This window comes from Arachis hypogaea, chromosome 17 (assembly GCF_003086295.3).
Source record: "Arachis hypogaea cultivar Tifrunner chromosome 17, arahy.Tifrunner.gnm2.J5K5, whole genome shotgun sequence".
Lineage (NCBI taxonomy): Eukaryota > Viridiplantae > Streptophyta > Magnoliopsida > Fabales > Fabaceae > Arachis > Arachis hypogaea.
Genome location: NC_092052.1, coordinates 130,673,886 through 130,817,034, shown reverse-complemented (window position 1 = coordinate 130,817,034; position 143,149 = coordinate 130,673,886). Strand labels below are relative to the sequence as shown.

Sequence of the window (143,149 nt, the reverse complement as noted above, 5' to 3'; positions counted from 1 at the left end):
ATTTTAAAAGTCGGATGTACTTAGCCGACGCTTCTGATGTTACTCGCTGCAAGGCTTTTTCGACAAGTCTGACTAAAGCAGCAATGAAGTGGTTCGATAGTCTCCCCCCCAAGGTCGGTCAGCAGTTTCGACGACCTCTCACGGAAGTTCCTCATGCGATTCTCAATCCAAAAGGATAAAGTAAAGAACGCATCGAGCCTCTTGGGAATAAAACAAGAGGTCGGAGAACCTTTAAGGGACTACATGGAAAGATTCAACAAAGCGTGCTTAGAGATTCAAGATCTGCCCACGGAGGCAGTAATTATGGGCCTAGTAAATGGACTTCGAGAAGGTCTTTTCTCCTTGTCCATCTCAAAAAGGCACCACACCTCCCTGAGTGATGTATAGGAAAGAGTGGAGAAGTACATCAACATGGAGGAAAACGCCAGGCTTCGAGAGCGAAGTTGGCGATTGGGACACTCTCACTCATCTAAAGAAAGAGAAAAAGAGCCTAAAAAGAAAGAGAAAGCTGGCCCTGAAAGGCCTAGGAGATATCACTCCTACGCTCCTCTACGAGTTTTCTTAGTAGATGTGTACAGAAAAATCTGCCACACTGAACAACTACCTCCCCCTAGGCCCATCAAAAATAAAGGGGGGGGGGGAATCGTGGCGACTACTGCGAGTACCATAAGCTATATGGTCACTCAACAAATGATTGCTACGACCTTAAAAATGTGATAAAAAAGTTGGCCAGAGAAGGTCGGTTGGATAGATATCTCATGGAAAGGTCGGACCATCATGGCAAGAGAAAGCGAGACGAAGAAGGCCGAAGAGACCCGCCACCACAGACCCCGAAAAAACACATACACATGATCCATTTGTGATAACTATGATTCTTGCCAATGCCCATCTTCACAGAACTCAGGTAGATCAGGGAAGCTTAGCCGACATCCTGTTCAAACCAGCATTTGATAAGTTGGGGTTGGATGAAAAAGAGTTAAGGGCTTACCCTGACACCCTTTATGGGCTGGGGGATACGCCAATAAAACCACTAGGATTCATACCCCTTCACACAATGTTTGAAAAAAAGGGCGAAATCCAAAATTTTGAGTATCGACTTCATAGTCGTCGATGTGGGTTCAGCCTACAACGCCCTAATAGGCAGAACCACCCTAAATCGGCTCGGAGCAGTGGTTTTCACCCCCACCTTTGCATGAAATTCCCAACATAAGAGGGAATCGCAACCATTAAGGGAGACCAGAAGTTAGTGAGAAAGTGTTACAACGAAAGTCTGAACCTGAGAGGAAAGGGTAAGGAGGTACACACCGTTGAGCTCGAAGGAATCATAGTTAAAGAAGAGTTGCGACCACAACCCGGAGGAAAAACTGAGGAAGTACAGGTGGGAGAGGAGGAAGGAAAAAGTACCAATATAGGAGCCAAACTGAAAGATGATTTGAAACAGAAGCTTATAAGGCTCCTACGAGAGAACTCCGACCTCTTCGCCTAGAAAGCCTCCGACATGCCAGGGATAAATCCCGAACTCATGTCACATAAACTGTCAGTATACCCCGGATCGCGACATGTTGAGCAAAGAATACGGAAGCTCGGACAAGAACGAGCTCAAGTGGTGGAGGATCAAGTACAAGCCCTCTTAGAAGCCGGCTTCATCAAAGAGGTTAAGTATCCGGCGTGGCTGGCAAACGTGGTGCTGGTCAAAAAGCAAAACGGCAAGTGGAGGATGTGCGTCGATTACACTGACCTGAATAAGGCATGTCCTAAAGACCCATACCCACTTCCAAACATTGATAACTTAGTAGACTCCAGCTCGGAGTATCAATACTTGTCGTTTATGGATGCGTACTCGGGATATAATCAAATTCCGATGTACAAGCCGGATCAAGAAAAGACATCTTTCATCACGCCAAGAGCAAACTATTGCTATGTGGTCATGCCTTTCGGATTGAAAAATGCAGGAGCCACATATCAAAGGCTGATGAATAAGGTGTTTTTCCCTCACCTTGGGAGCTTAATGGAAGTCTATGTAGACGATATGCTCGTAAAAACCAAGGATGAGGGTGACCTCTTGACCGATCTCAAGCAAGTCTTCGACACCATCAGGATGCATGGGATGAGATTGAATCCCACAAAATGCACCTTCGTGGTAGAGGTAGGAAAATTTCTAGGATTTATGCTTACACAAAGGGGATTGAAGCCAACCCCGACAAATGTAGAGCAGTCCTAGAAATGAAAAGCCCGACTTGCTTAAGGGAGGTCCAACAGCTGAATGGCCGACTTGCAGGTCTCTTTAGGTTCTTGGCAGGATCAGCATTAAGATCCTTACATCTCTTCTCTCTACTAAGAAAAGGATGCCAGTTCGAATGGACTCCTGAATGCGAAAAAGCATTCTAGGAATTCAAAAGGTTTTTAAGCCAACCTCCCATTCTGACCCAACCTAAGGTTGGGGAAGAACTCGTCCTATATTTATCCATAGTCGACAAAGCTGTAGCATCAGCTCTAATACGGGATGACGAGGTCGGACAGCATCCTGTATACTTCACCAGAAAAGTTCTACAAGTCCCTGAATTAAGGTATAAAAAAATTGAGAAATTTGCATATGCCTTAATAGTAGCCTCTCAAAGGCTACGTTCTTACTTTCAAGCTCACACGATAAGAGTCCGAACGAACCAACCCATGAAGCAAATCCTTCAGAAAATGGATATTGCGGGTAGGATGGTTCAATGGGCTATAGAGCTATCCGAGTTTGACCTTAAGTATGAAACTCGGATGGCAATCAAAGCCCAATGCGTCACCGACTTCATGGCAGAATATGCAGGGGATCAAGAGAAAACTTCCACTACATGGGAATTATACATGGATGGATCCTCCAACAAAGTCAGAAGCGGTGCAGGCATAATACTAGTCAACCAAGAGGAAACACAAGTAGAAGTCTCCCTCAAATTTGAATTTCCAGCTTCTAACAATCAGGCAGAATATGAAGCCTTGATTGCAGGATTAAAGCTGGCAGAAGAAGTCGGTGTGACCAAAGTAGTCGTGTTCAGTGACTCTCAGGTGGTGACTTTCTAAATAAATGGAGAATATCAGACTAAAGACCCCAACATGAAGAGGTACTTAGACAAAACCCTGGAGTATCTTAGGCGTTTTGCAGAAACTGAGGTCAAACACATAATTCGAGATCTCAATAGCAGAGCAGACACACTCTCCAAACTAGCAAGTACCAAGCCAGGAGGGAATAATAACAGCCTGATCCAAGAAACTCTCCAAGAACCCTCAGTTACAAAAACAGAGGACAGACAAGACGTCCTTGAAGTATCCGGATTGGACATCGAATGGATGAACCCACTAATCGAATATATGAAATTCGACATCCTACCCAAAGAGGAAAAAGAGGCCAAGAAAATACGGAGGGAGGCGCAGAACTACACCTTGGTGAAAAATATCCTTTATAAAAGAGGGATATCAACACCACTATTGTAGTGTGTCCCGACCTCAAGGACGACAGAAGTCTTAGAAGAGGTCCACAATGGTATCTGCGGAAATCATCTCGGAGCAAGGTCTTTGGCCAGGAAAGTCATACGAGCCGGGTTCTACTGGCCGACCTTACAAAAAGATGCCACCGAGTTCGTAAAGAAGTGTCAACCATGCCAAATGCATGCAAACTTCCACGTCACTCCCCCCGGAGAGCTCATTAGCATAACTTCTCTATGGCCTTTTGCAAAATGGGGATTGGACCTATTGGGACCCTTTTTCCAAGCGTCTGGACAAGTAATGTACCTAATAGTGGGGGTAGACTACTTCACAAAATGGATCCAAGCAGAACCATTGGCCACCATCACCGCCCAGAGAAGTTGGAGGTTCCTCTACAAGAACATTATCATAAGATATGGAGTCACCACTCAATCACCACTAATAATGGCACTCAACCTTCATAAACCTGGTAGCCAGTATGAACATCAAACATCAGTTCACCTCGGTAGAACACCCACAAGCAAATGGGCAAGTCAAGGCAGCCAACAAAGTCGTACTGGCAGGGTTAAAGAAAAGGTTGCAAGATGCAAAGGGAGCATGGGCTAAGGAACTCCCTCAAGTACTATGGGCCTATCGGATTACACCTCAGTCTGCTACAGGAGAAACACGCTTCCGACTTGCTTATGGCATAGAAGCCATGATACCAGTTGAAATTAATGAGCAAAGTCCAAGGGTGAGCTTCTATGACGAGGTTGGAAACATATAGGGGCAAAAAGAAGAGCTCGAGCTACTTCCCGAAGTCCGAGAACAAGCCCATATAAGAGAAGCAGCGCTCAAAGGATGACAAATCGATACAACAAAAAAGTTATTCGAAGAAGCTTTGCCCCAGACGACTTGATCCTGATTAGAAATGACATCAAAGTCAACAAATCGAGGGAAGGGAAGCTTGCTGCTAATTGGAAAGGACCATACAAGATAAGTGAGGTCTTAGGAAATGGATACTACAAGGTAACCGACTTAGGCGGTACCGAACTACCTAGGTCGTGGCATGCTTGTAATATGAAAAGGTACTATAGTTAGAAGCGAACTCCACTCCCTGATGTACTCTTTTTCTCGACTTCATGGTTTTTTTCCCAAAAAAAAAGAGTTTTCTTGAAGGGGGTTTTAACGAGGCATCAAAGTGTAGGCTAAGGGGCAACAATTTTCAACCCCTTAGTAGCAAAAAGTTCCTTCATCAATAAATAAAGATCTTTTTCTACATCTCTTTGTATATTCCATTAAGTTACTATCATTTTTTCTACGAAACGCGCCGACTTAAGCTCGACAAAACATGAAAATTCCATGCCCGACCTACATGATCGGCCGGATAAAACGACGAGGTACAAGTCGGTGTAAAGAGATTTTAAAAGCAGATCATGATAACTCGGAAGTGTTACGACTAACAAGTTAGAAAGACCGAGAAAACTTGAAATGCATCGCGAAAATAACCTATGTTATGAACAATTCAGATAGAGAAATTTGAACTCATAAAGAATGCAAAAAGAGAAAAAAAGAAAATCATCAAAAAGCAAAAGCAGGGGCTAGCTCAAGTCTTTGGAAAACCTAAAGACAATTCAAACAAAGCCCAGCCTACCCAGATAAAAGGTTTTTTTCCAAAAAACAAAAAGGTAAAAAGGGTTTTTCATAAAAAACCTAACAAAGGAAAAATCGTAGAAAGCATGTACACGAAAATTAGTCTTAAAACCCTTTATCCAAAAAAGGGGGCAGGAATTAAAACATTTTTGTTTACAGCTATAAAAGGCCAGAAAGTGTCAAGAACCAACCATCACAATAACAAATAAATAAAATTGTTCAAAGAAGGGGCCCACAGGCCGGGCCCCAGAATAGCCAGAAATTAGTTAAACAACAGGAAGGTCAACATCACCAGAAGGCAAAGAGGTCGGGTCAGCCGCTGGGGAGGACAGAGTAGTCTCTTCAGCAGCAGGAGTCAGAACGCTTGAAGACGTCGGCTGAGATCTCTCTCGTTGATCCTCACAAGGAGGAGATTCTACAATCCTCTGACCATGGGTCTTTAGCTCGGAATCCGTCTCAGGACGGGGAGGAGAGATAATAGCACCATTCGCCACAATCTTATCAGGATCCAGAGGAGAAAGGTCCAGGCCAAGAGCAATAACTCCGATCTGTTCCTTAAAGATCCTTCAGGCTTCCTCCGAGCTCTCCGCCACAGAGTCCTCCAGATCCTGATAAGCCTCCCGACCTTTCTCCAACTCCCGCTGAAGATCGATGTTGTCGGTAAAGACCCTGACATAGTTCTACTCGGCCTTCTCTTTCAGACCTTCCGCCATGGCACACTGGGCCATCAAATTCTTCTCCCTCTCCTGAAGTCGGGACTTCTCTTCCTTCAAGCCAGCGACTTCCTCCAAAAGCCTCTTCTCTTTCTCCTGATAAAGGAAAATCCTTCCCTCCAGCTCTTCAACTTTTTGGGTAGAACCCAAAGAACTAAGGGGAGTATTCTAAAAAATATCAAGAAGTTTGGTGCATTACCCCAGCCGCTCGAACACCACCCTGGACCAGGATATTAAGATGGTTTCAAACGGAAGCATCATCCATATTAATATGAGTATGGGAAAAGATTTGATTCCGAACGAATTGGAAGAAGCACCCAACCCTGAAGTCTTGCGCTTCTTCCTCTCAGGTTCAGGGGAAGCACGGGCGGGAGGGGTAGGAGAAGGAAGAGAAGAGGCAGAATTAGAAGTTACCGTAGTGGGACGAGAAGAGGTCCTCAAATCACGAGGGGGAGGAGGAGGAGGAGGGGGAAGAGTGCCAGCAGCCCTCGCGGCGTCAACCTGTGCCCGCGACTTCCTTTTAGCATCCTGAACTTTCTGGTAGGAAGCACTAGAACCCTTCTTCACCTTTTCTGAAAAGAAGAAAACAAAAAAGAGTTAAGACTACTACAAGTCAGAAACAGCTAGTTGTAAGTCAAAAACAGCTAGTTATAAATCGAAAACTATCAAAAGCTACAATAAAGGTACCTAGTTGGGTCCGCACAAAATCGAAGACCCCTGAAGAAACTTTTTTGTATCCAAATAAGGGGCTCTTCCCCAAACTTCTCGGAAGAACCCTACAACCGCCTCCTCAACCTCGTTACCAAATCATTCAGGCCGTATTTCTTGACAGGAGAGGCCTCTAACCAGTATAAAGGAAAGCGGGGAGAAGAATTTTCATCAAGGAAGAAGGGATGGTGACCCTCAACTGCTAGGACTTTAAAAAAGTTCTTAAAATCGTGAAAGGACTCATCAAAGATGGAAAAAATCTTCCGACCTTGAATGGCCCAAAAAGAGATCCACTGTTGCTTATTATTTTGCCCACTGAAGGGGTTGGTCATATGAAAGAGATAGAAAAAGATCCTCAAAGACGTCCGAAAATCCAACTCTTGGCTAACAAGCTGGTAAATCTTCATAAAAATCCTAAGAATTGGGGTGGAGCTGGGTAGGAGCAACTCAGCAGTGGTTCAGAACTTCTATCTCAAAGTCAGAAAAAGGCAAAAGAAACCCTAGACGGGTAAAAAGACTTTCATACATAAAAAAGAAATGAGGGTCAGCATTGGCAGCCTTCCCAAAACAAACCCGGTCTTCAGGACCCGGGACAATCAACTCGTACTTAGGTTCATCCTCATCAAGAACACAAATCCTATGATGGGTGCGAAGGTCAGTGATGTAGTCTGTATTTACTAGGGGTTCCTCCCCAAGAACAGTAACGTCTACCCAGTCAAAAATCTGAGAAGTCATCTTTTCCAGTAAAAGAAATGGAAGAAAAAGTGACGAAGACCTACAAAGGAAAGCAGAAGAAGATCATACACAGAACCTCTAAAAAACTAAACAGCCCGACTCAAAGGCAAGAAAATAAAAAGGCTAGTTTAACATACTCGCTAACAGCATGATCTCCTCTAAATACATAAAAAGTAAATGACAAAGAGGAGAAGAATGTGGAACTAACCTTTGTTGATTAGTGTGAAGAGAAGCAGAGGCAACAACAGTCACATCAATGAAGGCTAAAAAGCTTTTTCTTTGAGAAAATAAGATTCGAAGTAAAAAATTTCAGAAAACGAAAGAAACAGAAGAACGAGAGGGAAAAGTATTTATAAATACACCAGGGGCAAAACAGTAAAACGAAGCTATCATTAAAGATACGCGCCGTTACCAATGTAACCACTCCATACGTGTAAATATGAATCTCCTAAACGGACGTGACGTTTGATTAGACGCGACTGTTGGAAATTTTTAAATCACGTCAGTTCCTACATCACGTCGGCTACAAGCCCAAGTTCAAATACTCAAATCCAACTCATAATTAAAAAAGGGATTGGACTCGAGTAGGGGCACTGTTCATACCCTGGTCCAACACTAAGGCACATGTTTAAATAAAAGGCCCAATCTAAAGATTAGCCTTCACTCGACACCGACCTTCTCGCAAGAAGTCGGATCCTACACCGACTTGCTCTAAGAAAGTCGGATCAAAGATTAGCTGGCAGATAACCCTTAAGTAACTGCCCCTAAAATCTTCAACCCACTTCCAGGAGCCATATCTCAACTTCCCTACGATAAAGGGACGGTTATCCACCTAAAAAGGTAAAACTACTCCAACGGTGGTTATTGGTTCACCACTATAAATACACTGACACCCCTCAGGTATCTCTTAAGTTCTAATATTCTTAAAACCTGCTAAAATCCTTTGCTGACTTAGGCATCGGAGTTTCTTTGCAGGTACCACCCCCACTCTTTCACACACACAAGTCGGAGAGCAGCTCCCAAATGCTAGTCTAGGCGGAGACTATCTTCACTCAACGCGTGGGCCAGTTTCACAAGCCCAATCCTCTAACTTCAGGTTACCTACGTAACATATATATATATATATATATATATATATATATATAATTATAAAAAATATATATAATATGTATTAATTGAAATTAACGGTTAAAATAATTGGAACACCAGTGTTCTAGGTACACTTGAAATTTTTTCATATATATATATATATATATATATATATATATATATATATGATCCAATAATTATAACTCAACCCAAATTTATTTATTGATCCGTTAGTTATAGTTTGGCTCAAATTCACCTATTGATCTGTTAGCTATAGCTCGACCCAATTATACCTATACATCGGAATCCAAGTGAAATAATAGAGGTGACTTATCTTAAGTTAGAGAGCATATCGACTATAACAGAACTATATAAATACGTTCAGGAGGAGTTACCACAAAATCAGGCTAACATATCCTCAACAACTCTGCAATACTAGGTCCACTGAGTAACTGCCTATAGCATAACAACTCTATAAATACAAAATCTTAACTTCGTGAAAGGTACATTGTTCATTCTAAACAATATTATACTCATCTCTTATCCTTACTTATTTGAGCGTGGAGTACCTTGGCAAGTGTTCTTGCTTGCAGTGTTCTAGCCAAGTCGACGTATAACTCTTCCGACGAAGCAACACTGTTCTAAGGAGTCACTATAACTCGGTTGGATCTTTATGGACAGAACATTTGGCACCCACTGTGAGATCGAGTTGACTTAACCCACCATTATCTCTTCTGCTTACTTTTACCCTCTTTTGCAAGTTATAATCAATGCGCGAAAGAACAAAACAATCCACTTCCTCCTCTTCTCTGACCGAGGCCGAGCTTTTAGTTATCAATGAGTCGTTGCGAGCAGAAATCCAACGTGTGGCCGAGCTATTAAACTAGAAACAAAATGACCGACGTGACGAGGAAGAGCAAAAAAATTCTGGTAATGGCACAGATGACGACGACCGCACCTCGAAAGTCACGCCCGCGGTGTTAGTCACTTCGAAGTTTTTAGTTTTATTTCTACTTTTCAGGAGGTGGCCGACTTCTTCACCAACAAGTTTGTAGCATACAAATCTATGTCCATGATTCTGACTTTAACGTTATCCCATATTTTCTTTTTCCACTTGTTATTCCTCTTTTTTGTAGAACCTCAATCATGGCTGGTGAACAAATTTTACCTCATCCTCCACCAACTCAGCCGAGTTATAACTTATGGACGTTGCACGATAATTTGAGGTCCAGATGATGGCCGATCCATTAGCTCAACGACAAAAAAAATCAATGAAAGGCAAATGACTTCAACAAATTAAATTACTAAGTCATTTCTACCTCGGTAAAACTATGTATATGCATAATTTAGTTTGCTTATATAAAATATTTTATGTCAAATTTCAATACATTATAGCTTCTTATGAAGTATATACTACTCTATATACTCGAATCGCTTCACATTATTTATATATCTTATCATTTCATATATCAAAATCAATCAATTAATCCATCCGAGAACAAAATCGGCTATTAATCAATTCGGAAAAAAATTAACTGCATTGAGTAAGAAATTCATCAATAAATTATTTTGGGTCGGAAAAATTTCCAAAGACAATTGATCATTATATCCTCGAGTCATACAATCGATTCCATCAACGAATGCATATTTCTGAACTTTTCAATTCGCATCAATCAAATGCTATATGCATGCTGTGAAAAATTATTCTCAAGCGGAAAAGTATCCTCCACACAATTGTATTGATCGAATAACTCTTACTATTCAATTATTTTTTGAATAAGTGTCGACATAATAATCTGGCCAAGTTTGGGGGCTACCACTCATTGCATAACCGATTTATAGATGGACATAACTCTCTCACTTTTTAATCTTTCTATCCATCTTTATTTATTTATTTAATTATTTATTTGTTTATCTATTTTATCTATTTGATCATTCATAATCTTTCAATATAACTTTCTCACTACTAATGTTTCTCTTGTTTCTTTCTGATCTGTTCGTATAAGTCGGCCACGTGCAAATTCAAAATAGAACAGTTTGTGATCCGTTCGTATAAGTCAGCCGTGTGTGCCATAACTCGGCCACGTGCAGCAAATTCAACAAAAAACAAAACAGTTACTTGCTGATAATCCTTAGAGGTCCTCTTCAAAGAAGCCACCAAACGATTCCCTGCGAGATTCTCGAACAGTATTCATGCCTCATAACTCAGAATGAGGAGAACATGCCACAATCAAGTTAGATACAAATCTTATATAAACAGAACCAAGTCCCAACCCCTTTCGGTGTTTTTTGAGGACTGAAGTATAGCTCGGTGTCTGTACTCATAGGACAGAAAACTCCATATAAACGGAAGATGGAGTTATACCTCGGCACTAGAAGGAGGTATACCTTGGGTCAGATTACTGTGCAGAAACACTTTTTTTCCCATCCAACAAGTTGAGCTTGAGGGCTACTACTATTACTACAATTCTGATTTATAAGTCCAAAAGTCGAAAGCTCAACATGTTTTATTGAAAAATATCACAGGTCAAGCATGGGAGCTGTGATCCAGTAGCTATAGCTCGACCTAAATTTACCTATTGATCCGTTAGTTATAGCTCGACCCAACTATACCTATTGATCTGTTAGCTATAGCTTGGTCCAATTATACCTATAAATCAGAATCTAAGTGAAATAATAGAGGTGACTTATCTCCAGTTAGAGAGAATCTCGGCTATAACAGAACTATATGAATACATTCAGGAGCAGTTACCACAAAATCAGGCTAACATATCCTCAACAGTTCCGCAATACTAGGTCTACTAGGTAACCGCTTATAGCACAACAACTCTAGAAATACAAAATCTTAACTATGTGAAAGGTACGTTGTTCATTTTAAATAATATTATACTCATCTCTTACCCTTATTTATGTGTCAGAATATCTTTGTAGATGTTTCTGCTCACGATGTTCTAACCAAGCCAACGTATAGCTCTTCCGACGAAGCAGCACAATGTTCTAAAGAGTCGCTCGGCTGGATCTTCACGGACAGAACAATATATATATATATATATATATATATATATATATATATATATATTTCAATCCCGAGTTTAGTGTATGCACTTAGGGCTGGCAATTCATACCCTACCCGCGGGTATCCAACCTGGTCCAATCCGTTCGGGTAGGGTAGGCTACCTGACCCGCTGCGGGTAGGGTAGGGTACGGGTTTAGGGTGTACCCTACCCTACCCATACCTCATATATAACACATATTTTATAAAAATTAGGAATATAGTGAAGGAAGTGAAAGTTAAACCCATAACCTCCCTTGTGTAATGACTTACCATAAATGAACAACCACTAAAACTAGTTAGTTAATTTAGTAATTTAGAGCATTAGTTTTTTATTTTTTATGTTATTAATATGTATAAAATTTAAAATGATTGAATTTTATATTTACTTTGAAAAAATTTGATATTTCTGCAGGTAGAGTAGGGTAGAGTAGGGTTTAGAATTTTAAGGTGGAGGTAGGGTTAGGGTTGAGAGATTCTCAACCCACAGGTAGGATAGGGTAGAGTTTTAATAAAATTTTCAATCCGCAGGTAGGATTAGGGTAGAGTTTGGACCCTATCCTACACTACCCATTGCCAGCCCTATATGCACTACACATAGGGTCTAGGAAATGTGATAATAATTTTGTCAATAAATGATTCAGTAGCCTTGCATACTAGAGCATTTTCAGTTATGATTGGTATGACTCCAACCTTCTTAATTGCTTCATTGTATAAGCGAGCATATATAATCTTTGTTTTGTCCATGACTTCCATCAACTTTTAAGAAAATATGGTCTCCCTTACCTATTGTCATAAAATTAACCAAATGTCTTTATAAATCCGTCCACCTCTCAGCAAAAAAATAACACTTTTTGAGTTTTATATACTTTCTATTGGTTAAAGTATTCTTTCAATATTTTCTTTCTCTTTTTGTAACAATGTTTTTAAAGCATTGAATTTAGGAGGTAGATAGCCAAATATTACATGACTTGCAGTCAAAATGTAAGAATTCATATAGAATGAATTTCTCACAAGAGAAAAAGAAAAGTCAGAAGAATAAAGCATTCAAGCAATAAGCTTAGTAAATTGAGTCCCTCTTCTTTATTAAAGGGAGCACTTTCTTTTTTCCTTTTCTATTAAGCTGAAGGTATTGTTTGCACTATAGCCAAAAGTAACTTGGCTATTCTCAGAGCTCTTATAGTTTATTTATTATTAATTTTTTTTTACAGTTTCATTAGATAAACAACAAAAAATTTGAAAAACGTGAATAATAGGTCATTTTTTAGCCCACCGAAGATAAAAAAAAAAATCACCCTAACTAAGTAACAAAAATTTTTTTTACATTACCTTTTTAAATTTTTAACCATCCATTGCTGCTGTTTCTCTTAGAAACTCTATCAGCGCCATTGTTGCCCCATAAGCCTCCCACTCGATTTGCAACAAGAACAATCTTCCATTTTGTATTTAAAATAAACATCCGTCCCTTTTATATGTAAAATAAAATATAATAATAGATTTGTAACAAGAATAACAATCCCTTTTATATGTAAAATGAATATTCGCATGCAAATAAAACTTTCAATAAATACTTTGTCAAAAATTTGCGCCTCCACAATAATGCCATCTGAGAACTCCGTCGGTAATAGCGCGCGTGACGGTGACGAGAGAATCAGCAAAGTGCTGAGAGAAATCTGCTTCAAACGGTTGGAAAGTTGGTCGAAATTAGATTGCAAGAAGTCCTTGAGGTCTCCGGAGACCACCTCAACAGTTTTTGCAGATTTGAAAATGACTTCCACAACGGAAAGTAGCGTGCCAAGAAGCTTGGAAACTCTCATCCTCTTACGCATTAAAATGGGCGCGTGATAAAGCCTATAAGTGCCGTCAGCAGTGAAGCTGATGGCACCCAGGTTAAAAAACCACTTCATCTTACGGCCATAATTAAAACCCTTCTCCGACACTTGCAGCTCCATTAACCTCCAAATTACCAATAACACCTTATAGTTCAATATCTATACGCAAAGTCGTGGATCGGAGATCGACGATGACGAGTTTTGGGTGTGGACCGGAGATTATGGTAAAATTGGAAGTAACTGTACGTAGTGTGAATGTGTTTTCTTGGTGACTTAAAGAAACTAAAAAAAAAAAAGAAAAACAAAAAAACTGCTTAAATAGAGAAACAGTCCCATTTAAGACTAATCTTAAACTCCTCCCAAGGAGAAAGAAGCTCCATATGATAAAGTTGTAACCTTATCGCCATTTTTGTCATCGTGTCTGCCACTGTGTTTGCATCTCTCATAATCAAATAAAAGTCAACACGCCAATTCCAATGCATGATATCCCTCATTTTGAGTATCAACGTATCAATAAACTCAAAATCATCTTGGTGATTAGTAACAAGATTAAACGCTTCCACACAATCTGTCTCACAAATAACATCTCGTTAATCCACATCTCAGGTTAAGAGATATTCTCTCCAAATAGCAAACAATTCTTCTTGAAGAATATTATTACTCCCAATCATTTCCAAACACCCCCTTTGCAAACTCTCATTACAATCTTTAATAACACAAGCAAAACCAACACTATCACCCAAACCAGGATAACTAGCATCACAATTAATCTTGAAAGTACTAATGGATAGGAGATTCCAAAAATCATTTAGAAAAGAGGGAAGGGACATAGTTGTAATTTAAAAATATTCCTAAACTTCGTTTCTGAAGTTAATGCGAGACAAATCACTTTTTTTCGGAGGCCAAGTCTCATGAGGATTAAAAATGTCATTATTCCTTACTCGCCATATTCACCAAAGTCTCGAAAAGAACCTGAACAGATGCTCTCTGCTATGATACAAGAACCAGTTTTTCAAATCTAGAGGATGATAAGAAATATCCAACCTATGCCATATAAGCTGAGCTTTTGGACAATTCCGAATACAATGTAAAACCGATTCCTGACTAGAAAGACATCTTGAGCACCTATCCGATGGTGACATCCCTCTTTTGAAGTGAAAACTTGCAGTAGGAAGAGCCTCCTTAAGACACAACCAAGCCAAAAACTTGTGCTTTTTCGGAGCAAGCTGGCGCCAAAACCAAAGCTAAAGCCAATTCTCCCGCTCTTCCCAACCAAACAGCTGCTTACACAACCACAAGTAATCATTGCGTGAGTCATAGACTTTAACAGACTAGACCAATACCAACCCCACTTCTAAACCTACTTGCACATCTGGATTATTATAAGAAAAAAATATTACCTTTTTTTTAGTGTGAAGGTGTTTAATTACTAATTCTAATTTTTTAAATTTTAAAATCTGAAATTAAATAATTAATTACGAATTTAATCTTTAATTTTTAATTTATCTTTTTTTAAAATTTATTATTCACATTGTTTACGATCATCATTTTTTTTTATTTCGATTAGATACGGTATATTCATTATTCACATTCTTACATGCATCAATTCCACCTCTTTTTATTTTCAATAAGTGTGATTTAACCCTTAAATACAAACTCATACACACCCTATCACAAAAATTACAATGTCAATTTTTGTATGCAACATTGCAACGTCAGTATTAGGATTTGTTTTTCAAAATCTTGACATAAGCCCAAAGAGAAATTTTTGAGTCATGATTGTCAACAATTACATGTTTGTTTGTGATCATAGAATCGAAAGAAACACTAGGTTCTAAAATTTTTGTTACTAAAAACTTTAACATCTGTCTTGGAAGGATTAAAAATTTAAAATTTGAAAGAAAAGATGGACCCTGAATTTAGCCCATAACTTGGTAAAACTGAACTCCCTGACCAAGTGACCAGACTTGCCTTGGACTTGTGTTGCAGCGGAAGTTCCACAAAATAAATCGAGTAATCGACAACCTCACCTACTTCATCCAACGTTTCTTCTGCATATTCGTGTCGTATTTGGGTTCGTCGCCGATACGTCGGCGCCGTCAAGCGAGTCGGTGCTTCATTGATACCTACCTTGTCCTGTGATTAGGGATGTTATTGGGGCAGGGCAGGGGCGGGGATGCCTCCCTGCTCCCCATCCCCGCCCTCAGATTTGCTTCTCATCCCCGTCCCCATTCCTTGCTGTGGGGGAATATTGCTTCCCATCCCCATTTTCCACGGAGCCCCATTTATCGCAGAGACTCCATTCTCCATCTACATAATAGTTCTAACTAATTATTAATTTTCATATAAATAGAGGTGTAAGTATCTATCTTATACAAAAACTGCAAGATTTTATACAAAAAGTCTAAATGACACGATAGTGACTTCTTTTGAAATAACGCAATGAGGGGATGCAATGATGAGCCAAAGGACAAAGCAGTGAACGAGGTGAGAAACACGGCAACAAAGAGGAGAATGGACACGGCGGCAGAGTTACGAAAATGAACGCCGCAAATAGAAATTACAATGCGGTAAGGGTGATGGCACGGTGAGGTGTGACGATGATGCAGTGAGAAGGGTGGCGAGGAGGTGGGTTATGCAAATAAAGATTAGGAGTTTTGGATTTCTATATGTGTGTATGTGAGAAATGACTAAAAAACATATATGAGAAATAAATTATAAAGGATAATTCAGGAAATTCATAAATTTCGGGAAATAGCGGAGACGGGGCGGGGATCCCCGCTCGGGTCTCCGCGCCTGTTTCGGGGGAATTTTGTCCCTCATCCCCATCCCCGCAGGAAAAATTCCCCACAATTGGATCTCCATTCGGATCCCCGTGTCTCGGGGAGTTTTGCCATCCCTACCCGTGATATTTTAATTGTGAAAATTTAAGTGCAGTTAACTTCACGTGAAATTGATAGTTGAGAATAGTTAAATAATTTAATTGATTTAACTAAATTTTTATTTAACGGCTCTAAATTATCAACTATATAAAAGTAACAAAACTTTGTTAGAGGTCTTAATACTCCATCAATCTTAAATCCTAAACAATAACGTTTTTTAAAGCCTTAATTTGAGTTAGAGGATTTACTGATCTACAAAGTCTTCTCTTTTCAAGTGTATGCATAACTGCTAGAAATACTATTGCATTCTGTGTCAAAGGGAAACATGCACCAAAACCAAAACACATTAAAGCAGACAGCGAAGACAGGCATTTTTTTTCTGGGTCGGATTGGGACACAAGCTAGCGACAAGTTTTCTTCAGAGTACAATGTTGGGCTGAATTTTTGGGATCCATGTTTTTCATCATGTGATTGTATAATTTAACCTACTGAGTTTTTCAAGACATAATAACATAGATAAAAAAAAAAAAAGGAGACAGATAGCATAATCAAAATCTAATTTTTTTTTCTAAAAAAAAAATCTAATTTATTTAACTAAATTGAGTTAGTCTTAAACTCTTATAGATAGTTCACTAATCTGCTTAATCAAGTGTTGGAAATTCGAATTTCGTTTTGTATATATAGCAAATTTTTAAATGAAGCTTCGATTTACGATAGATTAATTCTTAGTCGAGACTAAAAGATACTATAGAAAAAAAAATCTAATTAATTTTGTTTTCTTCTATGGATTGCTCTTATTAATTTATATTAAGATCACAAAAACACGACTGAGTATGAATTTGTTTTTGTGTACTTGCTTCATGATTCATGGACTCTTGATAACGAATTACCCTCAAGGAAGAGTTTGAATATGAAAATTAGTTATGACATCAAAATGAATTATAAGAAATTTTTGGGGTTAGTAATCTTTAGTGATTTTAATTATTATTTCACTAGTATAAGTATTAAATTGTTTTTAATAATATATTTTATTAATTTATATATGTAAAATTATAGTCACAAAAAAAATGTGTAAAACTATAGAGAATGTGAATGCAAATTGTGTTAACTCATGTGCAAACTCTGATAAACATAAGTATAAACTATAAAGTGTAAATTATATATTTTTTGTATGTAAATAATGACTAAATACTTGCTCAAAATGATAATATTTACTGGTTATGTAATATTACTGATTAATTATTTGTAAAGATAAAATATAAAAAATATTATCTGTACAAAAAAATTTAATTATCAAATTAGTCATAATATATTTATGTATAAATATATGTGTTATTTAATTTATTTTTAATATATATTTTATATTTTAATATATATTTTATCTAGATGATTGATTTAGTAATTAATTTTTAATTTTTAATATGCACATAATATAATTGATAAAATATATGTAAAAATAAAATTATATATTATACTTTCTTCCATTTTCGATAAGTATACGCTTATATTACATAAATAAAGCAATAAATTAGTTTTAATTTAAGTTCGAAATGGTGTGTTTAATTCTTATTTCTCTCTCTTGGTTGTTTTCCGGTTTGAATCTGTTTTTTTTTTCTTTTTATAATTGTGATTACTTAACTCCATTCATATCAATTATTTATTTATTTTTTTCAGTCAACTATGAGTGATGAAATCTATGAATAAGTGAACATATATAGAAAATTTTTAATACATCACTAATATTGTTGAAAAAAAAAAAACAATTATACCATCGTCTAATACACTAACTATTATTGCAGTCAATTATTTCATAAACATTTTAAGAATTCATTTAAGCTTTTAAATGATTGGTTTATAATACAAAATAAATTTATAGGATAATTTAAATTTAGAGAGTTTAAATTTAATATACCTACAGTATAAAATATTTTTGTTCATTCTTTTAAATGATGACTTAGGACGACAACACAAAGAATAGTTAATCTTTTTTATAATGCATTAATATTAAAATTTAAAGAGTAAATTATCATTTTTATCTCCAACGTTTGGAGTAAATCTTATTTGTGTCCCTAACGTTTAAATCGTCTTATTTGTATCCTAACGTTTATAAAAGTGATTCAATGTTATTCTGCCGTCAATTATACATCATGAACGCTTTAGTTTGAGTTTTAAAAATCTCTTCTTGAAGTTAGAATACAAATGTCTGGGATAGAATCGATGATCTACTCCAAAAAATAGCTTATCCTAAATATTGAAACTAATTCCTACAATATTTACATAATTCAAACACAAATAGTGGGTATAATATTAAAATCGAACACATCCAAGTGAGACCTAATTGAGAATGAATATATCAAAGTGAAAATAATTGAAAAATATAATCTGATTTATTAGTATAATTGATAGTAGGATAATATTGAATCACTTTTATAAATATTAAAGATACAAATAAGACGATTTAAACGTTAGAAACACAAATATGACTTACCCAAACGTTGGAGACAAAAACAATACTTTACTCAAATTTAAATTTAAATACGTAAAAAAAAATCTGACACATAATATATTCACTCAGCTTGAAAAGGGGTATAATGGTAATCAACAATAATCATGGTTTCTGTTTAATTTATCCCCGTTTCCCAAGCAGTGCAATCGCAATCGCAATCGCATGCTTCATAGCTTGCTACCAAAAAGTGCCAGCTGGCACACTCTGAATTCCGCTGTTCGCAATTTATATATAAACCCGAACAATAGGGGCGCGTGAGCTCCACCTCCTCAACGGTCTCACTCTGACACACTCTCCCTCCCTTCGCTTCCTTCTGCAACCTCTCTCTGCGGTTCTTCCCTCACCACACCACTACTCTCTCCTCTTTTTTCTTCTTCTTTTTTCTGTTTCTGTTTCACAGTAATAGGGTTTTAGGGTTCATCTTCTTCCCGCACATTTCAATGCCGGAGAAGTCCAGGAAGGTACCTTTCACGGAACAAGACTCAGCAAAGCTCCTAGAAAGGTATTATTATTTATTTCTTTATTTTGATTATTTTATTTTATGTTGTTATTTTAGTGATTTTTGCGGTGAAGTTTGAGCATGATTGCGGATTTTCTTCATCTGTTTTTATCTAGCAGGTATGATGCAACGACGGTGTTAACTTTGCTTCAGGAACTTGCGCACTATCCTCACGCGAAGATCGATTGGAATGAGTTGGTGAAGAATACATCAACTGGCATTTCCACCGCCAGAGAGTATCAGATGGTGTGGCGCCACTTGGCCTACCGTCATGCCCTTGCTGAAAATCTTGAAGATGGTGCTCAACCTCTGGTTTGTGATTTTAGTTATATTATTTAATTATAAAAAGAAAAAAATTTCTTGGGGTCATAAGATGAAATAATTAAGTACATTCACTAACAGGGATCAAGCTGTAACTATGGCAGTGGTTATAGTTGAATTTGTCAGGGACATGAATCTATAGTTACCACTTGCAGGAAATAAAAACTTGTCAATGCTTGTGCACATCATGCTAGTTCAGGCCTTCAGTTTCTCATTGATATGTTGTTACTAGCAATGGGTTAGTTGACTACCTCTGTTACTTACAGGATGATGATAGTGACCTAGAGTGCGAGCTGGAAGTATCGCCTCCAGTAAGTGCTGAAGCTGTGTCAGAGGCTGCAGCATGTATGAAGGTGAATATGCTGGCTCTTTACCACCCCCAGTTGTTAAATTCTATCCATCCAAGTGTCCTATGATTTTGCTCCAGCACATGGGTACACCTAGATGAATGATGTACCTGTACTAGGAACTTGGTATTGTTACATGTTTGGAACTCATGGATACTCATTGGTACAGAAATACAATTTGATTTATCTTTAAATGAAACAAACAGCTAATATCCATCCAAATTTTGTCTTATATTTTACCTCGAGTCTTATAAAAGTTCCATTTACTATTTCTTTAAATATAACCTGTGTGTTTCCACGAATTGTTTACCAATTAGGTAATGATTGCTTCTCGTACGCTGAGTGAATCAACCCCTAGTAGCTCAACGATTGAGGCTCCATTGACTATAACTGTTCCGGTTTGCCGTGGATCTGGAACTCCTAGTGGAAGTTCACAATCATCTAAATTGATGCAAGGGATGAATGTTATTTTTCCGGTTACTGTTCAGAGACAAACACTGCCAACTGCACCATCAACAGATGGTGTTGAGACCAAGGGATTAGGTGGTGGCAACATGGCTTCCAAAAGGAAGAGAAAAGCATGGTCAGAGGAAGAGGACATCCAGTTACGAGCAGCTGTTCAGAGATTTGGTGAAGGAAATTGGGCTAACATGGCCAAAGGAGATAACTTTCCTATTAAGAGAAGTCCTACTCAATTGGCTCAGGTGGTTTTTCAACCCTCAATATTTATGATTTATGGGACCTTTATCAACTCCTATCGTTTTTTTTAGTTTTTATTTTTTTGATAAGAAAAGGAAATTCATTAGTGGGGGAGAGATTATTTTCTTATGATTATGCATGGGACTATATCATTGATCCATGAATGGCAACTTGTTCAGCATTAGCCCCTGTAGTCAATAGCGTTGCAAATTGTCAATTTGTCCATCAGGGTGGTAAAGATAACGTTAAAAGAAAGATAAAAGAAGTCACCAGGGGTTATGTCATCCAAAACCATGTTCTCCAACTTTTCAGAACCATTTTCCCCCTCGTTTGTTATTGTTTTGTTTTCTACTTTGGGTAATGGTATTGTTGCTTGGTTGTCATGGAACAGCCTGCTTAGCAAATTTCGCAAATGGTGGAATTTAGTTTTTAATCCCTTTTTGATCCCGGAATTCTTCGTCGTTCACTCAATAATTTGTCTTTGACCTCACATATCACCAGGAATAATTGTTTGTATGTTCTTTATTATATTTGGATGGCATAGCCAGCCAGTTTCTCGAAATTCAAAACTTGAAGTTAAAATTATTCTGTGATCCCCGAGGTTTAAGTCCTGTGCATGTTCCTTGTTGTTAGTTAATTAAGAGCTACTCTCTTGTAGGTTGCTACTTCTAAGCATTCAATACTCTAATTATGAACATTATCAAAAATTCTTTTTTTTTATATGTAACAGCATTGCTTAATAAGCTAGAAACTTGCTTTAGGAATTATTTAAGGTAAATTTTGCAAGCTGATCTTATTCCTTGGCTATTGACAAATTGACCACTTGGTTTTTATTCAAAAAATGTTTTACATTTTACTAAAGTATGATTTCCTGATTTAGCAGCAAATATATATTGGCCAGCTCTATTATTGGGAGTGGGTTCTTTAGATTATTTCTGCAGCAAGTAGTGTCATGCATGTTGAAACTAATAATGTTTTATGTATAAATGGAGGATTGCTTATACGAAAGAGAACGTGAATTGTTGCACACACATAGTGCTTGTCTTGTTGTGGATGATGTGTTTGATTGGAATACAGTGACTGATGGCACTGAATGTTTAATCCGTTGTCATCTAGTCAGGTCAGGATGTCTGGGTATAACCCAGTTTTCCCGGGTTCAAATCCCGGCAACGGAGTTACATATACAACTATTTATAGTTGGACAAGTATAATAAGTGTAATGAATCTTTGTTTTAGATCCAGAAAAAAATATTATATTGAATAGATTTTCCTGTGCCGATTGTCTTTGTGAATATTTAATGTGATCGTAACGCATTTTACCTGTATTGACTAATTGTTGTCCACTTGTGCTACGTATTGTCATTCGTTCCCTGAATGTTGCAGAGGTGGAGCATTTTAAGAAAGAAAGATGGAACTGCCAATTCGGGAACCATCGTGACCAGCACAACTTATACTACTGCCGAACAACTGGCAACTCGTCATTCATTATCTTTAGCCCTTGATATGCCATTCAAGAAGTTAACTGCTCCTGGAACTGCTGATCAAGGTGATTCTCTTTAAGGCTTAACTTTGAAATATAGGAAAATGGTAATTGGTAATCATGCTGAACAACTTTCTATTATTTGTTTCTTAATTTTTATCCTTTTTGTCTTTGCACCCCTTGTCTTTAAGTCCTAATGAGCATCAGTTTCATGATTCTCAATGATGTCAATGATTGTGGATTTATTTAGTGCCGTTTCTGAGAAATGGATGTTTGTCATCGAGCTTTCCTCGAAAAGCAATCATGATAGTGGAAAGGTGTAGTACCTTGTTTTGCAGTGTGGTTTGGGCTTGTGCTTCTTTCAACTGCTTGTGGCATGATGCCCATATGATTTACCAATGCTGATTTTTTCTCCTAAAAACTGTTAACTAAATGAATGTATTGATTTATCGTTTCTTTTCCTCTAAATTATGTATGTTTTAGATTGTTTAAACTCATGTCATCTAGTATATCTATGGAATCTATCTAATATGAAATTGCAAATGCGGTCTACTTTGAATGAGAAAATTGGCATTGCTATCATATAGGTTTAACTTTCGTTTTTGGCATGAGCAGAATAGCTAAATAGCTCAAGTTGTTGTGCTCCTATGTTCTTTGGTTGTAAGCAACTGCTGCAAAATTAGCAAAATTCTTGGATAGAGGTGTCCTGCTTTTTTAAATTCTCTTCTTACTTAGGGCTCCCTTAAGCAGGAACAAATTGTCTTGTTCTCTTAAGGTGGAATTAATCCGTGTCATGTGTTTTGCCCTAATAATCGGTATTAAATACTAATTTCAAACTACTTTAGCAGCTGTGCTGATATCACTACTAACAAATTATGTGTCCACTACAGAGTACAGGTTACAAATTGTATCTTTTAAGTTGCTATATTTATTTATTTATAATTTAATTTTCTTTTTCCATGTTATTAACTTATAGAATTGCATTTCTCATGGGGTGAATAATATCGGCGTAATTCTTCTGAGTAATGTGTTACTTGAATAACTTCTGTTTTTTATGATTGCAGCTAAGACATCCTTAACAAGTAAAACTCAAGTGCAGCATAACGCTACAGCAACAACAATACAAAGTAGTTTACCACCACATCAGCAATCAATGCTCAGAGGTAATCCAACTCCAAATCCTGCATTGAAAGCTACTGCAGTTGCTGTTGGTGCCAGAGTTGTTTCTCAGTCAAACATTGCATCACAAATAAAGGTTGCACAAGCAAGAAATGCTGTGCCTGGAACAAGTATTTCATTGGCAAAACCATCCACTTCTGCTGGTATGTCTTCCGAATCGGAGGTACAAGCTCGCACTAGTTCAAGTGTTGCACATGTTCCCCCTCAGTCTGTACGCATTCCATCTCAGTCTGCACCTGCACCCTCCCAGTCAACTGCTCCTATCACATCTCCGTCATCGTGCTCTAGTACCGTTAAAGCCGCCTCTTCTACGGTGCCTGTATTGCCTGAGAAGGACAAACCCGTTACCCCTGTGGTTAACAAAGTTCCAATAAAGCAAGAAGTTAATACTACAGATGAATTGCGAAATTCAAAGCCTAGCCCGGCACCAAAAGAGATGGTTCAAAATGATGAGAAATCAACTCAAGACAAGAGCATGAATATTCCCGTTAAAGAGAGGGTTACTTCTCTTGTGGGAAGTACAAGAAAGGAGGAAGTAGCAGAAGATAAAGCAGTGCCAAAAAATCAAGTCAAGTCTGAAGATGATGGAAACAAGGGGAGCCATGATTTAGATAAAGAAAAGAGCAAAATTTCAATTAATGGAAGATCTCAGGATCAAAAGATGGATGAGAAGCAAGAAAATTTGCAGAACTAGCAACAGTTGGTTCGGTGGTTGACTGATTTAGCTTGTGCAAAGAATAGGTTTTCTTTCTTCTTCTTGTTGCTGTTCTATAGTATGCTGAGCTCTAACTTTTTAAGGTCGAAGTCAGCCTTAGGAATTTGTGGAAGATCACCTAATCACCTACAGCAAAATCTTGTAATATCCATAAGTCTTGTTTGATGGTAAATATATTTTAATTTCTCCTTTGTTATTTAATAAGAGAAAGTGGTAGAAAAAAGTTAGAGAGAATAAATGATTGTTAAAAAAAAAAGGGCTAAAACGTTAGAATATCAGAAACTGAAAACATTAGAACATAAATTTTAGTTACTTTTAACAGAAAATTTCTATCTGATTATTTTGTTTTATTTCCATTGCCAAGCTACAATGCATGTTCCACCACACCACCACCAACATCCATCGACTCACAAAGGAGGAAAATTTGATACGCATAAATTTTGTATTCGTAAGATTATATCGAACAAGATTATTATCATGGTAGAAGTATTCTATAAACGAAATGCGTTCTTGATTCATTTTTGGAACCTCGAAATTCATAAAGTTTTCCTGCAATGCTAAGCAAACAGATTTTAGGAAACAGTTATACTACATATACAAGTTTTTTTGGTAAATAAATCCAATTAAATTGGTTCAAACTCAACAAAAATTAACTTTAAATTAGAGAGCGTGTAAACATGCATTCTTGTAACTATTCACTAGCGCGAACGTTAATATGAGAAACGCTTCTTCTCCCTCGATCAAAATTGAAATGATCAAATTTCAAATGACGCTCAAAATCTTTGCGAAAACTCAAGAAAATCTCAAAGCCATGTTTCAAATTTTCACAAAAAAAAAAAAAAAACACAGAAATAGAAGACGAAAGATTATTGAATGTACTGTTCACTAATCGTCCAGTTTTTTCACTTTTCTCTTTCGCATTTTTGATCGCGAAACACTAGATGGTCATATTTCTGTTTATTTAGTAGATTCATTTTGTGTTTTTTCATTAAAGTAGATATTATTGTTCTCATTATATTGTTCATTTGGTGATAACATTGTTAGGTCGGTGTAAAAATATTACGTAGTGTTTCTGGTATAGTTTAACCTATATCAGCACGTGTTTGAAGGATTTGAATATGTTTTTATGCATGTTTGAGTGTTTGCATGTTTTGAACTGAGTTCGTATGTAGTAATCAGTAACAATTTTCGGTGTATTTTGTCTGAATTGATGTGCACTTGGTGTTGTCCTGTTTTTGTTGTAATTAGGCAACAAAATGTTGTTGTAGTGCTTCTGATGATATTTTGTGCATGTTTGAGTGATTTGCATTTTTTTTTGAGAAATTTTGTTCATGAATTTGTTGTAACTAGCCCATCGAAATTTGTTGTAGTGCTTTTGGTGTCGTTTTGTGCATGTTTGATTGAGTTGCATGTCTTTTTGAACTGACATTGTGTGATGCAATCAAGAAATAATAGCAGTGTATTTAGTTTGTATTTCGGTGTATTTTGTCTAAATTGAGGGGTACTTGGTATTGTGTTCTCTTTTTGTTGTAACTAGGCAATAGAATATTGTTGTGCTGCTTCTGATGTTATTTTGTGCATATTTGAGTGATTTGCATGTTTTTTTTTCATTTCTGAGGAATTTTGTTCATGAATTTGTTGTAACTAGCCCATAGAAATTTGTTGTAGTGTTTTTGGTGTCGTTTTGTGCATATTTGATTGAGTTGCATTCTTTTTTAACTGACATTGTGTGATGCAATCAAGAAATAATGGCGGTATATTTAGTTTGTATTTCGGTGTATTTTGTATGAATTGAGGTGCACTTGATGTTGTTATCCTCCTTTTATTGTAACTAGACAACAGAATGTTATTGTAGTATTTTTGATGTTATTTTGTACATGTTTGAGTAATTTGCATGTGTTTTTGTCCCTTTTTTAGGGATCTTGTTCATGGATTTGTTGTAACTAGCACATAGAATTTTGTTGTAGTGCTTCTGGTGTCATTTTGTGTATGTTTGGTTAAGTTGCTTGTCTTTTTGAACTGATGTTGTGTGATACAATCAAGAAATAATAGCGGTATATTTGATTTGTATTTCAGTATATTTCATGTTGTTTGTATTTCATGTGAATTGAGGTGCACTTGATGTTGTTGTTACCTATTAACCTAATAGACTGTATTTTCTGTTACTGTCCTAGTTTAATGTGTTATTTCATTTTTGTCTTTAGCTGGGATTGTGCAATATATGTGATGAAATGGCTGGAAATAACTGATCTGAAAAAATATCAAAAAGAAAAAATATGCATGAAAGAATTGGAAACAGGTAATTATCGTTAAAAATAGATAACTCTCTATTACTAAATTAACAGAGTATAATAAATAAATTTCTTTAAACTGTAGTTGAACACTTCAGAGTCGATTATGCTTCACTCATTCTCTTTGAGGAAATAAATCAACTGAGAGATAAAGTCATTCAAGAATCTGAAGCCATCAGACTCTCCAAGCCATCTGCTGCATTATTAAGTCCTTACTGTAAATTTTTATCAGGAGATATTGATAGTAGATAGTTTGAATATTGTAAATTGTTAAGAATTTTTATACTGATTGTCTACTGAATTGTCTATGCAATGTATAATTAAAATAAACACATACTTTGTATCTTTTTAAATATTCAATCCAAACTTTTCATAAAATTTCTTTGCAAATTTAAACTTCTATGAACCTGTCTATACTATATTGAAATCCTATTAATTTGAATGAATCCAAGTTAAAAAAAATACAGAAAAAGAAGAATAATGTCTGTAATACACCAAATTGCTACACCAAATGTACCAAAACTATTTAAATAAACACCGAGAATGCTTATAATTTTTTCTATAAATTTTCATCAGGAGATATAAAAATTGTGTAGGTTGAATCTCTACATTGCTTAACTTTTGAATTATATGTGTACTGTTTATTTCAATAAACAAATCTCTTAAAAAATTGAAAAAAACTAATTTAAAAACAAATAGTAACATGGTAAAATAGAACAAAATAAGAAAATATAAAAAGTAGACCTCATTTTCATAAAAAAAATTACATAAATTACATTGAAACTGTGTTATAAAACACTGAAATGCCTTTATATAAATACTAAAAAGTCTATCTTATTCTCTTGAATATCTAAACTGATAATTCATAATATGTCCATGATAATGGTTAGAATTTGACTGCATCACTGATCCACCATCTAAAAGGTTCAACTGCAAAAAGTAAATCATATATTAGCAACGTTCTTCAATATATGTATATAAATTCTTGCAGAATAATTTAATCCAGTTGAGGGATTTGTCTTCTGAGTTGGATATATATTCGGTTTTCATTTTTTCTCTTTGTTACATGTAATTAATTGGTTCTTAATTTCATTTTTTTATTTGTGTTCCGAATTTTCATAAAAAACCAGCAAATTTAGAATAATTTTTGTGGAATTTTTTAACCTCTTCAAACGTGTTAAAAGTTATCCCAACTGTTCCAGGGTTTACCTGAAACCGGATGATTGGGCTCGAATGAAAGGCCCAAATATTGGAGGAGGGTGGTCTCCGATTTGTCCACGTTTGGGAGCTGCCGTCCGAGTTGTACAAATGCATTTGAATAGGTGGGGGTGGTACTTGCAAGACACTCCGATGCCTAAGTCAACAAGGGGTTAAGCAGGTTTAGAGTATTGGAACTTAAATGTACCTGGTATTTATAGGAGATGAGCCAATAACCATTGTTGAAGTAGTTCCACTTCTGAGGGTGGATAACCGTCCCTTTATCTTAGGGTTGTTAGGATCTCTCTTCTAGAAGTGGGTGAGAGATTCTGGGAGGCGGTTACTCACTAAGTTAAGTGTGAGCTGCCTATTTCAATCTATTCCGACCTCTTAGAAGAGGTCAGATACGTGGATGAGGCCATTCTTCTTGATTGGGCCTTTTAACTTTACTGGGCATGGCTTATATTTTGGGTCAGGGTATGAACAGTGCCCCTACTCGAGTCCGATCGCTTTACCATGAGTTGGATTCAAGTATTGATAGAACTCGGGGATACTTAGGTCGATATTTTCTTCCCAAGTCAGAAAACTGACGTGATTTAGATTTTAAAACCGATGTGATTTCAATTTATCAATTGTCGTGTCTTATCAACCGTCGCGTCTGTTTGGCTTTTCGCAATTATATGTGGAGAGCAGTTACATTGGTAACGGCGTATTCTTTTAATAAGTGAGCCATTTTACAATTATTCCCCTAGTATCTTTACATTTTCCTCTTTTCTCTTTCTTTTCTTTCGCCTTCTCTAAAACTGTCGTTCTTTGTTCTTTTGCGCTTCCTTGTTTAAACCCTTTGGCTTTCGTTTGTTGGTGCTTCACAACGTTCGCCTCTCTGTTGCTGGGACTCCCTCCTTCGTTACTTCTTTGGAAAGTTTAGTTTCTCCTGGCCTATATCCCTTCTTCGTTTTTCCAGTATTCTTTTGTTCGTTAAATATACTGTATGCTTGAGAGGGAGATTTGGGTAGGTCTCTGTGGTACCTTCATTGTAAGAAACTTTAAAACTTTGTGTTTTTGTTGTGACTATTGGCTGTTTTCTGCTTTGTTTGGAGAGGACTGTTTTTTTTCGAACTTGTTTTTTATGATTTCTTTTCTTTGTGTGATGTAGGTATATCCCCTTATATATCTTTTCTTATTTCTAAGAAAATGTCTTCCCGAGTTTCTGAAGTTCTATTGAGATGGGTAGACCCCTCTGTCCTTTCTGAACATCCTATAGTAGATAGCGTCTTTATAACCGAAGTCCGCAAACACCATAGGATTTGTAGTTCTGATGCCGACGAAGTCAGATACGAAATAGTGGGCCCCGACCCAGAGGACCGAGTTTGTTGTGGGAGGATTAACGATTCTGATTCGCATTTTTTCTTTATGTACAACTGTCTGTTTACCCGTTTGGGGGTTGCCTTTCCTTTCTCTGATTTTGAGATAAAGGTGTTGTCCCATTGTAGGATAGCTCCTTCCCAGCTTCATCTCAATTCCTGGGGTTTCCTTAAAATTTATCAACTCGTCAGCCATGAACTCGGATTTCGATTTCTTTAAAAATCTTTTTCTATCTTTTTCATTTAACAAAGCTTTCCAGTGCTAAAAATAAGCAACAGTGGGTTTCCTTTTGAGCTATTCAAGGCTGGAAAGTTTTTTCTATTTTTGACGAGTCGTTCTACGACTTCAAGAATTTTTTTTTTCAAAATCCAAGCTGTTGAAGGTCATCATCCCTTTTTCTTGAATGAGAACAATGAACCCCGCTTCCCCTTGTACTGGGTAGAGACAGCCCCGTAGAAAAATACAACCTAGTAGACTTGGAAGAGGTAGAGGAGGCTGTGGTTGAGTTTTTCCGAGAGGCTTGGGGGCGGGCTCCAAATCGATTTCTTCTTGGATCTCCGAGCTTTGTCCGGGCTGAGCTAGGTAGCTTTTTTTTATTTTATAGGTGTTTTCGTATTCCTCCGATTTGTTCACCCGACTTGTATGCTAATTGTTTCTCATTTTCTCTTTCAGAAAAAATGAAAAGTGGGTCAAAGACAGCTTATCTTAAAGTGCAGGAGGCAAAAAGGAATGCACGCATCTGAGCTGCTCAGGCGCAAGAGGGCGGGACGTCGACTACTTCTTCTCCTCACAAGTTAGAAGCAGGGATGGCCTCTAAGTCGGTAAATCTTCCCACTCCTCCTCCTCCTCCTCCTCCTTTTGTGCCTACTTCTCCCGTTCTTCCCTCCTCGGATCCTATTTCCAAGAAGCGCAAGACCTCGGAAGCTGGTGCCTCTAATGTGGGCGACACCGGCTTTGATGGCTGGGGTGAAGTTCAGTAAGAAGCACATCATTTCCTAATGTTCTTTTGGCATGGATGATGCTTCTATCTGAACTCACCTCCAGGTCTTGATCCGGGGGAGAATTCGGACTTGCGAGGGTTTGCACTTCTCTTCTCGAGGAGTTGGAGAAGACTCCTTTGAGTACGACTCAGCATTCTTTGGAAAATCTCTAGGGGAGAATTGCCATGTATCAAGAAGATGAGAAGAGACTGCAGGAGGAGAATGCTCGGTTGAAGGAAGAACTCTCCCGGTCCCGGGAAAGAGAGAAGCAGTTAATGGGCTCCTGTGCAATGGCTGAGAGTTTGAAGGAGAAGGCTGAGCAGAATTACGTCAGTGTCTTTTCGGCCAATATTGACTTGAAAAAAGAGGTGGAACAACTTCGGGAGGGTTATCAGGACTTGGAAGACTCCATTGTTGAGGGCACTGAAGAGGTGTTTAGGGTGCTGAAATAACAGGTCGGAGTTATTGCTCCCGACTTGGACCTGTCACCCCTTCATCCTGACAAGGTTGTTGTCAATGGAGAGATAGTTTTTCCTCCTCGTCCTGAAACAGACTCTGAGTTGAAGACGGCGGGGCAACATATGATTGAATCCTCCCTCGTGAAGTCGATTTGCTAAGTTCTTCGGCAGCTCCCGAGGTGGTTCCAACTTCTGATGCCGAAGAGATCCCGCCAATCCCTCCAACTCCTGCAGCTGTACCGGTCTCCTTTCCTACCAATGACCCAAATCCTCTCCTTGGTCCAAAATGATAATGTTACTAAGGCCTGACTTATGGGTCTCTTTATGAACACTTTATGTATTTTTATTGATGGTTCCTGACACTTGGTCATTTTTAATAGTATCGTTAACAACAACTTTATCGTTTTTTGGTCCTTTTTTAATAGGACCTTTAACAAAGTAGCCGTTTTTTGTTCATGCGATGAAGCTTTTGTTGAATTATCTTTAGTTTGCGAGGCTTTTTGAAAAACCTTTACTGTTTTGGGCTTTACTTTTGCAAAGCTTTTGAGAAAGCTTTTACCAGATGATCTCTAAGTTATATGATTTCGCTATTATTCAGTGTAAGGCTTTTTGAGAAAGCTTTTGCCAGATGATCTCTAATCCAGTGCAAAGTTTTTGAGAAAACTTTTTGCTAAGCAATCTCTATTTTGGTAAGGCTTTTATGAGAACACCTTTACCTCCGATCCTCTAAGGGACTTTTGTATTTTTTGCTTTCCATTACTTTGTTCGCATACGTTCAACTTCGCTTTGCTTATTGAATCGTTTTCATAAATTAAGTTATTTTTGCGATGCATTTTGCTCTGCTCAGGGGCTTTCCGACTTGTAAGTCATTTGCCTTTTATGACCGAGTTGTTATGCTCGTCTTTTTACAACCTCTTTACACCGACTTGTACCTCGTCACTTTATTCTGTTGACCACATAGGTCGGACAACAGATTTTTGCGCTTTTTCGAGCTTAAGTCAGTGCGTATCGTAGTAATGGTAATGGAAATTCTAAAAAAGAAAATAATAAAGGGAGAGATATTATTATTAATGAAATGTAACTTTACAAGGATGCTTTGGATACTAAGGGAATAAATTTCATGCCTCTAGCCCTTGCTTTGATGTCTCGTTAAAACTCCCTTAAGGAAAAACCCTTTTTGGGAAAAAACCATAAAATCAAGAAAAAGAGTACATCAGGGAGCGAGGTTCGCTTCTAGCTATAATACTTTTTCATATTGCAAGCATGCCATGACCTGGGGAGCTCGGTTCCGCTCAGGTCAGACACTTTATAGTAACCTTTTTCCAGGACTTCAGTTATCTTGAGAGGTCCCTTCAAATTTGCAGCGAGCTTTCCTTTGCCTGACTTGTTTATCCCGATGTCATTCCGATTGAGAACTAAGTCGTTTGTGGCGAAGCTTCTTCGAATGACTTTTTGGTTATACCTTGTTGTCATCCTTTGCTTTAAGGTTGCTTGTCTTATTTGCGCTTGCTCTCGGACCTCTGGAAGTAGTTCGAGCTCTTCTTTTTGGGCTTGGATGTTGTTAACCTCATCATAGAATCTTACCTTTGGACTCTGCTCATTGATTTCTATTGGGATCATGGCTTCTACCCCATATGCAAGTCGGAAAGGAGTTTCACCGGTGGTTGAGTGAGGTGTAGTTTTATAAGCCTATAGTACTTGAGGGAGCTCTTCAGCCCAAGCTCCATTTGCATCCTGCAGCCTCTTTTTTAATCCTGCTAGTATAACTTTATTGGCAGCTTCGGCCTGGCTATAGGCTTGAGGATGCTCCACTGAAGTGAATTGATGCTTGATCTTCATGATGACTACCAAGTTCCTAAATGTAGAATCTGTGAACTGGGTGCCATTATCTGTGGTGATAGAGTGGGGAACCCCGAACCGTGTAATTATATTCCTATAAAGGAACTTCCGACTTCTCTTTGCTGTTATAGTGGCCAGTGGCTCTGCTTTTATCCACTTGGTGAAGTAATCCACTCCTACAATCAGGTATTTGACCTAACCTGGCGCTTGGAGAAATGGTCCGAGTAGATCAAATCCCCATTTTGCAAATGGCCATGGAGAGGTTACACTAATAAGCTCTTCGAGGGGAGCGACGTAGAAGTTAGCATGTATTTGATAGGGCTGGCACTTTTTGACGAAGTCGGTAGCATCCTTTTGCAAAGTCGCCCGGATGATTGGGCTCGAATGAAAGGCCCAAATGTTGGAGGAGGGTGGTCTCCGATTTGTCCATGTCTGGGAGCTGCCGTCCGAGTTGTACAAATGCATTTGAATAGGTGGGGGGTGGTACCTGCAAGACACTCCGATGCCTAAGTCAGCAAGGAGTTAAGCAGGTTTAGAGTATTGTAACTTAAATGTACCTGAGTGTATCAGGGTATTTATAGGAGATGAGCCAATAACCACCATTGAAGTAGTTCCACTTCTGAGGGTGGATAACTATCCCTTTATCTTAGGGTTGTTAGGATCTCTCTTCTGGAAGTGGGTGATAGATTCTGAGAGGCGGTTACTCACTTAGTTAAGTGTGAGCTGCCTATTTCAATCTATTCCGACCTCTTAGAAGAGGTCGGATACATGGATGAGGCCATTCTTTCTGATTGGGCCTTTTAACTTTACTGGGTCTGACTTATATTTTGGGCCAAGGTATGAACACCAACCTTTGACACAAACTGCTCATGAACATCACACAAAAACTGAAAATACACCGAAAATATTTCCAAAATAAACCAATTTATAATTTCAAATGCACCGAATTTGGGAAGAAACATATTCATCAAAATAATAATTCAGATTCAAAACTTCTACATTACATTCAAATTCAAACCATCAACCATGAACATCAATTTTCACAAACAGAAACAAAATTATGCAACTACAGAATCATAAATTACTAACGAACTATACTAACTAGATTTGAACCAAACTTCAGCCACTTGATTCGATTCAAAATAATAATCTGATTCGCCTTAGTTCAACTGATAGTCTGAACTTAAAAATACATAAAAAAATATTTCCAAAATAAACCAATTTATAATTCCAAATGCATCGAAACTCAGAACGAAACAGATTCATCAAAATAATAATTCAAATTCAGAACTCCTAAATATATTCAAATTCAAACCATCAACCATGAACAATAATTTTTACAGACAAAAACAAAATTATTCAACTACAGAATTATAAACTACTAATGAACTACATTAACTAGATTCGAACCACACATCAGCCACTTGCTTCGATTCAAAATAATAATCCAATTCACTCTGGTTCAATTGACAGTTTGAACTTGCATCGTTCATTGTCTTCGAAAATAAAATACCTATTCAAAACTTCAAATTAGATAAAACAACATTGATCTTGAATGCAGAAAACGAAGAGAACACAGAGAAGGAATAGAACGCAGAAAACATTGAGAACATTCGAAAAAGAAAACAAAATCCACATGAAAAAGACAGCTATATATATTCGTGCATTAAGTCAAAAGTTTGTTAGAAGTACTGGCGCATGGAGGTGAATTAGGTTAAAGTTGCTTGATTGGACTTAGTTGATTAAATGACTTGGATGTAGAGATTAATTGTTTACGAAATAGTAATCAGTTAATAACATTCTTAGATTTAAACCCATAAATTTAAGGGTAATTCACACTAATAAATCATTTCAGCCTCAAAATTACACCAATGTTCTATTTTAATTTTCGTTACATGCATGTCCTAAATAATTTTACGCAAAATAATTAAACTCGATTTATACTTCTTCAATGTAAATCGAATCAATTGATGTCGATTTACCATGTATCACCTTAAATCGACATCAATTGATTCGATTTACATTGAGGAAGTGTAATCGAGTTCAATTGTTTTGATTTACATAGCATTATTCAACATGCATGTAACGAAAATCAAAACAGGACATTGATGTAATTTTGAAGCTGAAATGATTTATTAGTGTGAATTACCCTAAATTTAACTTTCAGATCTTGAAGAAATTAATGGTGGCAATGGGACGGGTTTTCTCCCTACCCGACTCCGTCCCGCTCTACAATAACTCGCATAGAATTCACCTCACTCTTATTTGTAGGTAGTAAAAAATTGAACTCTAATTCGCTCCGGTGGGTACCCGCTCCTATTTGCCTCTATCATTATTAAAATCCAACAAATAAAATTAAATTTCAAAATTTATATAACCATAATCACATACATAACATAGATTAAAACAAAAATTTAAATATGATACAATATTATTAATCATTTTACTAATTATTTTATATATATTACATATTAAAATTATATATATACCAGGTATTACCTAAACCCGACCTCGCTCCCACCCTGCCTAAGACCCTATCATGCACTGGAATGGGTAATTACCCGTTTTGAGTAAGTAGGGACAGAGTAGATACCGACAGATTCGAGTAGTGTTACCATATGTAAAAGAAATTACCATCCTAATTATTATAAAAAAATTACAAATTAAAAATTACTGTGTATAAAAATGAAAAATATATATAATGGCAATTCAATAATATTCATTTTGTAATATATAAATTTTTAAGATTTTACTTAATTTATATCTAAAATGTAATTAATAATCCATTAGATCTCCAAGAAAAAATAATCAATCGAATCTTATATTTTTAAGTTTTTAACAATCCATATTATTAAGAATAAATAATTAAATTAGTCTCCAAAATTTTATTCATTTTTGTCACTTTCATTAATGACGTTGAAATTAGTTTTTTTTATCAAAGATAGGGAGACTTGAATCCACACCTCTTAATTAAGTATGGAAAAACTATGTCATTTGAGTTATAACTCATTAGCATCAAAATTAGTTTATGTAATATGTTAAGTGACATTATATCATATACTTAGTAGTCCTAATTGAAGGCTAACATGATAAGTTTATAAAATTAGATCAAATCAATCTCAAATTATAGAATTCCAATGTCCCTCAATCATATTTTGATTTCATCTAATTTCATAAATGATCATGTATGTATGTGTTGTAGTATCACTTAATGTGTTACATTAACATATTTTGACGTCATCAATAAAAAAAATAACAAAAAAATTAATACGATTAATTTAAAAATTTTAAAAGACAAATTTGATTAAAAAAAATTTTAAAAACTAATTTAAAAAAAGAATAATGTTTCAAAAACAAATTTAACTATTTACCCATATTATTTGAGTTATATAATGGCAATTCCTGTTATATTCCTTGATTCGAAAGGCACGCACGCCAAGAGAGAAAAGAGGGTGGCGTGTGCTATATTCTCTAACGGTCTCACTTCATTCTTCTTCTCTGCAATCTGAATTACACAGAATCTCTCTGCTCTCTCATAGTAGCATTTAGGGTTCTTCCCGTTCCCAGGCATGACAATTCCAGAAAAGAAACCCAACAAATTAGTGCCTTTCACGGAACAAGACGCTGCTAGAATCGCACAAAGGTGTTCTTCACTTCTTCTTCTTGTTTTTCACTCTTTTCTCGAATTTCGTTGAGATTTTTTTATTGAGAACTTTTGTGGTGTTGCAAAGGTACGATGCAACGACGGTGTTAACCTTACTTCAGGAGGTGGCTCAGGCTCAGTGTCCGAACGCAAAAATTGATTGGAATGAATTGGTGAAGAGAACCTCAACTGGGATCTCTAATGCCAGGGAGTATCAGATGCTGTGGCGGCATTTAGCCTACGGTCATGCCCTTGTCGACAATCTCGAAAATGGCGCGGAACCTCTGGTATGTGTCACATTGATGTGTGGACTGGAGCTACATTATTTGAATTTTGCTTGTTTTGTGAAGATCTGAATCTGATTGTGATTGTGATGAAACTCTAGGATGATGATAGTGACCTAGAATATGAGGTTGAAGCATTACCCCCAATAAGTCCGGAAGTAGCATCAGAGACTGTGGCATGTGTGAAGGTGAAGGTCACTGGCCCTATACCTTCTCCAATTATACATTATATCTAGATTTCTTGCCTTAGCTGGTTACATAGTGCTTGTTTAATTGCATGTTCTCATGATTAAATTACATTTTATTGAATCTTATCCCTACCCTAATTTCCATATTTTACTTCTGATCGAAGTCCATAATATATTTTACAATGTTTTGCAAATCTGTTTCATACTGGACAAATATAAGACTAGCAATTGTGCTATTCTTTAACATTTCACTGGCATGTTTCTGTGAATTGTTCATTCCTTAGGTAATGATTGCTTCACTAAGTGAATCAACACCTAGTAGTTCAACAATTGAGGCTCCACTGACTATACATGCTCCAGTTTGCAATTCATCTAAAACTTCTAACAAGGGCTCACAATCCTCTAGTTTGATGCAAGGAACAGAGATTATTTTTCCGGTTACTATTAAGAGACAGACACTGCCAGCTGTATCATTGACAGATAATATTGAAAGCAAGGGATTAGATGGTAGCAACATGGCTTCCAAAAAGAGGAAAACAGCATGGTCAGAGGAAGAGGACAATCTGCTACGAGATGCTGTTCAAAGATTTGGTGAAGGGCATTGGGCTACCATTGCAAAAGGAGGCAACTTTCCTGTTAAGAGAACTGCTAAACAGATATATCAAGTAACTATTTCAACCTTAGCTTGCAAATTATGTGATCTTTATATCAACTGTTGTTATTTAGTTTCTCAGTATGCAAGTGAATGTTTAATTCAGTGTAAAGCAACATGTTCATCACTGGATAATCAATTTTTTTTTTCAGTAGGCAGTAAAGAAAATGAAACAGAAGTTAGTAGGGGCTTTAATATCACTTTTTCAGATGTGTATTTTGTTTGTTGTCAATTTGTCATAGCTCTAAAAGTAGAACAACTCACTCAAGGCAATTTTGAATGATGGACTATGTATTAAGATCCTGCCATCTTGTATCATATTTTAAATTGTTTGGTTTGTTTTGGACCTACCATATCACCAAGATTCATTATATGCATGCCATTATTTATTCTATATTTTATCCTGGGCTACCCAAATACTTGCAGAGGTGGAACTTTTTGCAAAAGAAAGATGACAGTACCAATTCAGGACCCATCTTGACCAGCACGCGTTATGATACTGCTGAACAACAAGCAACTCGTCACTCATTATCTTTAGCCCTTGATATGCCATTAAAAAAGTTAACTGCTCCCGGAATGACCAGTTACGGTGAATGTCTTTTCTATTTTGTATTAAATTATAATTATAAAAATACAGTAAAACTTTAATCATATTCCAGAATTTGCTATATTTCTTTGGTCCTTATCATCAAGAGTCTTGGGTTCAGTGATTGTTGACCTTATTTTATTGTGGCTCTAGCTGATGATTGGGGAGATGTATTTAGTGCCTTGTTTGAAGACCACCTGCTAGTTGCTAACTTTACTTTCATCAACTGCTATTTTTTCTGGGGATATGTGCTTATGCTTCTTTCAAATTCAAATTCAAATGGCAAGATAAACTTTGATTGTCAGATGTGTCAAGCTATAAGGTTCTCACAAACTATGCGTTATTTTGTTCGTACTAATTTAGTACTACTTTGGCAGCCTTGCTCATGTACTATGAAAATTACTGATATATCCTATGTGGGTTGTCATATTTATTTGCTTTAAAATTTATATATATATATATACTTTGTGACAATAATATTAGATGTAAACAATGTTGATGCATGATTTTTTTAGAAAATGTGTTAGTTTTAACTCATTGACTAACTTTTGGTTTGAATTGTTTCAGGTAGGAAAACCTTGAATATGTCAGGTAAAAATTTGTTGCAGCATGTTGCTACAGAGTCTTCACCGCTTCATGGTCATGTTGTACCACCTCAGCATCCTTCTCAAGGGTCTTTTGTGGGGTCTTGTAGTTCCTCACTGAAATCTACATTAGTTCCTGAAAAACCATTGCTGGAAGTTCATCCAACTCTTAACGGTACAGTAAAAGGTGCCACCATAGTTTCTGGTGCCCAAATAGTTTCAACGTCAGATTCTGGATCACAAGTAAAGGTTTCACATAGAAATGTGGTTGCTACAACAAGTAGTTGTTTGGCAAAGTCATCAACTCCTGCGTCATTGCCTCCGGAATCAAAGGTACAATTTCAAACAGATCCGAGTTCAGCACCTGTTTGCACCCAATCAACTGTTGTACTTGCATGTCCTGCATCATGCATTAAGCCAGCTAAAGCTTCCTCTTTGACAATGGAGAAGTCGCCTGAACAGGAAAAACATGATAACTCTGTCGTTTATAAAGCTCCAACAAAGCAAGAAGTTAGAGTTTCTAATCTTAGCCCTCTCAAAGAAGATAAGACCATAGTAATGGAAATTACAAGTAAGGAAGTAATAGAAGATAAAATGATAATAAAAAATCAAGTGGGAATAAATCAGGGAACTGCTAAGGATACAAATTTAAAATGAGGATCTTGAGAATCATCAAATGGCTTATGATAGCAATATGAGTATATGACAAGGGGAACCTGTGATTTAGATCAAGAGAAAAGCTGATCTTCAATCAATGGAAGATTTGGGGATCAAATCATGAATAAGAAACAGGAAAATTCTGTTGTATGGAGCTAAAGATGAAGGTAACAATGGTCTGGATTTGCTGAACAATCAACAAGTGGTACTGAATTTAGGTGACTAGGTTGTACATATGAAAATTTTCTTTATTGTTTCTTTCCCTCTTGAAATCTTAACCACAAAGCTGTGATTTGAATTCTTAGTCAGCTTAAAGAATAGGTAGAACCTTAGTTCCATTGGTAAATTAGTTTTAACATCCTGTTAATATATTTTCAAATGGGATAATAACATAACTCGTACCCAAATTTTTTTTGCGAAAACATTTGGTTATTATTTATAGGGTAAAATACTATTTTAGTTCGTTATGTCCTTTTTTGTTTATATTTTTGTTCTCCGGTGTCAAAATTAAAACTAAGAGAAATATAAAAGACTAATACAAATCTCTAACCATAAAGAAATCTATCTGTCTTATATTTTTTGCAAGTTGATACTCTTACTTTTTTGCAATTAGAGAATGACATCTCTTCTACTTATTCTATTTGCCACATAAGCTCTTTTGTCAACTTGTAATTTTTATAGAATTTTGAATTTTTTTTGTTATCCTTCCTCATCTAATGACATTTACTAGCATTATCTCCTAATTAATAATGAATTTAATACCATTATTAAATTATTTCTTAAGAAAAAAATTGTCATATTATTTATTTATCACTAATTAATTCGATTTATTAAAAAATTACTTTATTCTTATATATTTTGCATTATAGATCAAATAAATTATATATTATATTTTCATTATAGATTTTTTAATTTTTAATATGAAATAATAAGTTGTGAAGTTAATGAATATTCAAGATCAAATAGAAAAAAGATTGACTCTTGAAAAAAGATTGTCTCTTTTTTCTTATACTTAATCAAAAATTATACCTAAACAAATACTTATACTATAAATTGATAGAAGTAGATCTTATTATACTACCGAATTTATTATGATACAATTCTTTATTTTAAGAGTTAAAAATACTACTTAAATAAATACTTCAATATATATAAAATAGAGTGAACTACTATTTCTATCCAAGAAAGTTGAAAACGCTGACATATCTATCCATAGAAAATGAAAATTACTATTTGTATTTATGAAAGATTGATTTTTACAAGTAAAATTATCCAAATCCTAAATAATTAAATAAAAATTTCAAACTTTTCTTGGTGAGTCTCATTCTCTTCAATTCTTCATCTATAGCTCTCTCCTTGTGTCACAACTCACCCAAAATTAAAACCTTTTATCCCAATTTGTTTTCCAATCATTCACTCGGAGGAAGGAGAAAAATCGTAAAAAGAGAGGGAAGGAAGAGGCGAAGGCACAGAAAGCCACTGCCACCACTATCGCCGTCGTGGGTTGACGAGGAATTGAGGCAGAGGTGTTGAACCCGAGGAGAGAGAGAGAGATGGAAACAAAATGCGAAAGGGGGGATGAAGATCGCGAGGAGATAGCAATGACAGAGGTGCTCCTGCGGTAGTTTTCGTCACGGCTAAAGGAGGCCGCCGCCGAGCTGCTCCCCTCCCTACGTTGCTGCTGCTGCAACCACCTTCTCCATGCTCTGCTATGACTCTGTGGGCTAAATATCGCGAGAAAGTAGCAACGACAGAGATGCTCCCGCAGTGGTTTCCGTCGCTACTGAAGGAGGCCGCCGCCGAGTTGCTCCCCTCCTTACGTCGCTGCTGTTGCAACTACCTTCTCCATACTCTGCCATGACTCTTCCTTTGTTATGAAAGAGAACAAGAAGGATCATCGGGTCTAGCAATAGCAGCGTCTCTCAAGGAGACAACCTTCTCTGGCAATAGCAATGGCGAAGCATGGACTTTGCTGCCTCTACTTCTCTGTATATCTCGCTCAGCTCTTTATCTCTAAATTTGGTGAATGTTTTCATTCCTTTTGTTTTAAAAAAAAATTTGAATATTTTTTTGTTATTGTTGAATTTGAAGAATTTGATGTTATTGAATTTTTAAAAAAAAAATTATGAGGTGTTAGTGATGGCAATGGTGACTATGAAAAAGGAGGTAGTGGTGGTGAATGCAGGGTGAGCGCTAGTGTAGTGGTAGGATTAGAGGGTAATTTGAGAAATTTATTTAATTATTTAGTGTTTGGATATTTTTGCTTAAAAAAGTCAATCTTTTATGGGTACAAATGTTAATTTTCATTTTCTATGAGTAGATATGTCACTGTTTTCAACTTTCATGGATAGAAATAGTAGTTTACTCATTAAGATTTTATGGATATCTTTGTTTGATGTGAAATTTGACTACGCTTTGTAGGGTTCACGGATGTTGACGTGGAATCACTTACTGCCACTGGATCCGTGCAATCCTATTGTGGAGGGGCATATACGGGAGACTGATTTTTATCACATTTTCAAATTGGAGTAATTCAGTGTTTGGGAGCATTAGTTAACGCACTAATCGAAAGATGGCACCCTGATACGCATACATTTCACCTTTCGGTTGGTGAGTGTGCTCTCGTATTGGAAGATGTGGCTATAATTCTTAGTCTTCCGATTAATGGTCTTCTAGTGATAGGAGTGATTGTAAGTAGTTTCAATACCTTAGAGGCTGAATGTTTGAATCAGTTTGGAGTTGCACCTAGGAAGGCCGGTTGCAGAGGAAGTTTCATAAAGTTGATGTGGCTACAGAATCTGAAAGACCGTTTAGTATTGAATGATGAAATTGGAATTCAGAGGTATTTAAAGTGCTACATCATGTTATTATTCGGGACGATCCTGTTTGGAGACAAGTTTGGGACAGCGGTGCACTAGAAGTTTTTGTCTTTGCTGTGTGACTTTACCAGTATCGGTGAATTTAACTGGAAATCAACATGCCTAGCGCACTTGTACAGATCTCTTTGTAGGGCATCTCGTTTCGACTGTAAGAAGGTCGATTGTTTACTAACACTTTTACTGACTTGGGCCTGGATCCATCTATCGTTTCTTGCACCGATTCTTGGCAACCCCGACTTTTTCTGTTGCAAACAAGTAAAATGTTGTCTTTACAAGTGCAGTCACAGGGAGATTGTGTGCACCCTTTAAGACTGAATTGATGCACTCCACTAGATTCGTGGTCATATGACCCCATCGGTAACCACCATCCAATGCCAATGCATATTGTTCACGTGAAATTTGGTTTAACCAGTTAGTGTAAGCCTCGCTCCTTTCTCGTAAACGCTGATAACGCATCTCTTATTCGCGAACAGTCCTCGAATATCCTGCGATATAAATCAGACAAGTACAAAGACCACGTGTAAATGAGATTCAAAATAATGGTAACTCTAACAACAACAAACTTCAATATCATATGTACTTATGTTGACGATAAGCTTTTGCAAGTACAGTGCCTTGAACTTTCTCAAAAAGTCAACTCTATATGCCTAACGTAAAACATGTAAAAAACTCTAGGAGATGACCAAGCTCCGTTACTACGGGCGATAGTTGAACTGATAAAATTGTGTCGGTCAGAGATAAGTCCTACATCATCCCGAGTCACCACATGTTGTCACAAATTACTAAGAAAAAAGTGTCACGCATTAAAAGCCTCTCCCTCCATAATCGCAAATGCAATATGCACGATATTATTGTTATCATCCTATAAAACTGTAACCAATAGACAACCCTTATATGTTCTATACAAATGAGTCTTATCTACCTGGACAAGTGATTTGCAATGTCTGAATGCTCTAATACAAGAGTAATAACCCCAGAAGACTCGATGTAATACCCTGATATCAGTAATCAAGTCATCGCCTTGATATGCAGGCATAGTTTCAAAATGGACGGCAGTTGATGGCTCTTTGTGACACATGACTTCAAACCATATAGGCAAAGCTTCGCACGATGCTCTCCAACTTTCGAAAAATTTTTTCAGCTCCTTTTATTTTGCCAACCATGCTTTGCAATACTGATAGTGTAATTAAACTTCGACTGTACTTCTGCAATAACTGATTTCACCTTTATAGAGGGCTCAGCCTCTACCAACGGCTTTATTGCTTTTGTAATTGTGTTGGAATCCAGTTTCGAATAATCTTGAGAAATGGTGACTTTGGTATAAGTGTGATTATCATTATACCTCCTTATAACCCAACAGTACTTTCTGCAGATTATGCTAATCCTAATCAGCCAACGTACACTTGGCATAAAATGTCAACGGTTTCAACTCATACACCCGGTAGTCTACACCTCTGCGGATGGTATAGTCTTTCATCGCCATAATAGCAGCTTCCCTGAAACTGAATTCCATTCTAACGGCAAATTCACCATCCGCCACAACAACAAATTCCGCTACAACGACACCATGCGATAAATATTTAATAAATAAATATTAAATAAGTTAAATTAAAAGTGAAATCTATCTATAAATTATAAATCATAAATAAATCATTATGAATTTATATTAAATTTATACACATCAAAAATAAATATTCACTAAATTAATATAAATATATACATATATTTATTCCTAATCAAATAATTATCTCAATTTTAATCAAATAAATACAAAAATACATAAATAAATACTAATTAAATTTAACCAAATAAATAAATAAATACATAAGATTAATATCTTAAATTTAACTAAATAAATACATAAATAAGTACTAATTAATTATATTTTCATATATCACATAATTAATTAATCGATCAATGATATAAAAAGTAACAAAATTCTAATCTCTCGTATAAATATCCAAATTACGTACCTGCATTCATATATTTAGCAAATTCTCGTGCATGTATGGCCTTCAAATTCAATGCAGGCATGAAAATGGTTCCTTAAACGCATGTTGGTTTGCTAGTGTATTTGCTACTTTTGCCATATCTGCCTCCATAGTGCCGTCAGCTTAATCTTCGTTTTCATCTGGACCAACGATCTCGTAGTTGCTTTCAAACTCTTTCTCATTGTCGCTATTGTAATCTTCCCGGCCCATTCAATATTTTGGTCAGCCTCAGATTGTTCGAACTCAATATACAACTCAATGAACAACATTTGAGAGCGACTTTCAATATACATTGAAGACATCTCTTACATGCTCACTTCATTAGTTACATATTTGATTTGAAATTGAATAAATCCACCAAATACCAATATAGGATACCTATATAAAATACATGACATTCTTCTTGATAGTTGAGAATCGATTTTCTCACAAATTATACCTTTTAGTTCTTCAAGTGAGAGTGTGAATGGAATAACAATATCTAATAAATTTTCACATACAAATTTCACTCATTCGAAGGATGTTTGTAACAAAATTTTACTATAATAATATACTTTTAGTACAACTCTATCACCCATTTTTTTCTCACATAAAAAAATTTTGAAACACAAAAAAAAAATACGAGGATGAGAGTTCTCCAGAGCTGAAGAAAGAAGAAGACGAGAGATCTAACAATTGAGGTACAAATTGTAGATATATAGTTATACAAATCGATTGGTCTGATTTCTATTTAAGCAATAAAATAATTTTTGAAGACAAATCGGATGATCTGATTTGTTCTATCACAAGATAAAAAAAATAAAAAAAATACTAAAATCGGGCAGTCCAATAACTCCATATAATTTCAAAGTTTTTTCCTAACACAAATCGAACCGTTTGATTTGTATATCAATTTTCATTAACAAAAAAATTTAATGGTCTGGTTTCTTTTATATAAATTTTAAAACGCAGCCGTCACATCATGGTCTAACACATTCAAGCCCTATAACAAAGCACAACACACGTACAATCTTCATATTGAAAAAAACTGAGTCTCAATTCGAACCAACCGATTTCACGGTTAGAATTTTTTAAAATTTGTAAAACTAAAAAAGGAACAATTCAATTAGTGGAATGAAACTTTTGATTGCTAAAACTCGAATTAGAGAGTCCGATTTCATATTTAAAAGCTTTTAATTTTCAAAAATGTAAATAGGAAGATTCGATTTGGATTTTCTTAAAAAAAATTAAATACAAATATGCGGATATGATTTCTGCACATCATCGTTAGTCAACAAAAAATCAGAAGCTCCAATTTCCGCTTTTTAATTTACATATGGCTCCATCAATGGAGCTTGGCGTAGATATGGGAGAGGGGTGTGCTAAACATTTTTGTGGTGTCAGTGCCAAAGCTAATCGGACCCTGCGAGTTGGGTATGAGTAGGTAAACGGACCGTGCGAGTTGGCAAGCATTACCCAGTCAGACCCTGCGACATGCCATACCCAAACGGACCGTCCGATTTCGGTTGAACCAGACGCATGGTCCGATTTCTTCTATTCAATAGACACGCGTCGCGCATGATTGGATCCCAGTAGCGGTGCCCTGAAAAGCAAACGAATCCAACTTACCTACTCTCACCATCCGAACCCATTGTATCATTTCACTCTCAACATTACTCGCTCCCAGCTTCTTCTTCTTCCTCTCAAAAACGGCCTGAAAGCTACTGCTTGAAGAAGGAAGAACATGCCAAAGAAAAATAAATTTAAAGATGTTGATCGACCTGAGCTTCACATTATTCATTATCTTAGTCATTCTGATTATGTAAGTGTTATTTATAAGTTTTGTAAATTTTTTATATTTATAATTATTATTGTTAGAAATATAGTTATTATGATTATTGTTAGAAATGCAAGTTAAAAATATAAATAGAATGATTATTAAGATATCTCCATAATTGTTAGATTTTGTTAAAAATTTGTACGAGATTTTTTTGTAATTTTTTATTATAAATATTATTATTAAGAAATTTGTTATTACTATTATACTTGCTGGTTTGTTGTTATTAGAAAAATATAATAGTTAACGGCGGTAGTTAAATTTTAAGAGAGAATGTAAAATTTTTTGTAATAGTTGATTAAATTTTATTACTATCTGGCTGATTTATGTAGCGTATGTAAGTGTTATTTTTAGATTTTAGAAATTTTTTATATTTATAATTATTATTGTTAGAAATATAATTATTATGATTATTGTTAGGAACGCAAGTTATTAATATAAATAGAATGATTATTAGGATATCTCCGTATTTGTTAGATACTTATAAAAATTAGTCTGAAATATTTTTTCTAATTTTTTATTATGAATATTATTTTTAGGAAATTTGTTATTACTATTATGCTTGCTGGTTTGTTGATATTAGAAAAACGTAAACAGAACGGTGGTAGTTATATTTTTAAGAGAGAATGTAACATTTTTTGTAACTTTTTATTAAATTTTTATTAAATTTTATTATTATCTGATTTATGTAGGGTGTGTAAGTGTTATTTGTAGATTTTAGAAATTTTTTATATTTATAATTATTATTGTTAGAAATGTAATTATTATGATTATTGTTAGAAACGCAAGTTAGAAATATAAAATAGAATGATTATTAAGATATTTTCGTATTTGTTAGATATTTATAAATAGTAGTCTGAAATTTTGTTATTTTTTATTAAATTCTATTTTTGTTATAATTGGAAAAAACCGTGTAAATTTCTTAAGATTTTTTAAAAAAGTTTAAAATTTTGTTACTATAACTGGTATGGATGAAGTTAAATATTGTTGTTATTGTGAGAAATTGTCGGGGGTCATGAATGATAAGTGGAATTATTTTTATTAAAGCACGTTAGGTTTTAGCATGAGGATATTTAAATTTTGTTTGTTCTAATCATCATTATTAGCAAGTTAATTGTTCTTACCGTTGTTGACGAAATATGAAGGATACCGGCTAGTAATATTTTTTGATAGTTGAGGAAATAATGTTTGAATGATAGTAAATCAGTAATTACTATAAGATATTATGGTAGATGTTGTAACTTCAGAATTTTGGTTAGAAATTTTTGCATTGATAACTGTTTTCTTTAGTTGTGAGTTTTGAATAAAATTAAGGCTTAATAATTAATTTTAGAAGTACGAATAATTAGCGTTAAAAGGATTTAGTAAAATGATTCATGATAGTCATATATTAAATGTTAATGAGCTGACTATGAATTTGTTATCTTTTTTGTAGAAATTAAGAATGTTGACTTGTAATCACCCACTTCCTCCGGACCGGTACAACGATAGGGCGGAGGACCTTTTACGACTTACCGGTTTCTACCATGCATCGCAGATTGGGGTAGTTCAGTGTCAGAAAGCATTGGTGAATGCTCTGATTGAACGTTGGCATCCGGAAACACATACGTTTCACCTTCCCATTGGTGAATGTGCCGTGACTCTTGAAGATGTGGCTCTAATTCTTGGTCTTCCCACCGATGGTCTTCCAGTCACAGGGATGACAATGAGCAGTTTTGAAGCGTTGGAGGCGGAGTGTTTGATTCAATTTGGAGTTGCACCGCGTAAGTCGGATTGTAGAGGTAGTTGCATAAAACTTACCTGGCTACGAAATCTAAAAGAAAATTTAGAGTTGACCGATGATATCAGTATACAGAGGTACGTGAGGTGCCATATTATGTTGCTGATCGGGACTATCTTGTTTGGGGATAAGTCTGGGGCAGGTGTGCATTGGAAATTTCTACCCTTCCTGCGTGATTTTGTTAGTATTGGACAGTATAGTTGGGGAGCGGCATGCCTAGCACACCTCTACAGGGCATTATGTCGGGCATCTCGTTATAACTGCAAGGAAATAGATGGTCCACTAACACTTCTACTCTGTTGGGCTTGGATGAGGTTGCCATATCTATCGCCGCTACCTAGGGAACCACGAAGTTTTCCTCTAGCAAACAGGTAATAATTTGTCACAATAGCAACATATGTTGATATTTAAGATTCATTTAATGCCTGTTGAGCTAATTGAAAATATCATATTAGGTGGCGGAACTGGGAGCGTGGTGACCGACGATATAGATATCTGAAGTTAGATCACTTTAGGAAGGCATTTGACGAACTTCAGGAAGGACAGGTGTGTTTTAATTAAAGAAGTATTAGTTTCCGGATTAGGGTCTGAGACATAATTATAAAGCATTGTTATTGTAATTGGCATTGTGGATTGTGATCATGAGGTTCCTTTATTTTTTCCAGTTTGTTTGGGTTGCTTATGCTGTGGATCGCGTGGATCCGAACATCATTCCTCCTGAAATCTACATGCAGTCGGTTGTTTGGAGCGCTACAGTTCCGTTGGTATCATTTGAATGTATCGAGTGGCATGCTACCGATAGGTTTCGGCGACAGTTTGGTTTTGTTCAGGGACTACCTAGTCAGGAGCGGAATCTAGACAAGGCGCATGGAGAAACCCTGACTGGTCCCAAGAATCTAAATTGGGCCACGGAACGGAGTCATTCAATTTGGGTGATGCATTGGTCAAACAGGTATAACTACGTTCTATCTGAGCTTCCCATGCCTTCACATCATCTACTAGATAGTTACATCCATTGGTACCGAACAAAATATGGGAACCACTTGAACTTGTCAAATCTTGTGGGTCAAGATAATGATGATGGTGATCAGGAAATGGATGAGGGTGATCAGGATATGGATGAGGATAATCAGGAAACCGATGATGGTAGTCAGGATATTGACGATGACAATGAAGAACAAGAGCCACGTTCGCCGCATATGTTACCACCAAACCCGATTCCAGAAGAACAACCTCAGTCCTCAAGTCAGTATGTACCTCAGACATAATTCCCTCCATCAGTTCCAATAAGTCAACAATATTGGGGAACCTCACAGTTTGAAACAGGAGAAGGAGGTTCTTTTAGCCAGTTGCTTGGATTCATGTCTGTAGATCCTGGACTATCACATGATGGCCATCAGCCTGAGTTCATGGCAGGCAGGTATTCATTGGATGCGAGGTACCCGGGGCATACCTCATCGGTTGCTTCTGGGGGGTTTGTGTCGGTTGACTCTAGTAGGAGTGACGGTGGAAGCGGAGCTTTCTTTACTCAGAACCCTAACCGTGTTTTCATGGGACTCATTGAGGAAAATGCTAACACACTCGAGAAAGAGACCGATGCGTATCTCGTGGATGAGCCGGATGACGAGGGCGATCATGAGGATGATGAAATAGAGGAGTCCGATGAGGATGAAGAATCTCGTAATGATGGTATTATGTTGTGTATTTTACTTTACATGTTCGATTAGTTATTTATTTTTTGTTCATAGTTCGCATCTCTGTTTGATTTTTACTAAATGATATGTGGTATATGTGTTGCTTAGATTACCAGATGCACTTAATTTTACTTGTTTTTTACAACTTGTAAACAGGTCAGGCACGCACTCTGGATGAAACATCCAAAGGTTACAATCTGAGGATTGATCCACCACGTCGCAGTGCTAATCGCTACACTCCATCTGTGTTGAAAAAGGCGGCCAAGAAATGCAAGAATTTTGTCAAGGATGTGAAGTGAGCTATGAGAAAGTAATTGTAGTGTTAATTATTTACTTAAGTATTACTCAGGTGGACTATGTTTAGAGTAATTTGTCTCTTTTGGACATTATGAACAAATAACCCTATTGTGTGTTTAGAGTATTTATGCATTAATGACCTTATTCAGGTATTACTGGTCTGGACTATGTATCTTGGCTACATAAGATCTGAGAATGTTGCTATAGATATCATGTCAATGTACCTCAGTTGGAAAATTGAGATCATATTATAACAAGCAACAGGTATACTAGATGTAGTGTTGTAAAAATTGGACCGGACCGGCCGGTTCAATCAGAAAATCCGTGAACCGGAACGCGTGTTCAACAAGAATGCAAATTATAATATATTTATATGAAACGTATCAGTTTTAATTTTTAGTACGAACCTGTAGTATATATTAAAATAATAGATATAAACTACCAAATAACTTATAAAAACTCAAACATAAATACTACTTTAAAATAAAAACAAGGGTAAAGTATACTTTTTATCCTTGAAGTTTGGTAAAAGTTTCAAAAATACTCCTAAGTTTTATTTTATTTCAATTTTGTCCCAAAAGTTTTCGATTTGCATCAAATATACCCTCGACAACTAAATTTTCAAAAAAATTAAGACCAATCTAACAATAATGCATGAAAATTATGCTTGATTTGCTTGTGATGAAGGTTGTTCTTGTGAAATTGTTGTTGAATTGGTTTTAAATTTTTTGAAAAAATTAGCCGTCAGGGGTATATTTGATGCAAATCGAAAACTTTTGGTATAAAATTGAAACAAAATAAAACTTAGGGGTATTTTTGAAATTTTTGTCAAACTTCAGGGACAAAAAATATACTTTATCCTAAAAACAATTTAAACATGTTATACAACGTTACATAGTGGTCACATTTCGAGTTATTTAATACAATGTTACATATATGAGGTGAAGTTACCTCAAATGGACAACCCATGCCACACTAGTCCCGTGCTACACCCACCATACTGTGAACCTACTGAGCATCTCCGCCGGCATGTGTACTAGCTGACTGACGGCATCTGCTACGACTATGTCCCTCAGCTCCACAGAGCGTACATCGCCTAGGACGACGTAACATTCGCGTGTCCATCTCATTCAAGAAGCGCGTCATCCTGGGGCGACCTTTCGAGACGCGTCTCAGAAACGGATTCGGTACGAAGCGAGGACCGTTGTACGCAGGCCAAGTAGTCGGGTTACCTAGTGGCCTAAATCTTGCTCGGTACACCCGCCGAACTTGCTCCATCTTATACACATCATTCACATACAGTTTCCAATCCAGTCGCTGGTTGGCGCAACATGCGAACACATGTCTGCAGGGGATCCGGTCCACCTGGAACTCACCACAGTCACATCGAAGGCCACGTAGATCGACTGCAAACTCCAGTCCGCTTGGCATCTCACGTACCTCAAAGACCTCATTCTGCCGGTCAAAGCAACTGACCTGAATGTTTCCTGATGCAAGTTGGTTTGCATGCAATTTCGAGGTCACGACATCGGAGAACACATGGCCAGCATTAATCCGCGCTTCTGCCTCCGCTCTTTTTCTGGTGAACAGCTCGTTTAGCCTGTAGAATGTTGCCTTGACAAGAGCAGTAACGGGAAGATTGCGTGCACCCTTCAACATTGAATTGATGCATTCCACTAGATTCGTTGTCATGTGACCCCATCGGTATCCACCATCAAATGCCAATGCGTACTGTTCGCGAGGAATTCGGTCTAACCAGTTTGTGTACGCTTCCCCCCCGTTCCCGTAATCGCTGGTAACGCACTTCGTATTCCCGTACCGTCCTCGAATATCCTAGAGGAATGCAACAAAAAAAAAATAAATGTAGATGTCAAAACAAATATTGAAGGTTATGTCTGTAAATAGGTTAAAGAAAATTTAGTGAATGGTTACCAATGTTGACGACCAATTTTTGGAGGTACGGTGCCTTGAATTTTCGCAGAAAATTCAACTCTATATGCCTGATGCAGAACATATGAAAAGCTCTAGGAGGTGACCAAGCTCCGTTACTGCGCTCCACAGCTGCATTGATGGATTCATGTCGGTCAGATATTAGACCCACACCATCCCGAGTAACAACATGTTGACGAAGGTTACTAAGGAAGAAGTGCCATGCATCAGAAGTCTCTCCCTCCACAATAGCAAACGCAATTGGGACGATATTGTTATTGCCATCCTGTGAAACTACCACTAGTAGACAACCCTTATACTTTCCGTACAAGTGAGTCCCATCCACCTGGACAATTGGCTTACAATGTCTGAATGCCCTAATACAGGGGTAATAACTCCAAAATACTCGATGCAGTACTTGAATATCACGCACCAACTCATCGCCTTGATATGCAGGCATAGTCTCAAAATGGACAACAGCTGATGGCTCCTTATGACACATGGCCTGGAACCATATAGGCAACGCTTCAAACGATGCCTCCCAACCTCCAAATATTTTTTCCACTGCCCTTTGCTTAGCCAACCATGCTTTCCGGTAACTGACGGTGTAGTTGAACTTCGACTGCACTTCTGCTATAATCGACTTTACCTTCAACGAGGGGTCAGCCTCAACCAATGGCTTTATCACTTCCGCAATTGTGATAGAATCCAGTTTCGAATGATCTTGTTAAATGGTGGCTCTGGTACAGGTGTGACTACCATTATACCTCCTTATAACCCAACAGTACTTCCTGCTGATCATGCTAACCCTGATAAGCCAATCACACCCGGACCCATACTGCGTACATTTCGCATAAAATGTCAATGGCTCAGACTCATACACCCGGTAGTCAACGCTTCGTCATATGGTATAATCCTTTATCGCCTTAATAACAGCTTCCCTGGAACTGAACTCCATACCGACGGCAAATTCACCATCTGCGACAATAGGAGCCTCTGCAATTGAAAACCACCATAGGAAAAATCAAATAAAGACACTGAGATTTCAAAACCAATAATATGGGCAAATCTACAGTCACTGCCTCTAGTATGATTTAAATCCAAATCTTACAACATGTTATTATGTCACTCTAATTAAAAAACGAACAACAGCAGAAGATATTAAAAACGGACCGGACATGCCAACTCGACCGCCAAGCCAAATGAACCGGAACCTAACCGATCCGGTTCACTAGGTTTTAACCATTGAAGGGATCGATCAACTGCGAATGATAATTAGAAACTCACGTAATAGTTACTAATCATGTTCGAGAGAATATACTTATTACCTAATAAGTACTTATACTATACATATATAAGTGAAAAAAAATCATTGTTGTTATAAAAAACATACATTTCAACTTTGTGATTTATCATTGGTGCTATTTTTTATTTTGTTATTTACATAGAACCAGCGGTTGAACCAGTGACTCAGTCACCTGAACTGCTCGACCGCCGGTTCGATGCTGAGAAAGATGACATCAATGCATGATTATATAATGGCAAATAAATACTAATTTATTCATAACTATATCGATATCTGTCTAAAAAAAAAAATTCAAAAACGAGGTCTTACGTACCTGCAGTCATATATTCCGGAAACTCCGGTACATGCATGGCTTCCAAGTCCAAAACTCGCATGAATGATGGCTCCTCAAACGGTACTTCGTTTGCGAGTGCATTTGCCACCTCTGTCACATCTGGAGCCGTATTTCCATCAACTTGATCTTCATCTCCATCTGGACCAACAAACTCGTAATTGCTTTCGAACTCTTCTTCACTGTCGCTATTATAATCTTCCCTTACAATATTCTGGTCAGCCTCAGATTGTTCAAACTCAACATACAACTCGATGAACGTGATCTGAGTCCGGTTTTCAATATACATTGAAAACATCTCTTGCATGCTCGCCTCGTCCGTCACATATTTGGTTTGAAACTGGATGAATCCACCAAACACCTGTACGGGATATCGGTAGAGAATACAGGATATCTTTTTTGCCCTCTCAGAATCAACCTTTTCACATATCACACCTTTGAGCTCTTCAAATGAGATGATAAAAGGAATAACAACATCTAGCGGATTTTCACAAATAAATTTTATTCCTTCAGATGTTTGTAGTAAAATCTGACCAAAATAATATACTTTTAGTAACACTCTATCACTCATTTTTGTGGAAACCCCAAAAAAAACATAGAAATACCAACTAGATTTTCAACTTTAACAGATGAAATAAAAAAGAAAGGAGAAAGAAGAACACAAGGGGCAGCCGCTCAAGTTCGGGACGAAGAGTCGAGTAAGTTATGAGTTCACTTCTCACTTTTATATAGGCCACTTATTACAACTCGTACCCTTCGACTAGGTTAACATGATTAAAATAATCGTATAAAACGCACTCGGACCCTACGACTTGAGCTCCCACTTCACCAAAACATTTTCCATTTCCACTCAAAACGAAGGGTCCGAGTTCTTCTCAAAAATCTAGCCTTGAACTCGGACCATGCGTCTGCACCACACTGAGGGTCCGATTAGTTCACCCCAGATTTTGCTTCCCTAAACCATGCAAATCGGACCGTGAGATTTCCCATGCAAATATTCAATAACAACGAAAACCCACGGTCCGAGTGCTTCTTTGTGACACTGCCAAAAATCTGTCCCACATATACGTCTAGTACACCATGCTTCCATATCCAAGAAAAGCACACATTTGGTTTCCATTTCGATAAAATTGAGCCTCCAATTTCTTGTTTTCATAGCAATAAAGTAACACACCTCTATTTTAACATCTTGTGAGACAAAAAAATATTAAAAATAATAAGTGAATAAATATTCACATGTGAATAAAAATTAAAAATTATTTAACAAAAATACTAAAATATCTCTCATTTAATGATAATTAATACATACATATATAACAATTAAATAATATAAGAAATATTTTGAGAGTATCAAAGTTGCTCGAGACTATATTACTTCAAGCCACACAAAAATATTTTGATGAACCAAACATGGCAGGCATATAGAAATACGAATACGAATACAATGAGACTAAGCCAACTAGGAACACATCAACACCCCCACCCCACCCAAAAAAAACTGCCATGTGGAGGAAGTGTTTCTTTCTAAAAGTTTTAGCTCTTCAAAGGGTCTATTACATTATTACATTACAAACCTATCATTCATTGTAACCAAGTATTGTTTCCTCTGCAAAATTTGTCTCTCTTTTCCCAAAATTTCTTTTAATCATAGCTCCCCCTCCCCCCCCTCCTTTTTTGTTGGTTTTATGAATCTCCATCATCATCAAATCTAAGGTTGTTTTGTTTTTTTATGATGAGATGACAATGCATTTCATAATTAATTGATAATTAAGGGAAAAAAATGTTGCAAAGGGCAGCAACAAATGCATATACATGGTGGTGGGCCAGCCACGTGAGGACAAAACAATCCAAATGGCTGGAACAAAGCCTCCAAGGTAATTAGAATCTGAATCTTTTCTTCGCTTGATTTCTCCAAATTCTTAGATTTATTTTGTTTATCCAAAGATGGCAGACAACTAATAATCTATATGCATAAAACATGATCCAATTCCTTCAATGTGTATAATACTTGTTTTTAAACATATTACATGATCTTTTGATAATGCAAGGAAAAAAGAAATTCTTTCAACAAATATATGCATCACATTGACCTGAAAAACCACACAATTGTATAGACTATATAGCATTAACCCTTGCCAATGATATGCAAACAAAAAAATTGAACAGATGTGGAGGACAAGGCTGCAGAGGCCCTCCAGATCATTGATCATACCGGGGACTCGTTTGCGCAAAGGGCGGAAATGTACTACAAGAAGAAGCCAGAATTGTTAAATTTTGTGGAAGAAACCTTAAAAGCATATAGATCATTGGCACAGAGGTTTGATCATATTTCAAAGGAGCTCCAAACAGCGAACCGCCAACTTGCCACCGTGTTTCCAGAACAAGTCCAGTATAGAATGGATGATGATGATGAATTTGATGTAACTTTTCCTGCAAGCAATGCATCTTCGCAGGAAACACAAAAATCAGACATTTCTAAGGCTGCAAGTGTGAGAAAGCAGAACTTGAGGAGCTATTCCATGTTGCTGTCTAGAAAGGGACCATCTAGGAAGATTGCTGGCGGCTTTGAAATACCAATTTGTGGTTTCAGTAAGGCGGAGGCGCATGCTCAAGTTGACAAGCTTCAAAAGGAAATTTTAGCTCTTCAGACTGAGAAAGAGTTTGTGAGGAGTTTGTATGAAGGTTCCTATGATAAGTACTGGGAAATTGAAGACCGGATCGTAGGAATACAGAAAATTGTTGGTGACTTGCAAGATGAGTTTGGAATTTCTACTGTCATAGAAGATAATGATGCGCGAACTTTGATGGCAACCACGGCTCTGAATTCATGCAAAGTGAAATTGACTAAATTGCAAGAAGAACAATTGCAATCTTCTGAAGAAGCTAATGCAGCATTCCAAAAGGTTAAGGAATCTCATGAAAGGATTGAAACACTTAAGGAAGAATTTCTTTCTAAACATTCAATTCAACTAGACCAAGGCACCGAAACAGATCTGAGTAGCATAGACATAGAGGAAGAGTTGGCTGCCTTAGAAGATGAGCCACATGAGGACGCAGAGCTTCTGAAAGAAAACATGGAAAATCTTGAAGAAGATTCAGATATGTCCCACACTATGACAGAAATCGTAGAGTTGATTGATAAGCTTGTTAATAAGGTTGTTTTCTTGGAAACCGCAGTCTCTTCTCAGAATGTCTCGGTAAAAAGGCTAATGTCAGAAGCAGAAAAACTTGAGACAAATATAAAAAGCTTGGAAGAGGACAAGGAAATGCTGTTAGATGATTCAGAAAAAACCAAGAAGCTGCTGAAGGAATTGGAGGAGGAAATGAAGAGAGTTAAGCTTCTTAACAGGAATGTCAGAATGCAAGAAAATAGTATCCAATCAAACTTCACTGAAGCTAGCTATAATCTTGAGAATCTTTCAGAAAAATTGAAGGATGTGAAGCCAGAGGAACACTATACACCTTACAAGAAGAGAAGTGGTGATAACTTAGCTATCATGAAAGATGTTGAGACAACAAAGGAAGAAAAGGAAGATTATCCCACAGATCTAAGCAATATGACAGGGGAAGATAACAAAAAGGAAGATTATGCCACAGACCTAAGCAATTCGACATGTGAAGATAACAAGTCCAAGTCAGAAGAAAATACTGATCCTCTGACTGAAAGCATTCCTGAAGTAATAGAGCAGGAAAAGGATGATTTGCCTCAGACAGTTGATAGTGTGGATATCAAGACGCCGGAATCGGTTGCTGGTGAGGAAGAAGATCAGCCTAACATCAGGCAGATATTTGTCAGTGGACTGGATGACAGAGAAAAGATTCTGTTGGAGGAATACACATCAGTTCTAAAGGACTACAAGCTTGTCAAGGTCAAGCTCCATGAGATGGAGAAGAAAAATTCTGAGAGCATTAACGAGCTGGAACTTCAGGTAAGCAGTAATCAATCTAAAAGTTTCACCATAGTAACTCTTTTATTCAGTAAACTATCAAAGTATAAGATATTCCTTAGTCATCAAACTAACTCTAAGCTTCAAAATTATGTAATATCAAAGTAATTGAACAAGAGATTATGTGTATCTGGTTCTGCAGTTGAATGAGTTCAAGAAGGTCATTTCCATGAAGGATGAAGAGATAAACATTTTACAGCAGAAGCTGAATAGTTCAGAAGAAAATCCTGCTGAAGAAGCACTTCTAGAAAACGAGACTCAGGAAGCCAGCATGCAGGAACAAGATGAAATTCCATCTTCAGCTATGGAGGAAAGTGCTAGAAGCTCTTCCACAGATCAACCTGAAATTCCATCTCCAGGAATGGAGGAGGAAAGTGCTAGAAGCTCTTTTGCAGATCAACCCCAAGACGCCGAAAACAAAGAAGATTTGTCAACTAGCATGTCTCCAACAACAGAATCCATATTACAACAGATTGTGGCAGCAAACCACATTGAAGATCACCATAGTCCTCTTTCAGCCATGGAAAAGAAATTCCGTTCCTACATCGATGATTTAATGGAGGAGAACCTAGAGTTCTGGTTGAGATTCAGCACAGCAGTTCACCAGATTCAGAGGTTCCAAACTTGCATACAAGATCTAAAACTTGAAGTAAGGAACATAAAGTTTAAGAAAAGGACTGAAGGGGAGTTACCAAATTCCAATATCCAATCCGAAATAAAGCCAATATATAGACACCTAAGGGAGATAAGAACTGAATTGTCATTGTGGCTTGAACACAATGCAGTGCTGCAGGAGGAGTTGCAAACCAGGCATCCAACACTGATAAGCTTACAAGACGAAATTGCTAGAGCGGCCAACCCGGTTTCCACAACAGAAAGAGCACAACTTAGTGAGTACCAGGCTGCAAAGTTTCAAGGTGAGGTTCTCCACATGAAGCAAGAGAGCAACAGGATTTTGAGTGAGCTTCAAGGAGGACTCAGTTTTGTTAAGGGGCTGAAAGTTGAAGTGGAGAAGTCTCTAGAAGAAATGGGCCAAGAACTTGGGGTGAACAAGCCTGGCCAAGTTCCTGGACATGTTCACATGAAGCAGAATCAACCAAGTAGCCGTACTAGAATACCATTAAGGTCATTTTTGTTTGGAGTGAAGTTGAAGAAGCATGGCCAATCTTCCTCCTCCTCACGTGTAAATGCAGCAATGCAGAAACCAAATCTTGATCCATCAACTACTCATGATGCCACATTGTAGAACAATTTTGATCTTTTTTTCTTCTAAGTGTTTGTTTTGGCCAACTTTACGTTATGTACTCTGATTTTTTATTATGTTGAGGTTAGTTTTGCTTATGGATTTTAGAATTGTAATGAAATGTACTTCCCATAAAATACATGTTAGCATGTGCATGTGTACCGTAGCATTCAATGTGTATTTGTATTTTAACGTGTGTTTTATATTGATGGCTGATTTTGACGTACACCTAGCTTGGTTGAATAAGTATAATATGAGCACATGATCATGAACACTTCACTCAGTTAAATAGTAAGAAAGATGAAAATTTGGTAATCAGAATGAAAATCACATGAAAACATGAGTAATAAAATGAATGTAAGTACACAATACGAGAATTTAAATGCTCAAATAACTGTTCTTGTCAATAAAAAATGCCCAATTAAGAGAAGCTTTTGAGACTCTGTTGATTGTTTGAGAAAATAGTTTAAAGATAAAATTTAAAAGAATAAATTACCATTTGTACCAATGAAAGATACAGACGCTGACAAATGTACCCATATAAAAATAAAACGATAATTATAACCATGGGAAATGGCTTTCGTGTGCCAAAAGTACCGGATGTTCGTTACGCAATTGGTCTGTTAGGGTACTTTTGACACACATAAGCCATCTTCTGTAATTATAATTGTCGTTTTATTTTTATATGGGTACATTTGTCAGTGTCTGTATCTTTCATGGGTACAACGGGTTATGGAAGGCTGGGCAATAGTGTTGGATTGGTATGTTTTAGATAGACAGCTTCAAAATTAGATCCGAAGCAATATGTGTAATAATTTATTATCAAAAACTTGATTACTACAAATGCTTTATTTATTTATTTATGGTTGGTGGCATGGTTGCATTCAAGTTGGAGACTTTTGTGAATACAATTTGTGTCTTCACATGCATATTAAACATTAGTTGCTTGTATAAAGACTAAGGTGTGCTTAAAATGTGTGCAACTTCACAATATAAGAGCATAGAGTTAGAGAGTCATGATGTGAATTATGACTCATCACTCCAAAATGTAACTAATCAAGTTTTAGAACTACACTTTGTGTATTTTATGTTTTGTGTAACAGGTTTATTTGTTAACTAGGTGTAGACTCGCACAAGTGCAAAAAATTAATGCTATGAATTTTTTGTACAAATTTTTAGATAAGTAAAATAATAATAGAAGAATTTTGAGTTTTATAGTTAGTTATAAAACAATTTATATAGCTCTTAAAATAAATATAATAAATTTTATAGTATATTACACTGATAATAAGATAATAAAATCTAATTCAATCAATCTATATTTTATAGAGTGAATTACTATTTTTATCCATGAAAGTTAAAAACGCTAACATATCTATCCATAGAAGATGAAAATTAACATTTGTATTCAAGAAAAATTAGCTTTTGCAAGCAAAATTATCCAAATACTAAATAATTAAATAAATTTATCAAATTACCCTCTAATCCTACCACTACACTAGCGCTCACCCTGCATTCACCACCACTTTTCAAAGTCACTGTCGCCACCACTAACACCTCAGATTTTTTTTTAAAATTCAATAACATCAAATTCTTCAAGTTCAACAATTAACTACAAAATACTCAGATTTTTTTGAAAACAAAAAGAATGAAAACATTCATCAAATTTAGGGACAAAGAGATGAGCGAGATACAGAGAGAAGTAGAGGCAGCAAAGTCCATGCTTCGCCACTGCTATCGCCAGAGAAGGTTGTCTCCTTGAGAGACGCTGCTATTGCTAGACTCGATGACCCTTCTTGTTCTCTTTCATAACAAAGGAAGAGTCATGGCAGAGTATGGAGAAGGTAGTTGCAACGGCAGCGACGTAGGAAGGGGAGCAGCTCGACGGCGGCCTCCTTCAGTCGTGACGGAAACCACCGTGGGAGCCTATCTGTCGTTGCCATTTTCTTGCGATATTTAGCCCACAGAGTCATGGCAGAGCATGGAGAAGGTGGTTGCAGTAGTATCAACGTAGGGAGGAGAGCAGCTCGGCGGCGGCCTCCTTCAGTCGTGACAGAAACCACCGCGGGAGCACCTCTGTCATTGCCATCTCTCTCTCTCTCTCTCTCTCTCTCTCTCTCTCTCTCTCTCTCTCTCTCTCTCTCTCTCTCTCTCTCTCTCTCTCTCTCTCTCTCTCTCTCTCTATATATATATATATATATATATATATATATATATATATATATATGGTGAATTCTACCTTACCCCCTCTAAAATAACATGTAAGTTACCCTTCATGATGTATTACACTTTAATTGGTTATTATCTTAACTATAGTTGGGTTATTTTGTAATTTATTATTTGAGATGGGTAATTGTATAATTTCTTAAAATATTAAAATTCTACCCGCCTTTCACGCAATCTCTTTTTACAGTGCATCATTCCTTAACGAGTCGTTGAATTCCCATGGCTTGTAACTTCTTCGTTCTTCCCCAGTATAGTCAGCACCGACTTCATTGCTATCTCATGTCCTCTCACTCAAACTCTTTTTTTTTTTTTTGTCATGGATCACTCCTTACCAATATAATTAATGGTTAGTTTGGTTATTAAATTTTTTTCATTAAAAATAATATATGGAATATATATTCATATGTAAAATATAATATAATATAATATAATAAATTTATTCAGAGTACTTAAAAGTATAATTAAAATCAGAAATATACAAATATAATAATAAAATTTGTACTCTAAACAAGTAAACATATCTTTTATCATACATAAATTATTTAAAAAAATATAAATTGTTAAAATTAATAACACAAATTTAAAATGATAAAATTCAACTTTCTTACAAGTAATTTTTATAGTATTTTTATTCTTTTAATTTTTAATTTATTAATATTTTATTATTTAATTAATGATTAAACAAATTATTTTCATGAGAAATATTTTTTGTATAATCTTAAAGAAGAGACCAATATACCAATTTAAAAATTAATGTAAAAATGATATTTTAAATAAAAAATAGTTAATATTAAAATTTTTAAATACAAAAACAAATTATATAGATATTCAGGATATAAATATGAAATACATGTTTAAAATAAATAAAGGAGACAAAAATAATTATTTATTTTTCATGAGTACTCCCATTTTATCTGTTTTATTTATTTTAAGTATATATTTTATATTTATCTTTTAAATATTTATACAAATTATTTTGTATTTAAAAATTTTAATATTAAATATTTTTTATTTAAAATTTTATTTTTATTTTATTTTTTAAACTACTATATTGGTCTCTTCTATAAGATAATACAAAAAATAATTTTTTATAAAAATAATTTGTTTAATCATTAATTAAATAATAAAGTACTAATAAATTGTAAATTAAAAGAATAAAAATATTATAAAAAATACGGTAAAAAAGTTGGATTTTATTATTTTAAATTTGTATTATTAATTTTAATAATATATTTATTTTTTAAATAATTTATGTATGATAAAAAATATGTTTACTTGTTTAGAGTACAAATTTTATTATTATATTTATATATTCATGATTTTAATTATACTTTTAAGTATTTTAAATAGATTTATTTTATTATATTATATTTTAAATATGAATATATATTCCATCTTGTAATTAAATAAAGATATATTTTTTTAATGAAAAAATTTAATAACTGAACTAACCATTAATAATGTTGATGTTGGTAAGGAGTGATTCATGGAAAAAAAAAAAAAAGATTGAGTGAGAGGACAAGAGATAGCAATGAAGTCGGCGCTGACTATACTGGAAGAACAGGGAAGTTACTTGCCATGGGAATTCAACGACCCGTTAAGAAATGATGCAATGTAGAAAGAGATTGCGTGAGAACGTGCTTCAATTAACGGGGAAGAATTTTAATATTTTAAGAAATTATACAATTACCCATCTCAAATAATAAATTACAAAATAACTCAACTATAGTTAAGTAATGACCAATTAAAATGTGACACATCATAAAGGGTAACTTACATGTTATTTTAGAGAGGGTTGGGTAGAATTCACCTATATATATATATATATATATATATATATATATATATATATATATATATATATATATATATATATATATATATATATATATATATCTTCTCGGGTTTAACACCTCTGCCTCAATTCCTTGTCAACCCACGACGGCTACAATGGCGGCAGTGGCTTTCTGCGCCTTCGCCTCTTCCTTCCCTTTCCTTTTACGATTTTTCTCCTTCCTCCGAGTGAACGATTGGAAAACAAATTGGGATAAAAGGTTTTAGTTTTGGGTGAGTTGTGACACAAGGAGAGAGCTATAGATTATTTTCATTTTCTATGGATAGATATATCAGCACAACTTTCTTGAATAGAAATAATAGTTCACTCAAACTTAATTATAATAAATATATTAATTATATATACTATATGTCTAACCATAATTAGTTAACTAATAAAATTTAAAAACTAACTAATTATATAACTAGATATATTAAAAACTATCTTAACAACTCTAATATCAATTATAATAGATTTGTTATTATTAATAAGTAACTTATTAAAATAATTCCAAATTTAGTGTTAATAACTATTAGGGTTAAGTATGATTTTGGTCCCCAACATAGAGGTCGAAAATCGGAATCATCTTCAACTTTTTTTGCTACGAAATGGTCCCAAAGTTTCAGTTTGTTTTAAAATCGTCACTCGGACGAAAATACCCTTCTCCCTTCACCCCAAAATCAACCACCACCACCACCACCAGAACAGAAACCTACACCCAACCAGAACCACCACCACCACCATTAGTATCATCATGGTCATCATCATCTTCATCAGAACTTTTTCCAAAATCAACAAAAATCAACCAGAAGTCCAAGCTGAACAAGAATCCACCACCACCACCACCACCACCATTATCATCATGGCCTCATCATCATCATCATCATCAGAAATTCAAGCAACATGCACAGATTTCAAATTCAATTAACAAATTCAGCAACAACAATATTCCAAATTTAAATTTCAGCAACAACAAATTTCACAAAAAAAATCTAAAATTTCACATAAAAACCAATTCACAGAAGAAGAAGGAGAAGCTGGTGGTGGTGCGGTGCGATGCAGCAGGGCGGCAAGGCGGCGAAGAAGAAGAAGAAGAAGCTGGTGGTGGTGCTGTGCGATGCGGCAGGCGGCAGGCGGCAGCGCGGTGGTGGTGATGTGCGGTGCGGCAGGCGGCGATCCCCTTCTCTCCCCCCTCCTCCCCCTCCTCCCCACCTTCTCACGCCCCCCTTCTCTCTCTCCTCAACCCTCCCCCGCTTCTGTTATCCCTTTCTTTTTTTTATTTATTTTATATTTATTTTATTTTATATTTTTTTATTGAGGAGTAATTTAGTAATAAAAAAAATAAAATTGGTAAAAATGACGATTTTAAAACAAACTGAAACTTTGGAGACCATTTTGTAGCAAAAAAAAGTTGGGGACGATTCCGATTTTCGACCTCTACGTTGAGGACCAAAATCGAACTTAACCCTAACTATTATTAACTATTAATAACTAATCTAAATTTAATTATTCCTTAAGGTAATATTTGGTTGGTATCCATGTCTAGCCAAGACATAGACACAGTAATACATGTATATTGTTTAGTTTGTTAAGACAAAAAAATATTTTAAAATACAGATAGACACAGGTATACATAAAATATACAAATTTTGTGTACCAATTTGAAGTTGAGCCACAAAGACACAATATATGAGATATAAATTATTTTTATTTTTACCCCTTGTTATCCGGAGACTCACTTTTCTTCCTTCTTTTTCATCTTGTTCTCTCCCTCCATACATGATATACTCTCCTTCCTTCTTTTCCCTCTATTCCTTTGTGTTGTTCTTTCCTCTCTTCTCCTTTCTTCACTTCCACTTGTTCTCAGATCTTGGTTTATCTTATTTGTTGCCGATCACGACGTGCCACTATTGTTGCTTGTTCGATGACGTAACTGTGAGTACTGTTGGGTTCATCTTTTTTGCTTGCCACGATGCGCCACTATATGTCCCTCTCTCATTGTCTTCTTTACCTTTTTGTCACTTTACACTATGCAATCCATTTTAAATTTTGTCTCACTATTCATCTGTCCCTTTTTATTTTTTTTATTTATTAAAAAAATGATACTCTTGCCTTTTTTTTTACTCCGAAATAGTAATTGTTGTGAAATTATTTAGCTATTTTTTGCTAATTAATTTTTGGTAGTGTGTGTAATGATGAATCCATGGTGGTGGAGGAAATAATTACTAGCATTGGTGGTAAATGGGTTTTTTTTTAAATATATTATGGGGTTAATATAGATTTTTTATAATTTTTATTGTATCTTGTTCAATTTTTACCAAATACACTACATATATACTAATTATTTGTGTCTGTGTCTTTAATGTTTATGTCTCTGTATCTATGTCTCAACTTATTGATAAATCAAATACTGCCTAATAGGACATGTATGTACATGGACCAATAATATATATTAATTACTTAACTACTCTTGTTATAATGATAACAATAATTATTATATCAAAAAATTTAAACACTTATTTATAATACAATAAATATATTAATTAAATATCTAACAATAATTAATCAATTAATAAAATCTAAAAATATCTAAAAATATTAAAAATTATCTAAATAACTCTGATATCACTATAATAATATTTAACACTAAATTTATTAAAATAATAAATAATTTATTAAAAATACCAAATTTAGTGTTAATAATTATTAATTAACTAAATAAATTTATCAATTATTCCTTAACAACTTACGGCTACCAATATACATATATATTAACTACTCTTATTATAATGATAACAATAATTATTATATCAAAAAATTTAAAAATATAATTACAATACCATAAATATATTAATAAATTATCTAACAATTTATTACTTACTAATCAAATATCTAACAATAATTAACTAATTATTAAAATACCTAACTAACATCTATATTCATAATAACAATTAACATATTTAAAATTTATTTTACAAAAAATTCACATGACATTAACTAACAAATGAATATATTTTCTAACAACAATAAGTAACATCATTCATTAACTAAATAAACAAATACATCTTTAACAATTTTATATATCACCTTGTTAATAATATTTTAACTATCATTTAATTATTGTAAATAATATTAATCTCTAGTGTTATTTCTATTATTTTTATTAAATTAAAAAATTAAATAATAATAACTTACATAATTAGAATGACTGAGATAATTAATAACATAAAGCTGTCGACAATCAACTCCTCTAATTTTATCTTTTTGGCATTGTTATTTGTTTGAGAGAGAAAGAGAGGGGGTATATCACGGGTGGGGTCGAGGCAGCTGCATGGATAAGACAAGGAAGGTGGTACGCAAACCGGACCGTCCGATTATCTTTCTCCCAAATTGGACCGGTCGATCTTTTTTGTCCTTACGTCACAGATGCGTCAAACACTGTGCTCTCCAAAAATGGTGCAATGCACCAATGTCACTCCCATTTCTAAATTAAAACGTGCCAATTTGAGAAAAATTAATATTTGTATATAATACAAAATTTATGAATACATTGGGAATACACAAAAATGATATACAATATAGAAAAAGATTAGCCTATTTTATAATAAACTACTACTTACGAAAGTTCTAAATGCTGACAAATGTACCTACGAAACGACGAAATTGACGGTCTACCCATGAAAGATCGGTTCCGTATGACAAAACTATTCAAACTCTAAAAAATCCCAAACTCTCTCTCTCCCTCTCCCTCTCCCTCTCCCTCTCCCAGTAGCAACAACAACAAAAATCTTGCCATCACTCTTCAAAGCCATGGCTAATTCTCTCATCTTACCTTTTTTGGACCGACACACGACGCCAACGCCATAACCCATACTTGCGAAGACTACTTTGAGAACAGCTTCTTGCGTCATGTCCAGGTCCTTCACGGACCCAAGTGGTTCTGATGCTGGTATAGCGAGATGCTATGGAGCTTGGTTTACGGGGACGAGAGATTTAAGATGGCCCCAGATAGAATTCAGATGGCGAATGGTAGTGAGGCGTTGTCATATGTTATTGGGAAGGGAGAGGATGAGGAGCGAGTCGCTGCTACTTTCACCGTGAAGAGGCTGACAAGGGAGGACACTGAGGTTAGAGTGAAGTTTCCAATTCACTTTCCTAACTTTAGGGGGCACCTAGCAAAAGAGGAAGGAACTCATCTCGGCAGCGTGATGGAAGAGAGGAGTCAAACCACCGAGGTATGCTATTGCAGGAAGGAATCGAACCCACCTTGGCACCGCGCATAGGCAATGAGGAATCGAACCCACCTTGACTTTGAAATTATTGTTGAAACTTTTTCTTTTCCTGAAAAAAAAAATCTATCTTTTTTAGTTTTTTTGATTATTTGGTTGTGGGTATCGGATTTTTTTTTTCATGTGCTGTGATCGAAGAATAGAAAAAAAGATGAGTGTGTGACTGCAATTGGAAATGAAGAGGGAGAAGGTGTTAGCAATTGGTGTTGGGGGAGGCTGCCGTGTGAGTGGTTGGGATTGGCAGCGGTGACAAAGATGAGGGAAATGACAGGTGGTTGCTAGAAAAGGGAATAATAGATTGACGTTGGAGAGAGAGAGAGAGAGTGATGGTAATAGTGGTCAATTTGGATAGTTTTGTCGTACGAAATAATTGATTGTTCATAATACAATGTCAACATCGTTGTTTTGTGAGTATATCTGTTAGCGTTTAGAATTTTTGTGAATACAAGTGATAGGTTTTTTTTTTTTACGGTATCTTCCAACCTAACAGGTTAAGAACTAATCCGTCGAGCCTTTTTTTTAGAATATGATCTGTCAAGGACCAGATCAAGATACAACCTGCACCAGACCCAACTCGACAGAATCTAACCCTTTGGCAGCTCCCATTCCAGGTGACTCTACGCTCTTTTTTTTTTCGGACTGGACCCTATGCTCTTGACTAGGTATCAGTCATCAACGCCTCTGCCCACAGGGTAGCTGAGATACCCGGCGTGGTCCTGCTGTTTTTTTGTTTCGTATAACCTGACCTTGCTGTTAATTGCCGTGCATAACTTTTTGTTTATTTTGGGTCTGGAATTGGTTTTTGCAGGGTTTGTTAAGGGAAATTCCAACATATATGACAGAAAATATGTGAGCCCATATGGCCCAAATTAAGAGAAAGCCCAATTATAGACATTATTGGGCTCCTAAGACGTGAAACGCAGTCGCGAGTCGCGACGCTATAACAGAAGGTTCCATGTCCATCCGACAGTACACTTTCACCAACTCTAACACTAACACTAACACTAACAGTAACAACAAACCTGCAAAACCCGTAAAACCCCCTTATTGACTCCTCCTTGCACCTTTCCCAAACCGAAACGGTTACTAAAACCCTTAAACCGCCGATGCATTCCTCAAAAGCATTATTCTCACCATCCTCCTCCTCAACCTTCCTCTTCTCCTTCTCCTCCACGCCCCAACCACTGTCACGCGCCTTCTCTCACGCGCCGAAACCACAGCAGCTCAGAATGGAGCCTCTCCGCGCGGCGTCTCAGAGCAACAAAGAGGCCAAGCTGTGGGGTGGACGCTTCGAAGAGAGCGTCACGGAGGCCGTTGAGAGCTTCACTGAGTCGATCTCCTTCGACAAGCTTCTCTCTAAGTACGACATTATGGGAAGCAAAGCTCACGCTCAAATGCTCGCTCAACAGGTTCTTCTTTTTATTTACTTTTCTCTTTAAAGTTTAATTTTGATGTAGCTATGAATGTGAATTAACAGAGGTATCACTCATTTCTGTTTATAAGGCTTTTGAGAAATGGATGATTTTGCCAATTTTCTGTTTGATTTGTGCCTTATGTGATTTAATTTGTATATTGATATGCGATTTTAGTTGTTGTTTGTGGATGTTAGAGTTTGATTAGCGTGAAAGAAAGGGATGAGATTGTCAAAGGTCTTGAAGACATTGAGAGGCGCATTGCTAGTGGGGAGTTTCAGTGGAGGACGGACAGAGAGGACGTGCACATGAACATTGAGGCAGCGTTGATCGAGATGATTGGCGAGCCTGCGAAGAAGCTACACACTGCTCGGAGCAGGAACGATCAGGTCTTGACTGACTTCAGGCTGTGGTGTCGCGATGCCATTGATGGGATCATGGGGAGCATGAAGCGGCTTCAGGTGTCTCTGATTACCTTGGCTTTGAAGAATGAGGGCCTCATTGTCCCTGGCTACACACATTTGCAGCGTGCGCAGCCTGTTTTGCTGCAGCATCTTCTGCTGGCATATGTTGAACAGGTGCCGAGAAAGATATCAGTAGTACTTTATGCATGCATGCTTAAATGGATGATGAATTGTGGAAATTTTAGGCATTTGAGGTTTCTTTCTTTTCTTTTTTATGCAAAGGAATCTAGTCATCTGTTTGATTTATTTTACACAAAAATATAGTTACAATTATTAGTAATTTAGTATTTTCAAAATGTCATGGGTTTGCATTTTAGCTTGTTCATTTACAACTTAAGCGGTTGAGTTGATATCTTCGGGAATTAATTTTTGTACTTGTGTATTTTGTTGACTGTAGACATTATGGATTCTTGCAGATTGACCGCGATATTGGTCGTCTTGTGGATTGTAGAGCTAGGATGAATTTCTGCCCCTTAGGTGCCTGTGCATTAGCTGGCACGGGGCTCCCGATTGATCGCTTCATGACTTCAGAGACCTTAGGATTTACTGCTCCCCTGAGGAATAGGTATCTAGGTTCAATTTCTTTATTTAAGCTCAATCTTTGTCATTGTTCCTGGCACGTGATTGGTGTCAAAACTTCATATGCATCTCTTTTTCCTCTCCGATCGGTTAATTGTCATCTTAAATAGTATTGATGCAGTTTCTGACCGAGATTTTGTGATGGAGTTCCTTTCTGCTAATGCCATCACAGCGGTGCATCTTTCTCGGCTTGGTGAAGAATGGGTGTTGTGGGCTTCTGAGGAGTTTGGATTTATCACTCCAAGTGACTCTGTCTCTACAGGGAGTAGTATAATGCCTCAGAAAAAGAATCCAGACCCAATGGAGCTAGTCCGTGGAAAGTCTGCTAGGGTCATAGGAGATTTGGTTACTTTGCTTACATTGTGCAAAGGGCTCCCTCATGCATACAATCGTGATTTGCAGGTAACTAAAGAATATTAGGAAGGAAGTGTAACTTCTCTTAGTATATTTCCTTTGTCTTTTAGATTAACTAACATAAGTTCGATACTAACATAAGTTCCTTTCTTGAAGTAGGAAGACAAAGAACCAGTATTTGACAGTGTTAAAACTATTTTGGGGATGCTTGAGGTGTCAGCGGAGTTTGCACTGAACATCACCTTCAATCGGGACAGAATACAAAAGGCTTTACCTGCTGGTCATCTTGATGCAACAACACTTGCCGATTACCTTGTTAACAAGGTAAAGACATGTTATTCATTGGCTCTCTGGTGGTACTTGATAGTCTTAATGCTGTATATCACTGTCCAAGTTCAGATTTGAAACCATTTTCAACTCTGGCCCTCTGGTCGTCACACCTTTGTATAACTTTTATTGACTTATAATTTGTTGCTGCTTCTATTACCTTCCGTGTTTATCAGATATATTGTTTCATTTTATTTATAGAATTTTAAATTCCTGAACTATCTTTTGCTTTTTCATTGTTAGTTCTGCAAATTTACTGTAGATTCTTACCCTGTTTCTCTCTCGTTCAGGGAGTGCCATTTAGGACCTCTCATGATATTGTTGGAAGAGCCGTTGCCTTGTGTACATCAAAGAACTGCCAACTGTTGGACCTGAGTCTAGATGAGCTGAGAAGTATCAATCCAGTCTTTGATGAGCACGTTTATGAATATCTTGGAGTGGAAAACGCAATCAACAAGTTCAGCTCCTATGGTTCCACTGGGTCAGCTTGCGTTGCCAGCCAACTTGATTACTGGACCAAAAAGCTTGAAATCAAATGAAGATTTTGTACTAATTGTGCTGCAATTCTCATCATCTGTCAAGGAATTACTTAATAATACTCGTAATAGTTTCCCACAACTTACCAAAGATCCTGCAACGTGTTATTCTGAAATCAACTATGCAGCCATTTCATTGGAAGAGATGCAAGTTTGCCAATGCAAGGATGATTATCTTTACGTATTTTGGAGATCGTAACCATTTTATGTGAAATGGAAAATTGGAAATTGGTCGGGGTTGCCGAAAAGGCAATTTCACAATCTTTTTGTTGGTCGTTATTTTCAGAATTTGAGATGCCCGGTCTGAAGTTATGTGCTTCTTGACTTCTTTCATCCGATATCGATTGTTGCTGTCGGACGGTAACTTTCGATGGAGTTTTTGTAGCATTAGTAAAATAAAGTCCCTTCTAGCCTCCGGATTGGAATATTCATCATGCTTGAGGGGTAATGCTAATTCCACCAGATCATTTATTTTTCAAATTAGTTCCTTTTAAAAATTAAATTAATTATATGAGGAGTGCTAGGGGCCAGCAACTTTTGTGTTTTGTAACCATCAATTGGCCATCAATCGTGTTTTTAATGGTGTGAGATTACATTCAATGGTGGGAGATCATTCACTTTTCTTTTAATGGTTATGTGCTGGCCACAAAATACAAAAATTGCTGGCCCCCTAGACTTTCTCTAATTATATTAGTCCTTAAAAAAATATGATTATAAATCAAATTGATTTTTTGTTAGTTTTTTAGTTGCCCAAGGTATCTCTTAGTCCAACACGATAAGGACTAATCCGTTGCAGATATGAGATTTATGTTGGCCAATGGGTTGTTGCATGCATATGGCTGAATTTAAACTTCTGACACTTGTTTAAGCGGATGAATAAATTGGTCATTTGACCAATCCAAATTAGTTAATTTTGGTGTTGGGCTTCCAATGATGTTTTCAAACAATGTGTTTTTTTTTTTCATGTGAAAGAGCACAAATTTGTGACTTTAATTTTTTTTAAAAAAATATACAAATGAACCTCTCATTTGTTTATCACCTTCACCATACCACAAATCAGAACCTTAGGTTTTGTATTTTAGACAAAACTGAGTATCCAATTTGCAAATTCTAATTTTAAAAATAAAACTTTATCTCTATATCCATAAGAAATATGATGACATGACAAGTTAATATTATGTGTCATGAAATAATTGAATTGTTGTGTTATTTGATGTCATAAATTTTTTAGAATCAAATTAGTCTTTAAAAATATACGAATAATTTTTATTTCTAAAAATTTTAAAATTAATTCAAATTAGCTTTATATAAATCTCTTATTTTTTCTTCATAACTTTAAATTTTAAACATTTCTTAATCTTCCTAATTTTAATTTTATTTATTACACTTTACTAAATAAAATTCTTTGGAAATAAAATAATAAAAAATAATGTAGAATATAATTATTCTTTATTCATCAAAGTAATCAATGATTAAAGCATATTACAAAGTCATTTTCTCATTCAGATTTTTAGATTTTAACATTTTCAAATTTTAATTTTTTTTGTAGTAAAAATTTTTTATTTAAATAATTTTATCAATTTTGTTGGATTCACTGAATAAAAAATATAGTTGTCATTTTAAAATTTTAGTCTTTTACACTTTTTTTTTTGAATTATAACAATTTTATTAGTTTAAATTTTAATCATTTATAATAAAAGAAAATAAAATTTATGCAAAATTTAGCATTTTTTAATAATTTAATTATTGATTACTTTGGCAAAGAATTATAATTGACGCAATATCTAGTTTGGTCTCTAAAATTTCTATGATTTATCAAAACAATTTATGACTTTTGGAAATAATCAAATTGGTCTTTAATAAATGTACAAGTTGTGAATCTCCTTTATCCCTAATTCAACTTGTCATTAAGATAATATTGACATAAAGAGTTAAACTAGTGTGACATCATTCACAATAAGGTGACATGGTTAAGACTCTAGTGTTATTAAATAGGTGTCTCAAATTAGCTAATTTGATTCATTTTAGTCTTTTGACCAAATTCTAAACCAATTTATTAAAATGGGCCTGGTTAATCAATTTAGAACACTTATTTTAATACTTTAACATTCCATATCAATAATGTATTAACAACAGTTGAACTAAGGACGAAAGAAATTTACAATTTGTAAATACATGAACCAATTTGATCATTTTCAAAACTCAAGACTATTTTAATGAGTGAAATTTTATGGAACAAACTGGACATCACCTTAATTATAATTATATCCATAAATTTTTTAGATAGGTATATATAAAATTAATAATATATATTTTTATTATTTTATTTAAAGAGAATTTTTTTTAGTAATGTATAATAAATGAAATCAAAATTAGTAGGATTAAAAAATACTAAAAATTTAACATTATGAAAAAAGAAATAAGAGAAATTTATATAAAGACTAATTTGACTCAATTTTTAAAAATTTAGAGATGAAAATAACTCGCATGTATTTTTAGAGATTAATTTAATTCTATAAATTTATGATATGTTAGATGACACATGACATGATACTTCTATCACATTTAATGTAACAAGTCTTTATATAACGAAAAGAATGATCAATTTAATTTATAATTATATTTTTCAAGAACTAATATGACTAATTTAATATTTAGAGAACAAATTTAAAAAATAAGTGATCTCTAAGAAATGAATTTGAACATTAATACAAAAAATATTACATAACTTTATTATTAGTAATTAATTTAGAAAAATCTGGTTTCGAAGAAATTTTAACTACGATCGGCAATTCGGCATTATTATCATAAGCCTCTTGGTACTCAAAGACCATAATTTGATCAAGTTTTAAATAAAATTAACAACTAAAAAATGTGAATCTTTTGAATTTTGAAACTTGGGATGAAGGTAGCATTGGTGTTCAGAACCTGTAAAAGGAAGAATACAAAAAAGAATAATGCAATATTTTGAAGTGTGTTGTACCCCCTATGCCCCTCTAAAGGGACTAAGGGAAGGAAAGCCACTAAAGTTAAACCCTTTTTTGTTTTATACCATATACTATGAAAGATTAAGTTGGTATAGAAAAATCTGAATTATGGGGAAGTTGAAATCTTGATTTTGGTGTAAGCCTGATTCATCTAGTAACAATTAAATAACTTCTTAAGGAATTAAACTCTTGTGAAAAAAATTTGAATATCTTTCCGATGGAGTAATGAATTATAAGTAAACACTAAACATATGGCATTAGATCAATCAATAGTAGGGACTTCCCACACTGGTAGAAAGATAAAAAATTGTTTAGTTGTTACACTCGGGGTTCGTAGTAACATAAGGCAAATACCTGTATTGACACCAATTTCCACACTCAACAATTCAGCATTCGCATGAATTTTAACACTCACCAACGGCCAGGTTAAATGTGGGATCACACCTACTTGAGGAAGACGAGTTAGTTAAGTGAGGTAGTTCTCTTTCCCGACCACAGATTTGGCGCGCCGTGGTGGATTTCTTGAAGGACGGGTAACAAGTGCATCATCAACTGATGTTGCCAATTCATTGGACTGAATAGAACTACTCTGTTCAGTGCTGTTGCTGCTTATATTTTCTGGGGACGTGGACATTGGATTGTTGGTAACCAACTGAATTATGGGCTTCCGCACAGTCTTTTTCTTGCCTGGTTTTTGATTGTCCAATTGGCCCTGCAATGGAATAGTTAAGTTGATTAGAGTAAGATAGTAGGAAAACCTATACCAAAAATAAGTAGGACATGTGAACATTAACTCCTCAAATACCGTGTTGACAGTCACTTTACCTTAACTAAGTGTACAAAATATAACACTTACTAAATTGGAGAAATCTCATCTAGGTTACTATTATTGAAATAGTTGGCAAATGCAATAGGAGAAATTATTGGATGGATATAAGTTTCATAACTTACATTTAAACCCATTTAAAAAAAAAAAAAAGGTCCTGGGGAAGAAGAATACCAGCGAGTTTTGAATGTCAGATAATGGCTTCTTTATTGGTCCTGGGTTGTCTCTGTAGCTAGCAGGTTTTTGAATAAGTGCACTCTGAAGCAATTTAGCGCATTCAGAAGCAATTATGTTTCCATGCTCAAACACAGCTGAATTATTCATTTTCATGTTGCACTCCATGCTTTCTGATATTATTGCTTCAGTTTCTTCTTCTATTTGGTTCGATTCCCTATTTGTACACTTGAAAAGTTTGCAGCCGCATGATGGTCCGCAGCTACCACCGATGGATCGACATTTGCATTTTGTAGTCTTGCATAGGGATCTCTTGCTGCACGTGCAGCAAACTCCTTCATCTGTTCTCTCCCCGTTGGCATTACTGTCACTTGAACTATTTGTTTCCGGGGTTTCCATTTTCATCAGTAGCTTTCGGTTGCTCTCATCAGTGAAAAGAGGCTGATCTAGAACCTGCTAATTAGAAGATTCCACAGTTTAACAAATTAGCAAGGTAGTTCTGAATAAATTTTTTAAAGAAAAAGACGAGTTGTCATATTTCTCAATAAGTTACTTATTTCATGCCAACGGCCCAAACCTGCTTTTTATCCTTGGAATCAAGCATCTCCTTCTGCAATTTTAATTCTCTGAGCAGACAACCAAGACCATTCATTTGTTCCTTTAAATCTTGGATATCAACCTCTTTCTCAAAGCTGTCAGTCTCTTCAACCTGGAATTCAGACCTTGTAGTAACAAAAAGCAAAGTTAATCGTGTAGTTCTGCAAGCTGATGAGTTCAACACTGCAGGAGAAAAAAAATAAGCAACAATCTTCACACCTTAAATTTTCATTTCTTTGCATCTCGATTTCTTCTTTCAGCCTTCCAATTTCTGCAGCCATTCTGAACATTTGAAAATGTTAAAATAGTGGTCCTTTGGTTACTTTTTCTTCAACAAAATCAAGATAGCAAAATACTGTAATCTAGATTCCCGGGAATATCAATTTAGCAAAGATCTAACCATAAGTCTTATAGTAAAATCTGGTAGAAAGTGTTAGCCTCCAACAGGACTAGAAATTTATTCAACCATCAAGTTTTGAAATCCAGTGATGCCGATTGTTTTTAAAGTAAAAGATCAAAATACATGCATTAGAGTAAAATATATTTAGTTATAAAGATAAATACAAATACACAATCAAAATGGTAGTTACGACAGATGGAAAATCCAGAAATATATTACTATGAAGGGAACCCAAAATAAATTGTAAAATAAACGATAAAGTTAAATCTTTAACCTATAAAAAAAGGCACAGATGTAAGCCAAGGAGAAGACAAGACAAGTGCCAAAAGACTTACTTTTCGATTCGGGATTCGTACTGAGAACATAACTTGTGTAACCTAGTTGTAACTTCAAGTTCATGCTCAGCAACCTGCACAAGCCATATTGTTTTGGTGATTCTTTTCCTTTTAGGTCTAAAATGATGGTTTCATAGGGACCAAATATAAATCAGGACACTACTACAAAAGAACAATTGCTTTCTAATTGATCAAGTATTTAAAGACAAAAAATAACATTCTCCTCTAGAAATTAACAAATGTAGATCATGAAATTCTACGGAGAAGCAAGATGTCCAACATATCTAAAATATTATTGAATTCTAACCCCCAGAGTAGTATATTAGTATGTAAATAATTCGGAGGCAAAAGATTGTAGTTGTTTGACCCAACTTATGAACCATATAGCATTTAGTCACATCCAGATATTCTATAAAGAACCACGAGCAAGTGCCAAGAAAACTAACTGCCTGTCATTTTATCAATTGACACTATTAAATAACCAGATGTTTATTAATCTACAAAAAGTTAATGATTTCAGTAAATGTGAACTTACATGAATTGCTTGACTATTCCTCTTTCTAGCACCTGTATGAGAACAAGCAAAAATAGAAGCAAGAAAAGCAATAAATGTTCTGGAAAAAATAAATCAAGGGAAGATTTAAACAAGGCCAATATTCAAGTCTTCTAACCAGCTGATCTATTTGATATAACTTTTCGAGCTTCAATCATTTCTCTTAGACGATTGGTAGCAGTAAAAGCAGCTTCTGTCTTCCGTTGCAACACCTAGCATAAGGAAATCCAGAGAAAAGTAGAAGCTGTAAGTGAAAAGAATAAAAGCTACATGGAGGAGAGAAAATGAGGAAATCAAAAGCCACAAGGAGATCCCCACCATTTTAAGTCTGTCATTTGAAGCCAGCAAATTTTGAACCTTGATATCATATGTTCTCCTCTCTTTCTTAAGCTGACAATGCACGAACAAAGATTCCATAGGATGAATATACTAACAAAGGAAGTGCTGGATTCAATTGTTCATTGGGAATCATGCTCTTAAAAGTTAACTTCAGGAATTGTCGAATTGAGAGCAACAATCATCCGTATCTATATCCACATTTCATACATAAGAAGATATGTAACTAAAAAGATACCTGCAAAATTTCTTTTTCTAGCATAGCTTTGCATATTCTAAATTGCACAGAGTCTAGCTTCATCTTACATTGCAGTTGAACCTATATAAAAGCAAATGACAAAGGTCAATCCCAAAAGAAAAGAGGACATGGGAGAAAACAGCATTCTGCATCCTGAATCCAGAGAAGAAACATCACCTTCTGAGCCTTTAAACTTTGAATCTCAAATTGGAACTGCCTACTTGACTCATCCACTCTTTTCCTTTGAGTTGAAAATTGAGACCGAGAAGCTAACTTACTCTGCAACTCAGTTACCTGCATGCAACACCATGGTACTAAAATAAATTCCTGACAACAAAAATCATTTTCACTCTAGTAGTGCAGATCAATGTTAACCTGCTCTTCAAGTAGGTTCAGCTTTTGAAGATAATGCTTCTTAAGCTTCTCAACTCCATTCGTCGCAGCTGAATAATTTCCCTGTTTCTGCTTCAGTTCCGCAATTTCCATCTGCCAAATTACAGTGGATACGGAAGTAAGGAAAAAAAACGTTCCTATCCTACGATTTTGGTTCTTCACTAATCTCTCTTAATAATTCCATTTCAAAAAGTCAAAATCAACGAAACTTATCCTCTTAAAATCAAACACCAGTTTTAAACTCAGTCAAATTCTCAGTAAACATCATTCAAACATTAAAAGGAAACGGAGGAAAAAAAAAATCCAAAATATCAGATTCAGTGACTTGATTTTTCTTCTTCTTTTTTCCCGCACACATTTTCCTAACCAAACAGTTCTCATCCAGATCAGAAACCAAAAAGAAGATCGCCGAATCAAACGGAAAATTTCAAAATCGCGAACCTGATACGCTTTATTCTCTCGCTCGAGCTCGCGGATCCTCTCCTCGTACATTTGCTTTTCCTTCTCGGCGGAAGCTGAAGCATCGTCGATTGGGCTTGACTCCTTCGATCTGCGATTCGCCCGTTTCATGATCCTCAACTGAGAGAGAGGGACAATTTCTTTTGAATTTTTTCTTTTTTTGCAGAAAAAAGAAAATCGAATATGCGATCGGAAATGGTGCTCTTCGCTGCTGCCACTACATAAGATGACATTTGACTACTGCGTTAACTGGGTGTAGCAAACCACCAATCGTAAGGCGCCACGTAAACAACGATGGTCCCATGTAATGAATCCCCTCGAGGGAAACCTAGTTGATTCAAATTTTCTACGGCTAGTTTCAATATTTGGTAAATTTAATTCGTGGTAGTATACTGCATGGTAAAAATGGTTTAATGATAAAAAAAAAAGGGGGGTGGGGGGCTTAAGATTTATTAATTTTGGGATAAATTATACTTTATTTTTAAATTTTTTGAAAATTTTAAAAATATTCCTAATAGTTGATTTAATTTTTTTGTGACTTAATATTTGATTTAATTAAATTTTAATTTTATTTTCAATGTCATAAATAATGAATATATTTCAGTTTTATCATTACTATCAATTTTCATAACATATGATCAAAATTAATTTTTAAATGTTGAATAATATTGAATAAAATTAAATGTTAGAAATATTTTTAAAAATTTTTGAAAAATTTTAAAGACAAAAAATATATTTACCTTTATTTTATTGTAACCAATAGAAAAAAAAAATAAATTACACTAAACTAATCAAAGACCTAGCTGATATATAATGAAAGTATAATACCCACAACTAATTGGCTCTAGGATCACTCACTCATATAAATGACACTATCATATTTTTCATCTCTCAAACTCACTAACACTCATAATAATAAGGAGAGAATTTTTGAAACAAACACTAAGTATTTTGATTCATGGAGAGATAATTAACAACATACATATGAAGCCTTTATATAGGCAAACCTTCATAATAAAATAGTAATTTTTATAACAACTAAGCACTAGTTGTAATGATTTCAAGAAACAAGTAGAAATTTTACTAGTCAAGTTTCTTGTTCAATTTTGTTTTAAATTCTTAGTCATCAATCTTGAAGCTTCCAATTCATGATTCATCATTCTTCTAGTATGGAGGTGATGAGTACAACTTTGTTCATGATTCTTCCAACTTGATTTGTAGCCTTCAATTTTGACTAGGAGATAAAGTTTGACTTGTGATTCTTCTAGCTTCTAGTTTCATCACTTATAATTCTTGTAACTTCTAATTTCATGATAGTTCTAGTATGGTGTAGTTGTACTATTCTCTTGAATATTCTTGATTTAATTATCTAACATTGCCTCCCTTAAATCAAGTTTGTAGAGTTTATCATTCCAAGCATCTTCTTCACCTTGTTAAATAATTCTGTCTTCAACGGTTTTGTAAAGATATCTGCAACTTGGTCTTCAGTGGGATAGTACTCAATCAAAACTTCTTTCTCATTCACCAATTCTCTAATTTTGTGAAATCGAATATCAATATGCTTTGATCTTCCATGGAATACTGGATTTTTGCAAAGTGCAATAGCTGACTTGTTATCACAAAATATTGTTGTTGGAGTACTTTGTTTCTCGTTTAACTCCTCAAGAATTCTTCTTAGCCAAACCGCTTGTGTTGCACAACTTGCTGTTGCTATATATTCTGCTTCTGCTGTAGATAGTGCTACTACTGGTTGTTTCTTTGATGACCATGAAATTGCACCAGAACCAAGATGAAATACAAACCCTGAAGTACTTTTTCTTGTTTCTATATCTCCGGCCCAATCACTATCAGTGTAGCCAACAAGATTTACTTCATTAGTATTCTCATAATAAATTCCATCATTTAAAGTACCTTTGATATATCGAAGAATTCTCTTTGCCGCTTGCAAATGGTTGATACAAGACTCCTCCATAAATCTGCTAAGCAAACCAACTCCAAACACAATATCTGGTCTAGTCGCAGTCAAGTATCTCAGACTTCCAATCAAGCTTTTGTAGTATGTGGGATTTACTGCTCTTCCTTTATCTTCTCTCAACAATTTGAACTTCTCTTCAACTGGAGTAGAAACTGGTTTTGAGTGCTCCATCTGAAATTTCTTCAAAATATCATTTGCATATTTCTTTTGAGAAATGAAAATTCCACCATCTTTTTGAACTACTTCAATGCCAAGAAAGTAAGACATCAAGCCCATATCTGTCATTTCAAAGTGCTTTATCATAGCCTCCCTGAATTCTGCAATTATCTTCAAATTGTTCCCAGTAAAGATCAAATCATCAACATAAAGACACACGATCAAGATATCTCCATTTTCAACGAACTTGATATAAAGAGTATGCTCAAACGGACATCTTCTGAAACCATTCTCAATGAAATAAGAATCAATCTTCTTGTACCATGCTCTTGGTGCTTGCTTTAATCCGTACAAAGCTTTCTTCAATTTATAAACTTTATCTTCTTTTCCAAGAACTTCATATCCTACAGGTTGCTCAACATACACTTCTTCTTCTAAAGTGCCATTTAGAAATGCAGACTTAACATCCATTTGATGTATCTTCCACTTATTTTGAGCCGAGAGTGAAATAATCATACGAATAGTGTCTAATCTAGCAACAGGAGCAAATACTTCAAAGTAGTCGATACCTGGTTTTTGTTTGTATCCTTTTGCAACTAATCTTGCTTTGAAACGATCAACTTCACCACTGGGTTTGTACTTAGTCTTGTAAACCCACTTTACTCCAATCGGCTTCTTATCTGCTGGTAAATCTGTCAGCTCCCATGTGTCATTCTTCTCAATGGCATGAATCTCCTCATCCATTGCTTTCTTCCAATTGTTGTCTTTAGATGCTTCTTCAAAGTTCAACGGCTCACAATCTGAAAATAGAGCAAAATTTATGATTTCTTCATCGGACGGATCGTTGTCATTGCCAACTTCATAATCTGCTAATCTAGCAGGTAGTCTCCTCTCTCTTTGAGGTCTTCTAGATGATTCTGGTTGTTCAGTTGTGTCAGGTTGTCTTTCTTCTACTTCATCACATGTATTTGGAATTATAGTCCGCTGCTTTTCTGTCTTTGTGTCCCAGTCCCACATGGCTTTCTCGTCAAATGTCACGTCTCTGCTCATGATCACTTTCTTTGATTCTGGATTATACAGCTTGTATGCTTTTGAGTCTGTGCTATAGCCGATAAAGATACACTTCTCGCCTTTGTTATCTAACTTCTTCCTTAATTGATCTAGTACGTGGGCATAAGCGATACACCCAAAGACTCTGAAATGATGAATGGAAGGCCGCTTTCCACTCCAAGCTTCCTCTGGAGTTTTATCACGAACAATTTTTGTTGGACACTTGTTTAAAATATGAACTGCTGTTGCAACTGCTTCTGCCCAAAACTCTTTAGGCATTTGTTTTGACTTGAGCATGCATCTGACCATATCCATGATGGTTCTATTCTTTCTTTCAGCAACTCCATTTTGTTGAGGAGTATATCTAGTTGTTAGTTGGTGTTGAATTTCGTGTTGCTTAAAGTATTCTGAACACACAAGATATTCTGTTCCTCTGTCTGTTCTGAGAATTTTGATTTTACAGCCACTTTGTTTTTCGACAAACGCCTTGAATGTCTTAAAGACATCACATGCTTCTGATTTCTGCTTCAGAAAGTATACCCATGTATATCTACTAAAATCATCAATAAAAGTGATAAAGTACCTGCTACCACCATTACTTGGAACTTCTACAGAACAGAGATCTGAATGCACAATTTCAAGTAATCTTCTAGCTCTCCAAGACTTTCCTGTAGGAAATGGATCTCTGTGCTTCTTTTTCAGTTGACAAATCTCACAAACACAATTGGGAATATGAATCCTGGTAGACCAGAAACAAGTCCTTTTCTTGACAGGTAGTTTAGGCCAGAAAAATGAAAGTGCCCAAACTGCATATGCCACAACCAGTTATCATCAAGTATCACAGAACTCATGCAAGAGGGATTAACATGTTGAATTTTTAATGGAAACATTCTGTTTGAAGTCATCTTTGCTTTATCTATGAACCTTCCGTTGTTGTCAAATACAGTGCAATATCCACGATAAGTTATCATCTTATATCCCTTCTCAGATAATTGCCCCATACTCAGTAAATTGTAATCAAGTTCAGGAGCATAGAAAACATCAGAAATATAACTTAGAGAACCATCTTTCAACCTAATTGGTATGTGCCCTTTTCCTTCAATAGGGATCTTTGTACTATTACCAAACTTCAATAATAGTTTAACTGAATCATCTAATGAAGAAAATAACTCCTTTCTACCAGACATATGATTACTGCAAGCATTATCCAAGTACCATATATTTTCATCTTCAGCACATGAATTACTTGTAAAAAATAAAGTCTGAGTACCCGGATTGTTATCAGTATTTTGATGCTGATTTTCTGCAACGTGTGCTTGATTATTATTCATCACTTTGAATCTGCAATCTGCTGCTTTATGTCCATACTTTCCACAATGAAAGCAGTTGAAATTGGTTCTTTCTTGATAAAAATTGCCTCGACCTCTTCCTCGGTTGACAGGCCTAAAATTCGTTCCACCTCTTCCTTGATTAGGTGGTGTAAAGTTATTGTAACTTTCTTAGTTGTAATTGCCACGACCTCTATCTCTGAAACTTCCTCTACCTCTACTTTGAAAATTAAAACCACGACCTCGTCCTTCTTGTGTACGGCTTGATTCTGCAACGTTGTTGAAATTCACTCGGCTTTTCAGGGCTTCCTCGGTTGATTTTTCTGACTTCTCCAGTATTCTATTGATGTGGCTTTCCATGGTTCCTTGCAATTCTGCAATCGTCATAGTGTCCATATCGTGGGACTCTAGTATCGTAGTCACCACATGGTCATACTTCATTGGCATGGTGCGAAGAATTTTCTCCACTACTTTGCTATCGGGCATATCTTCTCCATAGACTCTCATCTTATTGACAAGATCTGTAACACGAGTAAAATATTGCTTAACGGTTTCTGAGCTCGACATCTCATACCTTTCATATTCTCTTCTCAAAGACTGTAGCTTTGCTTTTTGAGCTTTATCTACGCCTTTGTATGACATCTTCAACGTGTTCCATGCTTCCTTTGCACTTTTGGCATTTGCTATTTTGCCAAACACCGTATAATCTACTCCTTGATGAATTTGAGATAGCGCCAATTGATCTCTCGTTTGTTGGGCAGCATCTGCTCCTTCTTGCAAACCCGGTTAATGAAATTCCACAGGTTCTGGGCCTTCAAATGGGTGGACATCAAAGTCTCCCAATAACTATAATCAAGTTTCCTATCTAACTTGGGACCGGACCACACAATATTGAAAGTGTTTGTCATACCGACTCTATGAGTAAACAACTATGTGAGAACTCTCCTACACCTCACAAACTCTCAAACACCAGGCGCTGGATTAACCAGCTCTGATACCAAATGAAAGTATAATACCCACAACTAATTGGCCCTAGGATCACTCACTCATATAAATGACACTATCATATTTTTCATCTCTCAAACTCACTAACACTCATAATAATAAGGAGAGAATTTTTGAAACAAACACTAAGTATTTTGATTCATGGAGAGATAATTAACAACATACATATGAAGCCTTTATATAGGCAAACCTTCATAATAAAATAGTAATTTTTATAACAACTAAGCACTAGTTGTAATGATTTCAAGAAACAAGTAGAAATTTTACTAGTCAAGTTTCTTGTTCAATTTTGTTTCAAATTCTTAGTCATCAATCTTGAAGCTTCCAATTCATGATTCATCATTTTTCTAGTATGGAGGTGATGAGTACAACTTTGTTCATGATTCTTCCAACTTGATTTGTAGCCTTCAATTTTGACTAGGAGATAAAGTTTGACTTGTGATTCTTCTAGCTTCTAGTTTCATCACTTATAATTCTTGTAACTTCTAATTTCATGATAGTTCTAGTATGGTGTAGTTGTACTATTCTCTTGAATATTCTTGATTTAATTATCTAACAATTTTTACTTTTAAAAAGTTTTAAGATTTAATTTTTTAATACATTAAAAATTTTATAAAGTTTATTCTCTTTATGCAAAATTTATTACTTTAATCATTTTAAGCAAATATTTTACGCCATAGCTATAGCCATGTAGGATTTTACATAACAAACACTTTATTTCTACCCATTATAATTACAAATATTTAAGTGTATTATTTAAAGTAGGTAAACTACGAAAATATACCAAAAGTTGATGTCACTAATAAAAATAATTTTGAAAGATATAAATGACAATAAATCTTTAAAAGAATTACAAACATGAGAAAAATAATCAAATGTTTCACATATATACTCAAAAAGTTTTAGAAATTAAATTTCGATATTATTTTTTGGGAGTATGATTATAATAATAAGAGGTTTTCATCGTTAAAGTTTAGTGATTGGTAATTTACGTTAAGTAAGCATTTGGCAATTTTTTTTAATAATTAAAATTTTTTAAGAAAAATGGGAAAAAATTTGAGGTTGAATTTTGTTTAATTTTTTGTGAAATAATACATTCTCCCTGTTGACATGCAACTTCTTCGTTTTAAAAAAAAATCAAACGTCATTTTTGTTGTAAAATAAATAAAAAAAAATATAAATAAAAAATTATAATATTAATATTTTTTAATATTAATATCTCAATATAACTGAGATAATAAAAATTTATTCACTCTTTCATGCACACGTATTATTTATTTTTGGTGAGTCTCCAACTTCAAGTGGGTCCACAACTTTTTAGGGAGAGAGAGAGGTCTCGTTCATTTTTAGGGCTGCACATGGATCGGATAATATCCGTATATCCGCGGTAATTATCCGCATCCGATCCGTAAATTTGCATATCCGCACATCACATATAAATAGCATAGTTTAAGAAAATAAACTCTAATGTGATATGAATTTTAGTGTGTTGTTTTATGAATTTTATGATATCTTGTTTTTTATTTTTTATGTTGTACTTCGACTTAGAATAATTAAACTTAAATCTTGTGTTATTATTTTTTTTTTTATTATTCAAGAGAACTTTTATTGATAATATTTTAGAATTAAATATGCTTAAACAGGTGAAAAATAAATTTTTTTGTAAAAATAGCCAAATGAAATTTGAAAACATTTTTTTTGAATTATGCGGCTATACTCGATATCCGATCCGATCCGATCCGCATACTTACGGATCGGATCTGGCCTGGAAAATTGCGGATATCGTATCCGATCACTACAAAGGAAACGGGAAATTGCGGCGCTTTTTGGAGTGACTTGCGGCGGTTTTAAGCCGCCGCGAAACGGAATTCCAGCGGTTCGTTAAGCGTCGCCTATTAGGGGGTGGTTTTATGATTTAGCGGCGGTTCTAAGGAACCGCTGGCAGTCTGGCACAACCGCTACAAAACAGAAATTGATTTTGCAGCGGTTTTGAAACCGCCGCTATTTGGTCAGTGGATTTAAAAAAACTACAGCGGTTTTAAAACCGCCGCAAAACTCTGAGGTTTTTTAAAAAAATACACGGTTTTAAACCGCCGCAATTTCATACATGTGCTTTAAAAAAATGACTAATTACAATTGTTTATGCCATTTTTCATTAACTTTGTCACGTTATCAATACTTCAAAGCCACACATAAAAATGAATATAAATAATGTTGAAGAAATATCCTCCTGGATCTTGTCTCACTCAAATAAGAATAATCAATTAAGTTCACTAAAATGTTCAACATCATCAATCTCAGGAACAGATTTAACTGAAAGTTAAAAATTTATGTAAATAGTAATTAAGCAGATGACAACCTCACACCATGTCCAGGACTTTTGAGATTGGAGACAGTAACAACTCCATCAAAAATTCACAAGCTTTACAAATGGCTGGGGAATCACTATAACTCTTTCCAGAAGCAATCAACTCATTTATCCTAAACCATGTGGCATAAGTGAAGCAAACTCCCCATGAACCATACATGTTAAGCAGATTTGAGTAGTTTAGAGGTCTACTAAACTAACAAAGTTCCATTCATGCTAAAAGCAAGAGAGCAAAACCACAACATGCATAAATCAACTATAACAATAGAAAAACTTGAAAATAGTGGTTTCCAAAAAGGGAGTAGCAAACCATGAACCATCCGAAGCTTGAACACTTTCAATATATACAGTGGCTTTTTTAATTTAGCATATTTGCACCAACATAAATCTTCACTTCTTCCGTAATGCCATCTTCTGATCTATCATGGATTCCTGTGACAAGCCTTTTGGTTACTTATTGAATTTTCAAACAAGTGAATCGATAAGAAAGTGGTACTAGCATACTATCTTGTTGAAGAAATTTCACTGACTACCAAAGAGTAGTCAAATAGAAAAGTAAGTACTGAGAGAAACACCAAATAAGTCTTTGAGGCATCTGCTTCCTCACTTTTTTTACTCTCCTACTTCTTACAGTCTTAATATTAAATTTTACCAACAAAAAATAAGTGCCTTTCATTTTTTGCGGCCCTTGGCTTTCTTCCTGAAGTTATAATAGATCAGATGCACAATCATATGTATACTCAATTCTTAATTAAAGATAAGGATGAACTTTCACACTTTCCTTATTTGGAAGATGGAATTTCCTTTTATGTTTTTCTTAAAAAAAAAAAGATAAAAAGAAACATTAAGTAATTCATTCATGGATTTAGTTGAAGTGGCAAGAAACTTTAAGGTAAAGCTGAAGCACTTGAAACCCCAAATTATAACTCCATAAATTCCTATCAAAACTTAAAGATGGGTAAAAAGATGTATTGCATAGGATCAGTTGTTACCTGTCATATACACTAAAAAATGCTCCACATATGTCACACACGCGTAGCTTCTGATCAGTCTGAGTAGTTATATATGAATAAGAAAACATAAGAATCAATTGATATAATCTAAGGAAAGCCATTTACATCGAAAAAAAAAAAAGAAAAATGCTCATGAGTACAAGTTGCAGTGAAATGGTTGGATGCAAGAATATGGAAAAAGACTTGACATTACACATTTCATTTATTTTGATGCATCATTTGAAATGTAATCGAAATATGAGTGCATATTATCTCATTAAAGTTATAGAACACAGGAAATCTACTCACAATCCGCACATCAGCAGCTGTATATTTTGAAGAATTTGAATTATCCACTACAGGCTCCTGCCTTGTCGGAAGCTGACACAAAATCAGATTGTTAACACACAGATAAAAATTAACAAGAAAAAATCACAGCAGATATATATGAACTCTTCGATTTAAATAAGCAAACAGTACCCAAAATGATTTCAATAGCAAGACAAACAAAACCATAGTATAAAAAGTGAAGGACCTTCTTAAGTGCTTCGGCTTCTTCCAATGCTTTTTGCGCCTCATCAACCTTTCCTTGCTCGCCTATTCATTAATCCAAACTTATATATTAAATATAAATTAAAGGGCTTTTTCCTTAAAGAGGTCATCTCTCCTCAGTCTACCAATGAGCTAAAGAATATCATATCAGTGGCTTACCAAGGTCCTCGGCTTTCTTCAACTTCTCATTTATCATCTCTTGTGTTCGAGGGTCAGGAGCAGCAACAGGAATGGGAGCCAAAGGAGGTGGATTTGGCAGAGGTTGAGGTAAAGATGCCCTGTCTTTGTTAAAGGCATCTAACAGGAGCATGGACTGTTTGAAAATTGTTAGAAAGTCAAAAGAATTGTTAGTATGCTCCTCTAAAATAGTGATCAGACAACTATCTTAATAGTTTAATGACAAAGGGAAATCAACAAAAGAAAAAAGGTCAAACAATGATCCAGAGTTTACAACACTGACAAGACACGTGGATCTTAGCATTTAAGGGTGATAACTAATAACTGACTTGCTTCTCTGCTTTTAGTTCTAAGTTCTTCCACAACCTCTAAAGCAAGAATCTTGAGATCTGTCTTGCCTTCAAGATCTGCATCCAAAATTTTTTACATGGTGGAAAGATAAATAAAGACTTAAGTTTTCATCATGGAATACACGTACCAAAATATAACATCTCATATAACTCCATGCTCATCAAAAGGGGGGAATATAAAAATATCAAGCGTACACAAATGTTCAAATCCTAAACACTACAAGTGTTTTTAAAGTCTCATAACCAGCTTTGGTGAAAGGAATAAACCCTTTCAACTGATGCGGTTTTACAGGTAATTAAACTTGAAAATATATGTTATGAATAGATGTAGGCTGCATAGCCACATTAAACAGGATGAAGGTAAATAAAGTTTCGTAAACAAACCTCCTAAATATACCACCAAGGATGAAATGGAAAATGACACCATGGCAATAAAATAGACTTGTTTCGTCTAATAACTATGTGGAATTACTAAAAGCAATTCAATTAGGCAAACTTGGGAAGAAGAAAAGCTACCACATGGAGGTCAGGTACGAGTAAGATCATTAACACAAAACAAACGCAAATCACAAGACAAAACTCAGTAACAGCAAATAGAAAATGGATAAAAGAAATTGCAATAACAAAAATTGATAGAGATATTGCACAAATAGAGGGCTAGGTTGGAACACAATCGATGTTTCTAGACCAAGAATAGGGATTGAAATAGAATAGTGATTGAATCAGGATAAAGTCGAACAAAAGGCCGAAGATAAAGGGATGAAATTGGAGCAAAATTAGTAGAACAACAAGCAAATAAATTAAATTGGGACAAAGGGATGAAATTAGAACAACAGGGCAAGAGGAAGAACGAACCAGTGAGAAGGGAGAGAGTGATCGAGTAGCGCACAATAGGGCAAAGGGGAAGGATGAAGAGGACAACGACCACAACACCAAGACGGATGGGCAGCCACGCGACTCCACGACGACAAGGATGAGCACGGCGGAAGGAAGAACGATGGTTTCACGCCCTTCCAGTTCCCTTTCGCCCTTCCAGTTCCCTTTCTGCAAGTGCTGCTTTACAACCACGAGCAGGGCATGTATTATCATCACCATTCAAGTAATCTGATACACATTGATAACAGAAGACATGGCCACACATTGTCACAATTGCGTCTTCAGGTGGATCCTATTGAAAACACAGTACAAATCAACCAAACCCATACCAACAACGTATTGCTATTGGTTTACTATACAACTATATGCCTAGACAGATAAACTGAGAAATCAAAATCTAAAATATCAACCAGTGATTAGTGAACAAATTAATTAATCAATAGATCAACGCATTAGAATAGAAATTTTCCTAAAAAACAAATATCCATAAGCAGGATTAGAACTGTAAACTTCAGGAGAATAAAGAAGAAAAAATTGGTTAGATCAGAAACACACTCACTTGAAAGTGATGGGTTTGGACATTAAACCCTAAAGCATCCCCCTATATTCTCTTTTTTCTTATTAAAACTGAGATGGGAAACATTTGGGTTTTTAGTGAAATGAGCCGAAGCAGTAAACACAAACATATCAAGAGTGGGGTTCAGAAATTAGGGACAAATTGAATCTGAATGTTAAATTGGGGAAGAAAAATTTGGCCAACAGCCACCAAAATTAAATTGGGGACAAATTAAATCAGAAGTCACAAGGATCAGATGCAAGATTAATTTACAAACAGCCACCAAAATTAAATTGGGAGAATGGAAGGGAACATACGACTTAGAGGGGAGTCTCTTGCGATCCGCAACGCACAACAGGGCAAGAGGAGAAGGTTGCCGACGATGACACAGGGACGGGTGGCTGGGGAGGACGCTGACAATGTCACGGACATGCACGGCAGAAGGAGAAGACTCGGACCCCTTCCACTTTACCTTCGCGCACGGGAGCTACATGGCTGAGGGAGGAGACTGGTGACCGGGAAGAACGATGAAGCGAACGTGCAAGCTGGAACTGACAGAGGGAAGAGCCACGACGGCGGAGGAGGAGACCAGTGCTTGACTCACCTTTGCGCTGCTGGGGTTCTCGCGCCAAAGACTGAAGTGTTATGGTTACTGATAATTTTTCTTTGGGTATCTTACGGAAACGCAAAACCCCTCTTCCCCCAGGTTATTTGATGCGGTGAATGCTCAAAACCGCCTCAGGTCAAAACAATTGGAGCGGGGCTTAATTACGCACTAGGAACCGCATCAATTTAACGAAGCTGCAGCGGTTTGGGACAACGGCCGACAATCTTTGGCTGCTAAGTCCCGCGTCTCTTGTAGTGGATCAGATCCGATGAGTACAGTGCAGATCGGATAGAGTTTTAGGCTATATCCGATCCGATCTGATCCGTGTGCAGCCCTAATCATTTTGAATGAAAGGAAAGAAGCAGCGTGGTTTCGGTGTTGGAGAAGAAGAAAAGGTAAATTTGCTCCATTTTTTATGAAATTTTAGTATGTTATTCATGGTATAGAGATGAACATTAGCATATAACTTGTTAGTTGTATTGCCTTCTCTTTTGCCTGATTTGAGATACCCACTTTGTAGATGGTTTATGTTGATTTCATCAGTTTTGATGATGTATTTTGTTGATTGTGGAGATGCCCTAGTGCTACTAGGAAGACTGATTGTGTATCCATTATTTTGATAGTGGAAGATTTTATTGGACTAGGTCCCGTGGGTTTTTTGTCCCTCTTTTGGGAGTTTTTCCACGTTAAAATTCTGGTGTCTGATTATTTAATTTATGCCATTACATTTGCTGCTTAGAGTATCTTTGGTATTGCCTATTTAATCGCAAAGGTTGTGGAAAAATTATTTTTGGTACTTCTGCTATTAGACAGGTTCTTGTTTGAACCTTTGTTGAGTTTTTCCCAACAAAGTGGTATCTAGAGCTTTGGTTGTTTATCTCTATGCTGATTAAATGGAGAAAAATACTCATGGACCGAATATGGTCAAATTGAATTCTCAAAATTACTCAATTTGGAAGACCCTCATAGAAGATATGTTGTATAGCAAGGACTTGTATGATCCTGTAGAGGGGGATAAATCCAAAGGTACTAAATTTGATGCTGAATGGAAGAAGCTGAATTGGAAGGCAGTTGCTTTGATTAGGCAATGGCTTGATCTTGGCGTTTATCCACATGTTGACACCGAAATGAATGCCGAGAAGATGTGGAACAAATTGAAGGAGTTATATGAGAGGAAGAATGTGAAAAACAAAGCATTCTTGATTAGGAAGCTTGTTAATATGAAGTATACTGAAGGTAAATCAATACCAGAGCACTTGATGAGCATTTTTCAAGAGACGGTGAATCAACTGACAAATGATGAAATCACTTTGAATGATGAGTTGCAAGCCTTGTTGTTGTTGAGCTCTTTGCCTGATAGTTGGGAAGTTCTAGTTGTGACACTAACTAACTCAGCTCCAAACGGGAAGTTGACGTTAGCAATGGTTAAAGAGAGCATGTTGAATGAAGAAGCCAGAAGAAGAGAGCGAGATTTGACTAATGCCTCCTCCCAGTCAGAAGCACTTGTTTCAAAGTCACGGGAGAGAAGTCAAAGTAGAAAACCTCACAGTTTTAACAAGTCAGAGAGTCAAAGCAAGTCAAGAGGAAAGTACAAGCCTAGAAAGGAGTTCATTTGTCACCATTGTGGCAAGCCGGGGCATATCAAGAGGTATTATATGTTCTTAAAAAGAGAACAATCAAGGGTAAGAAACGAAGACAAAGGTAAAGATAGTGATAAAGAAACTGCTACTATTATTTATGAAGATGTTCTTATCACATATTATGAAAATTATGTGAATATTGTCTGTGATGATTCCACTTGGATTATGGACTCTGGTACCTCATGTCATGTTACTCCGAGGCGTGAATTTTTCACTTCTTATACTGCTGGAAATTTTGGCAAGATCAAATTGGGAGATAAAGGAGTGTGTGATATCATTGGTATGGGTGATATGTGGCTTGAAACTAACATAGGATACAAGTTGCAGTTGAAGAATGTTAGGCATGCGTCAGATATGCGGTTCAATCTCATTTCAGTGAAGGCATTGGATCAAGAGGGATATTGTACTTCCTTTGGTAGTGAAAAATACAAGATTACTAAAGGGGCTCTCATTGTTGCTAGAGAAGACAATAGTCTCACTACTCTCTACCGGTTGCAAGCAAAGTTGTGCAAAGAAGAGGTGAATGTAGCTGATGATTCCTCTTCTGATTTGTGGATATACGTCTTAGTCACTTGAACGAGAAAGAACTAAGCGTCTTAGCCAAGAAGCACTCCCAGTGAAAGGTACAACTTAAAATACTTGTACTCATTATTTTGTTGGAAAACATGCTAGAGTATCATTTCATAATTTTGGACCTCATAGGAGATCACATGTTCTAGATTTAGTTCACACTGATGTTTGCACTATGGATGCTAAGACACTAGGTAGTGCATCATATTTTGTTACTTTTATTGATGATTATTCTTGAAAAGTGTGGGCTTTTATTTTTGAAATCTAAAGACCAGGTGCTCGGAATCTTCAAACACTTTCATGCAAGTGTTGAAAGAGAAACAGGAAGGAAATTGAAATGTGTTCGAGCAGATAATGGTGGTGAATATAGGGGTCCATTTGAAGAGTATTGTAAAGAACATGGGATCAAGCTTGAGAAGACGGTTCCTAAGACTCCTCAACATAATGGAGTTGCAGAGAGAATAAATCGCACTATCAATGACAGAGTCAGGTGTATGCTCTCTCATGCAAAGTTACCTAAATCCTTTTGGGGTGAAGCGATGAGGACTGCAGTAGATTTGATCAACCTTTCTCCTTCAGTTCCATTAAATGGTGATATTCCAGAAAAAGTTTGGAGAGAAAAAGATGTCTCCTATAGTCACTTGCGAGTGTTCGGCTGTAGGGCTTTTGTTCACATCCCAAGAGATGAAAGGTCCAAACTTTATGGAAAGTCAAAGCAGTGTATCTTCATTGGTTATGGTCATGAAGACTTTGGTTACAGATTATGGGATCCGGTGAGCAAGAAAATAATTAGAAGCCGAGATGTGATTTTTCTTGAAGACCAAACTATTGAAGATCTTGAGAAGACAGATAAGCCAACAATAACTGTTAGACGTTCTGCTAATGATGAATTTAGTCTTTCCACTAGACCTTCTGTTGATGGGGGAGATGTACAAGTTGATAATGATGGTGATGATTTGCATGATGAACCTACACCTCAACCTGAGGTGCCAGATGCAGAAGTTCTACTAGATGTTGAAGTTCCACTTGAACCACCAGTTGAGCCTGAATTGATAAGATCTACTAGAGAGCGTCATTCTTCTCAAAAATACTCTCCTCGTGAGTATGTGATGAACACTGAGACTGGAGAGCCAGAGAGCTACCAGGAAGCTATGTCTGATGAGCATAAGGAAGATTGGTTGAAGGCCATGCAAGAAGAAATGAAATCCTTGCATGAGAATCATACGTTTGAATTGGTGAAGTTGCCGAAGGGTAAGAGAGCATTCAAAAATAAATGGTGTTCAAATTGAAAGCAGATAAAAATGTCTCACGGCCAAGGTACAAAGCTCGATTGGTTATGAAAGGCTTTGAGCAAAAGAAAGGTATTGATTTTGTGGATATTTTCTCTCCAGTTGTGAAGATGTCCTCTATTCGAGTTGTGCTTGGATTGGCAGCTAGTTTGAATTTAGAGGTTGAGCAGCTTGATGTGAAGACTGCATTCCTTCACGGTGACATAGATAAAGAAATTTATATGGAGCAACCAGAGGGTTTCAAGGTTAAAGAAAAGGAGCACCTTGTATGCAAGTTGAAGAAGAGCTTATATGGGCTGAAGCAAGCGCCAAGGCAGTGGTACACGAAGTTTGATTCCTTCATGGAAGGTCATGGGTATAGTAAGACTTCTTCTGATCATTGTGTATATGTTAAGAAATTCTCTGATGGTGATTTTATAATTCTCTTGCTTTATGTTGATGACATGTTAATTGTTGGTCATGACACTAAAAAGATTGAAAGTCTTAAGAAAGACTTGAACAGATCTTTTGCTATGAAGGATTTGGGTCCTGCAAAGAAAATCCGTGGCATGAGTATCACTCGTGATAGGAAGAATGGGAAACTGTGGTTGTCGCAGCAGAAGTATATTGAGAAGGTTTTAGAGAGGTTTAGCATGAGTAATTCTAAACCTGTTAATACTCCACTTGCTAGTCATTTCAAGCTGAGTTCGCAGCAATGTCCTACAAGTGAGAAAGAGAAAGCAGAAATGAAGAAGATTCCATATGCATCTGTAGTTGGCAGTTTGATGTATGCTATGATTTACACCAGGCCGGATATTGCTCATGCCGTTGGAGTTGTTAGTCGGTTCCTCTCTAATCCTAGCAAGGAACACTGGCAAGCAGTGAAGTAGATTCTTAGATACCTTAATGGTACTTCCAGAGTTTGTTTATGCTTTGGGAGTGACCAACCTGTGTTGGATGGTTACACAGATGCGGATATGGCTGGGGATCTTGATTCAAGGAAGTCTACTTCTGGTTATATGATGACTTTTGCAGGGGGAGCTGTGTCGTGGCAATCTCGACTTCTGAAATGTGTTTCTTTGTCTACTACAGAGGCAGAATACATTGTTGTTGTTGAAGCTTCTAAGGATCCCTTGTGGATGAAGAAATTTCTACAAGAGTTAGGCATCAATCAAGAGAAGTTTATGTTATTTTATGACAGTCAGAGTGCTATCCATCTTAGCAGGAATCCGACGTTTCATTCTAGATCGAAGCACATAGAGGTGAGGTATCATTGGATACATCAAGCGCTTGAGATGAAGTCATATGAACTTAAGAAGATCCATACTGATGATAATGGTTCAGATATGATGACTAAGAGTTTACCTGTAGTGAAGTTTGATTCTTGCAAAGAGAAGTTGGGTTTGGTGGAGCAGCCTATCCCCACTTGAGTTGATGAGGGGGAGATTTGTTGGTGAGTCCTCAACCTCAAGTGGGGCCCACAACTTTTTAAAACAAAAAAAAAAACAAATAAAATAAAAGAAAGTGGGTTTAAGCCACCGAGAGAGAGAGAGAAGGGAAGCCTCATTCATTTTGAATGAAAGAAAAGAAGCAGCGTGGTTTCGGCGTTGGAGAAGAAGAAAATTCGGGGGAAAAGGGCAAGCCATTTTTAATCCGATTGAGCTGGTAAACTTGCTCCATTTTTTATGAAATTTTAGTATGTTAATCCTGGTATAGAGATGAACATTAGGATATAACTTGTTAGTTGTATTGCCTTCACTTTTGCCTGATTTGAGATACCCACTTTGTGGAGGATTTATGTTGATTCCATCCGTTTTGATGATGTATTTTGTTGATTGTTGAGATGCCCTAGTGCTACTAGGAAGACTGATTATGTACCCATTATTTTGATAGTGGAAGATTTTACTGGACTAGGTCCCGTGGGTTTTTTGTCCCTCTTTTGGGGTTTTCCTACGTTAAAATTCTGATGTCTGATTATTTAATTTCTGTCATTACATTTGCTGCTTAGAATATCTTTTGTATTGCCTATTTAATCGCACAGGTTGTGAAATTTTTTTTTTTTTTGTGTTTCTGTTGTTAGACAGGTTCTTCTTTAAACCTTTGTTGAGTTTTTCCAACATTTACCAGGGTATAAACATACGATTTTATTATGTTTGTAAGGTGTGTTTTACCTCATATTATAAGATATAACCCTATTTATATAGGTACAAGTTCATCTTTTTTCTATCCTCATTAAACTTAATTTTTCTAAAAGAATCTTAAGCGGTCTATTTTTGAAGACTTTTGCTTTTCAAGTTGCTTTAAATGGTTAAAAGGGTCAAATACTTATTAAATGAACATGTATATCACAATTGTTTTTCATTTTCATAGCTAGCTTTAGACATTTCACTCTCTCTATTTATGTTGATGATAGAAGCAGTGAGAGTGAAAAGCATGTGTAGTTAGATATGTGCAGCAACCACAAAGTTAGTTAGTGAGTTTGTTAGTATGTCCAGCTTAGCACAATTAGTTAGAATCTGTTAAGCAACCTTGTATATATAGTACAAATCTGTAAACTAAAATTAAGTTCAGAAAATAAAATTCAAAATCACTCAATGTAATATCTCTCTCTCTTCCTCACTTCTCTCTCTTTCTTCCTCTTTTTTTTTCATCATTTCTTCATCATCACAATTTCTGATACCTCTCATGGTATCAGAGATGAAGATTCATAGACAACAACCACAACACCACGCCAATCACTAGAGCTCTATCGAGCCCACTCAGTTAGAATGCCTTCGCTGCGTTCTCGGCCATAAAACTCAACGATAGCAATTTCAAAGCGTGGAAGAAGCAAGTGCTAGCATGCATCAAAGTTAACAAACTACAGAATCACCTAGATCCAAAAAAGATCCCAGTCAGGTTCACCTCAGAAGCATATCGAAGCCGTGGAATAGAGACTTCAGAATACGCAGAATAGGAGATCCAAGACCAATGGCTTGTAGCGTGGCTCATAGCATCCATGGAGTCAAACTTCATCAATCAAGTGGTGCAGTATGAATACACATATCAGATCTGGAATGTTCTTGAAGAGTACTTTGAAGATCGAGTTAAATCGAAAATCAAACAACTGAAAATGCAGCTGAAATCGTTCAAGAAGCAAGGTTCAACAGTCATCGAGTATATGGCCAGGATCAACCAAATAGCAAACGCAGTAAACGCACTAGGAGCATCACTTTCCAGTGAAAAGTACATCGAAGTTGTACTAGGAGGACTCAATAAAGAATATAACACCTTCATCACAATGGCAAACAGCAAAATCGACCAAATGCTGAAAGCGAGTTCGAATTACAACTGCTAGCACAAGAAGAACTGCTAGACAGATTCAAAAGAATAGAGATTAGACTGGTTCAAGCAAATGTAGCATAAAGAGATGAGAGTCAAGAAAGATCGCAAGAAATAAACTACAATAGCTACAACAACCATAGTAGCAGAAGAGGCTTCCGAGGCACCAGAGGCAGAGGTTACTTTAGAAGTGATGGAAGAGCATCTTGGTGGCAAGGCAGCAAGCCTCAATGCCAACTTTGTAGAAAGGTTGACCATACAGTAATGCAATGCTTTCACCAATTATTTGGTCAGGAATTCATGAATCAACAAATGCAACCACTAAACATACACAATACAACCACCATCAGTGGCATTCACAATGGTTTGAGCTCACAAATTAAAGCACTCAACAAAACTACCCAGGAATGAGGCCACAAATGCAGAATTCAAGAACATCATCTCCCAATCCACAAGCATTCCTTGCACTGCTTTTGACAGTTCCAGATATAGCATGGTACCCTGACTTTGGAGCCTCCCACCACATCACATTTGACCAAAGAAATCTCATCATGGGATCTGATTATGAAGGTGCAGAGCAAGTCTATGGAGGTAATGGCCAAGGTATGAAAATTGAACATGTTGGAAATTCATTAATGCATGCATCATTGTCTAATAGACCTTTTAAGCTGAAAAACCTTCTACATGTCCCTACTATCTCCAAGAATCTAGTTGGTGTAGCTAAATTTGCCCTAGATAATTGTGTGATCTTCGAATTCTGGTCTTACTTGTGCAATGTAAAAGTCAGATAACCAAAAAGATTTTTCTTCAAGGACTACTTAAAGAAGAGCTGTACAAGTTTGAAGGAGTCCAAATAATTCCCAAAAATATCAAAACCAAAGATACCTTTTCTGCTAACCCAACATGTCACAATATAAATGTTGAAGATAGAAGAAACCTCATTGAAAATCCAATCAATAATAGGAATTATGCTACAGAAGCTTGCTTAAGTTCACAAGCCAATAAAGTTGCCAAGCCTAATGGTGATGGAATTATACACAGAGTCCAAGAACACACAACAAATTAACAATTCAGTTGTTAAAGTTATTATTTCAAACACTACTGTTAAGTCTATTAATAATGTGTTTTGTCTAGTTAATAGCATTGTTGCATATCTTAGCTGTAAAAATGTAAGTCTTATAGCTCAATTGTGGCATCGAAAATTAGGTCATCCATAAAAAAAAGGTGACTAAACTTGTAATGAAATAATGTAACATTTCTGATTCAATAAATAAAGAAAGCCTTGATCCATCTTTATGCAATGCTTGATGCATAAGCAAAATCCATCAATTACCCCACCCTAACTCCCATACAACATATGAACCTTTAGAACTAATTTTTTCTGACATTTCGGGGCCAGCACCTGTTTATAGTAGAGCAGGTTTTAGGTTCTACATCTGCTTCATTGATGTTAAAACCAGGTATACAAGTACGTATCTGCTACAAGCAAAGTCTCAAACCTTTACTGCATTTTAGCAATACAAAACAGCTATGGATCTCAAGACAGGTATGAAAATCAATGCTCTACAGATAGACAATGGTGGTGAATATTTGTCGTCAAGCTTTAAACAATTTCTGGCAGCAAATGAAATACAACATATGCTCACTTGTCCCTACACTCATCAGCAAAACGGCATGGTTGAACGAAGACAGACACATCACTGAAAGCACTTTAACCTTACTAGCCCAAGCCAACCTCCCTCTAACATTCTGGGATGAAACCACCCTCATAGCCACATATCTAATAAACAGAATACCAACCTCAACTCTTAACAACCTATTACCACTTGAAGCCCTCACCAAAACCAAACCTGACTACTACCTACTCAAACCATTTGGATGCACATGCTACCCACTTCTTTGACCCTATAATACCCACAAATTTGACCATAGATCCCAAAAATATATCGTTATAGGCTATGTCACAGATCACAGAGGCTACAAATATCTTTCACCTAATGAAAAAGAGTTTATCTCAAGAAATGTCAAATTCAATGAGCAGGAATTTCCTTACAGCCAGTTGTTCAACTCTCAACCACAACAAGTACCAGCAACACCCCAACCCCAACACAAACATCCAACACTCCATCCACTCCCAAACCTCACTAACTTTATCATCTCAAACCCCCCAACCTCATCAAGAGCCTCAACCACCACCAAAACTAACCCAACTACAAATAGCCCAACAACATCCTCACCCACCCAACCCACCTCACTCATCTCACAATGCATTGCATTCATTACATGACACTTCCAATGATGCCAATCACATATTTGCACCATTATTTGTTATACTAACTCTGTATCTAATAATTCTGATTCTATTAATCATTTGGCTGCTAATATTCCTACTAATCCTGCTTTAACAACTAATTTACACTCGATACAAACAAGAAGCAAGTCAAGGATTGTAAAGCCCAAGACATATGCTGCAGTGGTAAAACAAATGTCATCACCAGATATGTTTTAATGTGTACCTCAAACTGTTGAGCAAGCATTAAGCAGCCATCACTAGAAAAGAGCAATGGAGGAAGAGTATGAAGCGCTTATGAGAAACCAAACCTGGAAATTAGTTCCAAAATCCCCTCCTAACACTGCCCCTACCATTGGATGCAAATGGGTGTTTAGAATAAAGAAACACCCAAATGAAACAATTCAAAAGTATAAAGCAAGACTTATTGCCAAAGGGTTTCACCAAAAAGAAGGAGTAAACTTTAACCAAGTGTTTAGTCCAATAGTTCAGCCATCTACTGTCAAAATCATGTTGAGTTTAGCATTAACAAAAGGGTGGAAAATAAGGCAATTCGACTTCAACAACGACTTTCTAATTGGAGACTTAGCGGAAGATGTGTTCATGTCTCAACCTGAAGGCTTTCTTTCACCAACTCAGCCCTATCATGTGTGCAAGCTTCAAAGATCTTTGTATGGGTTAAAGCAAGCTCTCCATGCATGGTTTACTAAACTCAAGCAAACTCTCAACAAATTTGGCTTCAGCAACACAAGATCAGACACGTCTTTATTCACTAGATTCACTATGAAATCAGTCGTCTACATACTTGTCTATGTCGATGATATACTAGTGACAAGGAACTGCCAAGATGAAATCTCAACTCTAATAAGCCAGCTCAACTCAACTTTCTCTCTAAAGGATCTAGGTGAAATGAATTACTTCCTGGGAATTGAAACAGTGAAAAAAATGATTGTGAAATGATGTTGTGCCAAACTAAGTACTTTAAAGAGCTACTCATCAAGGCAGGAATGTAGGATGCAAAAGCAATGCCAACACCAATGGCTTCAAGTAAAAAACTGTCAACATTTGGGGGAGAGATTTTCCAAAAACCAACACTTTATAGGTCAATTGTTGGAGGCCTATAGTACGTAACCATCACAATACCTGAAATTTCTTATGTAATAAACCAAGTAAGTCAGTTCATGAATAAGCCTCTTGAAAGTCATTGGAAAGTTGTGAAGCAAATCCTAAGGTACCTAGCTAGGACAGTCAACTTCAAGTTGAGGTTTCAGAAGTCAAATGAGTTCAGAATCTATGATTTTAGTGATTCAGATTGGGGCAATGACATAGATGACAGAAAGTTTTGCTAGTGATTTTTGCATATATCTTAGTCCAAATTTAATCTCTTAGTCAAATAGAAAACAACATATGGTGTCAAGAAGTTCTACAGAAACTGAATATAGAGGAATAGTTGCTAGTCTAACTGAAATAATATGGGTTCAGAACTTGTTTAGTGAAATACAAGTCATATGCACCATGAAACCAAGTCTCACTGCCAATCCAGTTTCGCATAGAAAAAGTAAACACTTTGAGCTTAATTTGTACTTTATTCGAGATTACATAACATAAAAGAAGATAGACATTCAACACATTTTTTCACAAGACCAAATTGCAGATATACTAACAAAATTACAGTCAAGCCTAGCCTTAATGAATTTCATATCAAAGTTGAGAATTGTGGAAAAAAAATGTAGAGATCCCATGGAGCAGAACTGATGAAAAGAGCGCAGAGAATTCAGGCAGAGTTGATGATCGAAGTCTCAATAGTAGGGCTAATGTTAGTAATAAAAGCGTCAACAAGAATATTAAGTAGTAGGATTGATGATGATAGAAGCAACGAGAGTGAGAAGCATGTGCAGTAACCACAAAGTTAGTTAGTGAGTTTATTAGTATGTCCAACTCAGCATAATTAGTTAGAATCTGTTAAACAACCCTGTATATATAGTACAAACCTGTAAACTAAAATTAAGTTAAGAAAATACAAATTCAAAGTCACTCAATAGAATAGCTCTCTCTCTTCCTCACTTCTCTCTCTTTCTCTCTTTTCTTGTTCATCATTTCTTCATCATCTCAGTTTTTATTTTTTATTTTTATTTTAAAATTTTCTGTATTTAGAATTTTATAAAAAAATAAAAATAATAAAATTATGTTTTTATTTTTTTTAACAAAATTCTAAATAAAAAATAAAAAATAAAAATTCAAACTTAATACGCTCTTAATTTTTCAATAAAATCTTTATGTTTTTGTTTCCTTATACTTATTAACCAAACCCTTATAATAATGGTTAGTCAAAAGTTTTTTTAATAGACATTTAGCTGAAATGTTAAGTTTAAAATAACGTATTTTTATTTTATTTCAATTTATAATTTTAAAAATAATATAGACTTAATTTGGTAAAGTATTTAGAGAACAGAAATTCTTCGCATACAAGCGATTAAGGCTTGTAAGCCTTACAAATCCAATTAAAACTAACGCTCAAAACGCGCTTCCTCTTCGTTTTTTTCTTCTTCTTTTCTTTCGTTTTTTGCCTTCTCTTTCTCCTTCTTCTTCTTGCTGCAGGTTCTTCTTCCTCTTCCTCTTCTTCTTCTTCTTTTCTTTCATTTCTTGCCTTCTCTTTCTCCTTCTTCTTCTTCTTGTTGCACGTTCTTCTTCCTCGTCTTCCTCTTCTTCTTCTTCATTTACGTGCTTTTCTCTCTATTTTCTTTCTTCGTTATTCTCGATTTCCATTGTTTTTTTGACATCAAACTCTGAAATTGTTTTTGAAGAAAAAGAAGCAGCAGAAGATGAGGAGGAGAAAGAGAAAGAGTTCTGAATTATGCATAAGGTGTACTTCAATGAATTTTGGGTGTATTTCTTAAATCCTTTGGGTGTAGTTTTGTAATCCTTTGGGTGTATTTCTGTAATCTTTTGGATGTATTTCTATAATCGTTTGGGTGTATTTCTGTAATTGTTTGGGTGTATTTCTGAAGTTCTATTATCTTCAAAACGATTTCAAAGCTTGATTTCAGAAACCATGAAAATCGAAAAAAAAAAAACGAAGAAGAAGAGGAAGAGGAAGAGGAAGAAGAAGAAGAAGAAGAAAAGTCGTTCATAATACATGGTGAGTGTAGCGCTTTGAAAATAGAAAACGGTTGAATAACGCATTAAAAGGCCCGTGTGTAGCAACTTGTAAGACTTGTAAGTCAAAAAGACTTGTATGTGTAGCAGGCCTCTTTAGAGAAATATTGCGCGTGTGAAAATCACAAATACTTATAACTATCAATTATAATTATCATCGTCATCTTTTTCATCTTTTATGTTCACTAAAATTATTGTGTACATAAATTTTGGTGAGCAAAAAATTTTGAAAGACAATACGTCAAATATTGACACCCAACAAACAAAATATGGACAACACATGACTTTTGGTGCATAATACAGACATTTTGAAAGACCACATACACAACTAACAAAATACATTCGCAACAAAAATTTATATGCTATGTGTAAATATTTATGTGCTATGTGCAAAATTTTTATGCTATATCGATAAATTCGTACTATGTAAAAAATTTTTTGATATATATAAAAATTTTATCTCAATAAGTTTCTATAACATATACGCACATTTTTTTTTTTTTGCTCAGTTTGTGCCAATTTAGTTAGACTTAATTACAAAAATACTTATATATATAACATCACCAAAATTATTAATGCTAAATTTCATTCACAATCAAAATTCTCCTTTTATTTATACCTATACCTGTTACGATCAATTTAAATTTTAAAAATTATTTTATCAGATATAGTTGTTATTATTTATATTTACTGAAAATTACTTATAGTTTGATTTATCAGATGTCACGTCTTTTTAAAATTTACTTTTATAAGCTACCTAACAAAAAAAAACTAAGCTTTTGCAAAGCAAGCCGTAGACGATCAAAACCTGTGATTTCGGCTTTCATTTCAACTGTGAGAACAAAGAAAAGCAAGCCAAACAAAAATCAGGCCAAGCCAAAATGATTGTCTACTATTGGCAAGCCACACTATACACCACTCTTCTTTATTTGTTCTGCAGACCCACCACTAGAAGATGCTAAGGCATGCATCTTACATTGTGATCTTTGGTCTTATAAAAATTCCAGAACAAGTAAAGAGGGGATAAATACATACATACAATTAGCTTCTGTTGTCTTCTTTCTCTTCCCATGATCTTTTCGATTGTAGAGGATTTCTAGACAGAACCACTTCAGGCCCTTTCTTCTTTATAGATTAATCAAACTTGCCAGCATTCCTATCCCACAACGGAACATCACTGTCACTAGATGATGCTGCCCTTCGTGCAGCCCTTATTTTTAAAGGACTGTTATCTGGGTCCAAGGCATTACCCTCTACCCTAGGGGCAGAGGCAGCATGTTCAGGCTTAGAGGAGGGTAGTCTTGGTGGTATATTCAATGTTAGTGTTTTTGAATCAAATATATCATCAATTTGTTTCTTGGACTTGGGAGGTCCAGAATTCTCGGGTTGCAAGGAAGACGAAGGATCGGACACAACAATTGTGGTGGGTTTAGGCAATTTCTTTCTCTGATTACCCTTTTGAGCTTTTGGTTTGGCCTGCAAAATGAAATAACAATGCTTCAAAAAAGTTGAGGGAAAAAATAAACAAAAAAAGATGCCATTAACTTCATGCAATTCTAAAGAACTTGACTTTTGGAGGGCTTACACACCAAAGTATTTCCTACGTCAGTAAGAGCCTTTCTAGGTTGTTGGCCTATTTCGGCAAGCCCATCAACCAGTGCTCCACGAAGTAACTCTGCACCTTGAGCAACAAGAAGGTGGTCTTTGTCCATCTCAACTGATCCCAGATGTGTTGACTCATTTGAGATTGATGCTCTATTAGCACACTTGGTTGCTAGGCAACCACAAGAACTACTGCAATTGTTTCTTGTGGTTTTGCACTTGCATTTTGTTGTGTTACATGATGAAGTTTTACTACAAGAGCAGCAAATATTTGATGTTATTTCTCCAGATGTACATCCAGGTTCATCTCTTGAATACTCTTTATCATCATGTTCTGAAAGGTTGATATTCTCTAAGCTTGCGTATGTGCTTGTGGATTTCCGTTTATTCTCAGTTGATTCTCCTGGCTCAAACCACTCGTCATCTGTTGCTTCCATGTCATCAAAATATTCTGATTCTGCACCAGACATGTATATATCCTCCTGTACATGTGTAGAATGGCGGTTTTCCTACGTTTAGAAGAAATTATACCGAATTAACCAATAGCAGTTTATAGTCAACTAGGAGATAGAATCCTTTTAACCATTTTTTGTAAGAAAACTAGTGTGCGAGACCAACCGGCTTGTGCAAATTCATGTTAGTGTATTCTGCTTCTCCCATAGATCCTGTATACCTCTTTAAAGTTTCACTCTGTCATAAAGTTCAAATGATAAAGAAACAATTATTTAAAAAGAAGATACTAAATAATAGGGTAATCAAAATGCTAAATATTCATTGACAGTGGAATCGTGCCCCAATTCTACAAATTGGAGCTAAAAGTTTGTAAAGTAGTAAAGAGGAATATTGGTAAGTTTCTATATACGAAGAAATTTTTTTGCAGCAAAACGTTTTTTAACCATATAGCTATTAGCTAGATGATGTGGCTCATAAACAAACCTGTGATTCCAACTGACGAGTAAGTTGAACTTTTATCATTTCCAACTGTCGAACTGCATAGTTTAACCTTACTACCTTTTCCTTTAAATCTTTAATCTCCATGTCCTTCTCTCTGCAGATTATTTCTTTCTCTCGCACTAAACACCTAAGATAAAATAAAAGCCAGAGCAATATGCCAGTCAGATTACCACTTCAGGAAATTTTTGGATTACTCACAAATTAAAACCTATTGCATTTTAACACAATATAAGCAAGTTTGATAACTTTGCAAGAATTGGTTAAATCACGGGACCAAATTGTTGCAGAGAAATTGTTACCTCGAGGAAGATGCTATGTTGAACAGATAATTCATCACATTCTTAGCATCTGCAACGGACCGGACTTGGTTCCAACGTCCCTTACCACTAAAAACCCGTTCTTGCTCTTCTGCCTCTGACAACTGGGAAGCCATAGACACTAGAGATGAAGAAGAAGTAGAAAGCATGTTTTCAAGGGCAAAAATCCTTGAATTTTTGGCTCCAGGAGACATTAACACAGAGCCATCACTACAATAGCAACCAGTCAGAGAGAGACGTGCATAAAATACCAAACTAAAACCACAAACATTGTTTCATGTTTTTAAGGAAATAGGTAATTACAAGGCATCACCTTGTACCATATTGATTCATCATCTCTACTTCCTCCTTTAGCTTACTCATCTCTGAGGCCATTTTATTCCTCCTAAAATAAAAGGATAACTAAATGAATAAGTGAGGAAAGCCCCAATCAAATGGGGAAAAAAAAAAATAATGCTTAACAGAACAATTCAAATCCTCCCTGCAAAGTTGTCACACCATCTAGCCTAAAATAATTGGTTATTGAACTCAAATAATTAAATTTGGCACATATTTTATTACAAAATATAACCAATTGCAAATTTCTTTCTAGAGTCTTCCATTGAATGTTTATGGACTGACAATAACCATGGGTTGGAGCCAGTCTAACAACATAGAAAGGTACCTAATCCAAGAAAATTAGTATATCTGTTTAACATTTCTCATACTTTAATTTTGACTACCATGGAGAATTTTATTTTATTTTATATTTTATATTTTTTTTGGTTTGGTATTCAGTATGGAGAATTTATAAGAACTAAATTTTGCATATAGAGTAAATACTATGCTTAAGTATCCATATGCAGTGTATGTAATTGGTTAAGCCACACTTATATTTAAAAGAAAATGAGGGAGAATGACACATTATCATATCCTATAAACATAAAAACTGGGGTTCTTTCCGAACATTCAAGTGAATAGATATGGGGTGTATTATGAGAGAGGTGTTATATTTGATGGTAAATTCTAATGCAAAAATAAGATAACTTCAAATGTAATCAAGCATCAAGCGTTCCACCTAAATGTCACGTACTCTTCCATTTGACGCTCATATTCCGAGCGTACTTCGTGCACTCGAACAGAAACTTCAAGCTCATGCTCGATTGCCTTCATCAAAGCCTTGAAAAAAAAAATTTGCATCAAGTAGCAGTTACTGATATGTCAAATTGTCAATACATCACTTACAACTCATTAGCATGAATAGCTATGACCTGTCTTTTGATCAATGGGAAAAATACAAAAGGCATAACACCTAGTAAAAAATCCAGCACTCATCCATATTGAATTTTAACATGCAATTTACTCCTTGTTTTTAATTACTCCATAAAGTTACTTGTACCTGAATTCCAGGAGCACTCCCACCACCAACACCTGTGTTTATGTGAAAAACGAAAAAGGAAAAGGAAAACAAAGTGCCAGATATTAGGCAAACTCAACATAGGGGAAAGAGAGTAAGAGACTACATGACACAGTTTCTTCTAACCCATGGATTCACGTGAGGAAGCCTTTCGAGATTCCAAAAGTTCTTTCAGCCTTTTGGTAGCCATGGAAGCTTCTTCTGTCTTCCTTTGCAGTACCTGCAATGAACATATAACTTGTAATTTAAACAACTATATAAGACTTCAATGCAACAACACGTGATTTGAGCATGAACTTACTAGCTTTTGCCTTTGATTTAACGCTAATAGCTTATGCATCTCATATTCGTTCCTCCTCCCCTCTTTCTTAAGCTGGTATTTAAGCAAATATGTCAAATGACTAAAAATTTTTATTCTTCATAACTAATCTATCGTTATTTAAAAGTTGGGAAAAGATTATTGGACCCCAAAAAAATAAAAAAATAAAAGTAAGAATATATTAATATGTAAAGGTAAAAGAAAATTCTCCCCTTATGCATTTTACCTGAAGAACTTCTTTTTCACGTGTAGCTTTCCATAACCTAAATTGTTCAGATTCCTGCTTAATCTTTTGTTGAAGTTGAACCTAAAGAAAAGTAACCATAAGCAATTCCCCCCAAAAAAAAAATTTCTCCTTTCTAACAAACAATGCACGTTTGATTGACAGGACTATTGCACCTTCTGAGCTTTAATTCGTTGTATTTCATCATAAAGTCGTTTTGCAGCCTCATCACTCTTTTGTTTTTGTCTCAAAAGCATAGCCTGGTCATCTTGTTTCCTCTTCAGTTCGGAAACCTAGAAAGCAAATAATCAGTTTATGGCATTGAGTGGCCATTGAGGTTTAACACGCTTAAAATATCAACTCACTTGCACTTCAAGCGCATTCAACTTTTGTAGATAATCCTGCTTTGTCTTTTCAGCACCGTCATCAGAGTTGGAAGAAATATTTGCAAGATTCTCTTTAAGTTGCTCAATTTCTTTCTATCAATTATGTACAAAAGAAGGGTTAGTAAAAAATATTTAAAATAAAACAAAATTCTTTAACTGATTGATAGTGAAATTTTCAGAGCAACCACCTGCAAAATTTTCTTCTCTTGTTCCATCTCAAGAAGTTTCCTTTCATAATGTTGCCTAAGAATTGAAGGATCAGAGTTATTGTACAACTTCATTTCAGCCTTCAACCAAGGGGGAAATGAATTATTAATTGAAATATGTAAAAATCAGTTGCATCCCTATAAAACATTTAATACAATAAGCTAAATAGATATATTAGCAATTTAAAAAGCTCAATAAAACAGATCTGTGCGCGCTCAGGTGAGGACATGTGCACATGTGTGCTTGTATAGAGAGGGATTTCAACATCTTAAGGAGTTAAAACTAGAAAAGGTTGCTCTTACCTCCTTTTGTTCAAGTTTTTTGTCCAGTTCTTTGAGCTCCTTATCCAATTTTTCTTGGAGAGAAGAGTGTTCTAGCTCCTTTTCTTCATCATCTGATTCATCTGCAAACAAGTTATATTAATGTTGAGAAAGAAAGCATACTTAGAATGAAATGCCAATCAACAAGATAAAATAACAAATAAGTACGCTTCATTATTAAGTGTAACGTTGTTGTTGAATCTTTTAGTATCTAACAAATCATCCTGAAGATTCGACAGACGGACTTTTCAAAACCAAAACAGATTTGTCAAAATTTATGTTTCGAAGGTCAAAACTAGTGCTAAAATTCTATAACAGGATCCATCACAAGAAATAAAATTTCCAATGTGATACCTGGTAAATCCATAGCTTTAGCATGGCTATCAGATGAAAGTGGTTCATCATCTTCGGAATCAACACAGTTAACAAAATGTCTTGAATTCGTGGTGTTTGAAGTCTTCAAACGTTTCAATTCCCCTTCAAGATATTGGATCTTTGACACATAAGATTTTACCAAGTTGTAGTCCTGAAAATAATTTATATAATTTTTAAGAGATCGATCACTTCTGAGAATTGTAACCAAGCATTAACAAGAACTTGTTGCATCCAAACCTGATTTGAATTAGAGTCAATCTTGTCCAAGGATTTACCGTTTCGTATAGCTTCTATTTTCATAATCAGCTGGTCTCTTTCAACCTACAAATATTATCACTGACTTGAGTGAGACTCCAAAAGTTGTTGTAAAAAATACTATAAAGATATTGCATGCAACTAACAAATTTATTATAAATGAGATAAGACAAAGGATAAAAGAAAAACCTGAGCTTCAAGGGCAGATTGTTGTAAACTCTCACAAGCTACTCGACGTCTTTTTAGCTCCTGTTGTAGCTCTGCATTGCTTGCTTCAAGTAACGAAGTTTTATGTTTAAGCATCTGAAAATAAAATAAAATTTAAAAAGAAAAAGTAGACAACATTATAAACATGTAGATTAAAAAGTGAGCATCTTTTGACATTTTATAAAACGAAGTACCTGAAGCTCCTCAAATGGTCCCACACCTTCACCTCTATAAAATAGAAGCTCAGCTTGCAACTGCTCAATTTGATTTCGCATTTCCTGTGCCTGAGCTGCAGCTGGATCACGATTAATCTGAAACATGAAAAATTTGAAATCACGCACATTAAGAAACTGAAATTTTCACAAATTAAAAAATTACTAAACACACTTACAATTGCTTTGTTCTGAATGTTGCGAGCACGATTTGCATACTTTAAGGTGTTCAGTGTCTCTTCAATATTGTTGTCAGCTGGACTAACACATGCTGTGACATTCCCAACAAATTAGATTATATGCTCCAAAGGAAATAATAGGTTGAATTATGTTGTAATTAGATCATTTCAATTTTCAATTAAGTCCTTATAGTTTAGAATTTATAATCAAATTATTATATTATACTAAAATTCTCAATCAAGTTCATATAGACTTCAAATTATGTCTCTGACCAGTACAAACATTTTTTAACTGGGTCCCTCTAATTTAAACTTTTGTGATCAAGTACCTGTATTGCAGAAAATTTTTCAAAAAGACAGCTTACCAGCCAATTTATGGGCTTGATCAAAATTTTTCAGCAAAAGGGACTTGGCTGAAAAATATTTGTACAGCATAAGGACTTGTTTGGAAATATTAACTTATAGTTACATGATTGAAAATTATTATACAATATAAAAACTTTATTACAAACTCTTAAAGTATAGAGACCTAATTGAAAATTGAGTAAAATTATTATGACCACTACAATAATTTAACCACCAACAAAAATATCAGAAATTCAGAACATTGCCAACGTGCACTGATTGTGTACCTATCATCACTGTTTTGCTGTTTCCCCCCAGAGAATCCTACATGTTCATTACCCCATTCTTTGTCAGTCATAATAATACAATATTAATCCATTGAAGCTATTTTGAATTGAACACTATAAATATAGCCTTTTTAATCACTTTTTTAAGTAGCAGTGACTATTGCAAATAGGTTTAACTAGCATTACATTCATATTCAAACTGTATTACATTTGTAGTACAAGAATTATCATACTTTGAAAAAAAATGAGAAGCACACACCCGGCAATTCATGAACTTGTGAGTAGAGTAGACTGTAAACATTCATGCATAACCAAGTTTTTGGTCCAGTGTGTTACTTACTTTACTTTTCATTTTATGAATAGTCATCCAAACAAACACAATAGACTTAGGTTCATAAGTAATCTCAATAAATTGCTTAAAAAAATATTGAGCAAACCTGCAACAGGCGTGTCAATTTGCTATCACGATATGGAACATGACCTCCCTCTTTTCGCTTTTTTTCATCTCCCAGTGCACTTATAACATTTCCAAGAGCTAACAACCCCTTGTTGATATGAATTCCTAATCATAAGAACAATATTCAAACTAAATACAATTTTCATTCAGAAATGAAATTAACTAGCTTAAAAATTCAAAATTGACATTTCTGTGATATTACTTTTTGTGTTACGAGTAAATATATTCTTTAGTCATAATATCTCCTTTGGTCCTAAAATGTCTTTTGATCAATTAAGTCAATACTTAGTTTTGACATCAATTTTATCATTTTAATAATATTATTATTCTCAAGATAATAAGGTAGAAATAATCTACCCCATTTTGCCAAGAAAATCAAATAAGTGCATCAATGCGCCAAGTAAGATGAATTGTAATGAAAATACCTATAATTTGACAGAAAGATAAAATTGATGCCAAATTTACAGATTAATTTCAAAATGTTAAAACTAAAAAGGATATTTGCTCTTGTATTAATAATATATCAAACTCGGTAATATTACCAATGAGAAATACCTTCTTTTAAACGCATGCCATCTGCCCCAGTTCTTTTTGCACGCTCAGAACCAGCAAGATCTACCAAATGCAGTTTGGCACATAAGATATCATCACCTTTCTTTTGCTCCATTGTGATGGTAAATATAGCATGTGAACGACTGGATAATGCATACAAAACAAGTAGTCAACATACTATAAAAGATATTCTCCATTAAAGTATAGTTTCATAATGAACCATGAAATTAGACCCAAAGCTAAAAAATAAATAAAATGTTGCATGCTTTTTATTTGGCATTTTACCTTGATTGGCTATTCATATTTGTACTCCCTGTGGCACGCGATAACGAACCACTTGATAGATAAGATGCCATTTCTTCTTTTGTCTTAACTTCAGCCTCAGTCACACCAGATAGAGTTATTCCTCCATTCACTGTTTCTCTGATTTGTATGGGCACTCTACCTAGCACAACAGGCTTCGAAGCAGAAGTTGCTTCTCCTCTCGATGAATTGGGATCAAGCAAATCAAAAACCTCTTCCTTGAATATCTGTCAGTTTTTTAAACCAAATCAATTATTCATCTCAATTGAGAATTATAGAAAATTTACCAACTAATTATACTATCTTTTTTTCACCTCAATAAATGATACTCTGATCAAGAACTCCATGGAGTCCTTTGCTTCCTTAACTTTTTCAAATATGCTCTCTAATACCCTTGGTATAATTCCACCACTACTTCCCTCTCCATTATAGTTTGTTCCCATGGTGTATGTTTTTCCAGATCCAGTCTAACAAAATGAGAACAAAATATAGTGTAAAGCTACATAAGTGATTACACACAGAGATAAATTATTTATACACATTATGCCTCATACATTGAAACGAAACATGCATCTTTCACATGGGATGACTCTCACACCCCAAAATAAAATGAGTACACAAAATATTAATATATATCAAAGCAAAGTTTCCAAAAGTCATAATTAACCAGCAAACCTTCAAAAGTTTATACCTGGCCATAAGCAAGAACCGTGGCATTATAGCCATTAAATAACGCATCAACAAGCGGAGCTACACAATCATCGTATATCGTAGACGAAGATGGCCCCGTGCTGCCATAAACATAATCATAGGTGAATGTATGAGTCCCAATTTGCACCTACCGAATTCACAAGCAACAACAACAACAATGCATCATATATCAATTTCTCATAGTTTCAAATAATTGCAACACTAATTGTAAGCAAAGCTCAAACTTAACCATCATATATAATTTCGAGAAAACGAAGGTTCTAGAACCTGAGGTTCGCCTGGAACAACAGAAATGCAATCTGTGCATCCTAGAAGAAGCTCCGACGTGATCAATGGGCGAATGTTAACCGCTACACGCACGCAATCCACGTTCCTCCCATCTGAGTTCTCCATTGTTGTTGCGTCACTCAGCTCGATCGTCTGGAAAAACCTTAGAACCAAAATTCGAACGCCAAAAGAACGAAAAAATAAAGCATGCAATGGGTTATAAACTAGAAATCACGATGATGGTGAAGAAAGAAACACGAAAGTATTGATGGTGATGCCATTCTGCATTAGAATGAAGTAATGAAGGAAATTGCAGAAAACAAAAAAAAAAAAAGAGAGAAAGAGAAGAATAAAGAAAACAGAGAGATAGCGGGAAAGAAAGTTTCTTCTCTTCTCTACGTACGTTACATTTGAACGTACGGAAGCAGAAGCAAGCAAAATGGCTTTGCGATTTTCCGATAAAAAAAGGTTTGGGTAAAAATTGGATAGCAGAAAATTAGTAAAAGGCACTGTGGAAATTGGAGTTGGAGATAGGTAAGGTTAATGTTTTAATATATTTTATTTTTTCTTCCTCTTAGCCTAGTAAATAGTAATTATATCTAACCATTATTATTTGAGTTTTAATGTAAAAAAAATTACCATATTGCACTATTTCTTGGTATATGGATGTGCATTGCACTATTTCCATCACAGACAACCTATCTATACAATAATCTCATTTCACACTAACGGAAAAAAAATAAAATAAAACTATTTCCACAAATTTAGCTAGTTAATTAGCTAAAGGTCCTAAAGTAGAATTCGAATTTCATCCACTTATCAACTTCTATTATTAAACTATTTTCTTTTCAAATAAATACGAAATTGGAATTTAGACAACTTTTTCTTTTTGACAGAAAAACTTTAATTCTTTCAAAACTTTATGAATCAAGAGTTTTACAACCATCATATGTCAAAAAATTATTACATTAATATAGATTTCAGGACAAGAAAGAACATGATTCTTTTTAAACGTGATTTTTCAATGAATTAAATGTACATGAAGAAAGTTATGTTTTTACACGAGTAAATAGCTGGTTTGATTATCGAAACATTTGAAATTGACAAAATAATATTTAAAAGATAATAGCAATAAAATAATTTAAATTGCTATTATTTTATTGCGGTTGGTGGTGGAAATTTAAAAGGTGGTGGAAATTGAGGTTGTGGCGATGGTGGATTATTTACAATTATTGGTGTTATTATTGTTATTGTTAGTAGGGTGAAAGTAAGGTGATGGTACGAAGAAAGTGTAGGTATTGAAGTAGAGAAAGTACAGAGAAATCTGAGATTGATTTCGTGCATTAAAATTATCTCTAAGACTCTAATTCTATTAACTATATTTTTTATATTAAAAAAATTGCACCATATTAGTTTTTGTTAACAAGGCTTTCAGGTAATTTGATGATGTGGTTCTTTGATGACACATATCACTTCATGATTTTGCCACCTGTAACAGTATGATGACGTGTTGATCAACGATACGTGGCATGTTGACGTAGATGATTATGCCACGTGTCACAATGTTATTTGTCCACGTGTTATTTACTATGTCATCATTACATATGCATTAAATTGGTTCCTTACTTTGTATCAAATGACTCATTTTAGTTTTTGAAATTGAATATCGTGCATCAAATTAGTTCCTTCATCCGTTTGTTTTTTTTTATAAATTCAAAATTTTTAATATCTTTAAATACTCTAATTTTAATTTTATCTTTTCACAAGTTATTTAAATACAAGTGTTTTTATATAAAAATTTTAGTTTAAATGATACAATTTTTTTCTACAATATTTTATTAAAAGAATTAGATGAGATATTGAAATTAATTTAGTAAAGAGTGTAAGTTAAGAGTATAATAATATTTTTTAATACAAACTTTTTAATATTTAACACCATAATTTAAGAATACTTGATAAGACACTTGTTAATTAATATAAATTCATTATTCCCATCCGTTTTAATAATGTTTGATTTCCCATATAATTGACTTCTTACTAAATTAATAAGATAAATTTATACTGTCGATCATAATAATTCATTTTATCTATAACTTAGTTAGGCGACCTTTTCATATATTACACTATTAATTAATATAAATACTTATTGTAACCATGGCTTGAACAGTATTAAAACAGATACAAATAAATACAAGAGACAATAATAAAATTTTGGATTTAGCTAACATGTGCTCTAATAACGATACAAGTTAAAATTATTAATTAAAAAATTCATTATAAAAAATTATATAATAAAAAATAAAATTAAAATTAGTGTATCAAAAAATATTGAGAGTTTTAAATTTACAAAAAAAAAAAGAGAACAAACTGATAAAGGAACTAATTTGGTGCACGATATTCAATTTTAGGGACTAAAATAAATCATTTGATGCAAAATAAAGGACCAATTTGGTGCATATGTAATGATGACATAGTGGATGACACGTGGACAAATAACATTATAACACGTGGCATAATCATCCACGTCAGCATGGCACGTGTCGCTGATCGACAAGTCATCATACCGTTACACGTGACCAAACTATGAGGTGACATGTGTCACCAAAGAACCACGTCATCAAGCCACGTCAGCACATCGTTAACGAAAAACGGCTCAGAGACTAATATGGTACAATTTTTTCATTCTCATGGACGTAATTGGTGCAATTGGAATCTCATGGACGATTTTGGTGCACGACTTCAATCTCAGAGATTATTTTAAAAATTTACTCGTCGTAAACCATATGAATAAAGGATTTAAAAAGAAAGATAAATTAAAAATTAAAAATCAAGTTTTCAATTAATTATTTAATTACAAATTTTAAATTTAAAAAATTAGGATTAATAATTAAACATATTCACACTATGTATGGTTATTTCTAATTTTATCATAATCATTCAATCTCCGATTCAGGCTCAAAATTTGCCATTGTCGATCTCCAGTCTATTTCCAAACTCATTGTCGGTGCCGGAGACCACTGTTTCGACGCATCAAACGCCGCCGCTCTCCTAACGCCGTTCAGCTGCTATCCATGCACGCTGCCACAATCTCATCTCGCGCCGCTATCTCCCTGCAATCCGTGTCGCCGCCGCACCCCACGCTAATATCACCGCAGCTTGACCGCGCACCGCTGTCCCTCCATAGCCCGTGCAGACGCAGCCATGAAAAGAATCAATCCCATCTAATTGGCTTAGCATGACTATAAGTTATCACATCTTCCCTTTTCGCACTTCTTCCTACAATGTCTAGGCAATGGAATTAGTAGAATTTTTTTTTTTTATCAAATTCATACAATATATTTTCACTACTCATAGACAATTTAAAGGAAATAATCTTTCATGAAACTGATTTAATCCATCTCTAATTCTCTATAACTCCCTTTTTCATTGAAAATTTCACATTCATTATCGTTCAAATCATTTCAAAAATCATTATACTTTACAAATCCATCTATATAACTCCCTAATTTCTTGCATGCGGATATTCATTTTACATACAAAAGGAATGGTTGTTCTTGTTACAAATCCATTATTATTTTTTATTTTAAATATAAAAAGGATGGATGTTCATTTTACATATAAAAGAGATGGTTATTCTTGTTACATATAAAAGGGATGGTTATTCTTATTGCAAATCCATTATTATATTTTATTTTACATATAAAAAGAATGGATGTTCGTATTAAGTACTTATCCCTTTATTAAGGACGATTTTAAGTCGAAAATTAGAAGAGGGACGGTTTCGATTCTGACCCTCAACGTTAGGGACCAAAATCGCACTTATCCCTTTATTTTACATACAAAAGGGATGATTGTTCTTGTTGCAAATCCAGTGGAGATTGGTGGGACAATAATAGCGCTGATAGGTTTTTAGGAGAGGTAGCAGCGAAGGATGGTTAAAAATTTGAAAAAATAAGGTAAAAGGAATTTTTGTTATTTGATTAGGTTGGGTTATTTTTATCTTAATCAGTCCATTGTTCAGATTTTCTGTTGTCTACCTAGCAGAATCGGTTGAATTATTGATAGTGATGATATCGATGGTCTTCGTGACACTGTACATGGATAAAATATATAATTAAATTATATATTTAGAATGATGTAATATACAATTATTATTGTTTATTGATAAATTAAAAATACAATTTAAACAATTGAGGGATCACTTCATTTGTCTATTTAAGTAAATGTTGGGAGTTTGAATCTTGTCTTGTGCATGTAGCAACTAATTAATCAGCGACACACTTTTAAAATGAGTTCAGATTTACGATGAATTAATCTTTATACTGTCGGACTTAGGAATATTATGAGTAACAAAAGAAATAAAAAATATAATTTAATTATAATAAAACATATTTAGATAGCCTATAATGTCCCAACGTATACTCTAACACTATCATTTACCACACTGAATTTTGGAGACTTAGGTTTTTTCCGCCTATCATTATTAGTCTATTTGGCCATGAAAATTTTTTTCAGAAAACAACCGTGTGTATCTATAAAAGTTGTAAATGCTGATAAAAGTAACTTTGTATTTATAAAAGATGAATATCTTTTGATAAAAACAACCAAACGTCAAATTTTAGTTGACTCTATTCAAAAATTACTTAAAGACTTTTTCAAATTACCCTTCTCGTTTTCACCTACAACACCATCCCCTTCGTACCTTCTTCTCTCATCATCGTCATCAAATTGTTCTTATCATTAACATTATCATTTTCATTATTAACCAACATAATTTCTCCCCAACACACCACCACTACAGTCATCCTCCCAACCCTTTCCATTTTATCACCCATTGTGATAACCCAAGTCGTCCTTCACCATCTGCAAGTTCAACTAACCTTTTCTCAACAACTTCACCTCCAACTCCATTATCATACCCACCATGTCTGTCATAGCTGCTACAATAACCATAATGACTCAATTTCTTCCACCGAGATCTGAATTTGACTCAACCTGAAGCGCGATGTGAGGTACAAGAAGCTTTCGGATCTCTTGAGCATAGCGGATTCCGAGCTATCCATAGTCCATAGTCCATTGTCCCCTCCCCCTGCCGTGGTCCTCTACTATGTTTGTCTTTGTTTTATTATGCTCCTCTTCATCGTGACTTTGCAACTTCTCGACTTCTCTCTGCTACGTTGATAGATTTTTACCTTTAAATTTATCATTTTGATTCAGGCAATTAGAGCTCTAGTCCTTGTTTTCTATTCCTAATTTTTTTTAATACTGCTTGTATCCAAAGGAGGTACTTAAAATTTTTAGTTTCAATATATTCCTCCCATTCAATTTTCAATTTTTGATTGGTTAGTAGTGTTAGTTATGTTGACAATGTTAGTGATAGTAGTAGTGATATGGGGATGTTAAAGGAGATTAAGATGGTAGTGATAGGGTTGTGAAAGTCTTAGATTTAGGAAAAAAGAGAGAAGTTGAGGATGATGAATGATGGTGGCAATGGTAAAGTGGTTTAATGGTGAGAGAGGAGTTGTAACAGTGATAGTGTGGTGGAGATGACGAATATAATTTGGAAAATTCAAGTAATTTTTTTAACGGAATTAACTAGAATTCAGTGTTTGGTTATTTTTGTTAAATGATATTTATTTTCATATTGGTACAAAATTAATTTCGTTCTTTTATGAATAGTTTTATTAGTATTGGCAACTTTTATGAGTTACAAATGATGGAGAGTGATTTGCATGCTGTTCATGTAGACCATGCACAACATGAGGATTTGGAAGGTTGGACTCAAGTGATTAGGAAAGGAAAGTATAAAATGGGTCAAAGTCTTCTCTTAGCACCCATCAGGTCCAACCAAAAGTAAAGAAGACTCCTAACAAGGCTACCAATACTTGGACAAGGCCTAATCATCAACGTACAACACATGCTACTGGATCCAAAGTAAAATTAAGCAGGGGCATCAATATTGGAAAACCGGTTAGTGTGGCTTCTTCGGGGACCCGGCACAATGTTCATCATCAGCAGCAAGGTGAGACAACAAATGGCACTGTGCGAAAGCGTCCTCACCCAAACTCTTTGCAGAATTCACCAGTAGATAAGGATGGAGCATCGACGGCGGGTATGGTGCAAGTTTCGACGGAGAAAATTGGGCTGCAACTTGAGAGTCCATTAAAGGCAGGATCGTCGAAGACAGGGACATCATGTTGAGTCTCGGGTTTGTTATTGGAGCTCCCTTTTTGCTATTTTTATGGATAGTTTCAATATCATAGCCTGGAATGTGAGGGGTGCGTCTAACAAGATGGCCCGTGTGCATTGCAAAAATTTGGTGAGAATATATAAACCATCTTTCTTCTTTCTCTTTGAGACTCATACCATGTTTAATAATTTGAAGAATTTTTTGGATAAGTTGGGTTTTCATTGTGTTGGTATTAAGGAAGCAGTAGGACACAGGGGTGGCATTTGGTTTCTATCTTCTATTGCTAATACTTCTTGTGTGGTTATTGATCAAATTGACCAATGTATCACAGTGAAAGTGAGTGTGGGTAATTTAGTTTGGCTTTGTAGTGCAGTATATGGGAGTCCTCAATTCGAAAAAAGATGTATGCTTTGGGATCATTTGCGTTCTATTAATTCATGCCATAATAGACCATGGATGGCCGTTGGTGATTTTAATGAGATTGTGGCACCAGATGAGAGTACAGGTGCTTATTTTTCTTCTCACAGAGCTAGTCTATTAGCTACTACTCTAGATGACTGTGAGCTCTTTGATCTTAAAGTGACTGGTAGGAGATATACTTGGTATAGAGCAGTTCAGGCTGGCAGGAACTTGGCTAAAAGGTTGGATAGAGCTATAGTTAATGAGGCGTGGATGACAATGTTTCTTGAGGGTTATTCTGAAATTCTTAGCAGGCTTCATTCTGATCATTGTCCTATTTTAGTTCGTTGTCATGGTAGCCCCAGAGTGAAAGGTTCACGTCCTTTTAGGTTCTAAGCTGCGTGGGCAACACATCCTTCTTATAAACATGTTATTAGTAAGGCTTGGAATCAAGAGTTTGGAGGCGTTACCGAAAGGCTTAAGATGGTTCAACAGGCTTCTTTGGACTTCAACTCAAAGATTTTGGAAATATTTTTGTGCGAAAAAATAAGCTGGAATATCAGATTGATCAGATTCAACGGCGTTTAGAGGTTACCGATGTGTTATCTCTGAGAATTAAAGAAGCTGAACTGAGGGAAGATTACAATAGGCTTTTGTTGCAAGAGGAACTTTTTTGGTACCAGAAATCTAGAGAGCAGTGGGTCAAGTATGGGGATAGAAACACTAAATTCTTTCATCTTCAGACTTTGGTGCGTAGAAACCATAATAGAGTACATGGATTATATGTTAGAGATGGGTCTTGGTCTACTGATCCAGATATTCTCCAGGAAGAAGCCCTCTCTTTTTACAAGAATCTCTTTGGTACAACGGAAGAGGTTGGGGTTGATTGTTTAGGGGATGTTCCGATGCCCACTCTAAGCACTGAGGCTTGTGCTAGGTTAATTGACCCTGTCTCTTTTGCGGAAGTCAAGTCAGCAGTATTCAGTATGAGCCCTTTAAGGCTCCTGGTCCAGATGGCTTTCAAGCTTATTTTTTTAAAGAATATTGGGAGATAGTAGGCACTGAGATTTGGAATATTGTCCGGAGTACTTTTTTGGGAGAGTTCTTAAATCCTAGCATCATTGAAACTCTGATTGTGCTTATTCCTAAAATTGATAACCCTACCTTTATGAAGGATTTCAGGCCTATTAGCTTGTGTAATGTTGTTTATAAAATTATCACCAAAGTATTGACTAACCGACTTCGGCTTTTTCTTCCAGATATTGTTAGTCCTTTACAAGGAGGTTTTATTCCGGGTCATGGTGCTCCTGATAATATTATTGTGGCCCAAGAAATTCTGAATTTCATGAAGCACACAAAATCCAAGAAAGATACTCTTGCTTTTAAAATTGATCTTGAAAAAGCTTATGATAGGGTGGATTGGAGGTTTTTGGAGAGTACTCTCATTGCTTTTGGTTTTCCTATCATCACTGTTAATTTGATTATGACTTGTGTCCGTGCATCATCTCTTTCTATTATGTGGAATGGGAATAGATTGGATAGTTTTGCTCCTAGAAGGGGGCTTAGACAGGGCGATCCAATGTCTCCTTACTTATTTGTGCTTTGTATGAAAAGACTTGCTTGCTATATATCTCATAAGGTGGTCGAGGGTGTGTGGAAACCAGTTTCTGTCACTAGGGATGGCCCAAAATTTTCTCATTTGATGTTTGCAGATGATCTCTTACTCTTCTGTCAGGCTACAAAGAGTCAGGTCCAAATGGTCATGCATTCTCTTAACATTTTTTGCAAGGCATCTGGCATGAAAGTGAATCTTGAAAAGTCTAAAGCTTTTTGTTCTAAAAATGTGACTGCTCGTAGAAGAGATATTTTTACTAGTGTTTCTTCAATACGTTTTGCTTTGGACTTAGGAAGATATCTTGGAGTTAACCTTAATCATTCCCGTACCAGTAGGGCTTCTTTTCATTCAGTGATTGAAAATGTGAGGGGAAGATTAGCTAATTGGAAAGGAAGGCTTCTAAATAAAGCAGGGAGACTTTGCTTGATCAATTCTGTTGCAGCATCCATTCCTGTCTATCATATGCAGGTATCTTTTTTTTTTCAAATTGGGTTTGCGATAAATTATCTTCTATGATGAGACAGTTCCTTTGGAAGGGTCAAGTTGATGGTAAAGGTCTTTCTCTTGTTAATTGGAGGACCGTGATCACTCCAAAAAAATTTGGTGGCCTGGGTGTTAGAGATCCTGCGTGTGTTAATATATCTTTACTTGGTAAATTGGTGTGGCAACTTTTTCATTGTCAGGACAAGCCTTGGGTTGCTCTATTGAGGGCGAAGTATCTGAGGAATGAGGGAGTTTTAGATGGCCATGTCCCTTGCAATGCTTCTCATGTTTGGAAGAGTATCTCAAAGGCTTTTGGTGCTCTTAAGGATGCCTTCTCTTGGTGCGTTGGGTCACTTGATCAATCTTTTTGGTTTGACAATTGGAGTATTGAGGGCCCAATTGCTCAAGATGTCCCTTTTGTACATATATCTGACTCTGATTTAACTATTAGAGACATTTGGAAAGATGGTCAATGGAATCTCCATGATATTTTCTCTATCATTCCAGAAGATGTCAAACAGCGTTTGAATGCTTATAATCCGGATTTGAATGCTGGAGAGAGTTCGGGTTGGTCGTGGGGTGTGGCATCTTCTAGACTTTACTCAGCTAGGAGCGGGTACAGTTGGCTAGCTAAAAGAAAGTTTGACTGGAATGAGCATGATAATTGGTTGTGGGTATGGCGACTGCATATTCCTGAGAAGTACAAGTTCTTGATTTGGCTCAGTCTTCATAATGCTATTCCTACGGCAGAGTTTCGTTTGGGTCGTGATTTAGCTTTATCTAGCACCTGTCATCGGTGTCAGAATAGTTCTGAATCAATTCTTCATTGTCTTCGGGAGTGCCCTAGTGCCAAGGAGGTCTGGAACCTTTTAGGCCTGTATTCAGATAACTCGAATTTACATAATTGGCTCTACAGAGGTGCAAGGAGTGAAAATGTTTTTCTTTTCTTTTCGACCATCTGGTGGATTTGGAGAAGCAGGAATCATGACTTATTTAATATAGATGATTCATGGAGTGCTAGTAAAGTGGTGAGTTTGATTCGTAGTTCAGTAAGGGAGTTTCACACTATTTTTGCTATGCATCAATCTCTGTCTCCTCCTTCACTTTGTTTGCATTGGGTTCCACCTCCAGTTTATTCTGTTAAATTGAATTGTGATGCTAGTTGGTTTGCTCCTTCTGGCTATGCTGGTTTTGGTTGTATCATTCGCAATCCTGATGGATGTTGGTTGAAAGGTTGCACTGGGAAAGTCGAAGTGTGCAGTGTTCTTTTTGCTGAATTGTATGCAATTTGGAGAGGTTTACTTCTTGCTTGGGAGAGTGGATTTCGTGAGGTTATTTGTGAAACAGACTGTTTAGAAGCTCTTTTCTTGGTAAACCAAAGAATGCTTGGTAAGGATATTCCGGAATGGGATTTGGCAAAGCATATACATGAGGTTATGAATTGGAATGGGAGAGTCTCTATTCTTTTAATTCAGAGGACTGCAAATAGTGTTGCAGATTGTATGGCTAAAACAGCTGCTTCTGTCGCGGACATTCACTCGAATTGGAGCCAACCATGGAGGGAGCTTCAACATCTAATAGATTTAGATATGACCCTAGCCAATTAATTTGGTTTTGTCTCTTTTTTTTCTTTCTTTTCTATTTAGTCACCAAAAAAATGATGGTTTTTCCAAAAAAAAAAAAGAGATGAACAAAGTTGAACGAAGAGGAATAAACATTGGATGGCAATTGCAAGTCTATAAATTTGTAATGCTCCATGCTTAAAATTCGTCTATTACTCTAATTTCAGGCACTACTCTTAAAAAATATTGTGTACTTCGAGAATAAATAAATATTTTTTTCTCTATGTCACTTATATACAGTACTAGTTTAAAGTTATTTTTCATTTAGTTAATGTGATAATTTTAAAGTTGAGTTTAGCTTACCATGTAATTCATTAACAATTAAGCTAAATTTATTATGCATAATTGATTTATTAGAAACTTAGTGATTGATTCGAATATAAATTGAATCTTTTATTTAAAATTAGTTTATATAACCGTGCAATGCATATATTGATTGAAGCTAATTTATACAACTTTGATGCTATGTTACATGATCATGATAGAAGAGGTGGGTCTCGGTTAGTATCATGGTACTTGTTCTGATTTCAAAGCTTGTATTTCGGATGGTGGCTTATTGAATTTGGGCTACAGTGGGTGCTTTTTACTTGAAAAAGAGGGAATTTTTGTGAAAAGTTGGATAGAGGCCTCTGTAATATAGATTGGCAAATTGTCTTCCCTGATGTTAGGATAAAACACCTTCCCATGATGAAATCAGACCACTCCCCCGTCATCCTTATCTTTACGTCTTTTTTGGCTCCTAACAAAGGGGGGAGACATTTTAGATATGTGGTAGCTTGGTTGTCTCATCCTGATTTTGATAATCTTGTTAATAAGAGTTGGAATTGCAGGAACTCGTGGAAAAAGTATATTAGAAACTTTTAGGAAGCTCTCAAAAATTGGAACCACAATGTGTTTGGCAACATTCTGCTGAGGAAAAATCGTATTGTCAGAAGGCTCTAAGGGATCACCAAGAGTCTTAATGCCAACAATAATCATTTTCTTAAAAAGTTACAAATTGATCTTTGGAAGGAGTATGAAGAAATTCTTTCTCAATGGGAATTACTTTGGTTCCAAAAGTCAAGGTATAAATGGACTAATTTTGGAGATAGAAACACTAAGTATTTCCATAGCACTACTATGACAAAATGAAGAAGAGACAAAATTAAAGCTATTCAAGATGAGCAGCATAGTTAGATCTCTGACAGACAAATTCTGAAATTTATGGCTACTAATTTCTACAATAAGCTTTATAGAAATGACATGCCTAATATTTCTTATTGCTTAAAAAATGTCTTCCCTGCTCTCAGTTAGGTTGATCTTGAGCTCCTTAATTCTAATGTCTCTAATGAAAAAATAAAGGATTTTTTGTTTAGTATGGGGCAATCTAAAAGCTCCAGAAAGAGATAGTATACAAGCGGTGTGGCTATGGTGGGTTCTGACCTCTATTATCTTGTAAAGAATATGATAGAGAGGCGCCTACTACTAACAGGTTTGGACTGTGTTACAAAAGGAGAGGTAAGTAGAGGTCAAGTAGAAGTGTTTTAGGAGTTGTTAGGATATCCAGCTGGCTGATAGGTTGTTATAAATAGCTAGGTTATAGTTAGTTAAGAGAGGATAGTTTTTCTGTTGTGAATTCTGTTAGAAGTTGGAGAGAATATCTCTCTCTCCGAGCTGGTAGTTCCAGCTGTGTAGAACCTTCTAGGGAGAGCTAATTGGCCATCCCGGTGTATCAATAAAGCTTGATCATTCTGCTATTGCTGGTCCTATCAACTGGTATCAGGAGCTTGAGGATCCCAACGCTGAATGGTGCAATCGAGATCGAGAAAAATGGAGTCACGATTTGACACAATTGAATCGCGCATGGAGGAGATGTTCCGATCGGTGCAGGAGACGCTACAGCGCTTCAATTCCCGAATAGATGCGTTCGAAAATCGCGCGCCTAATCGGAATGAGCGTGGTTCACCGGGATCGCACCTGGCAGCAGGCTCATCGGCCGGAAGCCGCGGCACGCCGGAGCAATGGCGAAAGCTGGAACTCCCGATCTTCCACGGAGACGACGTGGTGGTTTGGGTTGAACGCATGGAACAATTCTTCTTGCTGCGCACAGTGCCAGAGGAGGAATGGCTTACGGTCGCTACCTTTGCAATGGAAGGAAGGGCATTCACGTGGTTCAGGTGGTGGGAGGCGACGGCGCCGGTGCTGCAGTGGTGGTTTTTCAGTGCGGCGCTGCTACGCAATTTTCAACCGGAACAGCTATAGAGCCCTTATCAAGCGCTGCTGAAGCTGAAACAGACGAACTCAGTGCGAGGCTACGTTGACCCGTTCGTGCTTCACGTGCGGCCCCTCCGCAGAATTGCGTCAGAATTGCTGATGGATCTCTTCTTGAATGGGCTGAAACCAGAGGTGGGGGAAGAATGTAAACTGTTCCCATACCAGTCAGTGGACGAGTTAATGGAACTGGCACAGAAGGTCGAAAACCGCAACGCTGCCTTGCGGGGGGTATCGGGACGCGGTAAATCACTGACTCCCAACTTCGCCGTTGCCAATTCAACCGCCACCAAAGCGGTGCACCAGCACCCTGCTACAGCGTCCAACTCTGCAGCAAGCAACAGTGTGGAGTCGACGACAGATCCCTTACAACGGCGCGGATTGAGACATCTCAGCAACGAGGAATATAGAGCTAAGAGGGCCAAGGGTGAATGCTTCCTCTGTGACGAACCATACACTGCAGATCACAATTGCAAGAATAGAGAGTTCAAGCTTTTAATCATGGAGCCAGACTTTGAAGCAGATTGGTTACAACATGAGGCAGTTCCGAAAACAGGAGAACAGGGACAATTGGAGCTCAAATTCATGAGCTTGAGTGGACATCACAAGTCAATCAAAGCCTGGGAAGAGGTAAATGGCCGCCGTGTACGCGTTCTCATAGATTGTGGAGTTTCGGACAACTTCGCGACACCAGAGATTATCGCTGAGTTGGGCCTGAGAATTGACAACACCCCTAAGTTCCAGGTCAGGGTAGCGGACAGTACCAACAAAGGGGGACAGGGAAGGTGTTTGGGTGTCACGCTCCAATTCAAGGAAGTGGCAATCAAGGAAGACTTCTTCATCTTCCCAACTGACGAAGCAGAATTTGTCCTGGGACTGGCGTGGCTAGATAAGTTGGGAGACGTTCTCGCAAACTTCAGAAAATCACGCCTTCGATTTTGGAATGGGGACAGCATGGTTACATTGCAGGGGGACCCGGAGTTGTGCTATGGAGGTATGCACCTTCAATCTGCAGTTTTGTCCATTCAAGAAGGGGGAGAAGGATTTATGGTCCAGTTGTGGCCCATGACTTTGCAAGCGGCTACAGTATCGCAGGTGCCGCAGGTAATTGAATCGGTGTTAGCTTCTCATGCTAAGGTGTTTCAGACACTACCAGGGCTGCCACCACATCGTTGCCATGATCATGCCATTCCACTGATAGAAGGAGCTTCAGTTCCGAATATAAGACCTTATCGTTACCCGCACCATCAGAAAGCAGTAATTGAACTAATGGTACGAGAAATGCTGGCCTCAGGGATAATTCGACCAAGCTCCAGCCCCTACGCGAGTCCGATATTGCTGGTGAAGAAAAAGGACGGCAGCTGGATATTTTGTGTCGATTATAGGGCATTAAATGGTATTACGGTGCCGAATAAATTTTCTATTCCCGTCATTGATGAGTTACTCGATGAATTGGTGGGAGCTGCAGTCTTCTCTAAGCTGGATTTAAAATCGGGGTACCACCAAATTTGGATGAGGGATCAAGACATCCACAAGACTGCCTTTCGCACTCATGAGGGCCATTATGAGTTTCTAGTCATGCCCTTCGGCTTGACCAACGCCCCTAGCTCCTTCCAAGCCTTGATGAATGACATTCTTAAGCCTCTATTGCGGAAATTTGTCTTAGTCTTTTTTGATGATATTCTCATCTACAGTCAGGATATGGATAGCCATGCCCTTCATCTCCAACAAGTTTTCCAGATTTTAGTGGAGAACCAGCTGGTATTGAATGAGAAGAAATGCACGTTCGCAGTGAGCTCGGTGGAGTACTTGGGCCACATTATCTCGGCACAAGGGGTCTCGGCGGATCCTAACAAAACCACAGCGATGCTAGACTGGCCAGTGCCTACGGACCAGCGAGCTTTACGGGGATTCTTGGGCCTTACCGGCTATTATAGGCGGTTTGTGCAAGGATATGGGGTAATCGCCAAGCCGTTAACGGAGTTGACAAAGCGAAATGCGTTTGAATGGAATGACAAGGCACAGAAGGCTTTCGAGAGATTGAAGAGGCTGATGGCAGACCTACCGACTCTAGCAGTTCCGGATTTCAATCAAGACTTTGTTTTGGAAACGGATGCATCGAGTGATGGGTTGGATGCGGTGCTGTCCCAGCAAGGCAGGCCAATAGCATTCCTAAGCCATGCGCTATCTCTAAGGGCCCGCCAAAAATCTGCATATGAGAGGGAGTTGATGGCCATTGTCTTCGCTGTCCAAAAGTGGCGGCATTACTTGTTGGGTCGCCATTTTATTGTTCTCACAGATCAGAGAAGTCTAAAGTTCCTCACGGACCAGCGACTCATGGACCCAACTCACTTGAAATGGACCACTAAATTGTTAGGCTTGGATTTTAAGATCCGATACCGGCCAGGCCTTGAGAATAAGGCAGCAGATGCATTGTTACGGCAAATGATGGCAAGGGTGATTTCAGTAGTACACATGAACCTCTGGAAAACAGTGGAAGAGGAGGTGGCTCACGACCAAGAGCTACAAAAGATTGTGATCGCCCTGCAGCAGGGGCTGGATGACTATCCGGGGTATTCCCTACACAAGGGTCGGCTGTTTTATCAAGGGAGAGCAGTGTTGCCTGCAAATTCTTCTCAGATCCCACTTTTGCTGGCTGAGTCCCATGACAGCGGAGCGGGTGGACATTCAGGCTTCTTTCGAACCTATAAGCGGCTGGCAGCAGCGGTTCATTGGCGCGGCATGAGGCAACGGATCAAGGATTATGTTGCAGGCTGCCACACTTGCCAGCAAAACAAGCATGCAGCGATAAAATCGGCGGGGCTGTTGCAGCCACTACCAGTTCCAGAGCGAGTTTGGGAGCACGTTACGATGGATTTTGTGGCGGCATTGCCAAAATCCAAAGGCATGGACACTATCCTAGTTGTGGTCGATCGGTTGACTAAATATGCTCACTTTATCCCCTTAGCTCATCCATTTTCAGCCAAGGAGGTGGCACTAGCCTTTATTAAAGAGGTAGTTAAACTACACGGGTTCTCCAAGTCAATCATATCGGATAGGGATAGGGTGTTCATGAGTAAGTTTTGGTCCGAAGTGTTCCAAGCAGCAGGGACAAAATTGAAGTACAGCACGGCATTTCATCCGCAAACCGATGGCCAAACCGAGGTGGTGAATCGCTGTTTGGAGACTTATTTGCGGTGCTTTGTGGGGGGCTACCCGAAGAAATGGTTGGAGTGGCTTCCATGGGCGGAGTTTTGGTTTAATACGTCCTACAATGCCTCAGCCCAAACAACTCCATTTCAAGCACTTTATGGGGTGCCGGCACCTATTCTTTTCCGGGGAGAGACGTTTCCCTCGTATGTTGAGGAGGTGGCAGCATTGACCGCAGCCAGGGATGCGGTGTTGGCAAAGTTGAAGATGCACTTGGTGCAGGCTCAGCAGCGGATAAAACAAGCAGCGGATAGGCATCGAAGGGATGTCGAGTTCAAACCGGGTGAGTGGGTTTATTTGAAAATGCAACCTTATCGGATGCGGACACTAGCGCGGAGGGTCAATGAGAAGCTAAGCCCTCGGTACTATGGACTGTTTGAAGTAGTTGAGAGGATAGGGGCAGTGACATACAGGTTAGCCATGCCTCAAGAGTGCAGACTTCACCCGGTCTTCCATGTTAGCAAGTTGAAAAAGGCTGTCCCGCCGCAGCAGCAGGTACAGACGCTTCCACTAGGGCTGGCTAAGGATGGTGAGCTGGTGATGCAGCCATCCCAGATTGTGGCATCGCGAACTGCAGAGGATGGGGCCTTGGAGTATTTGGTGCGCTGGGTGGGCCTATCTCCTTGTGAGGACAGCTGGGAACGAGCGGCGACATTGCGGGCCACCTTTCTGGAGCTCCACCTTGAGGACAAGGTGGTTGTCCGAGGGGAGTATTAATAGAGAGGCACCTACTACTAACAGGTTTGGACTGTGTTACAAAAGGAGAGGTAAGTAGAGGTCAAGTAGAAGTGTTTTAGGAGTTGTTAGGATATCCAGCTGGCTGATAGGTTGTTATAAATAGCTAGGTTATAGTTAGTTGAGATAGGATAGTTTTTCTGTTGTGAATTCTGTTAGAAGTTGGAGAGAATCTCTCTCTCTCCGAGCTGGTAGTTTCAGCTGTGTAGAACCTTCTAGGAAGAGCTAATTGGCCATCCCGGTGTATCAATAAAGCTTGATCATTCTGCTATTGCTGGTCCTATTAGAATATTTTTGACAATCTTGAGAGAGTTAAAGAGATTAATAAGATGCTTATTACTCATATTCCTAAAGTGGAACCTGTCATCAATCTTAAACAAATGTGCTTGATTAGCCTCTGCAATATTTTCTACAAGGTCATTACTAAGGTTCTGGAAAGAAGCCTCAGGAAGGTCATGGAGAAATTAGTTGCTTCCAATTAATGTAGCTGTATTCTTGGGAGGCATACTTCAGACAACATTATTATTTTCCAAGAGGTGATCCACTAAATGAGAAACAAGAAAGGAAAAAAAGGTTGAATGACTATCAAGATCGATTTAGAGAATGCCCATGATAGGGTGAAATAGGAGTTTATCAAGGACACCTTGGTTGACGTCGGCTTTACACATTATTTGGTTGAGCTGCTACACACTTGTACCACAACTGCAAGAATGATGGTCTTCTGGAACGAGGAAGCCCTTGACAAGTTTATTCCTTCAAGAGACATTTGTCAAGGGGATCCCATTTCACCGTATATATTTATTTTGTGCATGAAACGCCTATCTCAACTTATTAATGCAACTGTTGATCTTGGGTTTTAGAGATCGATCCACATGGGTAGTGATAGGCCTAGTCTCTCCCACTTATGCTTTGCTGATGACTTGATCTTTTTTCTAAAAGTGAGTATGGAGCAGGCTAAGCTGATTAATAAGGTCTTGAATGCCTTTTGTATCGGCTCAGGACAAAAGGTCAGCAATGAAAATACCAAAATTTTCTTCTTAGAAAATGTAGGGCATAATGTCAACATCGAGATCAGTGAAGTCTTTCAGTTTTTTCGTACTAATGATCTTGAAAAATATCTTGGTGTCCATTACTGCATACCATAGTCACAAAGAATATGTACAAGGAGATTATCAATAAACTGAACACAAGGCTCAACAACTAAAAAGCTTCGTCCATATTCCTTGTAAGGAGAACTATTCTTATGAAATCTGTCCTTTCTAACTATTCCTAGTTATATTATGCAAACTGCTGTTTTACCTGTCTCTACTTGTAATGATATTGACCGCAAATGCAGGGTTTTTCTTTAGGGTGACTCAGAGCAATCAAGGAAAGTGCACCTTCTCAACTAGAAAAGTGTGGCAAAACCCAAGGCCTATGGAGGATTAGACATTCGACATGCAAGCTCCATAAATAGGGAGTTTATGATAAAAATTGGTTGGGGCTTAGTGGAAAAGAGAGACTGTCTTTGGGCAAGAGTCCTGAGATCTAAATATAAGTGCGGGAAGAACATGGTTCCAGAGGTTTAAAGAAATAAAAATCATTCTAATCTTTGGTTGACCGAAGTTATTTTATAACCGGTAAGCCACCATGCATTGTTTTCCACATAAAGACTTTAATTTTTTATGGGCATTTCAAACTCCAAATTTCCTTCCACAGATGTTTATTTTTGAAATAGGTAGGCAAGACATATATGGAAGGGTGATGAAATTGGAAGCTTATTGAATATCCTGACTTAGCAGAGTAAATCCCATTTCGTTCTTTGCCCCAAATAAATTTGTCACCTTCTTGTCTGATTTCTGATTGAATAATTGCCTGGGACTGAATTGAATGTGTTTTGAATTAATTGTGCGTTCCATTCTCCATTGTCTGTCATGAGCTGATTCACCCACACTAGAGTAGAGCTCAAATCCAGTTCCTGGTTCCTTAGAATTATAGGATGATTTCTAATTCAATTTTCCCCCAGAAATTTTACTGTAGAGTTCTTACTAACCTGCTAGAACACCCCTTTCTCTATAAACTTTCTCCCTTCTAGTAAGCTTTTTCAAGCCCATGAGGGATTATGACCAATGTTAGCCTCTAGAAAAGAAGAGAACCTGAAATACTTACTTCTATAGACTCTATAAACTAGTGAGTGAGTCTTAGTAATTAATCTCCAACCCTATTTTCCAAGTATGGTTAGGTTGAATGCTTTCAAATCTTTGAAATCTAGCCCCCTTGGTTCTTCTCTCTACTCAAAGTATCCTATTGAATCTATTGCATTTGCCGTTCGCCTTGTTTTTGCCCTACCAAAATTGCATTAATTGCCTTTAAATGTCTTCTATGAGCGTATTCGGCAATTTAAAACAACCTAGAGTATATATTGGGATTGCAGAACCAACCGACTTGATAAGAGCTTCTCTTCCACTTGTTGAGAGTAAACTATGGTTCCAATGTTGGAGTTTTTTAGTCACCTTATCCCTTATGTAGTTGTTTACGTCTCCTTCTTCGATCTATGGATAACCGAAGGCAACCTTAAGGTAGCATTTGTTTTGAGGTACTGAGACAGAGACTGGGAGACTAAAGACTCAGTATCATATTTGTTGACTCAGAGACTGATACTAAAATTTCTATCTCTGTCCCCAAAATTTTAGTATTTCAGTACCTCCAAAAAGTGGGGACACATGAGACTGAAATTTTTAGAGATAGAGACTGAAACTTTAATAACATTTTATACCTAAAATACCCTCATTTCAATTAATTAATTCCAATTTTATTCTTTGTACAAATTAAATTAGAGCTTCATTCTTGTTTCAATTTCTGTCTCCCACTTTGTACCAAACAGAATATTGAGATTTATTTCAGTCTCTATATCTAAGTCTCTGTCTCTCAGTATCAGTCTTTCAGTCTCTGTCTCTCTACCAAATGCTACCTAAGTACTTGTCTTGAGAGTCAATACGAGAAACATTTAGGACAGTAGAAAGAGCATATCGGATCTGCTGAGGTGTATTAGAACTGAAGAAAACTAATGATTTATTTAGATTGATCTCCTGCCCACTAATCTCACCATAGATTCGTAGGATCTCCATCACCTTCCTGCATTCCTGATTAGTGGCTTTGAAAAATAAAATAGATTCATCTACAAAGAAAAGGTGACTTAAAGCAGGACATCTACTATTTAATTTAAGACCTGTAATATAGCACTCTGTTTTCTTCTGTAGAGCAGGTGGGATAGTTCCTCTGCACAAATAAGAAAAAGGTAGGGAGAAAGAGGATCCCCTTATTGGAGACCTCTTACAGGCTTAAAGAAGTCTTGAGGTTGTCCATCCACAGTAACAGAATAGGAAACAGTAGTAGTTCACTCCTCTAACCAGCCAATCCATCTATCACAGAATCCCAGTTATCTCATCATCTACCATAAATAGCTTTATTCAACTCTATCATATGTCTTACTCATATCAAGTTTTAGTGCAAGATCATAATCACCATATCTCTTATTCTTTAGAAAATGCATAAATTCATGAGCGACAAGCACATTGTCACTAATCAATCTACCTCCAATAAAAACATTTTGATTATCACTTACCACCGCATTCATCACAAATTGCATTCTTTGGACTAGCACCTTAGATATGATCTTATAAAAAATAGTACTCAAATTTGTGGGTCTGACCTAAGTCATATTAGAGGCACCATCTACCTTGTGGATTAAGCAGATGTGTGTGTGGTTGAAATTTCTCAAAATCCTGCCCCCATTAAAGAACCTCTTCAGAACCCTGATTGTGTCTTCTTTTACTACGCTCTACTAGAACTAAAAAAGTTTAGCAGTGAAACCGTCCTCCTCGAGAGTTGAGAAAGGGTTGATGGAGTATACTACTCTTTTAATCTCCTTCTCATCAACTGGCCTTGTAAGAATTCGGTTAGTGCTCTGGGAGACCTTTCGAGGTATTGAATCAATTTCTTCCCGTGGGTCCCTAGGATTGGAAGAACTAAATAAGTTCTGAAAGTACTATTGGGCTATTTCTCCAATTCCTTTAGCATTTGACTGACATCCCTCTCTTCCATCCTCCAATTTTTGCAATCTATTTTTCCAATTTTTAGCTTGTGCTCTAGTATGGCAGAACTTAGTAAGTTAGTATTTTTGTCTTCCCATTTCAGCCACTGCACCCGTAATTTCTCCTTCTAGTACCTCTCTTTTCCTATAAATGCTTCCTCTAGCTCTTCCTCCAATGTTCAAATAACTACATCATTAGCTAGATTTGCCCGAGACTTTTCTTGCTCAATTCGGCCTCTGAGGTCTTGAATTCGCCTCTTAAAGTTGCTTGAACCATTTTTTTCATTCCACGATTTGCTGCCTACATCTCTTCAATTTAGAGTGTAGAATGAACATAGGGGACTCTGTAATGGTTTCTCTTCATGTCTCTTTCACAATTTTTAGAATTTTAAGAACCTCACACCAACGTTTCTGAAATCTGAATATCCTTTTCGCTCTTCACTGTACTGGGTCAGCATCAATAAAGATTGGTCTGTGGTCAGAATTGTAGTCTTCTAAGTGAGTAACAGTAGTTTTCGAATATTTTTGTCTCCACTGCTAAAGACCAAATATCTATCCAGCCTTTTCATGATTAAACACCCTTAAATTGTCTATTTGTCCATGTAAATTTGCTGCCTTTAAAATCTAAATCCACCAAACCTCCTAGTCTAATAAGATCATTGAAACCATTAATTGAGGATGTATATGTCCCTTCTCATGGTAAGCTATAATCGCATTGAAGTTTCCCATAATCATATAGAAAAGACCAGCTAACTCAATATGATTTAGAATGGCAACATATCGTTCATTACCTGTACTTTTTTCACTATGCAAGTGGACAACAAAAATGGATCAATACCTCGTTGAATTTGAGTCCTTTCATTTAAATTGAATAAAAAATTCTGCCTCCCTTTTCACTGCCAAATTTTGTGAATTTTACAATGCACACTCTCAAAATCCATCTTCTTGCATTGAACAGCGATATTCAAGGCATTATTTTTAGTTTTGCATAAAAATAATATCTCAAAAGAATAAGATTTTTTAATCTCTTAAATATTGTGAATTATCAGATATTTTTCCAAACTCGACAATTTCACGTAACCTTTTTCATTGTCCCGAGAGTGCCACATTGGGGTTGGCACCCACGTCCCTCAGCACTTTGATCATCTTCATTCCCACATTGTTTTTTAGTAGAACTATTTTCCTTAAGCTCCAGAAGTCCCCTTTTCTCACCTGCCCTCACCATTGACCTTCCTCCTTTCGTCCTAATTAGCTGCTTGATATGAATTTTCTTTCTACCTTTCTCCCCTATCGCAACAATGAATATTGAATAACAAACATGCCCTAATGAACATTCATTTACAAATCCAGCACGCTTAGCACGTTTGTTAATTGCAACTGTGTCCATATCATTGATACGGACAAATTCTCAACCTTATGTTCCTTCTATATTATCCATTCAATTTTCTGAAATATTTAATAAGCATAAAGCATAGTTGGTTCTCTCCCTACCTTTTTTCCATTTTGTATTTCCTCATTCTAAAGGCAATAATAGCATAAAAAAATTATTATATACGTTAAAAATTAACTATTAAATCAATTATTGTATATAATATATATATATATATATTATATATATTAAAATTAGTCACTAATATAAAATATACATTAAAATATAAAATATAGACTAAAAATAAATTAATAAATTATACATATTTATACACAAATACATAATAATTAATTTTGATGTATAAATAACATTTTTGATATATAATTATATATGTGTGTATTTATTAATTTATATATTTTTAACTAAATAATCAATAATTAGAATAATAAAATGTATTGTAGTAAAATAATTAAATCTACAAGAGACTAATAAATAATAACTAAGATTATTTACTATAATATAATACATTTTTTATAAAATATTAAATACATATTTTTATATACAGATTAATTTTTTTGTATATATATACATAATATAATATGATTGAAATTTTTTTTACTTACACCGGCTTATAATACAGTACCCGTGTGATGTCATTTATAAATTTTCTAAAACTAAAATATATTGCTTATTAAAAAAAGTGTTTAAATTTATATGTGCATCCTTGTGGAGTAGTGGTCCCTAACGATATCTTTTATGGTCGCAGCCTTCGAGGAAACTATCCAACCACATTGGGACAAAGAAGAAAGAAAAACGAATTTGAAAAAAAGTGTGTGTATGAAAATTTAAATAAAAAACAAATACAAAGAATGATAGAATCAATTTTAAGCAAAGTCTAATTAGTCTTTCGGTCCGGGTTGTGAGATGGATTGGGAACCTTCAATTGGAACGGCTGTTGGATCGTTCAGTGGGAGCAATGGGGTGCATTCATGTCTTTTCAGAGGCCGCATGGACTTGGACTTTTCATATTTCCGTGCCCGTTGTGCTTCTCGAGGAGTCGTATCAGTTATGTTTTCTAAGGATACATTTATTGCGATTTAACGTTTCGGCTGCCTTTCCCCTTTTGTCCCTCTATATTTGTTGGTTCTAGAGGGCATTTCTGGTTTTCTACCCTCTGTAACCGTTTTTGCTTTTTAACTTCTATTCCTTCCCTCGTTTGTTTCATTCTTAGTGCTGTTTCTGACATTCTCCCAGTTTTCGTCATGTTCGTGTGTTTCTTCGATTGGCTTGCTTTGTGCTCTACTTCCTGTTTCTGTGCCTTTTGCTTCCGCGCTCAGTTTTATCAGGTTGGTGTTCTTCTTCCTTGCTTTTACTGTCTTTGTTTATTTTCTTTTGCTTGTATGTATCTGGGCTGAGTTTTTTCTGTTCTGTATGGTAATACTTCTGTCTTGGGGGTAGTGGGTTTACTTTGGAAGGAATGAGCACCGCTGTATTGTAGGCGTAGGTGTGGTGGATAGTAGTGTAAGACTATTTTTCTTGTTGTTTTCCGCCGTGTAGTTTTGTTAGGCTGATAGTGGTGCTCCCCTCTGTTATAGGTATGTCTCGGCGGAGAACTGAGGGTGTAGGTGTTCCGGTGATTCCGGCCGGGGCGTCCCCTCCCTTTATTCCTGGGTAACTAGTGATGTTTGGGAAACACCGTCTCGGATGGCGGAGGCGGATCTTCAGCAACTTCGTGATTAGGGGCTATTTGTGGGGGAGGTGATGCCGAGCGCTAGTATGAGCTTGCCCTCCCCGGGATTGACGAGAGGGTTTGCTATACCAACCTTGACTCGCCGACTGTCCCAGACTCGATGTGGGTGTATAAGGCCATGTTTACTCGGCTCGGCGTGCGGCTCCCCTTTTCGCCTTTTGTTCAGCAGTTGTTAAGCCGATGTTCCGTAGCGCCGTCTCAGCTACACCCGAATAGTTGGGCGGCGGTACGTACCTTCGAGCTTGTGTGTGAGTACCTGGAGCTCCCGTGCTACCGAGTTAGGTACTTACATGTTTCTTTTTTTTTTCTTTTTTCAGTTGAGATGGCTGGTGGTTTGACGTCTTTGGCCAGGCTGAAGGCCGCCATGGATCGGGAAGAAGCATCGGCGGCTTCTCCTTCCACCCCTTCATCTCGTCCTTCCGGGGGTTTTTGGGCTGTTTCGCAAAAGTTGGCCTCAGCTGGGGTTGGGGGTGGCGTCCGCGTTTCTCCGGGTCTTATGGTTTCTTCTGAGGAGGAAGAGGAGGTCGTTATTTCGGCCGCTGAGGCTTCTTGGAAGAGGAGGAGGCAGGAAGAGATCGACAGCGAGAATTTGGAGGAGGAAGGTGTTGTGCCTTCCGTGATGGACCGGAGTTTCGATGCTCCGGCCTTCACTAATCAGTATTTGATGCCTGGCACCGAGGAGTTTTTTAGTGAGTGTGACATGGCCTTCCACGCGAAGTCAGTGTATCGTGCCCTCCTCTGTTCTACTGTTATCGTCCGAAAGGCCGAACCTGGCTCAGGTGGGTCTTTTGGATAAGAAGCTGCGCCAGTCCCAGACTGAGGTGGGAAAGATGAAGGAGCAGCTTGAGGCGTCGGAGACGGCAAGGGAGAAGGCCGTGAAGGCCTCTGAGGATGCTGGGGCCGAGCTGTTGCGTCTTTCTGAGGTTGAGACTTCGCTTTTGTCCCAGTTAGGGGGGGAGCGGAGGAAGGCCTCGGATGCTGAGTCGTAGGCTGCCGTGCTCCTTGCCGAGGTCGACACCTTGAAGGCCGAGGCCGAAGGACTGAGGAAGGAGAGGGTGGAGCTGTTGCCCGATGTGAAGGATGCGATCTCGCGCGACCAAGGAGACCATGAAGGCTCAGGCTCAGGTTCTTGCGCCGGAGGCTGATGTGTCCGTGATGGGGGCTTTCTAGACCGTCCGTGATGGCCTCATCGTCGACCTTGCTGCTTTTCTGTAGTTGTACTTTGGTTTGTTGTACCGGTTTGAAGACTTGTAATTTTTGTTTAAGATTTTGGCCGTTTGGCTGTGTTTTGTGACTCGGATACTTATTTTTTTGAATGATTGTGCTATGGGCCGTTTGGCCCGTTTGCCTTTTTAAGCCATTTTGTCGACTAGTTAAGGATTTTTGTGTAGGCCGTCTAGGCCCTTTTACTTTTAAGCCGTTTGTTTTGGCTTTGTTTGTTGTTCGGGTCGTTTGGACTGTTAGTTTGTAGTCGTGTGAGATTTTTGTGAGGATCGTCGGGGTTCCTCGCTTAGATTGTACGATCGTATATTCGTGGATATCCGTGTGTTTGGGCCTCGGGGGTGATCGGTCCCCGGTGGTGGCCGCGCCGTTTTGCCGTTTTGGGAAGGGCAATGGGGTAAAAAGATAAAGGAAAAAACACTTAAAAAAATATTTAAAATTAGAACTTTGTTAAGGTATTGGGCCTCGTTAAAATCCTCTGATGTGGGCGGAAAAGAGTGCCTGACAATAACATTTTAAATGGAACAAAGCAAGGAAAAGACATGTTTTTGAAGGTAGGGGGCCTACGCGTAGTATCGTCGTAAATTGGCGGCGTTCCAGGTTCTCGAGATCTCGGGTCCGTTAAGTCGTTCGAGCTTGTAGGCTCATTTCCCAATTACTCTCTTGATCCTGTATGGTCCCTCCTAGTTGGGGGTGAGTTTCCTTTTCCCGGGAGTGGGGGCTCCGATATCGTTTCGTCGAAAGACGAGGTCGTTGGGTGAGAACTCTCTTCGGATCACGCCGTTGTTGTATCTCAGCTTAATTTTTTGCTTTAGGGCCAGCTCTCGCATATGGGCTATGGACCTTACTTCGTCCGTGAGGTCCCGTTCTGTGTCTTCGTCGTTGCCCCCAACCGTTCTTCTGGGACTGGGATCTTCGACTTTTACTGGGATGATGGCTTCTACGCCGTATGTCAAGTGGAACGGGATTTCCCCTATGGAGGTCTAGGGATGGTTCGATATGACCAGAGGACCGATCCGAGCTCGTCGGCCCAGAGTCCTTTGGCTTCGTCGAGCCGTTTCTTGAGTCCTTTGACTATTATCTTGTTTGCCGACTCCACTTGCCCATTTGTCTGAGGGTGTTCTACCGAGCTGAAGCACTGGGATATGTGGAGCCCTTCCAGGAATTCCCTGAACTTCTTATCGGCGAACTGGGTTTCGTTGTCCAAGATCACAACCTCAGGGATCCCAAATCGGGTTACTATGTGCCTCAAGAAAATTTTTTGGCACTGAGTCGCCGTGATGAAGGCCAGGGGTTCGGCCTCGATCCATTTGGTGTAGTAGTCGATTGCGACAATGAGGTATCGGAATTGTTCGGGAGCCGTTGGAAAGGGGCCAACGAGGTCGATGCCCCATGTTCCGAATGGTCGGTCTGCTGTGATGGTGCTGAGCTGGTGGGGGCGGCTTGATGGAATTCAGAGTGCATCTGGAATTTGTTGCAGCTTTTTACCAACTGTATGGAGTCCCTGATGACTGAGGGCCAGAAGTATCCAGCTCGGATAATCTTCTGAGCCAAGGTTTTGCCTCCGATGTGGTGGCCGCAGCAACCTTCGTGAATTTTGCGGAGTATGTACTACGTGTCCCTGTGTTCAATGCATTTGAGTAAGGGTTGTGAGAATCCACGTTTGTATAATTGTCCCGCTATTATAGTGTAGTTGGCGGCTTCCCTTTTTATCCGTTTTGCTTCTTTGGGGTCTTCCAGTAATACTCCGTTAAGTATATATTGTCGGATGGGGGAGGTCCACGAATCAAGGCTGGAGACCGGAAGGTTGAAATCGGTTGTGGTCGATACAAAGGGTGTTCTGACGAATTCCTGTATGAGTGACCGATTTCCTTGTCCTGGCTTGGTGCTAGCCAGTTTTGAGAGTAAATCCGCCCTTGCGTTTTGCTCCCTAGTGACGTGTTGGACTGTTACTCGATCAAATTCTGCTGTTAATTCTTTTACCTTGGTTAGGTATTGCTGGAGTAGAGGGTCCCGTGTTTGGTAGGCTCCGTTGATTTGGGAGCTGACTACCTGGGAGTCACTGCAAACCTCCAAATCCTTCGTGCCAACTTCTTTGGCCAGCGTTAGTCCAGCCAGGAGAGCTTCGTACTCCGCTTGGTTGTTGGAGATCGGGAATTCGTATCAAACAGGTTGTTCGATTACGATCCCATTTTGGTTTTCAAGTATCACTCCGGCACTACCGGAGGTGGTGTTAGATGAGCCGTCCATGTGCAACTTCAAAGTTTCGATGGCGGGGTTGCCCAGAGTCATCTCGGCGATGAAGTCTGCCATTGCTTGTGCTTTGATCGCGTTTCGGGATTCGAACCCTATTTGGAATTAGGATAGTTCTATGGACCATGCTAGCATCCTTCCCGTGAGGTCGGGCTTTTGCAGGACTTGCCTGACCGCTTGGTCGGTTCAGACTGTAATGGGGTGAGCTTGGAAGTACTGTCGAAGACGTCGGGAGGCCGTGAAAAGTGTGAAGGTGAGTTTTTCAACTCGAGAGTAGCGTGTCTCCGTGTTTTGGAGGACTTTGCTTATGAACTAGATAGGCCGCTGGGTCTTATTCTCGTCTTCCCGGATAAGCGCTGCCGCAAGTGCCTCTTCTGTTATAGATAGGTATAGGTAGATGACCTCTCCTGTTAGGGGTTTAGCGAGAATGGGTGGTTCTGCTAGTACTTTCTTGAAGTGTTGGAATATCTCTTCGTATTCTGCTTCCCACTTGAAGGGAGTCCCTTTCTTCAGGAGTTTGAAGAAGGGTATCGCCTTCTGGGCCGACGCGCCGAGGAAACGGGATAGGGTGGTTAGTTGGCCGGTCAGTTTTTGGATGTCTTTGAGGTTTTTTGGACTTGCCATTTCGAAGATGGCTCTACACTTCTCGGGGTTTGCCTCTACCCCGCGTTGTGTGATCATGAACCCTAGGAATTTTCGTGCTTCCATTTTGAAGGCACACTTTGTCGGGTTAAGGCGCATTTGGTGCTTCCTCAGGGTGTTCATTACGAGCTCAAGGTCGCTGATGAGTTGCTCTCTGGATTCGGTCTTGGCGAGCATGTCGTCTATGTAGACTTCCAGCTTGGTCCCAAACAGGCTTTGGAATATCTTGTTGACGAGCCTTTGGTAAGTGGCTCCGGCATTTTTCAGGTCGAAGGGCATGACTGTGTAACAGTACGTGCCGTCGGGGGTAATGAAAGCCGTTTTCTCTTTGTTGGTTCGGTGCATGGGTATCTGGATGTACCCGGAGTATGCATCCATGAAGCTGAGGTATTGGTGGCCGAACGCAGCGTTTACCAGCCCGTCGATGTTTGGTAGGGGAAAGGTGTCCTTTGGACAGGCTTTGTTCAAGTCCGTGTAGTCGACGCACATTCGCCACCTTCCGTTGGCTTTCTTGACATACACGACGTTGGCCAACCAGGTCGCATATGGTAGTTCCCGAATGAAGCCTGCCTCGAGGAGGGCCTTAACTTGCTTCCTGACCTCGACGGCTTTGTCAGGTGACATTTTTCGTCTCCTCCGTGTCACAGGTTTGGCTTTAGGGTCCACGGCTAGTCGGTGAGACATTAAATCAGGGTCTATTCCTGGCATGTCGGTGGGGGTGAATGCAAATAGGTTTCTACTTCGTTTTAGGAGGCGTGTAAGCTCTTTCTTAAGGTCGTATGGGAGGTTCCTATTGATGAACATGTACTCCTCTTTGGTTTGCCCTATTTGTAGTTTTTCCATGTCTCCTGGTTCCGGTCTGGGTTGCCCATCTTGTTGGGCATCCAAGTCGGCTAGAAAGATGCCAGCTGCGTCGCGGGATCGTTTCTGCAGAGCCAGGCTGGTGTTGTTGCATTTGACCGCGATTTCCTGGTCTCCGTGGATTGTTCCGATGGAGCCGTCTTTTTGCAATGAAATTCATGAGTAGGAATTTGGTGAAGATGATGGTGGAGAGATCGTTGATTGTTTTTCTTTCGAGGATAACGTTGTAGGCGGTGGAGTCCTGGAGGACCACGAACTCAGATAGGATCGTCTTCCTTTGGTTCCCTGCCCCTATGGTCAGGGGAAGGACGATGGAACCGTCCGACTTGAGGAAGTTGTCTCCGAGTCCAGTTACTCCGTTGCGGTGTGTTTGGAGGCTTTCATTGCGAAGTCCGAGCTTGTCAAAGGCTTCTCTGAAGAGGATGTTAGAATCTGCTCCCATGTCTACCAGTATTCTTCTGACCAGCCCGGTTTCGATCTTTGCCGAGATAACGAAGGGGGCGTCTTCTGCCGAGGTGCCGTATTGGCAGTCCTCGGGAGAGAATGTTATCGCACTTGGTGGTGACTGCTGGGGTTTGGTTTCTAACTGCCAAGATTTTGAGGTCCTTTTTTAGCGCCGATTTCGATTTTCCCGGGGTGTCCTTTCCTGTAATGACGTTCACGATTATGGCCGGGTCTGCCTCTGGGCTTTCCCTGGGGCCTTGTCTCTGTGTTCTAGGGTTGCGTCCTTCTCTCTCTTGTGATATTTCTTTTTCTGTGCGTTTTGGTTCTCTGATGATCTTGGCGAACTCAGGGAGCTTGCCGTCTCGTATAGCTTGTTCCAGGGCGTCTTTTAAGTCGAAACAGTCTTGTGTCCCGTGTCTGTATCCTTGGTGGTAGTTGTAGTATAGGGTTTTGTTGCCGCCCGTTCTTTCCTTGAGTTGTTGGGCCTTCGGGAGGATACCTCGATCTACTTATTGGTGGTATATCTCGGTGATCGGGACTGTTAGAGGGATGTAGTTAGAGAATTTTCTGACTATGGGAGATCGGTTTACGTTTGCTGGTTTGGGATGCTCCTTCTGGTTTTTTCTTGGTGGGGGGGGGTATGTCGAGGTGCTGTGCTGCCGTGCTGCCGTTTATTGGTGGCTACGACTTGACTTACCTCTTCGTCGTTTATGTACTCCTTTGCGACGCCCTGAATCTCGTGCATGGTCCACACCGATCTGGAGGTGGCTTGGCTTCCGTTCTCTGTGTGGCGTCCTTTCTTGGCGGTAACCTGGCTTTCAAGTTCCTGTACTCGAAGGCAGAGGTCTTGGATTATCTGGGCGGCCTTGCCTCCTAGGTTTTCAGGAACCCGTGTTTCAATGACTGCGGGGTCGTTTTCTTTGTTTTGCAGAGGGGTAGTCCGGCGAATAGCGCTTGCTATCCTTCCATGGATGTGGGGCGTAGCTTCTTGGTGTTCGGGAGTTGGGCTCCTCGCTTGGGAGTTATTGCGGTGGCTCGAGGATTGCTCTTCGAATACGTCCGCCATTCCGTTGCGACGCAGTAGGATTCCCATAGATGGCGCCAATGTACTAGAAGCCTCCGGTACGGGTTGTGAGATAGATCGGGACCTTCGGTCAGAACGGCTGCTGGATCGTTGGTGGGAGCAATGGGAGGTAGTACCTGCAAAGACACTCCGACGCTCAAGTCAAAATGGATCTAAGAGGTATAAGATGTGAAGAGTGAATGATGTACTTGGGGAGGCATGAGGTCCCCTTTATAGGTGGAGGTAACTTATCTTATCTTATCTTGTTTGACCAAGATAAGGGAGCTGTTTGAATTTGATTGTTGGTTATGGGATTTAGTGGGCCGATTTTGAGCCTTCTAGATGGGAGGCGACCCGACTCGGGAGTGGGGTCGGGAGGTCGTTTCAAGTGGGGATCCATGGACTAGATTCATAACAGTATGCACAAATAAAATAAATCATTTTGATACTATTATTTTCTGAAAAGAGTTATGCTTTTAGGAATAAAAAAAATATCATTTCTTAACTTGTGTGATAAACTGACAATATATAATTAATATTAATATAAATATTTTTACAATGACAATACATAAAATTTAATTTATTAAATTCTTTGTTTTCTTGAGAAAACAATTTATTTTATAAGACAAGTAAATTTTTAAAAATTTGTGATAAATTTATAGTTTTTTAAGAAAAATATCAAATAAACTTTTGAAATAATTTTCTAGCATACTTATAAGTCCTGAGAAAAAAAGAAAAATATGTTCTTGGGAAAGTTTTGCAATGTACTTATAATTATTGAGGAAAAAATCTTTGGAAAATTGCAATAGTAAACTCATATATCTTTAATAGAAGGAATAATTGGCAATTGTGACCATATTGCAATTCTTTAGAGATATATAAATATAGTATTTAATTTTAAACAAAAAGTTTATTTGATGTTTTATTTTCTTTAAAGATTTATTGCAAAAGTTTTTAAGAACAACTACTTGTCATATTACTGAGAAAAGTAATTAAATAAAGAAATAAAAAGAAAGATTTACTATTTGTATCGTATAAAAATATATTAAAATTTCTATTAGTATAATTTTTTGCTTCAATAAATATATTTAAAACTTAAAATTTGTATATTTATGAAACTTTCTAGATTAATAACATTAATAAATTTAATTTTCATATATTATCAATGTAAAAGAATTTTTTATAGACAATTAATTATATATTATACTTTAATAAAAATAATTAATTTTTAAACCTATTACATAAAAAGATATATAAACGTGTAAATTTAGGATATTTTATATAAAATTAAACTCTAACCTTACTTATTATAGTTAAAAAATTTTATTTTGATTTACTATAAGTGTAAAATAATTTTATATGTGTATTTAATTATATATATCATATTAGTAAAAATAATTATTTTTTATATTAATTATATGAATATCATAAAAAAATAGATGTAATTATACGGTTGTATTTTACACTGTTAATATATCAAAATTAAACTCTACCACTAAATCCATTAGAAAATGAAAAAGTAAAAGGAAAAAACGCATAGCGTGTACGTTATTTCAACTGTTAGGATTTCATTAACAGGAGTCGTGTTGTTTTCTAGGCGCCACATAAATCCATTAAAAATAAATAAATAAAAATTAATGTGCAATTTCGCGGGTTAATGAACATAGATTAATCCGAAACTCTGCGTTTTGATTGGACCACGTCCCTTAACTAAGGAAGAAGAAGAAGTAGAAGAAGTAGAAGAACGCA

The 143,149-nt window shown here is 36.6% G+C and overlaps 10 protein-coding genes and 1 long non-coding RNA gene across 15 annotated transcripts in view; 6 read left to right on the top strand and 5 right to left on the bottom strand.

Annotated features, from left to right (window-relative positions):
- The first annotated feature begins 18,758 nt into the window (after positions 1 to 18,758).
- Positions 18,759 to 24,191, top strand: LOC112765044 (uncharacterized). Its single transcript, XM_025810904.3, has 6 exons — positions 18,759 to 19,116; positions 19,233 to 19,425; positions 19,701 to 19,787; positions 20,099 to 20,485; positions 21,864 to 22,026; positions 23,025 to 24,191. Exons 1-6 carry the CDS (start codon positions 19,055 to 19,057, stop codon positions 23,831 to 23,833), a joined length of 1,701 nt encoding a protein of 566 aa, XP_025666689.1. The 5' UTR covers positions 18,759 to 19,054; the 3' UTR covers positions 23,834 to 24,191.
- An 11,198-nt stretch (positions 24,192 to 35,389) lies between these two features.
- On the top strand, positions 35,390 to 39,000 carry LOC112766490 (uncharacterized). Of its 3 annotated transcripts, XM_072223639.1 has the most exons (7): positions 35,392 to 35,627; positions 35,716 to 35,914; positions 36,013 to 36,099; positions 36,384 to 36,764; positions 37,178 to 37,334; positions 37,491 to 37,659; positions 37,905 to 38,088. In XM_072223639.1, the coding sequence occupies exons 1-7, from the start codon at positions 35,554 to 35,556 to the stop codon at positions 37,906 to 37,908; spliced, it is 1,071 nt and encodes a 356-aa protein (XP_072079740.1). In that variant the 5' UTR covers positions 35,392 to 35,553; the 3' UTR covers positions 37,909 to 38,088. The 3 variants fall into 3 exon arrangements, with proteins under 3 accessions (XP_025668174.1, XP_072079740.1, XP_025668173.1); XM_025812389.2 differs by lacking the exon at positions 37,491 to 37,659 and having other exon boundaries at positions 35,390 to 35,627; positions 37,905 to 39,000; XM_025812388.2 differs by lacking the exon at positions 37,491 to 37,659 and having other exon boundaries at positions 37,178 to 37,340; positions 37,905 to 39,000.
- Positions 39,001 to 50,043: 11,043 nt separating this feature from the next.
- On the bottom strand, positions 50,044 to 51,424 carry LOC112763976 (uncharacterized). Its single transcript, XM_025809505.1, has 2 exons — positions 50,981 to 51,424; positions 50,044 to 50,868 (listed from the first exon to the last, which is right to left on the bottom strand). Exons 1-2 carry the CDS (start codon positions 51,422 to 51,424, stop codon positions 50,044 to 50,046), a joined length of 1,269 nt encoding a protein of 422 aa, XP_025665290.1.
- A 2,699-nt stretch (positions 51,425 to 54,123) lies between these two features.
- LOC112763975 (protein NETWORKED 2A-like) lies at positions 54,124 to 57,794 on the top strand. The gene is made up of 3 exons (XM_072222068.1): positions 54,124 to 54,475; positions 54,768 to 56,641; positions 56,691 to 57,794. Exons 1-3 carry the CDS (start codon positions 54,382 to 54,384, stop codon positions 57,792 to 57,794), a joined length of 3,072 nt encoding a protein of 1,023 aa, XP_072078169.1. The 5' UTR covers positions 54,124 to 54,381.
- A 9,317-nt stretch (positions 57,795 to 67,111) lies between these two features.
- On the top strand, positions 67,112 to 70,292 carry LOC112764810 (argininosuccinate lyase, chloroplastic). Its single transcript, XM_025810602.3, has 6 exons — positions 67,112 to 67,549; positions 67,750 to 68,130; positions 68,433 to 68,581; positions 68,706 to 68,997; positions 69,109 to 69,273; positions 69,567 to 70,292. The coding sequence occupies exons 1-6, from the start codon at positions 67,247 to 67,249 to the stop codon at positions 69,813 to 69,815; spliced, it is 1,539 nt and encodes a 512-aa protein (XP_025666387.1). The 5' UTR covers positions 67,112 to 67,246; the 3' UTR covers positions 69,816 to 70,292.
- A 2,735-nt stretch (positions 70,293 to 73,027) lies between these two features.
- On the bottom strand, positions 73,028 to 77,340 carry LOC112764609 (kinesin-like protein KIN-4C). Its single transcript, XM_025810294.3, has 12 exons — positions 77,093 to 77,340; positions 76,634 to 76,744; positions 76,436 to 76,552; positions 76,259 to 76,339; positions 76,003 to 76,074; positions 75,803 to 75,896; positions 75,667 to 75,698; positions 75,132 to 75,205; positions 74,616 to 74,678; positions 74,377 to 74,521; positions 73,800 to 74,255; positions 73,028 to 73,511 (listed from the first exon to the last, which is right to left on the bottom strand). The coding sequence occupies exons 1-12, from the start codon at positions 77,219 to 77,221 to the stop codon at positions 73,266 to 73,268; spliced, it is 1,620 nt and encodes a 539-aa protein (XP_025666079.1). The 5' UTR covers positions 77,222 to 77,340; the 3' UTR covers positions 73,028 to 73,265.
- Positions 77,341 to 80,989: 3,649 nt separating this feature from the next.
- On the bottom strand, positions 80,990 to 82,261 carry LOC140180774 (uncharacterized). Its single transcript, XM_072222067.1, has 3 exons — positions 81,911 to 82,261; positions 81,626 to 81,756; positions 80,990 to 81,485 (listed from the first exon to the last, which is right to left on the bottom strand). The coding sequence occupies exons 1-3, from the start codon at positions 82,259 to 82,261 to the stop codon at positions 80,990 to 80,992; spliced, it is 978 nt and encodes a 325-aa protein (XP_072078168.1).
- Positions 82,262 to 85,664: 3,403 nt separating this feature from the next.
- LOC112763974 (uncharacterized) lies at positions 85,665 to 86,926 on the bottom strand. Its single transcript, XM_025809503.3, has 5 exons — positions 86,696 to 86,926; positions 86,520 to 86,581; positions 86,294 to 86,365; positions 85,985 to 86,043; positions 85,665 to 85,692 (listed from the first exon to the last, which is right to left on the bottom strand). The coding sequence occupies exons 1-5, from the start codon at positions 86,844 to 86,846 to the stop codon at positions 85,665 to 85,667; spliced, it is 372 nt and encodes a 123-aa protein (XP_025665288.1). The 5' UTR covers positions 86,847 to 86,926.
- An 8,217-nt stretch (positions 86,927 to 95,143) lies between these two features.
- LOC140181072 (uncharacterized) lies at positions 95,144 to 101,498 on the top strand. The gene is made up of 2 exons (XR_011875691.1): positions 95,144 to 96,504; positions 100,996 to 101,498. It is a non-coding gene; the product is annotated as an uncharacterized lncRNA (long non-coding RNA).
- Positions 101,499 to 102,143: 645 nt separating this feature from the next.
- LOC112764608 (kinesin-like protein KIN-4C) lies at positions 102,144 to 111,670 on the bottom strand. 3 transcript variants are annotated; one of them, XM_025810291.3, is made up of 27 exons: positions 111,222 to 111,670; positions 110,935 to 111,081; positions 110,558 to 110,710; positions 110,226 to 110,470; positions 109,944 to 110,083; positions 109,369 to 109,493; positions 108,932 to 108,968; positions 108,300 to 108,391; positions 108,103 to 108,219; positions 107,891 to 108,004; positions 107,684 to 107,767; positions 107,426 to 107,597; positions 107,054 to 107,154; positions 106,733 to 106,831; positions 106,524 to 106,637; positions 106,335 to 106,451; positions 106,162 to 106,242; positions 105,918 to 105,989; positions 105,743 to 105,836; positions 105,599 to 105,630; positions 105,278 to 105,378; positions 104,534 to 104,605; positions 104,203 to 104,430; positions 103,886 to 104,030; positions 103,568 to 103,639; positions 102,937 to 103,458; positions 102,144 to 102,823 (listed from the first exon to the last, which is right to left on the bottom strand). In XM_025810291.3, exons 1-27 carry the CDS (start codon positions 111,345 to 111,347, stop codon positions 102,482 to 102,484), a joined length of 3,744 nt encoding a protein of 1,247 aa, XP_025666076.1. In that variant the 5' UTR covers positions 111,348 to 111,670; the 3' UTR covers positions 102,144 to 102,481. The 3 variants fall into 3 exon arrangements, with proteins under 3 accessions (XP_025666076.1, XP_025666077.1, XP_072079739.1); XM_025810292.3 differs by having other exon boundaries at positions 105,293 to 105,378; XM_072223638.1 differs by having other exon boundaries at positions 107,054 to 107,145.
- Positions 111,671 to 142,983: 31,313 nt separating this feature from the next.
- Positions 142,984 to 143,149, top strand: part of LOC112765013 (mechanosensitive ion channel protein 2, chloroplastic) — a 6,444-nt gene continuing 6,278 nt past the window's right edge. The window contains exon 1 of the mRNA XM_025810867.3: positions 142,984 to 143,149. This exon is cut by the window's right edge and continues 208 nt beyond it. The gene's annotated coding sequence lies outside the window, so the exon portion shown is untranslated.

What these genes read in the sequence shown, in the direction of transcription:
- LOC112764608 (XM_025810291.3), bottom strand. Translation starts at nt 111,347, where the DNA reads ATGGAGAACTCAGATGGGAGGAACGTGGATTGCGTGCGTGTAGCGGTT. An exon ending in GTGAAAAAGAAGTTCTTCAG is followed by an intron (nt 105,990 to 106,161) that starts GTAAAATGCATA and finishes CTTAAATACCAG; the next exon opens with CTTAAGAAAGAGGGGAGGAG. An exon ending in CTCGTCAGTTGGAATCACAG is followed by an intron (nt 103,640 to 103,885) that starts GTTTGTTTATGA and finishes ACTTTATGACAG; the next exon opens with AGTGAAACTTTAAAGAGGTA.
- LOC112764810 (XM_025810602.3), top strand. Translation starts at nt 67,247, where the DNA reads ATGCATTCCTCAAAAGCATTATTCTCACCATCCTCCTCCTCAACCTTC. An exon ending in TGCTGGCATATGTTGAACAG is followed by an intron (nt 68,131 to 68,432) that starts GTGCCGAGAAAG and finishes GGATTCTTGCAG; the next exon opens with ATTGACCGCGATATTGGTCG. An exon ending in CCGATTACCTTGTTAACAAG is followed by an intron (nt 69,274 to 69,566) that starts GTAAAGACATGT and finishes TCTCTCGTTCAG; the next exon opens with GGAGTGCCATTTAGGACCTC.
- LOC112763976 (XM_025809505.1), bottom strand. Translation starts at nt 51,424, where the DNA reads ATGCCTGCATATCAAGGCGATGAGTTGGTGCGTGATATTCAAGTACTG. An exon ending in CACCGTACCTCCAAAAATTG is followed by an intron (nt 50,869 to 50,980) that starts GTCGTCAACATT and finishes GCATTCCTCTAG; the next exon opens with GATATTCGAGGACGGTACGG.
- LOC112763974 (XM_025809503.3), bottom strand. Translation starts at nt 86,846, where the DNA reads ATGCTCCTGTTAGATGCCTTTAACAAAGACAGGGCATCTTTACCTCAA. An exon ending in GAAGAAAGCCGAGGACCTTG is followed by an intron (nt 86,582 to 86,695) that starts GTAAGCCACTGA and finishes ATTAATGAATAG; the next exon opens with GCGAGCAAGGAAAGGTTGAT. An exon ending in CAGCTGCTGATGTGCGGATT is followed by an intron (nt 86,044 to 86,293) that starts GTGAGTAGATTT and finishes ATAACTACTCAG; the next exon opens with ACTGATCAGAAGCTACGCGT.
- LOC140180774 (XM_072222067.1), bottom strand. Translation starts at nt 82,261, where the DNA reads ATGTCATACAAAGGCGTAGATAAAGCTCAAAAAGCAAAGCTACAGTCT. An exon ending in AGGAAGCCCTGAAAAGCCGA is followed by an intron (nt 81,757 to 81,910) that starts GTGAATTTCAAC and finishes CACCTAATCAAG; the next exon opens with GAAGAGGTGGAACGAATTTT. An exon ending in CAGCAGATTGCAGATTCAAA is followed by an intron (nt 81,486 to 81,625) that starts GTGATGAATAAT and finishes TAATGCTTGCAG; the next exon opens with TAATCATATGTCTGGTAGAA.
- LOC112765044 (XM_025810904.3), top strand. Translation starts at nt 19,055, where the DNA reads ATGCCGGAGAAGTCCAGGAAGGTACCTTTCACGGAACAAGACTCAGCA. An exon ending in TCAGCAAAGCTCCTAGAAAG is followed by an intron (nt 19,117 to 19,232) that starts GTATTATTATTT and finishes TTTATCTAGCAG; the next exon opens with GTATGATGCAACGACGGTGT. An exon ending in AGGCTGCAGCATGTATGAAG is followed by an intron (nt 19,788 to 20,098) that starts GTGAATATGCTG and finishes TTTACCAATTAG; the next exon opens with GTAATGATTGCTTCTCGTAC.
- LOC112766490 (XM_025812388.2), top strand. Translation starts at nt 35,554, where the DNA reads ATGACAATTCCAGAAAAGAAACCCAACAAATTAGTGCCTTTCACGGAA. An exon ending in GCTGCTAGAATCGCACAAAG is followed by an intron (nt 35,628 to 35,715) that starts GTGTTCTTCACT and finishes GGTGTTGCAAAG; the next exon opens with GTACGATGCAACGACGGTGT. An exon ending in AGACTGTGGCATGTGTGAAG is followed by an intron (nt 36,100 to 36,383) that starts GTGAAGGTCACT and finishes TTCATTCCTTAG; the next exon opens with GTAATGATTGCTTCACTAAG.
- LOC112764609 (XM_025810294.3), bottom strand. Translation starts at nt 77,221, where the DNA reads ATGAAACGGGCGAATCGCAGATCGAAGGAGTCAAGCCCAATCGACGAT. An exon ending in TATATCAAATAGATCAGCTG is followed by an intron (nt 75,699 to 75,802) that starts GTTAGAAGACTT and finishes GTTCTCATACAG; the next exon opens with GTGCTAGAAAGAGGAATAGT. An exon ending in ATTCCAAGGATAAAAAGCAG is followed by an intron (nt 74,256 to 74,376) that starts GTTTGGGCCGTT and finishes TCTTCTAATTAG; the next exon opens with CAGGTTCTAGATCAGCCTCT.
- LOC112763975 (XM_072222068.1), top strand. Translation starts at nt 54,382, where the DNA reads ATGTTGCAAAGGGCAGCAACAAATGCATATACATGGTGGTGGGCCAGC. An exon ending in GCTGGAACAAAGCCTCCAAG is followed by an intron (nt 54,476 to 54,767) that starts GTAATTAGAATC and finishes AAAATTGAACAG; the next exon opens with ATGTGGAGGACAAGGCTGCA. An exon ending in ACTCTAAGCTTCAAAATTAT is followed by an intron (nt 56,642 to 56,690) that starts GTAATATCAAAG and finishes CTGGTTCTGCAG; the next exon opens with TTGAATGAGTTCAAGAAGGT.